Here is a 121,896-nt window from a genome sequence, read left to right as displayed (position 1 = left end):
TCCTCTCTTCCTCCTTGCTGCTTCCCTCGGAGTCCCCCATGGGTGCTGCTTAGCCTCCCCTTTTGGTCTCCCCCTTCTTTATTTACTCCTTCATCCTTCCTTCACTCCCCATAGAGGAGTCTTGAGGGGGAAGCAGACGTCTCCTCTTTGCCTCCTCCGCCTCTTTCTACTCTCTGCTCACACTTTTCTTCCCTCCCTTTGGGTCTTTGGGCTCCCTGTAGACCTCCATCCCTCCATCCTTTCCCATTTTCTCTTCTCCTCTCCTCAGAGTCACCACTAATCCAGTCCAATGCCTTCTCTATATCACTTTGTTTTTCTTCCTGCTTCGGCTGAGCTCTGGTGACTCACCAACCTTTGTCCAAGCCTGCGGGTGTGGGACCGTCCAGCCTACACACACACACAGACACACACAATAATATGTCACACAAACACTGAAGCACCAGCATATTACTCATCGTGCCTCTGCCTGACTACAGCATGGAAATCTTTACTTCAAGCCATCACATTATATTGTGAAGAAAAGTTTAAAAAGCCTGTTAATGCATATCACAGACAGAAAGCCATGTAATTGAAGAGACATTGCAGGATGAAGACATTGCATCACAGGCAGAGACAAAGACGTGACTTTACAGATAAAAGGTAAATTTAGCAGAGCCCACAGCCCAACATTTGTTTACAGCCACCATGTTTGATTACATCATGTTTCTGGCTTGTACATAAAATTTCTTTCATGTCTCATCTGATTTTGGCTTGTATTCTGATGTGTCCTGCGTAATGTGTTACACATGCAGCACTGTCACTTAATTTCTCTTCTTTCAATGTCTGTCCTAACTGCACCACAGATAGCACAGAGGAGACATCAGCAGTTCAAAACACCAGCAGAGACAGATGTTTTTTTATGTCTCTTTGTGTGTGTGTGTGTGTGTGTGCGTGTGTTTGTGTTCATCTGTGCTTGTGGTGTGACGAGTGTAGCTGCTGCATGAATATGTCTGCACTGTTACTGAAGTACATGTGCCACCTCCGAGCTCGCCTCAGCCGCAGGGAGTCCAAAGCAGGGAGACGAGCTGAGCAGCAACGATTACTCACGCAGGCTTTTTCCCAGCTGCAGTGAGAATCTAACGTTGTGCTTGCATGCCTACTCGCACACACACACATACATGCTCGTACATGCTCGTACACATACACACATATTCATTTTCTGTAAGTCGTGTGGTTCACAGCTTCATTGGGGGGCTCTGCTACTTGTCTGCCCGGTCCAGCAGCAGCCAAAGGCCAGATGAGCTTAGCAAGACAGTCACTGTAGGGCCACAGGACATACTCCTGAGCACACACTGGTGTGCATGCAAAGCAGGTATGACACACATGAAAGCACAGAAATATGATGCCTCATCATCATCCACTTACTGTCTTATGTACCATAATATAATGTAGAGAACATGACTCCCCAGAAAGAGTTGCTAAATAAGAGGCTGCGGGATGGTAAACAAGATAGGAAATAATTTTATATTGTAATAACATTGTGTGTAATTATGTTTATTCTTTTCTGTCTGTTATATAATCTTTGTTTTTAGCTCCTCTTGCTGCATGGCTCTGGTGATGACAGTGTTGGTCAGTCAGTCCACCACTTTAGCTGAATGGCCTATTGGATGGATTGTAACGATATTTGACTCAGACATTCACGGCTCCCTGAGGATGCATCCTAATCACTTTGGTGGTCCCCTGACTTCTCCCTCTAGCGCCACCTTGAGACTGATCTTTTTTAGCATTCAGTGATATTATATATTTGATGGATTGTCATTACATTTGTTTCAGACAGTTGTGTTGCATTCAGGATTCATTGTAATCACTCTTCTCTTAACTTTCCATCTAGCACCATTGTCAGGTCAAAATGTTAATTTATCCATAATTTATCATAATTCATGAGGCATTTAGTGCTAATTAGCAAATGTTAGCATATTAACACACCACACTGAGATGGTGAACATGGTAAACATTATACATGCTAAACATCAGCATGTTAACATAATAGTGTTAACATACTGCCCTTTGAATTCAAAGCACTGCTGTGTCTAAGTACAGCCTCACAGAGCTGCTAACATGGTTGTAGACTTGTTTATTGTAAAATACTGCCGAGTTTACCCCTTGGGGCCATTAACAAAATTTGAATGAAACAATTTGAGAGGGGAGACATATGTAAGCTGTGGTCATGAGTTCATTTTAAAAGGCCACACGCTCCAAAGATCAGGAGCCTCTGTACAAAGCAGAGATATAAGGCCTTTTCTGTGAATTCTATTTCTCAGATTCAGTTTCTCCGCATGATCACTAGTGCTATACAACATATAGGTATACTTTATGTTTTAAATAGTTTTTTCCCTCCCTAATACTCTCAAACTTTCCCACTCACCCACTCAGTCTCTAAATTCTGGCAGAATTCTGTTTCAGGAAATGTAAAGTAGGCATGTGCCACATCCCACTTATGTGCTTCTCTTTGTCCTCCATTCACTGAAATCAGCACCTTTGCTTTTTGTTACGAGTTTTGTTTTCTGTCAGTGGGTGTGCATTAATGGGCAAAATTGGCCAAAAGCTTGATTGTTTGTCTGTGTGATGTAGATGGCCATAGATGTTTAAAGCTTGGAGAAATAATGCTGTAGTAAAACAGCTCTGTGGAGCTCATAATGTGTTTCTTCCGTTTTAAGACTCTCAGAAATGTTGATATAGCTTAATGGGAATTTTTGAGGCAAATATACTGGTGACCTGTCCTTGCTAATATTTTTTCTGTGTTTTTTGCTTTGACTTTTGAGACCATCAATTAACGCAAGAAACTACATGTGCGCTTTCTATCTCTGTGAGTTGCATTATGTTGCCTTAAAAACCTGCTTTACAAAATGATTGTCAGTTGCTTACTAAAGCTGGCACACACTGCTGATTGGCATTTTAATATGACTCACTTTTGTAGCTGTCTTTGTTGTTATGATTTACTGTGATCACTGCCTGAAGTACTGGTACAAACGCTGAAAGATTGTAGTGGTAAATGCAGAAACCTTTCCCTACAAAACAAACTGTAGCCTGAAAAATAACTTTTATTGAGGCAACGGTCTCAAAAAAGTGACAGTTTACATCATCATCCTTTAGGCCCGTATACACAGCAGACATCAAAAGCAAATCAGAAAGTCCAGTAAATCAGAATCTGTTTCCAATAACCTATATGACACATATACATAGTACAAATTTGAGCTGTCTATAGTTCACTCAGTTTCGTTTTTAATCAGGCAGTGAAATGAACGGTTAACACAGTGACAGTTTGTGTGTTTGCAAGTATTCAAAGCAAATATAACTTCTAGGTAACACTTACAACAAAGCTCTTGCACACCACAAAGACTTACTGACAGGTCCTTTGAAGAGACCTCAGACATTTAGCAGGTTACATTCATATAGTCAAACAATATATACTGCTGCTGCCTGATCTGAGGAGTGAAAGATGTCTATACAGTGACCAGTGATTAAGTGTTTGGGGGATTTTTTGGTTTATTTGTTGACTAAATGTGGCAAATCTCACAAAGTTATTACCATAACTTCAAAATTGTACTTGATGACTGGACATAAATTCATTAACTTGCTTTAGATCTCTATCTGAGCAGCACAGTGTGAGAGATCCCAGGACCACAACAGATTTTTTTTTCTAACTCAGCTCCTCAGACCAGCACTCTATGAAAGTAAGTGTAAGCAGTACTTTCAACTTGACAAATGAGTATATAGTCCTAGAATTGATGTACCACCTTTTCAACCTGCACAGTAGGCAGGTACATTGCCTTAATGTTTTATGTATAATGTATTTATCAGCACCCACCCCCTTAATATTTCTGCAGAAACCCTTCAAAATATTCAGCTAGAAAAGCTCCTGGAACCCAGAGCAGACTTGATTTCACTGCTGCTGCTGCCCTCAGGTATGAAGCACGGAGGGAAGCATGGTGATTATTGCTATGGTATTATTATAAAGCTGCTACAGAGCACTCAGCCAAGTGACATAGTATCCTCCACCTTACATCAAAGCTTAAGCCTCCCAAGGAAGTGGTTGAGGGGAAAATGACATTCATGAAGGTCACTGTACTACAGGCTATTGCAGAACAGCAGTTCAGGCTTAATGCAATAACCAGTAGCAGTGTTCAGATTCTGAATAACAATTCACCCGTGTATTTTCTCAATTTTAAAATTTCACTCTACAGTATGGAGAGTGACACTGTAGCGTTGAGAGACCACACATGCACAGAGACTGCAGCACAGATGAAACCTGCACAGAAAAGCTCCACTGTGTCTTTTGAGGACAGCAACGCAGACTGCAGATAGGATGAAACATGGCACAGCCTCCATTTTCACCTGGATATGACACTCCTGCACTGCCTCGGGCTCCGATTTATGCTCTGTTAAAAAGCGGCAGTGAAATGTAAAAGATGTGTGAGGACGCCTGAAGGAAGAGTGCAAGCCTTCCCCTCTTTGTCGGCATCTGAGCCCATTAAAGAGTAAAATGGTACTCCTAGCACTTTAGTTAAGAATGAATGGAGTGGGAAAAGTGCCCAGTCTGCTTAAAACTGTAAGAATATCTCTACATCTTTTTTAGTCCAGACCTATTCAGTATGGTAGTGTGATCATGTTTACTGTTCCAGCATGCTGTAATGTATCTTGTGTGGCAGACAGTTTTTTTTTTTTTTCTTGTATGAACATTTCTCTTTGAGCAATGTGTTTTAACAGAGTTAGAGGTTCCAACACAAAAGTAAAATGACCAGGTGGTTAAAAGCAACTTTTTCCTTTAAATATCTGGTCATGTTTACAAGTTGCATCCTGTGATGGCGTTTCAAAGATAATTGTTTGTGGGTATTGTTCCTATTGTAGATAACTGGCCTAAATACACAATGTTGCACAATATTTTCTGGCTCAACTACACTACAGTGGAGTTTCACTGGTCATATTTTTTTCATAGATGTAAAACATCAGTGGTAAACATTAGGTTTTGGCATCAGTCCTGTGGAGATTTAAAGACCAGGAGCTTCTTTCTCACTATGAGATGAAATACAATGCTTCACTCAATGCTTTAACCACCTGGCACACCGTGTCACTATAGTAGAGATAGATGTACTGTAGCTGAGTTGGTAGAGTGCCTCGGCTATTACTTGTAGAGTTGTGAGTAGAGCAGAGGCTCCTCTTGTTTGTCCTTGAGCAAGACACTTTACTGTAATGGTGCTATGCTTGTCCTAAGCCATCTATTTTGGGAAATGTAGGGAACTCAATTAGATGAAGCAGGTTTAGGGGAAAGTGGGTTCGACGTAACAGTAAGTTATATCACTTATTTACCTGGACTGACAAAAAAGGTGATCTGTGTAAAAGCATCACAGGTTTTTTTTTCTTTCTATAGTATCAGTGTGTGATGCAAACCCTTTATTTTGTTAGTTAAATTGAAATGAACAGGTATTTTCCTGCACAAGTGCTTCATGCATGTTATATTGGCATCACTGTAGGTTCGTCCTGTGGTAACACGTTTTCATTAGCCTACAAATAAACATGTCAGACAACACAAACCACAGGAGTGTATCAGGACTAGAGATACACTGCAGCAGTTTCACCATGTAGCTGTGTGGAATTCAGCGTAGAAATAAATTGTTATAAATAATTGTTCTAATAAATACATTAAAATGAATGAATAAACGAATAAAGGTGCACTTATAAATATGCTTATAATAACAGTGGGAAAATTTATTCTACATTATATGAAAAGTGTAATCACAATCTCACTGAGAATTGTCACCAGCCTCTGCAGTTCCTCTCATTTTAGTTTCTTTCAGCTCATTGTTTTGGTTCACTCTCACTGCAGCAGGCAACTACTTTCAGAAAAAAACAAAATCTCTCTGATAAATCCATTGTACGTTACCTTCCCACCACCAAACAATCCAGACAGACAAAGTTAGCGACCAGCTAGTGAACACAGTGGAGCACTTAGCAGCTAAAGAGCCAGATATTTCCCTCAGCAGACTAAAAACTGAGCTAAAAGAAAGTAAATCAGAATCAAACTCAGAAATACTTTATTTACCCCTTGCAGGAAATTGTTGAGTTGCAGTGCTCCAATTCACATATACAATAAAAATAAATATGATAGAATAAGGGAATAATAATAATAATAATAATAATAATAATAATAATAATAATAGACTCATATTCACCAGGTGGCCAGAAACACCAGTAGAAATGAATGATGATGTTGCTTTACATAAACTGGATTTGTAAATAGTGCAGCTGGTGAAATTGTGTCAGTGTCTACAGCTTGTTGTGCTGTCCCAAAGTGGTTGAAAATGAATCCATACAGGTTTAATAAAACCAATAAATTGTTGAATCATTTCATAAATGATTAAACAGGACTTGATTGCGTTTGCCAACCAGGTCAACATCTTATTGGCAGAAAGGACGCGAGTGGGCGGGAACTGCAGTCGACAACTGAAAAGCGGAAATTAGAAAAATATGAAATTAGAAAACAAAAAATACCATTCTGAAATAAAAAGATTTTTCAAAAAGCATACTTTGCGATAAGCCTTGGTATCGAGACAAAAAAACATTTTATTATAATAAATCAGTTGATACATTTCATCATTCCTAAATCTGTGTGTGTATTTATTTCTTTTAGAATGTGTTATTTATTTAGCCCCACATGGATCTCCACACAGTCCCTGCTGTCCCTGCAGAGTATTTTGAGTATCCACCACCTGAAAGCTTAAGTGAGCTGAATTTTTGAACGGGGGGTCTCATCTTCCTTTTTCTCCCACAGGACGTGAATGCAGCGCAAAACAGCCCGAGTACGAGTGAGGGAGAGAGAATGAGAGAAAGAGAGAGAGAGAGGCAACAGCGCAGATGAGCCCCAATGAGCAGCCAGGTCCTCTTTCAAACACACACACACACACACGTTGACACACACTACGCTCCACATCCCACACACACACACACACAAATGCCAGGACACTCGTGCAATCCAATAACGAGAGCACCATCAGTTCGAGCTGCCTGCCGCTGCCGGTGGCAGCCCTCACCGCCTCTCAGAGACACAAAGCTGGGAGCCCGCTGGGAGAGGAGCTCCTGCTGCCTTCATAACATAAAGGAGGAGAGAGGGGAGAGCTGGAGACTTTGTTTTAGGACGCGGTAGATAATTCAGCGGCAGCGCTGGGAAGAGAAGAGGCAGAGGGGAAGGAAGGTGAGTGAATGCAGTCCAGCCCAGCTGCTGTTGCTGCTGCTGTCTTCGCTGCTGGGGGAGGAGGAGGAAAAGGAGGAGGAGGAGGAAGCTCAGAGTCTGGAGAGGCTGGAGGAGCAGAATTATCCTGCACAGATCCAGCCAGAGCAGACGGCCAGCAGTGATCCAAGCACCTACAGGCTTGCAGATGTGGAAGGAGCGCTGTGCGAGTTCTTGTCCTGGGTGAGCCAACTTCCCATATTATCCCTGCACACACACACACACACACACACACACACACACACACACACACACACTCTCCATTTGATCTGCTGTCTGACACTTTTACACACCTCTCTGTGATCCATTACCACAAAGAGAGATTATACACATGGGGTCTGTCTTCTCTGTCCCCTCTCTTTTGTTTCTGCCACCGTCATCCCTTTCATCCAGTTCGCTGTGGTCCACTCTAACAGATGACCTGATAAGCGTGAGATTCACCTGTGATCATCGTGACACTAGTTTATCCCTTCAGCTTCTTCTCACACTGTTATGGTGCAGTCCCGGCTGATCGATTTGCTCACTAACTCAGATGGACATCAGGTCTCATTATCTCTCAGTGGCTGTGCTTTTCTATTGTCATCTTTGAAAATGGTGTGCCTGTGTATTCATGTAAGCACAGCTGCCGTGTGTGTGTGTGTGTGTGTGTGTGTGTGTGATGTGAATGTGTGTGTGTTTTTGGTTACCAGTTCTCAATTAGGTTTTAATGATCTAAACGAGGGGTAGAAAGAGGAAAGCAGCCTTTGATCGATCCCTGCAGTCATCTCAGTGTGAGAGGCTCGGCGCCTGTCGTCGGTGTTACACATCTAAGCCTCAGTCTGTATTTGCTCAGCCCTCTCCCAGCTCTCTCCCTGCCTTTATTGTGGCTCTACTCAGTTCTTAGTTCAGTTCTGGAAATCTGATGTCTTTTTCCTCAGGAAGGTCTGAATACAGTTTTGCTTTTATCTGTTCCTTGACTAACAGGGAAGGTGTCTGGTCCACCACTCTTCTGGCAATTTTAGCACGTACATTTAAAAACATGTAGCAAACTGTAAACTTTGCATCTGGTTTTTTTTTTTTTTTTTAATTCAAATAGTATTTGCATGTGATGTATGTATGTGTGTTTCTTCATGAGTTTTTTCTTTTTCCTAAAGTGTGTCTTTAATTGAGAGTTGACAGGAAATTAGGGGAAAGAAAGAGTAACCCAAACTCAAACCAGGGATGTTGATTTCACCATCAACATCACACGGTTTGTTGCCTGTGACTGAGGCATTAGTAAGTCTGTCGGCCATCCAATTAGACAACTCAGACTTTTATCCTGTGAAAATGTCCTGCAGTCAGGTAGATTAGGTACACAAAATTCCAGTAAGTGAGTGTACGAACCTCATGGGGACTGGATTTAGACCTAGTTTCTACCACAGAAACTTGTCCGCTAATTGTCGATCAAGCTCCCACTCTGTTGTAGTGTGCTTGAGCGAGACACTGAGCCCCAAATTGTTTTCGATGGCCAGCATGGCCACTGCTGGTGTGTGTGAGAATGGGTGAATTAGAGGCACAGTGTACAAAACAAAAGGACTAAATAAGTCCAGTCCATTTTTGTCACATCAAATTTAATTAGCGTGGCATTGTACGATTCTTGTCTGACAGCATGTTTTAATGGCGGCCCATGGATTCCCACCTGCTTGTAATGAACCGTGGAGGCTGTTACTGTCTAAAAATCAAGAGGAGAAAACCAGCATTCAATTGAACGCCATTACACAACAGCACTTAATGGTATCCGAGGTGCCACTTAGCCCCCCTATTTGACAGATTTATGTGTCAGTAATGAAATGCCTGCTGACAGGTCTACGTGCCCCTTAGAGTGCATTGTTGAATCAGGTCTGTTAGCTTTGTCCATTACTACGCCTACACTTACCTTCTCATTTTGATCCTTTCTGTTGGACGTAAAGCTGTCAGCCGTACTCAATAGTGACATTACCTCAGCTCAACGCTGTCAATGCCCTGCCTCATTGTTTTCAACTCTGGAGTATTTATGATGGCAGTAAAGCAGAGATGCATCCGCTGTCAGCAAGATGAGGACATCACTGCTCTTACAGAGAGAGCAAAGGAGGAAGGGGATGGAGGGATGAAGTGTTGGGGGAGTGCGGGAGGAAAAGGAGAGAGTGCCCCCGTGAGTCGCTGTCAGATACCTGCGGGCACGCTGGCATGTCAGCTGTCGTGGCTAAGACGTCCAGCTGGAATGGTCATGGGCCTGTGTGTGTTGGCCATCCTCCCACTCCCTGACTACTGTAATGCCATTATAGACGTTCAGATGGGGTTGTAACCTTAATGCAGAGCTTAGAGAGTATCTGGGATTTACAAATCTTTTATTTCCAAACATGATTGCTTCATTTGACATTTGCCGTGATGACAGAGCCTCACTGACCTCATTACCTTAAGATCCCAGCGTTTTTTTTCAGACGTACGACACCCCTGTCAGATGAACTCAAATGCCTCTTATACCTAATGTTCATTTGATCTGATGTTAAAGTTGATTTTTATTTGACTAATTAATGGTCTAAAAGTTATTTTAAGCTAATTTAAGCCATTTGTTTTTTCAGCTGTTGCAGCTATTTATTACTTTAAGGTAACTATTTAAGCTGGTCTTGGGTTATTCCATTACTTTTAACACTAGCTAACTATTTCAGTTAGCAGTTTATCCATTAGCCCTCTTTTACATATTTGTTATTTTTCATAGTTGTTGCTATTTCAACTATTTATTCATTATTTTTAGCTAATATCAAGCATTTATTTATTAGCTATTTCAGCTTATTACTTAAGACTACTATTTGTTATTGCTATCATTTATCCAGTACTGTTAACGCCAGCTATTTCCATTGTTTATCCATTAGCATACTTTTAGTTAAGTATATAAACAGTTTGTCAGTTGTTTATCTGCTTCAAAGGTTTACCAGCTACATAGCAGCATTTCTTAGCACCTATTTCAATCATTTACCCATTACTTTCATCTTTAGCTCACTAGTTCAACAGTGTATCTATTAGCCCACTTTTAGTTAGCCATTATTCATCCACTATTTTTGATCAACTGTTTCAACATCGTATCTCAAACGCTGACTAAAACGCTAAAACAAACTCTTGAACCTGGTGTGGTTCAGGTGTTACCTCTGACTTAATATGTGGATGTCATTTTTGTTCCTATATCTCTAAAGGACATTTAGTATCACCCACTGAAAACCCAAGTGTATTTTATCAGGGTTTAATCAGAGCCCAATATAAGAGTTGTGCTACAGAGCTCGGAAAAACAGGCTTAGCCTTTCTTGACAAATTAGTAGGGCAGTGCAGTAATGAAGAGCCACGTACTGCAGTTTGTCACTGTAGTGCCATTTATTTAGATGACTCTAATGGAACCACAAGTAACTACAGAGCTTTTGTTATGTTTTTTCAAACCGAACAGGATCAAAGCCAAAGCAATATGTCAACCCACTACAATGCAGCAGAGTAATAAAAGTGGTCTGATGTCGAGGAGTCGATTTATCTTCAATGAACGTGTTTTTGCTCTTGGAAGATGATGCAATTTATGCAGCTGTCCACTCAGAGAATATATTCATCTATAATTTAAAATTATATTATCTTACATAACTCTTTTTTTTCAAAACCTATTTATAATATCATAGTGCCATGCCACCATATCATCCAGCACAAGCACTTACCTGAGCTATGACCATTGTTGTAAACCACTATCGCTGTCTTATGTTTTTTTCCTAATCTATTTTTTGCATTTCTGAAAGCTTTTTCCTCGCTCAACTCTCTTAACAAAACTGGCTCATTTAAGGTGATGGTAGCGCCTATGTGAGTGCTGGAACAGCTCATGAGGACTGGAACCGCGGCACAGATGAGATACAGAGAGAAAGTGATGGGGTGAGAAAAAGGGTTTTCGCTCTTTGGATGTTGCATATTTTATATTTTGTGAGGTCTCTACATGAAAGAACATGTGATGAGATGGCCATGGCATTACATACTAAAAGGGAAGCCAGGGAATCTCATAAGCGTAGGCAGTGCTTAAACACTTAAGAGGAGTTCAGAGACCACACTACTAATGCCTCTTGCATGGAGTCATTTTGTTGGCCCATGACTATTGCTTTTCACAGGGTGGTGGTTTTTAGCTCTAAACTTTAGGTCCTTGATACCACACTGAATAGATCTCCAAAAATAACTACATGAAGCAACAGAGACAGTTCTGTTCATGTTCATTTTAGCCTAAGCCACCTGAACCTTTTACTAAATGAGCAGATATTTGACGTCATGTGTCTTTGAGCGTAACAGAGAGCAAAGTGTCTCCACTCACTGAGTTGTGCTACAGGATGAAGTGCAGGGGTATTTGAGGAGTTTATATACTTGTCGGTCTCTCCGGCTCATTTCACTTTATGTATTTCCATTGCTGCTGGCAGCTTGAAGTGCTGCGACTGTCCAGCCATAAAACAATATTCTCCAGTATGGATCGACCATCGTGACTGAGATTGCCGGAGAAAATGGAGTTTCACGGCTCCTGCCTGTGCTCTCATCAGTACCATCCTTACCAGTTTAAGACATGATTTAAAACAGGAGTCCAAGGATTACATACTCCACAGCATTGTTAGTGCTGAGAAAAAGAGTCGATTGATTGATTTGACAAGTGAAAAAACATTTCCTGGTAACTGTAACTCAGGTTGCATCCTCCAGTCTCTCTGGGCTGTGGGTATTAATCGCATTACAGTTTCTCATGAATAATCTCTTTTGATCAGCAACATCATAGCAACAGTAAACTACCCAACTCCCCCCCTGGGGTAGGTTCTTATCAGACATGTGACTCAACTGTTGAACATCATACAGTGTTATTGTCCCACACACAACTATCCCCTACAAAACAACAGAATATAGGAACGAAAATTACACTGAGATAAAATTACATGAATAAGAATTACACTTAAGCAATAATAATAATAAAATAGCTGAAATGCTATCAGTGATAATGAAATAATTAAATAAGTACTAATAGTAAATAAAGTCCAAAAAATGATTCCTACTAAAACACATCATGTATGACAGCATTGCACAGCAACATAAATGAGTAAATTAAACTAGTAATCAGAGTAAACTAAATGTAATGTGTGCAGTAACTAAGGTTACTGAGATTTGCTTGCAGCTGTGTTTCATAAAATAAATACTTGGTGTTTGTTTTGACAACTATACAGTTTATGGTCAATTTAAATACATGATGTGAGTCATTGTCATTTGTCACTGTAATTTATTCATCACAGAGCAAATGCTGAATTAATAAAAAGAATAATTGATTAATGTCAGCCTGATTCTAAGTGTTAAAATACATACATTCTAGTCTAAAAAGCTGTTTACCTCAGCTAGACTCAATAAATCTACAGGGAGAGTTCCTGCTGTGTCAGTACTATGTACTCTGCTTTGTCCCTAACTGTCCTCTTCAGTCTGAGATACAGACAGTAGCCTGTATCGCCAGCAGTGATCATCTGATGAAGTGCAAGCTAGAGGAAGCAGATAATCAGGGCAAAGGGCATTTATTATACTGCAGGATGTCCACTACATGCAGCCAAAACCCTGGGTGGCTCTCTCTGTGTCCAGAATGATCTTCACCAGCACACCACGTAAACCTATACCACAACAGCAACATTCGATCTATAACAAAATTGTCCTCAGTCAAAGCGTTGTGGCTGCATCAGCAAATCCATACAAAATGATTCAATTAAATATAACCTTACTTGTCCTCAGTATTTAAACACTGAGCACTAAAGGGCACCAGGTTGTTTTCATCTTCATGGTAAAATCAAAAAGTAATTTATCTCCTTCTCCAGACTGTTTTAAGAAATGTTTAGCTCCTTCATATGAAAAAGGTATCCAGACTGTAAGAGATGCAGAGCTGTTAAGATGTTAAGACGGCTTTCTGAGAGCAGTTTGTTTAAAAACTTGCCTTTTATCTATTTCACCCATAACTCTGACACCATTAAATATATTTACACCCTCTCAAAAATATGTTCATATTTACAAGACTCTGTTTCTCTAAATGCTTCACTTGTGGATAAGTATAAAATTAGAGGAACTTCCATCATTAAATATCTTGTGTATGTTGTATAACCCGAGTGTTAGATTCAGTCAGATGTTTCCTTTATATTTCAAATAGCATCAGTCCTTTTGAGCTCTGTTATTACCTCCAAATGCAGCAGCTGAGCCTGGCAAACATGGCTCACTGTATTTTGAACCGCTGTGTCAAGCCACCTGTGTCCCCCAGGGGCCGAATCAAGTTACATCTTTCATACCATCTCTCCGTGGGCCTCGCACATGTGATAACTCTTTAATCAGCTCTTTTCAATTATGTAATTATGAACAAGATTGGATTAACATATAACATGCTGTGCGTTTGTGCTGGAAGGTTGATTGCAAGGACTGAGGTGTGACACACACACACACACTTTTCGTTGCTTTAGTCTTGAAACGTCACATGCCTTTGTGGCATTTAGAAGAAAACATAATACAATTAGACTGAAATAACTGATGAAATTCAGATGCGTGTAGCTGCACCTTCATGCACACACACACATATGCACACACTCCTCACGCCACCATCCTCCCTTAAATAGATTTTTAAGCGCTTAACAATCAAATGTAGCATTTTTTTTTCATAATCTCCCCACGGTCCTGGACCAGCTATTGACTTTAACTCTAATGAGGTCTTCACATATTGTGGTCAGACACACTTAACACTGTGCAAGGGTATTTAGCAGTAGATTAATTAATCATTCTTCAAATGGGTTCTGTCGTCAACAGTGTGTCCGACTCAGCCGAGCTCTGAACCGTTCAGTTGGCCGTTTGCAGGGCGATGATGATGCATTTAGATCAAGATTAATGTGATTAGTCGTGCAAAAATAAATATCCCTGCGCACAAGATCTACTTTGTGTCTGTTTTTGTTTATGGCGCTCTCTCAAGCATTGTCTGCTCCCCTCACTCTTCCTCCGCTCATCCTCATTAAGAAATTGGTCTTTGAACCCACTGAACCTATTTTAAATATCCCACTGAGCCGTCGGTATAAATGAAGATTAAAGATTCATGCCTCTTTGCATCTTCATATCAGTCCATAACCCTCAATGCTCCTCTCTGCTCAGTGGATCACACTGTCAGAGCTAAAGCTGACTTTTATCTTCTTTTCAGCCGTTGAACATAAATCAGATAATAAGCTGATCAAATCGTTTTCCTGAAGTGGAGAGCAGCGGAACAGAGGTATGAGACTGAACTGCTCAGTTCAAGGCAGTTCGCTCAGTTCTTCGTTTGATTCTCCTTTGCTTGTTGTTTTATGTGTTCCTTCCTAGGTTTTTTATTTTGCAAACCTGCCCATGTGTGCATGCTCGCTTTCGTTTTTTGCCTCATGGAAGAAGAACAGCATGAAGTGGGAGAGTGGGAATTTGCAACATCTCCATGGGTGATTCCACATCAGTGATCTTCACTGTTTAAATGAGCAGTTTGAAAAACATTTTTATTTGCTATCTGGAGGAGAGTCAGATGAGAAGATTGATACTTTCATATCACGTACATGCAGCAGCCGGTTAGCTTAGCTTAGCACAAAAACTGGAAAGAGCGGGAAAGGTAAAATGAAGCTGATCAAAAAAATGCAAGGAGGGAGTGACTCTGAAGTCTGTTGTTCAGATTAGCAAAATAAACTCCAACTCTCCTTCTCATTAGCACAGATCACTGTACAAAACATCCAGGAAGCCGCTTCTCAGTTTTAGCTAACCATTGCGTTTGCCAAATTAAATGACAGACATTGCTGGCAGTTGATCATATAGGCTGCTGCAAATTAATTTAAGTGACTTTAAGTGACTGGCCAACATTAACTTGTCAGTTTGTGTGTCTGTACTCGATCAGAGATCATTAGTGAGAGAAAAAGCTCCACTCTGCAACACAGCTGAACAGCTGTGAGTAGACTGAGTGTTTCTGTGGTTCTAGCAGAGTCTTCTCTCTGGCTCATCACATCATGTCAGTTTCAGGCGTTAGAACCTCCCAGTTAATTTTCAGTTACACCAGATCAATAAGTTAAACTCATCAACCTAATAGATTTGAATCTCCCTTTGGATCAAGTGGCTCATATTCAAGTTGGCGGCAGCTGTTATTTCACACATTTAATCAACATTTAGGTGAATCAACATTAAATTGGATCACGACATACTCAATATGAAGGGAATCAGATTGTGATCAGGTCCAAAAGAAAACACTTAATCCAGACATTCATAGTTTATGCTAATAAGTTAAATGTTTGCTGTGTTATATTAAAGTTTTTTTTTTCTGCCCATACTGACATTTTTTTAATTTAATTCAACATTATCATTTGCACTGGTAATTCTATGATTGGCATCTATGTAACATTATTATCTACCTATTTTATTGTATGAGCCACACATGTCCAGGCTGCTGTCACACACAAGCATTCTCTTTACTGCAAGAAATTCTCCCATTTTCTGCACAAGCAGCTGACATGGACTGCACCTGCTACTGCGCCTAACTACCACCAGTTACCTGCTGCCCACTGAATGCACGCAAGACACATTTGCATCCTCACTTGAGAATTTGGTCACCAGAGGGATTACATTTCTTTCCTGCTTAATATACGTGTTAATGATGTGGGGGGTCACAGCGAGGTCAGAAATGTCCTGTTTTACTTCCTGCGTTCATTAGTGCTTTTGAGATTGTAGCTTGAAGGTGTTAAGACCATCTGCTGGCTGACAAAAAATGTAACACATTGCTTCATTATGGAGACATTAATTTGAGCTGGGTTGCCATTTTCATGTGACCTTTTAGTTTGACGAGAAACAAAAGTGTTTTCACCCTGAATATTCTGAATATTTCACTCAATAGAATTTGCAGAAATATTGTTCATGACAGCTTTGGATACTGGTTAAAATTAAAAATGATGTTGGTAATAAATACAATTACATGCCGTGCCTTAATAATGCAGAGGCTGAATAGAGTGTTTGAATGATAAGATGACAAGCTAATAAAGGAAATGTAATGGTGTTCATTTGGTTTTATTGTGCACTAAGCTAAAAGTCGTTGGGGATTTTTGTTTTGCACGTGGGTGTTGTATGTGCATGTAGTGTGCGAGTCAGTCTCTTCTTCCAGCCTGTCACTTGAAAAGGATGTCAAAGACTGGAGGAAAATCTCTCCCCCGTTTTACTTCTGCATCATTTGAACTAATAAATCCACAGCTGTATGTGTCCATGTGTAACCGTGACAGATGGGCATGATGAGGTTGTGTTTAGCAGAGTGTGGTTCCTCTTCTTCCCTCCTCTCGTCTTCCTCTGTCTCTCTTTGGGAACATATGGATTCGGTTTGCCTGTCAGAAGTGTTTGATCAGAATTAGTCTGCTGAGGATCAGTGCTTTGAACTGACTCACAGCTGTGGCAAGTTTTCTCTTCTGTTGTTTGGGGCATTATGGAGTCTATACTCTGCAAACTCCTTGAGATAGCTGGAACACTGTGTGCACTCAGTCCATTTAATATGTGGAGGCGGGCTGCATGCTGCCTCTGAGAAGTAAAGGGTTATGTTTGTCAGTATAGATCACAATCTGTGGATCCATGTGTCTATGAATATCTCTACATGCCACTGCGCATGCATGCATATGTACATAAACACATCTTTCTTTATTTAATGTCTTCCTGTCCCAATTTCCTCAGTTTGACAGGTGTACTTTCTAATCTGTGCTGTTCACCACTTTTTGAGGTGAAGAGGACAAGCCCCTTCTGGACATCAGGGGAACGTTATGAATTTATTATAGGAGCCAGAACAGCAAGGCAGTGTTGCATGTGGCTGATGCTTTACTCATATTCGCAAGCCTGTCGTTGGTTATGGATGAATAATTCATTGTTTTTTAAGTTTTTTCTCAGAAAAACATTGATCACAGAATCAGCGATCAACCTGTCTGCGTGACAGTCGGCCTCTGTGACAGCATGCTGTCAGAACCCACCTCATCTCTTTTCAAAGACAACCCTGCTTTCCTTTTCGCTTCTGTCCCGTACAGTGCACACCCATAGCTTTCTTTCAAATTTTCTTTTCACCCTCCCCCTTGCCTCTCTCGCCTTTGTCTTGCGGTGAAATGTCTCATCAGAGCCACTTTCTATGGATCTCTCGACTGTCTCGGTGTGGGGAAGGCAGCGCCTGCATGTCAGAGTAAACACTTTCAAAAGAGCCTGTGAATAATTTGTACGTCAGGATGTAGCTGCGGTTGTGTCTGTTTGCATGGACGAGGGTTTTTTTTTTTTTTTTTGTTTTTTTTTTGGTGCGGTGCAGTGTGTTTCTTACTCTATCCAGCATGCTGTTTCATCCCAGTGTATCCAATGCTGAGTTCCTGTGTGATGTCTGAACAGATCTATGTTTAATGCGCAGGCAGGGCCCAATTACTCTGCACCCATATCCATACCTAGAGACTTTAAAAAGGCCCCTTCGCATGCCAGATAAAAGGCCACGATGTCGTAATCCGCCTCAGACCTGGCTGATGAGATGCCATGGCGATCCCCCTCTGAGGACACAGATTGCTCATCCTCTACGCCGGCATCATGGTCATTTGTTGTTTGCTTTGGGGTAAGTTTCCCCCAGAACAGTAATTGGAGGCCCCTGTTTTGGCTTCTCTTTTATACCAGAGTCTGAAAATTTAAGATGACTCTGTGAAGAGCAGAGGGAGCATGATCAACCCCCCCCACCACCACCACTTCACTGCCTCTTCGTCCCTCTTTTCCTTCTCTTCCTCCTGGAGGCCTTTGGGGAGAGCAGCTGAGTCACTCTCTCCTCCCTCTCTTCATCCTCAATCTGCTCTTCCTCCATCTTCCTTCTGTTTTCCCTCAGTAAGCCTTCGTCACAGGGGCTGACAACCTGTGTCAATTGCCAGGGTTGACTGTTAAGTCCCTGCAGAGCCGAGGCTGAGAGTGTCTACGCGTTTAGTTTAATTTATGCATGTGTATTTGCGATTTCACTGTCAGCATGCATTCCCCCCATTAGGTGTTCCTATTAGTCAGAGTAGTAGCATGGACGGCAGCAGCAGCAGCAGCAGCAGCAGGAGTAGCAGCAGCGGCAACACACTCTGTGATGGAATCTCTCTCGAGTTGAGATTTACGCCAGAGAGATAAGAGAGTGCGGCTGTCAACCAACCATCCAATGACACACACACACACACACGGTTACAGTCTGTTACTCTGAAGTGCCTCACTTTCGACAAATCCATTTCTAAGGCTCCTCTCCTTGCATGATTCTGTCAGTATGTATAATCCCTCATCACCTTCCCTAAACCATTTCACATCTCTGCTTTCCGTTTTCATCTGTCATTCTGTTAAAAAGGTCTCCTTTGCTCCTGTTGCTAAATTTATTTTACATAGTACCTTGCCCTTTTATGTCTTTTATTTGAAGGCATTCCTGTTCTTCACCTTTTGTTTTTTCCTTCTTTTGTTGACTCCTTTGTTTTGTTTTTTTTTCCCACATGGTCAGCACCTTTAGGCACGCTCCTCTTCTCTGCCACCCTCTTCCTCCTTTCAAACGCTTGACTTCTTGCCTTCCTCTAACAAGTAGCTCGTTTTTGCATTAGCTAATCTCTCAGAAGACATGGCACAGATACAGGATCTACTGCTTCTTCTGCTTCAGCTCACATAGCTATAAACAAACGTTGCTTTCCAGACAAACATCTCCTCATTATTTAACCGACACAAAAAGGCAAACGGGGGGGGAGAGAGCGAATAAATTTGTGATTTAACAAATGAACGATTATCTCCTCAGATTTTGTGCAACTGTTTTTTGTGAATGCAGAGAGCTGGAAGTAAGATCGATGTTTTGAAGATTAATCAACAATTAGCTGCTGTGATGTGATGTGCCGTGAGACTCTTTCTGTGTCTCTGTGCCGTGAGAGCAGATTCGGTGCCAGGGTTGTTGCTTGAGATCCTATAATTGCCTCAGAATTCTTCTTGTAATTAACACCCTTGGATAATTACACCAGAATCCCAGACCTCGCTATTCTCACAGCTCAGCATGGCAGGAATTAAAACATGCATGTGAGTATGTGCAGGCGCATATACGTGTGTTGAGATTGTATATGGCAAGATTAGATTATTTACTGCTCTTTTTATTGAAGGTGGCAAGTAATATACAAAACAGAGGGGTTTTTCACCTCAGTATTTCTGTTGGTTACTTACAAATGTGGTCACATATCAGCCAAGGCTGTTTCCGACTGTCAGCCGTCCCCAATTCAGAGCATTCTCTGTCTTGGCTGCAGTGAGATTAAAGCTGAGTGGAGGAGAGATGGGAAGTGGACCGGGCAGTGTGGCAGTTCCCAGCGGCACAGGATTAGAGGGAGGGACAGTGAAGTAGGCCATACAAAACAAGCTCAGCTGAAATATGGACAACAGACCATAACGTAGACAGAGCTGGATGGCCCAGTACATTTCATCAGCACGTCATTATGCTGTGTAATCCCAGGCCAGCCACTATGATGGCTGCATGTGTGTCAGACAGGGATAATTATTGGTCAGGGCACACTTGTGGATATTGCTATTTCCACCTTGGTGCAGAATCACAAGACTTTGATGTCAGATGTGCCCTATTTTATCAGAAATTGTATTTCAGTCTGAGATTGCTTTGCTCATGTCATGATATGTGATTCAAAAATGAATGAAAAGAGTCTATTCTGATGTTTGCCTGCGTTTTAAGGAACAAAGACATGATGGATAAGAGCTGTGAGGAAAAATCATAAATCTTGATATACACTGTTTTTTAAAAACAGGTTGGAAATCTCCATTTTGTTTTTACAACTTTGCTTTACAGTGTTGTATTTGTTATAGAAATGCGAAGAAAGGCAGGAGAAAAATAATGCCTGCATATCATAGTGTGGATTTTACTCGATGTTTTGTTGCCAGGTGTCGATTGAACCAACACTAACCTGTAGAAAGTGAATATCTTGACAGTAAACATCAGGAAACTGTATGGAAAAAATGAAAAGAAATAAAACAGTTACAGAAAAAGAAAGAAAACAATGGAGAAACTTCTGGTTACTCCTCATACCTTCTCAGCCGGTGATGACCCCTGTTCTCCAAACTGAGGAGTGAAAGCTGAAAACATATTCAAAGCAGTCTATTTCTTTTTGCTTTTTTTTTGCCATTCAAATTAGTGTGTTTGGATGATCTTCCATGAGGTACAGTGAAACCAGGACCAGATAGAAATTATCCAAATTGGCTGAAAACTGAAACTGAGATTGTGAACGCTTATTTGACACAGATGTTAGTTTTGAACAGCTGAGAGATGAATGGTGACGACCCTCTCAGGCCTTTTCAGATGCAGGATGGATTTAATGAGACTAATCACATGAAATGACATGATACACAGTAACAACACAGCACTGTGATTCCTTCTTTTTCAGTTTAATTCAGAGTCAGCAAAGACAGATGAAAATGAGAGGTCAGAAATGTCAGCCAGTATCATGTTACTGGCACAGAAAAAGCCAGCTTCAAGTTTCTGCTCATCAAGGGCTTTAATGCCTTATTTCACATTATGCTATTTTCATTCTCAATACCAACTGACAGAATGTAATTAGCAAATGTGCAAGGAGCTGAAGAGGCACGTGTTGCAGTGAGCTCTAACAAGTATTCAAGAGGTAACATTCAGTGTCTGTATCCTTACATCTTCATTTTTTCTGTCTGCTAGCCTGCCTCTAACCACAGGGAACACTCACATTTGTATATTTTACCTTCTCTTTTATCTAACTTTCTTATTAAAGCAATACTTCAACATTTGGGGGAATTCATCTGTTCACTTTTTTGCCGAGAGTTAGCTGAGAAGATTGACACCACTCTCACATCATGAATGTTAAATAAGAAAATAACCCCAGTAGCTGGTTAGCTTAGCCTAGCATAAAGACCAAGGACAGTGGGAAACAGCTACACCTACCAGCACTTTTAAAACAGAAAACTGCAACGTGTTATTTTAACAGGTTTTTATGTTTTGCTTGGATTAAACAAACAAGAAGCTGTAGAAGTACGGGTACACTAGATATGAAGCTAACACCTGCAGCTGGTTAGCTTACCTTAGCACAAAGAATGGAAACAAATGGAAGTTGTACAAGAACTCAGGTGTAAAAATGTCAATTTGTGGTAGGCTACTGGTCCCAGCCCCTGTAAAGCTACAGCATATAATGGATATATGTGTAGTCATTTTGTTACCTTTGAACAGAGCCGGGCTAACTCTGCGTTTCCAGTCTTTATGCTAAGCTAACTGGCTGCTGCCTGTAGCATCATGTTTAACATACAAACAGGAAAATATTATCAATCTTCTCATCTAACTTTTGGTAAGAAAGAGTATTTGAAAAATGTCCAAGTTTTCTTTAAACCTTAACTTGCTAGCATTTGTGCTTTTATACCACATCTCAGCTTGCCTCATTATCCTTGTGCTCACACCTGTATACATCCTTCCCTTCCCTCTTCTTCACTTTCGCTGTTTCCTCCTCACCTTCAGGTCAGTCTGGTGTCATAACTTCAGGTGGCCAGTCTGTTGCAGGACCAACACCACTGACAACCAAAGTCACCTCTACAGTGTATGTGTTGTCACTAGACAAGCTGTGCTTGTTTGAGCATGAGGACGTTTCACTGAACTTGTGAACATGTGCTGTGGAGGTGAAAAGTCTCTACAGACTCCCCTTGAATGTACCCAGTTAAGGGTGAGGCATATCTTTGTGCATGTGTAAAGTTTACCCTTCCTTTGTGAGCTTGTTTCAACTTTCAGCAGTCACTTTTCATAATGTTGTGTATTGCAAGTTGAGCTGAGTGAATGTGCTCTGTGAGCAGTCTCTGTGTCATCTTGTCTGTCATCATCAATCATCGTGTATGACTGTGGCTGTTCTTCCAAAAATGTCAGTCAACCTGATAAAGGACTACTGCATCCCAAATTTGATTTGAAATATGGTGATTGAATTGATTTGTTGAAGATGCAGCTACAGCCAAAGTGACATTTTGTGGATATTACTGAGATGAATGCATTCTGTCTTGTCGAGTTTACAAGGATGAAAGTGATATAATGGATGTAATCAACATTTTTACAGTAACAGTGGATTAATTACTAATGTGTGATGTGAATGGGGGTCACTCAAAGTAAAGAACCCACAGAGAATTATCACCTGACTCTAAATCCCCTGAACTCAACTGAACTTGTTAGCTTGTTTCAGCTCATTGTTTTACAGTTTTGACTCACTCTCACCACTCTCATAGCATCATTCTATGCTGCAGCAGGCAGGCTTTTTTTTAAGGAAAATCTCTAAAAACCTGCTGTATGCTACCAGCTGGGCAACAAACAACCGACACGCTAAGTTAGCGACAAGCTGGTGAACATAGTTTAGCATTAGCTTTAGCATTTAGCTGCTAAAGTTATTTCATGAATTTTATATTTATTATTTAATTCATGAATTGGCGGTGATCAATAACGGAGTTAAAATGAGAGTGAATTTTGGACTTTAATCCACCAGGTGGCCACAAACACTACTCTGAATGAATGCTAATGTTGGTCTGTGTGTGGTGGAGCAACAAATGTCAACGTGGTGTTTGTTTCCTCTGCCTTCAAATGGCCCGAAATTCAGTTAATGCAGATTTAAGCTCCAGTAGTTTTCCATGTGTCCCCCAATTGGTTTAGTAAAAGCACTCTAGAGGACTGAGGAGTTTCACTCCCTTTTGGTCATGTGGGTAAAATCTTAAAAGGAAATCCAGTGTCTCAGTTATAAAAGCCTTAGCTAGTGATGCGTGGAAGCTGTCTTATTAGGCTTTTGACAGTTCGTGTTAGACTGACAGTGGCTCAGTCGCCTAATCTCTTGAACACTGTGGACGGACAGCTGTAGGATCTAATATGATGTGAAATACGCAGACTCGCAGCTATCTGCTCCATCTGTCTTCCTGCTTGTAACAAGTGCTGTTCTCACCTGGGACCCTCAGCAGTACAGAGGTTGGTCTGCCTGATTCCATCAGTGCTTTTCAAAGATGTCTCTTCCTGGTTTATTACATGGACAGAACTTTCTCCACCTCACTGCTGTTGAGTGATGAATTATGAATAAATGTGAATCCAGCTGCACCACCAGCCAGGCCTGAGGATTACTTTCAATTTGCACACCACTCCCCCTGCTCCATCGCTGGCTGGCACCGCTAGCCAGACTTCTTTCTCAAGGGACCTCAAGGGCAGTATTAGATTGCCGCCTGAAACTCTAACCCTGCCAATCATGTAAAAAGTTTGAGAAATGAATCTCTATAGATGCTCAGTGCACTGTATATAGTTACACAATGTGCTCTCCTGTTGCTGCCCCTCTGTTTGACTCCTACATGAGTGACATCGCTTCTTACACGTAGATAACATTTCTCACTTTCCTTCTGGAAGGAAAAGAAGACTGCAGTACATGTGTGACCCCTCTCAGATAGCTCCCCATTGACTCCAGATAACTGGTTGCAATTGGCCTGGTTGATGAGCAGGCAGCATGCAGTGAAAGGGAAGTAGAAAGGACAGGGATCCTTTTAATGAAGCCAATGAAAAGGACATGGAGAGCCTGCAGGGCTTCAAGAAGGATTAGAGCAGACTCCAGTAGATTTAGGCTCATGATGCATCTGCAAGCCTTTCAACCTTGAGGAGCAGAAAAGGATGAGGAAAGTATCAGAGTCAGAATATAGAATGAGAGTTTATGTCTTTTACAGTGATATGGAGCGCCGTACATACCCCGACCTCTGTTATACTTTTGATCTTTAGCTGCTCTCTGTCCACAGATGTTGGTAAACAAAAAGATGTCTCTAAAGGTCAGAGTCCCCAAGACACTAACCTTTTAATAGACAGCTCACACACATTCCTTTGCAGATTGAGAACAGTGTGTGTGTGTGTGTGTGTGAATATGCATGCATGTCTGCCTGTTTCTGTATCTCTGTGCACTCATCCGTTTTCATGTGTAAATTGGAACGCATACAAATCTGTGTGTGTGTGTGTGTGTGTGTGTGTGTGTGTGTGTGATGATGTGAAGTGCAAAGAACTATAAGCGTGTGATGTGTGATGCCGGCCTAATATGCCCCGTCTCTGCCTCTCAGGATGTGGCAGCAAGTGTGAGAGCGACAATGAGTCGAGCCAATTGGCATGGAAAGAGCCTGGGTTGAAGTGATGGCTGGTGACACGGCAGACAGGCCGGCCAGGCAGGAAATAGATGCCAGCGGGGATACTGATCACACTCACCTCCACCTCTTCATGACTTTGTCTTTCTGGCCCCTGTCTCTGGACCCATCTATCTCAGCTCAAACTGCAAAGTACTTTAGTGATACAGATAAACAGCTGTGGTTGTGTAATTATGGGATAAACTAATTGAAATTAAGGGTTACAGTTATAGTCAGGACTCCTCTATGTTTACTAGAATTAAACCTGGCTGCTAACACTTTGACCTGAAGTTGCATTCATGGAAAACCACCCTCTGTAGGGGTAATTTTGTTTGAGACTGGAGTCTGCTTCTTGATTTATTACTTGTAACTTACTGTTATATGGGATAACTGTGCTGAAATTACCCAGTATTAGTTTATTTCGCTGTATGCACTGAGACCAGATGATGAATTGTCACTGTTTGTACAAATTTACAATCACTGGAGGTCTGCTGTGTCTGAATTAATTGGAAAGGAGGGAAAACAAAAAGTGTGTTTTGTGTTAAATTGGCCCCAGTTCTATATTTCACCAGCATAATGGAAATAGAAGAGAGTGTTTTACAGTAATATGTAGGCTGAGCAGGTGCAGTGTGTACTGAAGCAATCAAAACAGAGGAGCTGACAACCAGCCATTTACTCAAAAGTTATGGAGAGTCACAAAGTAATGGATGTTTCCAAGTCATTACATTTAGTATTTGATCAGGGAGCTTTCAAAGACACAAATCTTGTAGTTAAATGGCCCCTAACACCTTCAAACAGGATTGTCTTTTTTTTATCAACTTATAAGTAATTGCTAGACACAATCAGGGCAGCGACCTTATAACAAATTTTATTTGATTTTTCCCTTTTTTTTTTTTTATAAAAACAGCCCTAAATAATTTGGACAAGGACAAATAAAGATTTTGATCTGTTCACTGAGCACAAACAATCCATCCGTCCTCCCAATTCCCCCAATTACGTCCTCTCTTTCCTGGTGGTCTGTCACTTCTTATCCCTGCTGCAGTCGTGTTAGTAGGCTGAGAGGCTGCCCCAGGGAGGGAGGACTGCTGGTTGACTGACACACTCTGATCATGGGGGCTTAAAGAGAGGATGGCCATTTAATAGGCTAGCTGCAGCCTGTCCTTGTGGTGAGCTGGCTGAAAAGACTGACGGGCGACTGACTGGTGTCGTTGCTCCGCTCTGACAGTCATGTCGGTGTGTCCATGAGCAAAGGAAAGTGTTCCTATTGTTGCCTCCATGTTGGAATTAATCTTTTCTAGTTTTTCCATTTAGGCAGGGAGAGACACAGACAAAATTCAAAATGACTGATTGGAATTGGACACATATTTGCTGTCAAGAAAAAAAGGAAACTTAAAAGAATAGTTAAACAGTCAGGATGCAATATGTTAACAAGTGAGCTTTAGAGCGTTGGTAGGTGCATTTTTTTTACCTACATACAAAGCAGGCTAACTGTTTCCCCTGTTATCAGTCTTTATACTAAGCTATGCTAACCATACTGGCTCCAGCCTTGTATCCAGCATTCAGACATGAGACAGATATCAAACTCTTGTTAGAAAAGCCTGTCTTAAATTTCCCTTTAAGCTGCTCAACAGGTAAGGTACCATTTGTCTTGAATGGATTTGAGAGAGATTTCATCCTGAAAATTAAAATTTGGAATCTTTTCTGTCATATCAATAGAGAAAATATAGTTGACTAATTGGAGAGCATTTAATACTGAAGTAGCAAATATGAAAATTGAATATTTAATTGTGACAATTTGATTTTTAATCATCATTAGTCTATTCAGTTTGACCTCTCAAGTCTCATGAGGCCTTGAAATAAACAAGCAGAGGACAAATAAGTCTGCCACCCATGTAATAGGCCTAAGATGATGGAGCACAGTAATGAATTACTGTTACAGAACGTTGCTAATGAAAGTGTGTTAGGTTGTGTGTTGATACGATAACACTGCTGAGGGTTTTATAAACCTCGACTGGCATCGCTGAGTGTTGTGTATGTGACCGGGGGAAGATGTGTCACACTGCATTACTGTGATGGCCTGTGGCCCATCAGAGAGTGGCATCGAACTTAATGTTCTTTTGAGCCACAGATCCCTTCGTGTTAACTCAAACTGACTGTGCTCGAAGGGTTTGTATTTGTGTAGGAACTCCAGTATTTGTTTTAACCTTCAGCTGTGAACATGCCTCAGAACAAATTGATAAAAAAGAAACCAGGTCATGATAGTGAGTTTGTAAGGCTTTACAGCCCCAATCATCCTCTCGCATCACTCCTGTTGGATGAAAGTGTTGACAAAAATAATAAAAATGGACAGAAAGAGCAGTGGTCTATCCAAGTTCCACTAGTATATACAGAATACAGTATATTTGCCCTGTAAGGAGAGTTGATCATGTTAGGGTCAAGATAAAAAAAAATAAAACAAAAACTCACTTTTGTTATTTGTAAGTGAGACCAAGGTTTATTTGAAAGAAAGCAACCAAGAAATACACTAGAGACTCTCCAGACGTGTTGCCTAATAATTTGATCGTGAACACAAGAACAATTCAACTCCAGGCCCCCCACCCCCCACCCTCTAAGACCAGATGATCTAATTAGATTTTGGAGCACCTTTGCTGCATAAAACCGTATATTAATGAGGAAAAGAATAACCTGTTATGACTCTAAAGTGCTTAAAAGATGGGACGTTCATATTAACACTGCCCTTGTATCACACATTCACATTAATTAGTGTGATTAATGGCCTCATTAGAATAGATGTTATTTTTAGAATGCAATGCCGATAGTTATGAGACATGTGGCAGTCCATGTGCCTCCTGTTTAATGGTGTGTCTCTAAGTATGCCCTTTTTTGTTTTCAAAAGGGACATATTAAAAGCTGTATTGTGTGCAAAAAAAAGAGGAAAAGTAGCATCCAGGTCTGTGAAGTCATTTGAGTAAATGGACTGAGAGAGGCAGGCTTGTTATCTAATGTGTGCCATACAAATCTTTATTTTTTAGATCTCTGTTGAGACTAAGAAGTAGCTCAAAAATGCTTTGTATCCATAATAGTTTTATGGCAGCTCAAGTGGAAAACCAGTAACTATGTTACCGCTTGACTAAGGAGTCTATTTCCCATCAGTCTTGTAGTTGTTGTTTGCCAGTGCTGTTGCTGTTGGTGTAGGCATACCATGTTTGTTGCTCTATGTCTTTGAATATGTGGCTACTGCAGCCCCAGGTAAGGTCAAAGTCTCCATGTCAGTGGGTCATGACCATGCAGCATAACGTTGTCAATTATTTAGCTCCTCTTCGTAGAAGGCTTTAGGTCCATAAGCCCTGAAACAGTTCTCTCTTATTAAAGATTCATGGCACATGGCAAGACACATTCTTAATCACCCCATTGTGTCCTTTGGTTTCACTGTTCATGCTTTGCATAGGGCAGAAGTGCAATTCAAGAATCTCACTGTAATCCATTATTATAATGAGAATCCCATTTGGCACCTTTAAACTAGTGTTTCATATCAATCTGCAGGCGGGGCTGAGGTGTAATGGAAATATCCGACATATCTGATCATTTAACTGCAGCACTTTTATTATGCGCGGACCGAGGACAAAACCACGTTAAATAAGTGGACTGTTTGCACACGGCGTCTGTCATCCATCTTCCTCCGACTTCCCCTGTCACCTCAGTGTCCGCAGTTGCTGGATGCCCCGCATGTGGCCAAATGTTTACACATGTGACCTCACATACACGCTTTTCGGGCCTCCCGACCTCACAACAACACACACTCACATATACGGTGCATGCAGCACAGGTGCTCATACTCCACACACCAGCACCCTCAGCTTTCTTTTCTCCACTCAGCGACAGGGTGTCCTTGCCCGTGGTGGGTGGCACGACCCTGCCAGTAATAGCGATCCATCACCGCACTGCAAGGTGGAAGTTAAAGGGACATAAAAGGGAACAAGCAACTCAGTCTTTTTTTTCTCTCTCTCTCCAGGCTCTTTCTCTCTCATCAGGTGAGCCTGAGTGTGTGTAATGGCCTGTGTATATGTGTGTGTTCTCTGGACCATGCACTGCCAGGGGCTTTAGGGTCTCCCTGCACGGATTGATGGACACCGACGATGGCTTCCCTTAGTGTAAATGAGTAATGTGTTTTCCCAGCGGGACACTCTAGCACACACACACAGAGTTGCACTTATGTAAAGCGTGATGAGTGGGCATGGTAGAAATCAGTGAGAGCGCAGCCATTTGAGGAGCTTTTGTGGATGTTATGCCTCGGCCCTGTGTGCCTTTCTGGATAGCGCCTGGGTACACCTACACACTCTGCAACGCGCTTCCTGCTCATTTGTCAGCTGTGCCCTACACCTGCAGCATGATTATCAGTCTGGCAGTCTCACCCTCTGTTCTACTGCTGTTGATTCCTTCAAGCCCATTCTTGCTATAGATAACCCAGCTCTAAATATAGATATAATGTATATAAGGTCCTTCATTTGAAAGCTCTTAAATAGAGCTGTACAGGATTGAAATGCCTGTGAACAATAGTGTAAATCATCAAGATAAGCGTCTCTTTCAGTGATGGTGTTTCTCATGTTGTCAGCAAATCCCATGAAAATACCAAAACCAGCAATGACTTGATCATAGTCCAACCCTTATATCTTTCATTCTTTTTGTGCCATAGACCTTCACTGTTGTCCAAAAAACTATTAAAACACACCAGTGAGCCGCACCACTGCAGCAGGTGATATGCTCACAGGAGCATCAAATAAGTATTCATCCGTGGCTGAAAATAAACCTTAACAGATGCACTATTTACTCTTACTGTGTTCTACTTTTACTAAAAACCACACTGCCCAGCTGTTTTAGGAAATTATTTAGCCCCTTTAAAAAATTAATGAAAAGACATTTACACCATGTCTTCAGTTGGCTTGGTGCCACAAACAAATTGGAGACATTGGAAAGTATTATGAGAACAGATCACCTCTGAAAGGATAATGGTATTTGGTCTTTTTGTGCAGTTTGTTTACAATAACAAAAATATAAAACATCACGTCTTCTCCCTCAACATATCACATCCTAAGATTGTGGGCTAAGACACATTATGGCCAAGTCTATGACCTACCAAGCTGCATTTTTTCTTATCCCTATTAGAGCAGCTTTATACGTACGTTAATGGGGTGTGTGTGTGTTTAATGTGTAGGATTTAGCTGAGCATCAGCAGTGCCCTCTGTCTGATCCCATCCTAATGTCCTCATGTTGAAACACGCAGGGGCCCCTCGCAATTTATTATTTTGAATAGCTGAGAAAGATGGCGTTTGCATAAGGCCCATTAGCTTAATTTGCTGTCTTTCAAGCCCTAATAGCTTCTGCTTAAACAAAAAGAGACTGGAGAGGAGGTGAGGCCAAAGTAAAGGTAGTCCCAGAAATAATTGATGTTGCAGGAAGTGGTGGTGAGAGGAGGGGGTAGAGAGGTGGCAGAACATCTCATCAAGCCCCCTGCCCCTGCAGCTTCACAGCCCACTTCCCTGTCTAAATCTGGCTCTGTTGCTATCTAACCTGCACTTGGCTTTTTTTTTTTTTTTAACTTAAAAGCCACACTTCTCTCTCTCTCTCTCTCTCTCTCTCTCTCTCTCTCTCTCACTCACTGGGTAGCTGCAGTGTTTGGATGGTAATTGGGCTGTGGTCAAAGAGCACATGAATTCCGGGTCACCCACTCAGCCATCTGTACTTTACAGACTCTTGAGCTCAGGAGGACCCATGCTGCTAGGAGCTGTGGAGAGGGGACACGTGGAAACCTGAGGAGAAATGGATGACTGTAATTGTTGGATGATTGCTTACCACTCAAGCAATTAGATGATTACACCGCAAATGTAATTTAAAAGACATCAATATCATAGCTTTAATTTTGTAGCATAATGATCAAAAATAAAATCAACAGAAAAATATGTCAAAGCATGTTAATAAAAACAAGAAAAGACCAATTAAGGAATCAAATTAACTTCACATGTGGTAAAGTAATGAACATTGGTTTAGCCATTAATTTACTCCCAGTAGATATCAGATAAATAGAAGACCAGCTTTCCTGGTTGCCAGTTTGATCACTAGCCAACTTGGGTGGGTGAGGGTGCTTTAAAAAAATCTGTTATATACTATGTATATGATATACAGTTTAATCTAAACATGACAGGGCATGCAAGGATAAGTACAGTTCAGAATGGAGAAATGTAACACATCAAAGATACTGGCACTAACGACGATCAGAACCTCTGTTTGCATCAGCAGCCACTTAACCATTATTTACTTAACGAAAGATCATGAAAGTGAAGGCATCAACAACAGCTCCTCTACCAAAGTCTCTTTAATTAAACTTTAATAATCTTATATTCCCAGTTGTTTCTGTCAGCTCCTGACTAAAGACTGCTTACAGCAGATACCATAGCACGCTCTGCCTGTGACTGCCATCAGACGTGTCCTGAATATTGTAATCTGAGTGTTTCATGAGGTGGCGTTGACTTGTGAACATAAGCAAGTGGAAAAAAGACTTATGCTGTTGTAAGTGTGAAAAACTGTTTGACTGAAGCCATAGTTCAGCAGATATTTACTGCACTGTGGCTTTTGTTGAGTCAGTTGTTAGTATTTGAATGCTTCAGGCTGCACAAAGTTTGTTTGACATCATGTTGTCTCCCCCACATTTTTTTTTAACACATTCCAAGTGTGAGCTGCAGTTTTAAGTATTACAGCGAAGGGTAAGACATTATGACGCCATAGTGAAGTCTAGTGGCTTCTTATTGGAGGACTCAGGCATTTTATCTTCAAAGGGACACAAAAGCATAGGCAGAGTATGTAAAACAATGTCATGTGCTGGGAATCCTTAAGCAGGCTCTTTTGATTTTACAGTCCAAAGTCTGTTTTGGGCTCTAATTAATCAATGCAATTTTACTGTTTCACAGCTAAGACATCACACTCACACTTTGCCACTTTCCCTTTGATGATATCCATCTGACAGCATTTCACTGTTACATATAAAGAAGACATTCCTTATTCACAGAAGACATTTTAACATGTTACAGTGACATGAGAGCTGTCTCCAGTGATGCCAATGTAAACTCTAGTTTTACTTCTATTTCTATCAATTTCCTTCTACACAAGTTAGCATCCTAACAAGCTAGCCTCATGTAATACCACTTTGTGATAGTGAGTCAGAGTAGCGTCTGGTCTACCCTCAGGATAAAGAAATAACGCTAGGCAGTGGCCGTATTCTAACCTCTTGTCTTGTAAATGCAATGATGGCTGATGCTTTTGGAAAGTAAACAGCTGTTAATTCTTACAATGGCTATGTGCAGCTATAAAAACTTACATATAGCACCCTCAAAGAAAAGTCCTCTGGCCTTCCAGAGTCACTATATATTATAATTTTACAGTCTGTTGACATCAACATCAAATATGTAAAGCTGGTATGGCTAACAGCATAATATCTCTTAACAGAAACAAAAATAAATAAATAAAAAAATAAAATAGATGTTTCAAATCAATTCACCCCCCTTGTGTATAAATATTGAGCCATTTCCAGAATAGAACATCACTTCAGGCAGTAAAGTTGTTTCTAATGGAAAGTGCTGGATGACTAAATGTTGCCTGGCAACAAAAATAGTAAGATAAAGAAACCTGACCTCCTATCTGATGCCAGTGTAGCTGTGAACAATATATACTGGCAATGATTTCATATATAATTCATCTGTCTGACAGTGACAGACAACTGCCATCTGTCTTGTGTCACAGATAAAAGGCAACAAGAGCTAAATACAGAGACAAGACACAACAGGTAGCACAGAAAGGCAGGAAATCATCTACAGGTATGAGGCAGGAAAGAATGCCTCAAATACTACAGCAACCAGGCAATGATAACTATCTGTAAATGAAAATGCTACCCTAGATATTTTCTGAAGAGGAGATGAGCAGCAGTTGCACAAGCAGGTGGCCGATGGCGGAGACAGTTAGGTGAGGTCAGTGCACAGGGGCGGGAAACTCGCTGAGGACGTCTAGTGGACAGGTGTGTTTCCATCAGGTATGGAAAACAGCAGCCTGGGAAGAGAGTTTGAAGCAGAAGAGTGGTGGGGGGTAGAGGGAGATGGTGCAGACGTTGCCATGACAACGTCAGACACCTACAGTATTGTCCTTTCGAAGCTGATCCGAACATTGCGGTTTATATCAGAGCTGCATATTGATTCTGCCTGCAAGAAATAGCTGGTGTAGTTTGGACTGGTGAACATCCCCTGACTTTATGGATGAGTTTTAACATAACTGAACTTAACTGAAAATTATGCTCTGCCAGCAACATGATGTCTATCTGATGAACCAGGCATTTTAATCATTTTATTACATGTAATGTAGTTAAAACTGATGCACCAGTCACTTTTGCACTACTGCTGTTTAGGTTGCTTTACAGATTTTTAGCTGTTTTACTGTTTTTTAAGCGCTGTGTCCTCCCATCCTCACTAATATATATATATATATATATATATATATATATATATATATATATTATTATATATAATATAACCAGCCACAAGGTAAGATAGGTTTATTAGAGGGAAACCTTGAGAATTTTATCCTTTAAAAAAACAAGATCAAATGAAATACAAAGACTGAGTGAAAGTGATTGTTCAGTCAGTCCTCTGTCAGGAGAAACAGCTCCATCCTCACAGTGGCACCTCTGCTCAGCCCTCTGTCACCTGCATCAGCTGAAGGTCAGCAGGGAAGAGCACTGTTGTAGTCCTGCTGCGTAATCAAAGAGATGTGACACACTGATGGTTATTTTTGACTCAGCTTACTACTAGGTAACAGTAGCCTCTTGGACAGCAGCTCTGTGTGGAGCTGCTGCCCGGTTTTCACAGGGGGGGGATCATGCTGTGTACAGTAGAGTGTACACTGCTCTATCCACCTGCTGTTGGCCTGTGGTGTATTAGCTGGCCGGGGGCCTCTGGGCTTATTAGTGAGTGACTGCAACCAGATATGGGTTTAGAAAACTGGCCATGTGACTGACGGGGAAATTGGAGACACTTTTAAATGTGAGGAGGGGGCAGCATTTGAGGGTCAGTGGAGGAAGTTTGTGGTTACTGCTGTTACTTTCAACACCCACAAGCTATTTATGGAGAAAAAACCTTTCACAAAGGCAGGGGAGTTGCTATTGTTTTTAATGGAGGCTGCATGGCCCTAAGTCATGCTAATGTGCATTAAATGTCAGACCAACTACATGCATGCCAAGGTAGATGGTTGAAGTCCTTGAAACCTTGTAGACAGTGCTGCCATTAACAATAAAATTCACTCACCCTCATATTGTCTAGTCTTTATATAATTCAATCTAACTCTGCCTGTTGCTAAATAAAAGCAGTCCTTGCAGATATTATTGTTTTATCAACTTTCAGATGTCAACATGTCCTATGTCCCAAATAAACTGTAGATTATTTACAGTTTCATATACCATTAAACACTGCAATCATTAGTTATTTTCTAATGAAAGCAGTCATTCAGAGTTAAGATGAGCCTGCTTACTACGTGCCAGACATGAGCATCCTGGCAAATGTCTCATGACTAATGATAGTACACTAAAACGATTAAAGTAACATCAGATTCCCAATTAAAGATCAAAACCTCTTGGGATGAAATTGATTAAACATCAGAAAATAAGTAATAATTTATCAAGTAGTCAGCAAAGCACATTCATGTTAAGTGCCAAGGAATCAGAAATGTACAAAACAACCATCCACTACAGTATACAGTTATGCAAATGGTGCAGTATGTTTGCAGCATCAGCAAATATAATGTAAATGATTACCTCACTGGAAAACAACAAGAGGAGCTGCTATGGGAATAAGCCATCAACTTATAAAGCTAGCCTGAATCCCAATTTAAATCTCTTAAATCCAGCTGTTAGAAGCTGGACCACAGTGTGAAGAGAAGAGGTTTAGATTCTGATATTGATGCGCAGTTCTGCGGACTACATTACTTTCCACCTCTCGACTCCTGAACCTTGTGAAAATCTACTTTAACTTGGTGATTTAGACGTAAAGTCTAATCTTCTTGGCCAGGCTCTTGCTACAGATTTATTCAGACATTGATTTTGGTGATATTTAAGGTGAGATTTGGCAATGCCTCTAGAACAGCTCCCGTTTGTAAAGCCTGAACCAAAATCGGTGCACTGTCCGTGGGTGCAGCAAAGACTTCTGCTCTAGTGTCCTGTGATTCCTGATAGACCGCAATGAAATGACACCAAATATGTGGGCTGACCGTGAAAGGCTATGTGTTCAGGCTGCTGTGTCTGATGAATCCATTTGTGGGTGGGGGGGTGTTAGCATTTTTTGATATAACTAATGGGAACAACATCTGAAATTTTCAGATTTTGCTGGTAAAAGTGATTTTTCTTTAACCATATTTAGCTCATTTTAAGCTTGTCTGCTATCAGACAGCGCTGCTGGCATTTTCAGACAGTTAAATTTATTCAGTGGCAGGCTGGCTAATGGGAATATTCATCTCTGAACCAGGGTGAATTGTAAATTAGAACATGTGTAGAGGTGAGGGACATTAAAGGAGTTATTAAGTCATCTATAACAGTAGGAGGTGGTAATTTAAAACTTTTTAACAGGTGTGCCTGTTTCAATGCAGTACTGGTAAGATAGCCATAATATATTGTAGCTTTTGATCTTTCTCTAATTTTGTCAAACATCAGCACCCAGTACCCTCTCCATTTTTTGGGTGGGTATGTATGTGTCTGTTGTTACTTCTGATATGTATATTCAATGTCCCTTTGTGTTGGGGTCAATTATATCAGTGGTGCTTAATATTTTAGTGTCACTTCAGCAGCGCAGCCAGAACATATTGCAGGCTGGGGACACCCTAATGTGTGAACCAGTTTGTGTCGTCGTGACCTTTTGCATGTTTGAACACACTGTTAGCCTGACCATTAAATTATTATGATGTTTTGGAATATGTTTTCTGAAGTTACTTTCCATCCCACAAGTTGGCATTTAATGATGGGTTTATAAAGGGATTACTGCGCTGCTGCGAACATGGTGTAGTGGAGGGAGAGAGGAATTGTGCATGTGTGTGTATGTCTGTGTGAGTCATATGACACCCATAGGCGGGTCAAACTAAGCAAGCACCTCTCATGATAAGCCTAAAGCCTCAGAGACTTATGGAGATGATGTGATGGGCTGAGTTATTGTGATGCACTGAGTCGTAGCCCTCTGCTATGGTGGCTGACCTTGTCAAGCATTTACTCAAAGACACTAGTGGCTGGATATACCGTGCAATATGCTTGTTGATTGGATTGTTCAGTGTCACTTTCATATTTTATTCAGCTTTTATACATGCTGCAGAGCACATTAGTTGGTTTTCTGTTTCCTCACGCCATATAAATGAGCCATTTAAGTGCTTCTTGTGGTGCTTTCTGCTGCAATTGTTTTCCCTTTTCATGCATTTTAAGATGTCTCACATGAAGTCTTATGAATAGAATAGATTTTCAATTTCCCTGTTACCCTGTTTTCATTTACAATGCATGAAATAGCTAGAGAGCAAAGCAACCATCAGATATAAAATTGACTCATAGCTATTAGGGGATTTTCCTGTGCGTCCTGGCAAATGATTTTAAATCCTGAATGCCTGTGATGCACTGTCGACCATTGTAAACCAAACTGTTTCAGCTGAATCCAGACCCAGTCCTTTGAGGATTATCTTGGAGCTCTAGCTTTAATTTCACTGCTGTGTCGGGTCAATTAGAGTTTGTAATTGTAATTCCACTCATTTAGAGTGTTTGATCGCTGCTGTTGAAGGGGAATTGAGTTTAAGTAATTTGTCTCGCTGTCTGTCTCTTTGTCTCTCCCTCTCATTCTCTCTGCCCTCCTATTCGCCCTCCTCCTTTTTTTTTCTTCTGCCCATTCTCTCTCTTTCCTCAGGTGTCTGGCCCAGTGATTCAACCCCAGACAGGAGGAGGAGGAAGCTGCGGAAAGGACGGCCATGGGGGTGAGTCTGGGCCCAGATGTAGGCTGGCTCCTGCCTTTCCTGTTCTTGCTACTGATGATCATGCTGTCACCTGCTCAGAGCCAAGGATGTCCCCAACGTTGTGAGTGCATTCCAAAGCTCAAGACTGTGTCCTGTTACGGTAAACGCCTGTCTGCTCTGCCAGACGGCATCCCACTGGACACCAAGATCCTGGATCTAAGTGGGAATAAACTTCGCTGGGTCGAGCATGGTGACTTGCTTCCATATCCGCGTCTTGAAAAGCTGGACCTGAGTGAGAACATGATTAGCGTCTTGGAACCAAATGCTTTTTCTAGCCTCCAGAACTTGCAGTTGCTTTCACTGAGGGGTAATCAGTTGAAACTAGTCCCCATGGGGGCTTTCTCACGTCTCTCCAACCTAACTTCACTGGACCTCAGTGGGAATAAGATTGTGATTCTTTTGGACTTTACTTTCCAAGACCTTAAAAGTCTAAAAAACCTGGAAGTCGGAGACAATGATCTGGTTTATATCTCCAACAAGGCCTTCCTGGGTTTAGTGGGGCTGAGGGAGCTGACCATTGAGAGATGCAACCTGACTTCTGTGTCCAGCCAATCTTTGTCTTACCTGCATAACCTGGTGACTCTGCGGCTCCGCTACCTCAGCATCTCTGCCCTAGAGGACCAGAACTTCCGGAAGCTGGGAAACCTGAGGGGGCTCGAGATCGATCACTGGCCCTTTTTGGAGTACATTTCCCCTCATAGCCTGCAGGGTCTTAACTTGTCATGGCTGTCTATTACGCACACCAACATCACCTCTGTGCCGACCTCCGCCCTGCGCAGTCTGGCTCACCTCACCAGCCTCAACCTCTCCTACAACCCCATCTCTGTGTTAGAGTCCTGGGCGCTGCGGGACCTTGTTAGGCTGAAGGAGCTGCATCTGGTCAACACTAACTTGGCAGTAGTGCAGCCATATGCGTTGGGTGGTCTACGGCAAATCCGCCTTCTTAACTTCTCCACTAACAACCTGGTGACCCTGGAGGAGGGAGCCTTTCAATCTGTCAACACTCTGGAGACGCTGCGTTTGGATGGAAACCCTCTGGCCTGCGACTGCCGCTTGCTCTGGATCCTTCAGCGCAGGAAGACCCTCAATTTTGACGGTGCCTCCCCAGTGTGTATGATGCCTGTTGAGGTGCAAGGGCGGGCTCTTAACGCTTTCTCTGACTCAGCTCTCTTTGACCACTTCACTTGCCAGAAGCCCAAAATCCGCAACAGGAAACTGCAGCAGATATCTGCCCGTGAGGGGCAGGTCGTGTCATTCATTTGCAGAGCAGAGGGTGAACCAACGCCAGTGATATTCTGGATCTCTCCTCAGCGCCGCCGCATCACCACAAAGAGCAGCGGCCGCTTAACTGTTCTACCAGAAGGCACACTAGAAATACGATATGCCCAGGTAACAGATAGTGGAACTTACATCTGTATAGCCAGCAATGCTGGTGGAAATGACACCTATTTTGCCACACTTACAGTTAGTGGGCTGCCGCTAGATGCAGCCCTCATGGCCAACCGTACTTACTATGCTGGGGACCTTAATGACACAAATCTAAATGATACTAGAGTCTTCTTGAAGTTTACTCTGGACCTCAAGACCATCCTCATATCCACAGCTATGGGCTGCATCATGTTCCTGGGTGTAGTCCTGTTCTGTTTCATTCTGCTGTTTGTGTGGAGTCGAGGGCGAGGGCAGCACAAGAACAATTTCTCAGTGGAATATTCCTTCAGAAAAGTGGATGGACCCGCTGCCAGCGGAGGACAGGGTGGGGCACGCAAGTTCAACATGAAAATGATTTGACTACTTTGGTCTGTTTTTCATATTCTTAGTATTTTTTCCCTGATACTGTTTACAAGCAGTCTCAAGTAAGGACGTAACAACATTAGAATGGGCATCTGTGCTCGCAAGACATTAGAATCTGTTATTTATAGGACATTTTACTGAGTCAAGGTTTTGTTATTGAAGCATGACTCGATGTATGGGAAAAAGGTGTGGATTTGATATTCTGTATTTCTACTGCTCTTTATTGTGTGTTCCACATTATTGTGCAGAGGGAGATCTGGATTATATTTAAAGATGTCTCAAAATCTTGAATAGACTGTTAAAAGACCAAGTAACAAAAGCGCTCAGTCCCCCCCAGTCTTTAACCTCTACAAAGCTCTTGCCAACTCCATCTTTCTTCCCTACAAGGATCTCTGTCCTCTTAATCTTGAAAGGATTTCACCTCTCTGCTCCATCTGAGGTGATTTGAGCTCTCTATCTCCAAACTCATGAATACACAATAACAGGGTGGTGCTCAATGAATGCCAAGGACTTGCCAATATGTATTTGAATAGTTCAAGCTATATACTGCGTATTTAAACTCATCTACAGTCAGGACTTTAGAGCACTGCTATGTCATAAATATAGAGGCTCTGCTTTTTTGCTGATGATGGGTTTGTACAGAATACATTAGATATCAAGAGTCTACACTCTGCAACACTGCCAATTTGACCGTAAAGCACCAACTATGTAATAACACTGTCAATGCAAAGCCATGGTAGAGAGAAGTCACTTCTCATTGGATTTGTCAAAGATGTAGAAAACAAACTACAGGTTAAGCTACAATTACATGACTCATGCACAGTTGTGTGGTGACAAATCAGTACATGCAGATGCACACTTACAAGTTAGGTTTTCCACTGTCTCTTTAGTAGATGCACTGTACAAGACTCTTACCCTCTTAAACTGAACATCCTGTGTAAAGATGGCCGCATGTACAAAGTTGTCTTCTTACTTTGAACAATGTGTATTATTTGTATATGAAACATTTGGTGGGGTGTGTTCATCCCAAAGTTGAATAGATCATACTGTATAGATAGGATATATACTGTATAAGATGTATTATATATTTTGTAATCATTGACATCCTTGTGGTTGTTTATAGTAATGTCGAGTGATCAGATTTTACTGTTCTACTGTAATTCTACTGTCAAAGTCTCTTTTTCAAATAAGTGATATCCAGTCCAGTTATAAACAAAACTTTTACAGTTTCACTGCATCATATCATCAGTTAAAGACTTGCCTGCTTGCTTCCCTGAGTTCACACAGCAAATCATGAAGGGCATTTATGTCAGGCTTTAGTTCACCTGCCTATTTCTGGCTGTATAAGTGACAGTGGGGAGGCTTGGCTGACCAGCAGGGGAAGGAGTTGTAAGTGGGTTTTCATCGGGACCTCGATCTGTTTGAGACACGTGGGGGGAAAATGCTAATGTGATAAAGACCTTGCAGATTGGAACAAAGGTCATAATGAAACTGAGTCAGAGAGGACAAGGAGTTGAGGCATTCTAGGGATGACACTGTCACAACAAAGGGCTGGATGCTAGCTGGTAACAATACATGCCACGTGTACTGTAAGACAGGTGTGCAACATTTTGTAAAAGTTTGGAGAAGTGGGTTCTGAAGGAAATTTCAATATGCAGGATTAAGATGTAATTATTTAATTTGGGATCAAAAAATTGTGTTTTACTATAACAAAGAGTGTTTCTATATTCCCTCATATAACAAGCATAATTGTCTATTCATATGCTGATGAATACAATTTGTATTTGAGAATGTAATACAATGTTGTTGTTTATTTTTGTTCTTTCACATGAATTTGCAGTCATGTCAACTGAAAACGACATTCATGCAAATGTGTCGGTTTTGGGGCCTTGTACAACATCTGTGGTAGTTTCCATACCACACTACACTATATATTAAAATCCAGAAACTAGAGGCACTAAATCCAGTTTCCATCCAGTGAGAAAACAAGTGACTTGTTTTTACCAGTTACACTGCATGGTGTATCTCTTGATCTGTGGGTCCATCCCTGAGAACCAGTACCACCAGTTGAGACATCAGCCCTTCCTGTTTGGCTTCAACTACTTCATTTTTAACTGTGTTACTCTGCTGCACTCTGTTGGCTGTAGATGGCATTGAATTCTACTCTGTGGCCTCATCAACTGTAAGACTCAACAGTAAACAGTTTATTCCATTTCCCTAAAGGCAATTATGGAATTGATGGAGGGCTGACCTGGATCCAGTAGTACTGGAAGTGGAATGAATTTCGTGTTACAACTAATATAACATTCCTCACGCAGCAAAGCCTCCCCCTCTACTTCTTCTGCCGCTTATAACGTGTGGTTGAAACTGGAAAAATAATCGAGCGTCATCCCATGTTACATCATTTAGTGTTCACCCATATATACTGTACAACTAATTTTACAAACACAACATTTAATAATGAACTGTGAATATGTTGATGGACTGATTTGACATAAGTTAAACTTCTCTGTGATTTGAATATGTAAACAATTCAGTCATTTTTTTCCATTGTCCTTTGCTGAATTCATCCTGTAAATATGGAAACCATTGTGTCTGGAAATTGTGCTAGACTGTTTTGTATTGTATTGTTTTATAAAAAAAAAATGAAACACACTGTTTATAAAGCATGCTATATTATCTGCTATGATGATGTCTCGTCCCCTGTCCCATTTTTATAGCAGTTATCTGGTCTCTCAACCCTTATGGTGGCAGTCTGAGATGCTGATTGAGAGTCTAAATGACACCTGTGACCCTGTCACTGTGAGATTTTGTTTTGCAGATTTTATTTTTGGTCTGTTTTCCCAGGATTTTGTCCTGCCCTAGTTCATTTTAATACGACGTACTGCATACACTGTATGAGGAGGGTTATTATTGTTCATTTTCTATGCATTCATCAAAACACAAGTTACAAAAATAATAAAATTTTGTGAGCAGAAAAAAAATAGCTTTCACACTTTTCTGTGTTGTTTGTCATAGGCTTTTACATCTCAACTGTAGAGCCATTTAGCTATAATGACTTAATTCACTGTAACCAGTGTAACATATAAAACTAAACTAAGCCCCATTGTTATTCACTGTGTATATGAATTCATACTGTGCTATTCTGACTGGTAGCTGCTCAGGTCAAAGAGAAACATAAAGTGGTGTGTGCACTTCAGGGACACCTCAAGGAGGAAGTAGAGCAGGCAACAGGAAGATGATCAACACCCAGTACATTTAAATGCATCAAAATCTGTTCTTTGTAATCCTTAAAGGCCCCCTCCACTCAGAAATGTGTATTGCTTGTTGTCACTTTACAGTGTCTCTTAGTTAGAAACTACAATGCTGTTTTTGTATTCATTTGTTGAAAGTTCCTATGTGCTGACTAGTTTAACACGAGTACCTACAGGATTTTGTGACATCACAACTAGTTTGGTGTTGTGGTGCAGTAGGCAAAATATCTAAGTGTGACATGGAAACTTGAAGCCTCCAGTACACATACACTAAGAATGGACTTCTTTGACACTTGCAGTGATACAAGTGAAATTGGAGACATCTTGAGCCTAATAATTAAACTTAAAAATGAAGACTATATTGCATATCCATAGAATTTCTAACAGGGCCGTTTAACTTTTCAGAGGAAAAAACCGGTGCAGACATAAAGTATTATGTCTTTACATTTAAAAGACCAACATAATGTAGTTGTGTAAAGAGTTGGACCACCACAAGGCTCCAAAACCACTTCAGTGCTCTTTGACTGTAATGGAAAGATGAACATCATTTTTCCAATAATATTTCCCCTTGTATGGGAAAACAAAGTCTGTATAACACATTGGTCCACAGTCTTCCATGAATGTGTCACTGTGAAGACCACAGCAAATGATTCATATCACACTCATTAAACCATTCGGTGACAGTTCCAACGACCACTCCCCCCAAACGAGAAATGTTTCATCAAAAGATAAATCACTCAGGTGATTACTCACAGTAACTTTGATTTGCCAAGGACTATTTACCTCTCAAGAGACAAGTGGATCAAACTCTGTCAGGAAACTGTCTCTTAAAAGAAGCATAAGAGAACCAGCAGAGCCCCTCACTGTGTGGTCAACCGTTCACACTTGTACCATTCTCTTGTCACAGCTACACTCCCCCAACTTCATTAAAAAATGATAAAGAGTTACTCATCTGACCACATCACTTTTTTCCACACCTCTGTAGACTAGTGTGAATTGTGTTTGCACCTCTGATCTCTCAAATCCACGTTTGACTTTGTAATGCGTCACTGATGATGATTTTTTGGTCTTTGATCATTGACCTAAGGGTAACCCAAAATTCAAGTCACCTGGGCCTGCTCAGCATTTTCATACAAGTTTGAGGGAATGATAGCATATTAATTGCTTGATTGTATCATGCACTACACCTGTACGGAAACATCGGCATGTATATTTCTCCACTCATTTATTAAGTTTTTTCTTTTATGAGTCACCATCGAAATGCTAGTATTTAATATAAGAGTTCCTCTAATTTACAACTATGTCTAAAACGTTATTGAAATTGGAGAAAATATCTTAAGGCTGCTTTGATGAAAATACAATAGCAACTCTGTGAGTCAGGTGGTAGGTTAGTTTCAGATTGTGTCCATAGCTTTACTTTGGTTACCACTTAGAGGAAACCGTTCTTGTTGTGATTCACTTTCATTAATTATACACAGAGGTGGTACATTTACTTTATGAGGAAGGTTCTTATTGTTTATTTCTATGTATTCATCAATACATAAGTAGCAAAAACACATGACATGTGTGAGCAGAAAAAAAAAAAGCTTTCCCACTTTGTTGTGTTATTTGTAATAGGCTTTTACATCTCAACTGTAGAGCCATTTAGCTATAATGACTTAATTCACTGTAACCAGTGTAACGTATGAAACTAAACTAAGCCCCATTGTTATTCATTGTGTATATGAATTCATACTGTGCTATTCTGACTGGTAGCTGCTCAGGTCAAAGAGAAACATAAAGTGGTGTGTGCACTTCAGGGACACCTCAAGGAGGAAGTAGAGCAGGCAACAGGAAGATGATCAACACCCAGTACATTTAAATGCATCAAAATCTGTTCTTTGTAATCCTTAAAGGCCCCCTCCACTCAGAAATGTGTATTGCTTGTTGTCACTTTACAGTGTCTCTTAGTTACGACACTACAATGCTGTTTTTGTATTCATTTGTTGAAAGTTCCTATGTGCTGACTTTAAATTTTAGTTTAACATTTTGTGACATCACAACTATTCTTTAGGCCAGTTGTGGTTCAGTACTCACAATATTCAAGTGTGATGTGAAAACTTTAGGCCTTCAGTACACATACACTGAGAATGGACTTTTTTTTTGACACTTTTCAGTGAAATAGGTAAACATCTTGTGTCTAGCAATTAAAATTAGAAATTAACAATATATTGCATAACCATAGAGTTGTAAGAATGTCTAACAGGCCATACAGAGTAAATTATCATTCTAAGCAGAGTATTTTTATATCTTAAAACATGTCTGCATTAGATCTTTGAAATATTTTCCATGGTACAAAAATGGCACAAATTCCTGCATATATGCTTAAAAGACAAATCAACATTAAGTATGTTTGTAAAGAGTTGGACCACCACGAGGCTCCATAACCGCTTCAGTGCTCTTTGACTGTAATGGGAAGATGAACATCATTTTTCCAATAATATTTCCCCTTGTATGGGAAAACAAAGTCTGTCTAACACATTGGTCCACAGTCTTCCATGAATGTGTCACTGTGAAGACCACAGCAATGATTCATATCACACTCATTAAACCATTCGGTGACAGTTCCAACGACCACTCCCCCCAAACGAGAAATGTTTCATCAAAAGATAAATCACTCAGGTGATTACTCACAGTAGCTTTGATTTGCCAAGGACTATTTACCTCTCAAGAGACAAGTGGATCAAACTCTGTCAGGAAACTGTCTCTTAAAAGAAGCATAAGAGAACCAGCAGAGCCCCTCACTGTGTGGTCAACCGTTCACACTTGTACCATTCTCTTGTCACAGCTACACTCCCCCAACTTCGTTAAAAAATGATAAAGAGTTACTCATCTGACCACATCACTTTTTTCCACACCTCTGTAGACCAGTGTGAATTGTGTTTGCACCTCTGATCTCTCAAATCCACCTTTGACTTTGTAATGAGTCACTGATGATGATTTTTTGGTCTTTGATCATTGACCTAAGGGTAACCCAAAATTCAAGTCACCTGGGCCTGCTCAGCATTTTCATACAAGTTTGAGGGAATGATAGCATATTAATTGCTTGATTGTATCATGCACTACACCTGTACGGAAACATCGGCATGTATATTTCTCCACTCATTTATTAAGTTTTTTTCTTTTATGAGTCACCCATCGAATTTCAATATAAGAGTTCCTCTAATTTACAACTTATAAAATGTCAGCTCAATGACTCAGAGGGTGGGTTAGTTTCAAATTGTGCCCATAGCTTTTCTTTGGTTACTACCTAAAAGAAACTGTTCTTATTAAGATTCAGTTTAGTTAATGATATACATAGGTAGCACATATGCATAATGAGGAGGGTTAGTATTGTTCATTTCTATGCATTCATAAAAACAAGGGTCACAAAAATAAGCTAAAGATTGTGGGCAGTTAAAAAGAAACAGCTTTCACACTTTGATGTGTTGTTTGTTTCTCATACAGTACAAAGTGTGATGTGCATCACTGTGGCTCATCTTACACTTAACTTCCCTTTGAAGAGTAAAATGGACACCAGATTCTACCATTCGCATTGAAGTTAGATCTTTAGCAAAGTTCTGTAGAAAACTGCATTTGACTGGGAAACGATTGCACCTGTTTTTCCTCGAAATCACAGTGAGTGATTTTGTTTTTTTAATTTGTACTTCAAAGTAACACACCTACCCATTTGTCAAGAATTGACTGTGGGTACCTTCACATGAGCCACTGAGAGATGTGTCATCATCCAAGCATTAGACACAAACATCAGACTGTGAAATTACAATATTAACCGTTCGGACTGATCTGCACTGTATTCTATTCATTTAATAGTTCTTTTTAATTACTCGGAAGAGACAGCAGTCACAAAATGCACAATGCACCGAAACCCCCTCCTCTCATGCATCTCTTGTATTTGGTTGAGGGAGGAAATGCACTTTAACACACCGACACTCAACTTCTGCTTTACCAAAGCTATTTCCAGCTATATGATGGGAACACTGATGGGTGATTGAAATGATGTAACGCAGTGTGTGTGCATGCATGTATGTCTATATGGTTCGTGCGTGTGGGTAGTAATCACACATTTTGTGTTACCATGGTGTTGAAACGTGGTGGGCTAAATGAGACTGTAGTGGTTAGCAGCTGTTGAACAAACAACTCACCTGCAAAGAATGTGTGCACGTCTTTTCATATAGATCAGTTGCAGATCAGTTGACAAGTTGCAAACAAATATTTACCAAGCATAGTTTTTCCTCAGTTACAAAGGCAGTTTCTGTTTTGTTTTTTAATCCTGATAATTAATTCAAACCCTTTAACTCTGATGACACCTTTTCATTTAAAGCTGTATGTTTCATCAGCTAAAACTTGATGGACATTGAGAAGGTTTACCTGAAGCTCATTATGACTAAAGTGTGCAGAGACCAAGATGACTTGAATGTCATGTCATTTATTGTGTGAATTTTCTGCTTAGAACCATATACCAAAGTTCAGTTTTGGTTTCTGAACTTTGTGATTAATTAGTTTCAATACAGAGGGTTCAGTGGTGACTGTTGGCATGCACTGCCAGCTGCCACATGAGCCTGTTGTTGACAATGTGGTTGCAAAAAGATGTTGTAAATCGGAATGTAAGTCCAATTGCAGGTGCAGTCAATGTGCTGTATCCATATTTGGATACTGAGGACAAATAGGACAAATGATACCATCAAGACTGGATTCATTGTCTTGCTTCAAAGCCACAAAACCTTCAAAATCCCTTTAACTGTGCATATGCTCAAAAATTATTTTACTTACACTATCAAATTCCACATTAGACTGAAACAGAGATCAGGTATTCTGTATTTGTTGGGCTGAAAATAGGTTAAAATGTGACCTATAAACAGTAGTATCACCCACATCTAACCAAAGATCAGCCAACACAAGACTATCAGTAGATATGAGATATGAGTTTAGGGAAATACTGGCTTCAAGAACATGGTGTTAAGGTAGTTGTTGCTCTAAGGCAATGTTGCCCATGGGGAGTCTGTCTGGGCTGCAAGAGGTATTTCAGTTGAAAGAGTCACATTCTGGCAATTTTATCACAGCATACAGCAAAATAAGCCATGTTGGGGTCAAATTCATACATGTTGTCTGAGATTTAGTTTGTCTATGAATACAGAATAATACAGCACATAAAGTCTGATGTCTGAGCTGCATCTAATATTGGATCATTACGCATCATTATAATGTAGTGTGGAGAACCAGGTAACTACAGAAAGCAGATATGAAACAACTGTGACAACAAAATGACAAATTTTACAGCAGATAGATGTGATTCCTATGATTTCAGTTATATTCAACAGTTAAACATTATACAAGTTACAAAGAGACCCCCATCTTAGTTTAACAAGTCTGCAATATTCAACAGCAAAGGGCAGAGGTGGCCCACAACCTACACGCTCTCTGACGTATGGAACAGCATCATTGGGGTTTATGTGGCTTGGAAAATATTATTCATTGACTAACTGACCAACACTACTAAGATAAAACAGCCTACAATAATGTTTTTCACTGTTTTGAATTTATGCAACTGTTTTGCCAGCTACATGTGGGCTTATACAGTTTAGCTAGTGGTGGCTACCAGAAACAAGCAGAGAGTGCCTACAGGATTCAGGTGGTTGGTTACAGGTGGATTTGGGGCTCCCCTTTCATGTCGCCGTAGTAACGTCTTCTACTGATCGTTTGAGGCACGTGGTGGTGGTGAACATAACTTCCCACCTGTTACCGCCCTCCCGGTGAAGCTCTTTTCTGATAGGTTGATGCCAAACCGTTCAAAAGAAAATGGCGGAATCTTGCGTACGGACGTGGCTCTTCTCTCGTGGTCTCCTCTCAAGAACTCTCAAGAGGTGAAAAAATACACAACAAAGACCAGCATGACCAGTGTGGCCACTTTGTCTCCTTCACATGTGTAAGTATATGTTCCTTTGGCACACAGTAACTGCAGCAACACAATGTTTTCTCCCGCTGTTTGTACTCAACACACGAGCTAGCTAACTTGCTCCAGTGTTACAGCATGCTAGCACGGCTGAAGGTGAAGTACTTGATACTTTCTGTAACCTGCAAAACAAGACGAACTCATCGTCATTAAGTTAAACACTGCATTAGGAAGAGTATTAATGGGAAACTGGCACATATGTAAGGGGATAGTTATTTTTAAGGCACGTGTAGTGATTTGTTCGCTCAAATAACCAGTTCTTCTGCAAAATGTATTTAAAAAGGTTCCCCTGATACGTGCTAGGCTCTCTTTATTACCAGTGTTAGTAGATAAAGTGTTTTTACATTATTCAAAGTGCTACATTGCCTAATGGAAATTAGGCTAACTAAACAAAAAGAAATGTAAGAGTGAAAATAAGATGAGGATGTGACTTATAAAATTGAGTTATTTCTCAAATTAGTCTTGTCTTCAACTTAGTATGAGTCTGCTTATGGACACTTTGTAACTACCTGCTGATAACAGCTTTATTGGCTATGTTTAATAGTCATTGCCACAGGAGCTGATAAGTTATTGCATTTCTGTCCATAAACAAATAAAAAAATGTTATATTACAGAAACACGTATTCAACTCCTGCCGGCGCTGGCCATTTCTTTGAGTTTGTCTTTGAGCCAGCAGGACTGGCTCTTTGCTTGGCCAGCAGCAATGATGCCACTAGCGCTGTTGGGCGAGGAGCCAGCAACCTGCAGCAGGCCTTGGCACTGCTGACTCAAAAATGCACTGAAGGAAACAACAGGTTCCAACCAGAAGAAGAGAGTTTTTAGCTGTTGTTTCTGTGACTTAATGCAACAGTGTTAATTTTAATCTCTGTGGTCAGACAGTTGGTTTTTTGAGTACTGAAGTCCACAAACCCTCACTTTGCCTAAGGCTATAGCATTGTAGGGGTCAGCCTCTGTATAGGCTGGTACACAGCTTTTATCTTCTCTGTTGGGAAAGCAGACATGATTTTTTACATCAGTTTCTTAATTATGGAAGAAGGGTTTAGGGTCTTTAAAAACAGAGAAACTTAAGTCTTTGTTCACAGTGCTTTAATGTAATTGTTTTAATTGAATATATATATATATATATATATATATATATATATATGTGTGTGTGTGTGTGTGTGTGTGTGTGTGTGTGTGTTCAACACATTGTCGTGCCACAAGGTTCAAATACACTGTAGCCACAGTATGGTGGAAGATGACTATGTCTGCCCACACAGGAAAACCAAAGAAATACAACATCATACTGCAGTGTTTCCATTTGGAGGAAGGTTGCAACCTACAGTAATCCTATTATAATAATAATCAACTTTATCTTTTCAAAATTTAAAAAGATTTCACCAGGAGTAATGCAAGCTTTCAGCTGCATTTCATTGTATGAAGAAAGGTGGTGAGAAATACTCGACTCTATATAATATAGTCAAGGCTACAGCTGCTGGTTAACAGATGTACATTAGCACCAAGAAATGCTTTTCCATCAACAAAATAAAAACTGACATTTGACATGCAACTTGTGCTGTTGCAGTTGTGATCAACATTAATACATTTGCTTGTGTGGTTGAATAATTAGCAGCCCTGTGAAGTGAGAATGTGCACTGAGATCAGTGACTACTGTTATCTTATTCATAACCCACATCTGAACATCTGCTCGACTTTAACAAGACGGCACACAGAAAGGTAGCTGAAGTAGCCTCAGAGCTCTATTTTTGAGGCCCGCTGTGAACTTGTATATGAATGGATTCTATTCAGACACTTACTAACTTTTCTGGGGGGGTGCAGTATGTTCTTCATATGGCTGTAGTGTGAAGGATTAGCATTCAATATAGCACTGTCAGTATGTACTGCAACACGAAAGGTGGTTTAAACGTCTTGTGCATTTAAATAGTACTTCTTTAATGCAGTATTCACCATTTGCCATCGATTCACAAAAACAGATCCCTTAAAATGATTCTTTCAGCAGTAATATTTAAAAGAACGTAGAGAGAACTTGAACTATTTTTTTCTCATTCAATCAATTAAAAGCCATACAGTAATTGCACCACTGTAATGTTGGACAGTCAATCGGACATACATTGTCTTGGTGGAGAGTAGTTTTTTCCTCCTTTGCTGGTGATTTTGCGAGGTGGAGCAGGGCACGATGGGGAGAGCACCCCTGGGACCTGCTGCTCTTCCTCCTCATCTGAGGCGCCTCTTGTAGGTGTGGGCCTCAGCAGAGAGGCTCCAGGACGGGATGAATGGGTGGGCAAGAGATTTCGAGGGAGAACAAAGGGGGCGACAAGGCCAGAGCTGGTACCGCCAGATGTGTTTAAGTATGAGTAGCCTCTCATGGTATGGAGGGCATATGCAGGAATGAAAAGAGGGTGAGAGGGCTGTTGGCTTGGTATAACAGAAGAGTCTCTAGCACCCCAGTAGTAGTCCCTCTGCAGGGACTGGTAGTGGGTGCTGGTGGCAGTGATGGGCTGGGTGCTGCCGTGGATATGGTGTTGCAGTTGGTTACTCTGCTGTGCAGTGTATGTTGCAGGGTGAACCAGGCCAAAGTGGAGCTTGATGGCCATTAATTCAGCACTAAGTCTGGCATTTTCCTCTTTCAGGGCCATGAGATGAGCCTCCAGCACATAGTCATTCATCCGTCTCTTCTCCCGTGACCGCTTGGCCGCCTCGTTGTTCTTACGACGTTTCTCCCAGTAGAGGGCGTCCTTCTTCTCTTCAGGTATGAACTCCCTTTTACGACGGGGTCCCTTACGTGTCACTTCATTTTCCACTTGTAAAACATGGCTGTCTTGGGCTCCATGAAAAGGTACAGACTGGGACTCCATTGTAGATAAAAAAAATAAGTAACAACCAATAGAGACCTGAAATTCAAGAGGAATAGAGGAAAGTTTTTAGTCTTGTGTTGGAGGCTGAGTAATACAGGTACTTCCTTCTTACATAAGCTGGTAACCTAATCTGATTTGTGTTTTACCTCTTACTGTGGGTTGATTTGTCTTCACTGAAAGCGGTGTAGTAATTCTGATTTCTGTGATGATTGTAGTCTGTGGGACTGCTGCCTTTTTTTCATGTGCAAGTTTGCTTCCAGTTATTGAAAGGTCACAGCAATCACCTGTTGGGGGGAAAAAAGTTACCAAAGTTAAATATTGAGAAGTTTATTCATCATGACAACAACAAAACCACAACAACTGAGTTGATGCTGAAAGTCATTGTAAAATGGCTTGTGGTGGGGGGCAGGAAGGATGGCCAACCTAGGGCCTTCATTCACCAAGGGCCTCAGTAAGAAACTTGTACACCCTTCTCTCTCTCTTTTCAACCAGTAATGTTGTTTTACTGTTTTGTAAAATACTCTCTACTCCATTGTGTAAGCAGAAAATATAAAAGGTCTGCTGTTGTACCTGTACCTCTTTATTCTTTTGGCATTGTAGTGTTCCTACAGTGTTGTCTGTCTGGAACCCCTTGGGAAAAAAACTGTTCTGCTGAACTTAGCTTAAAGGAACAGCTGGTAATCGGTACACTGACGATTTTCATGGTGTCAAATGTTGACACTGGTACAGTGGACAGTACCGTTTATTGATACATTCAGACTTGTGGCATGTTCTCTCCTTGGTACTTAAGTTATGTTGGTATTGCTGCTCAGTGGATTTTTGGTTAGCATGACCTCTTGTTTCTCTGCTGTAAACCTGTCATAAAGGCCTGTAACACTGGGCTGAGTGTGGTGATTCTGATGTGGGTGCTTTATGAATAAACATAATACCTTTGAGTAGCGGACAGATCTCTTCCCCTTTATCTGGAGAGAGACCAGGCACACAGGGCTAGTCCCTATGATGTAATTATGATGTTATCATATGTAGTATCAAAATATCATAAACTGAGTGTTGATTGGCTACAGAAGAACATGTTATCATATATTTTAAGGAAATTACAAGGTAGTGTGTGATATTTAGGTAACACAGTATTTATACTACACAGCTCATTGTAAGATAGTGAACTGCACCACATGTTCAGACAGAGATATAATAGAAATATTATAGTATCATGACACGGAGCTGCACAGGATTCATTAGGCATACCGAAACTGCTATTTCTACACTGTACCTATGTACAGTATTACTGATAAAGGTCTTCAGTGTTTGGGGGAGATGTTAGAGAAGTGCACAGTGTACGCATGTAACTCTGTCTCACACCTTCAGCATTCAAACCTCCTTTCCTGACCCAACCTCACCTCCCACCTGTCTAGACCACATGAGGAAATGTGACAACAAACATTAAGCAGACACAGAAGAATGTGGACTAATTTGTTTAAGAATCAGTGGGCCTTACTGACAATAGTGAGTTTATGTAGTAACAATCATACCTAGTTCCATATTTCAGACAATAGCTGCTGTACTGATCTGCTGCACAGATCATGGGGAGGTAACTTTGGGGAGTTCGCACAGATAATCTTACAGATTAGTGTGGCCAGAGGTTTGCTGTTGTCACTTGAATGGCATATGTATGATATTGTGCTATACAAATAAACTTAAACCCATCTTAAAATGATACAGAGACTTTCCTGTGGTTGTCTTTGCATAGCAAATAAGAAGTTATCTGTGGAAATTAATACAGCGTATTTGGGTATTTTCCTGAATTGCATTTTGCACAAGGCTTTCTTGTGCAAAAGGTTGTTTCAGTTGAGCAGAGAGGTGGTTAATTGAGCTGGTCATATATAAATCATATAAACGCAGCTTTAGAATCCGCTCTTAAGTCGAGTTTGAGTCTGTGCTTCTCACTTTATCTCCCCCCACCCTGTTCTTTGATCAAAAATGTCCACCTAGTCACCACTTCCCCTTCTCCACCTCTTTTATGTACTTGCTTCACCTCATTCTTTTCCATTCTGGTGTGCGAAAAGACAGCCACTGAGGGTTTGTCCATTTCCTTGCATAAGGCTGAAGGTAAAATAAGCTGGGAAGATCCAGTATTTTGAATAACCACGCTGAGAGGAATGCTGGCAGCTTTTAATAAATTCTCTTTCATATACGTGGGTTTGTGGGTGGTTTCATGGGAAGCTGTGCAAGAAGGATGAACATTGTGTTAAAACCACAGCAGCCCTCCCTCTACATGTGCATAGCAGTAACACACACTGACTGATGCACACATTGAGCCTATGCTTATGTCTTTTAACTCACTGATGTTTCCTTCACACCTTTTGTGTTGCAGACAGCATAGTAACCGAAAAGTTAATTTCTAATCAGACATCATACAATGCTTTATGCTTATATCTGACACCTCATGAATGAGCTGCAAGATAAACAGGATTTCACACTTGAGAAACTTAAGCACTAACCATAACTTTGTAGTCCATCCTGTTAAGTTGTAAGTACTCATTTTTATTTCTGTCATTCACGTTTAAAGCATCTTCTCAGCACACTAACTGATCTTATAGTCATTTTTTGATGTGCCAGTCAGACTGAACCAAAGGCATCAAAACAAAAGTATCAAAGAGACCATGCACCCGGTGTGCAGTGGTGAGAATGCACACAAGGTTAAAAATATTCAGGCCTGTGCCCAGCGACAACGTAGATCCTAAGCCCAGTACGTGTTTGTAAGTCTGTGTGAGAACATGCACACCTGCATACTTGTGCGTGATGCAAAGACTAAGCGTTACTTGTACTCAAAAAAAGCAGCAGCAGGAAGAGAGCGAAACAATAATCATGTAGGGAGACAAAGAGAGAGAGAAAATAAAAAAAGAGAGGGTTCCTGAGTGAAATCTCTCTAGAGGCCAAGCCTGCTCACTACTCTGCTGCACATTTGCACCTGTTTCTTATTGACTAATTATAGCCAGCCTGCTTTTTAGTAAGAAACTTCTTCTTTTGGTGTCTATCCGTTTTCTCATACTCAACCATCTGCTGTTGTCTTGCTGTGTACTCTGCCAGCCATTATAAAAATAGCCATATGAGGAAAATTGGTCAGTCCATATCTCAATGTACTGTGTTCGCTACTTTTCTAAACTGCCATCAGGGAAACTGAAATGAGCTTATTCTCTCTCAGGAGGATTAAAGAATTTGGCGTGGTTCTTGGCTTGAATTGTCTGTTAACGCATACATTCCTTGAAGGGCAGTGCTAATAACTTGAAGTGCTGTCCAATAAAGGTTCAGCGTGTGTGGCACTGTCACAGGAGGAAACAAATATAATATCACAATTTATACAAAGAGCATGGTAGTAAGCCATCAGTGTTTGGTGTAACGGATGAATGAACAATGTCTTTTATTTAAGTCGTCTGTGTTTTACCGTCACAAACTAGATATGCTGCTTTACTATTGAGAGCACATACACAATTCTTCCTAAAAATCTGATAATCCATAGGTACATACTGCATCAGGGTGATTTCTACTTAGTAGAAAGGCTGAATGATTTTGGAGAAGATCTAATTGTGATGTGATGGAGCATTACCATTTAAGAGATCACTGAAATATTAACTGATCTGTGTACTAATCCAAAGATGAGAATGAAAATATATGAATCCAAAAATGTATTTATTCTAACAATAAATTAACCATAGCACAATTCTCACAAAACAAACAGTAGCATTATGTTCAAATGCTGAAACACTGAAGGGGAATGACAAGAGACTGACTGACAAGACTGACTTCATTCTACCATTTTTCCTTCTTTTTCTCTTCTTTCTCTCCCTGCAATTTTATAATAGTCAGCAGCAATAATTTTCCCACGGCCGGCCACTGCTACAAAGCATGTATAGCGGAAACACTGCAGACTTGTTGGTGTCTTGGTCACAGCTCTTGCTCTTGCCGGGAATTGTCAGTCGGTTTTAACTCGTCATAACACCAGTAGATTCAGCTTTAGCTGTGTCCATTCTCAGGATGGGCATGCAGGTAGAACGTGACACCGGAGCAGAGAGAATCGGAGGTAGTCACACTGCCTGCGTCGTGCTGTCGCTCTGCCTCTGTTTTCATCAAGTATCTAACTCCACAGTTATTTTTGTTGTTTGGTCATTTCAAGACCAGATCTGGTTGTAAAGTTTATAGCCTATCACTCTGTTGCTCTGGCAGTGCTCTGTGTGTGAACTGTGAGGCAGTTAAAACAAAGTGTAACGACGCATCCACTGACTCTGTTGTAAAAAGAATCACAGTCTTTGCGATTTGCCAATTGCATTAGTTCAAATCGCGATTGCGGTTTGATTCTGATAAAAATCATTCAGCCCTAGTTTGTACTTAAAACAATCCAGATGAGATGTGATAATAACTGATCTGTGAAGGGTTGTAGAATTCCAAGTAGCCTGAATTCCTTGAAATAGTAAAATTATTCTGGCTTTTACTGAGTATAGAATAAGAACATGTTTTCTCAGGTTGAGCACATGTGGCTACTGCAGACATGGTGTGGTATTTGCAGCCCATCACTGTCTTAGGTTTCATAAGTATTGTGCAATCAGGACCATATATATGTTGCATAGCACTCTATGTTTGTCAAAAGAACAGACACACTTGTATGGTGCGGTGCAGTACAATAGTCAGGTAATGAATACCACCTTACACATGATGGTTTATTTGGGATTTAAGTGTTGAATTATACATTTGCATACTGAAAGGCGTTTATGAAATTTCGTCCCTCTCACATATATGGGGGACAGATTTTTAAGAGACACCTTAGAGCACAGTGCAACCTGAAACACCACCACCAGCTACAGCTTTAAAAATTATTTAATTATTATTTAAATAAAAACTTCACTGTCACAGTTTGAATGAAAACTGAATGTTTTCAGCTTTATGAAGGAATTATTACAGCACTGGTCAACTAGATGACATTACAACATAGATGTGTTTCTACTTTTTTGGTCACTCTCAAAATAGATGGAAATCACATGGTGTTAATACACTTATGATGACACAAACTTTTGTGTTTAGGCCACAGAAAATATCCAATTAGGAGCTTCTTTTCGGATCGTCAGGATATACAGTAATCTCCATTGAATTTACATTGCTGGTAAAATGTTTTAGAATACCCCTGTTTTTCCAGTTTTTATTGAAATGAAAGTAGTTCAAGTCTAGTAAACCTTAAATGGAACAAAAGTCAGGGGTAACCTGACCAAAGAAAAAAAAAAAAAGTTTAGGTCCCCAAACACTGAAAGATCTTGTAAATTTCATAGAAAACAGGCTATGGGGGTTAAAATATGGTTATTTCACAGCTTTCCTGCAGCAGTGGAAGTAAACAAAGCCTTGAAAGTTAATGCAAACAGTTTCTACACGTGTTTAATTACAAACCCTCTGTGTGTACAAACAAACTGTTACTACAGCCTCTGATGCATTAATAGGACAATACAGTAGGAAGTAGTACATGTTGCTATAAGAATGGTGAGAAGAAGGCAAGTAACAACACAACATAGACTGGTTGGTCAGGGGTTCATCCCACAGTGAGTTAAACATTAGAAGAACAGAACCAGAAAGTGGCTTCGAATGATGGAAGACCAGCAGTCTCCAGATTTAAACCCCACAGAGCTGGTTTGGGATGAACTAGACAGAATGCGAAAGCAAAGCAACAACATGCAACAAATTTGTGAAAACTTCTGCGACAGTATTAAGACAAACTTTCCAAACACTGTTTCATTTCCATTGCATACTGGTTTTGTGATCCTTACATACGCAAAAGGGTGTAAAACTGCTATATGAGGCCCACATGTAGATTAAATTTATGATTTAAATTTCCATGATTCCTTTTTGGTAAATTCAGTAACAACTAGGAAAAGTGAGGTGTTAAAAAACTTTTGACCGGTAGTGTAAATGATCTGAGATAAGGTTTCAAAACTTGCAATGTAAACAATGTAATTCAAACCAATCATGTAAAAGACTATTATAATCACACTGTCTGATTTTGCATATCTTTACAATTTAAGTTAGATTAGCTAGTTAGATAACAAAACAACATTTTTGTCTTTCATTTCCTGGATATGACTATTAAATTATTTTACATATAAAGTGCAAACTATTGGAAAGTTCAGTTATTTATTCCTAAATTGATTAAAAATCATCACTATTTTATTGTAAGAAGGACTTTTACAAAAGGAACTCACCATGTACAAATCTGTCCTCAGGAGTAATCTTGTAAATATTTACAGGGTAGCAACACTTCCTCTTCCTCAAACATTTCTTGCCAGATAACAGAGTAACATTTTCAGGAAATGTATTATGAATAAATTGATATTCTTAACATAACATATGTAAAACTGAATATGGGAACTTGTAATTTGGCAACATATTAAAACTTCCAATTTCAACTGTTTACTGAATTGACGAAACACCTCTGTGTTGTGCTGCTATTAGCACAAGACATTGGTAATATGTGTAAAAACCATCAATCCTTTGGTTACTAACACCTCAACCATATACTTCTCTGAACACATCTACTGTTATACACATGTCCACACCACTTGACCTGTTAATTTGAGCTTGAGGCCTTACCTTCAACAGTTGTGTGCAGAAAGTCCACTACCGCCGAGGTGCCAGCGACCTAATTCAAAGATATCTTGCCCTCACCCAGCGCTAATATACAGCCTAGAGCACGACTCTCCTGTGAGACTGCGTCATGCGATTGATGCACTTTTAAACAGAAGGGGGCTCATAACGTCTTGTTGCTCTCAGTCCTACCCTCTCACCTCTGCTTTCTCTCACTCTTTATGTGTTGCTTTCCTGTCTTTAACTCTGTCCACCTCTGTTGTCACATGAAAAGTGGCTGACTGGTCCCTTCATCTTGATAGTGTTGTGGTGTTAGTGGCTTGCCCACACAGGGGTCTCCCCTCTATGGCGCTGTTGTCAGTTTCAAACTGACGTATGTTGTGTGTTGTATTCTTAAATTGAACAAAAATTTTCAAACTCTATTTAAGAAAACCTCTATAATGTAGTGGTGCCACTTAAGTCATTCTTTGAATAAATCCATGCTGTATGTTACTGTCTTTGCAGTGTGTACTGTTGTGTTTGCTGTACTGTGGTGAGATCATTATGTGTGATGTATAGTGGTAAATCATATGATTCATCCACACAAACATTTCACATTTCAGGCACTGGCTTACCTGATGCCTCTTCCCAGAAAACACTTTAACACTTTAGTATTAGTAGTATAAGTAGTAATATTGCAAGGGATGCAGCCACAAGACCTAGGCAAAAGATATGAGCCGAGCTCTGTGCCCGTAAGATATCTACAGCACAACTGAGGGGACTAAGCTGAAGTGACTGACATGTTTCTGAGTGTTAAATAAATCTTCAGCACCTCAGATTCAAAGAAAAAAGAGAAGTGTCACTTATCTGTGTCGAAGTTACGACTACATGTCTGCACATTTAATACTGTCTCGTTAATCTGCTTTTTGCTCACTTTGCTCACTATAAAAGCACTTGTTGTACGTTTTAGAAATGCAATTTAACTTTGTAGTTGGAATTTTAGAATGTGCCTTTTGTCGTGACTGGAAATTTTTTTACCTCAACCTCCATTTCTATGTATAGATGCTGTCACATGTTGACAAGTGATATTTGTGCTTCCTGTTGTGACGTGCTTAAACCGCTAATGTTAACATATATGAACCAGAAGTCGATGAAAACACTTTATTGTTGTTATATGACCAAAAGACGCAGTGTAATCTGTATACATCTACTAACCTTTAATTTTTACACTATATATTTAGATGTCTTTTCAGTCTAAATGTCAGTTGTGTCTGTGGGACGGATAAAACTGTGACATAGTCCTGCTGTCAAAACCAGAAAGTATATTACATAAACATTTAAATTTAACATCACCTGACATTTAACAGAGTTAATAATATTTTTGAACTGTATGACTCAGAGTTGAGGATTTAGTGGATTTGCACAAAATGAGACAACTGTTTCATGTTAATATTGATTTCCAAATTAAAATCAGCCATGAAACCAAACCTAAATCTACTATTCTATTCAAAAACAAAAAAATAAAAAAACCCTTCAATCAATTTTATTTTTCTGTCTTGATCTGTAAAAAGCAGTTTAAATTATGTTCCTTTACAAATACTTGACCACAAAACATGTAAGATGGAACACTTCAGTAACCTTTACTTATAAAATCAGAAGAATATAAACACAGTGTTTACGTTATTTACCCTTTGGTAGTTGTTAGTTTAACCCCGCTAGAGAAAAATAGAGACTCTCTGAAGTGACAGAAGTAATTTTAGAAAGCTTACTTTTAAGGGAAACAACAGCATTGTTAGCTTGAATTGTTCATGCACCATTTGCCAGCTATGTCACATCATCTGTGTTGTAGCGCCCTCTGCTGGTGTGTTTAAGTACATGCGCTGCTGTGTGAGACAATCTGCAATCGATGACACTACAGAGTTTCGTTAAAGGCGAAATGAGAAAAAGGAGCAATAAATCAGTTTCGAGCAACTCTTTTGTAAAACTGCAACAATACAAGGCTGTAGAAAGTAACCCCGTCCAGCCGTAGGAAAGAGAACTTTTAGACAACAACTGAAAAGAGGAAACTTGTATAAGAAGGCCCTACTGAGCAGCTGAATTTAATTGACTTGCAATAAATTATCAATCTGCATTATCATACTGTTTTATTGGAGCTTAATTGATAATCACAGTATCGGTGAAAGACTTTCAAGATCGGGTGTCCCACCCGTGCATGCAGAATATCTAAATTAATTTATTATCAGCCTTAAGAATGAAGTAGGTACGAGATTGTTTTGTTTTGGATCTGCGTGGCCTTTCTCAATGAAACAAACCTGCGAGTAACCTGAATCGTTTACAGATGCCATATAGGTCATACTAATGTTTAAAATATTATGAAATTAGTCACTATTTCTCAAGTTTTTGCTACATATAAATTTTGCAGAGATGTGACATCACCTCTTTACATTTTTATGAAGGGTGGAAAATACCCCGCATGCCTGTTTTATTTGAAATTACAAAAAGCATAAAGGCCACCCAGAGACAAACTCCTACTAGTTATTAATAAAAACAAAAGAGATGAAAAGAAGAACATAATCAGTGGAGGATGATGTCTCACAGGGCTTTAAAAACACATCTTAACGTTTGGTTTTCCATTGAATCAATGTCTGCTGGGAAATCACGCAGTGGGGATAAAGGGGAATACCAAGTGAACAAGCACCCAGTTTCACTGGTTCTCTGCTACCGCAAATAAACTGTCAAACTTTACAAACCATAATTCCACCTCACCATAATCAAACTAACCCGTAATATAATGAATGTCTTTAATTTCCCTGAGAAAAAAGAAAGATCGGGAATGTCTTTCTTGATTGTTTCTGAAGCTACTATAATTAGCTACTATAATCATCAATATGTCATTTATAAAAGATGGAAGTAAGCTACCTTAGTCGCTCTGCTGTTTATAGGTTTAGTGGCTCCTGATTGGTCCATGCGCGCAATATGATCGCTGTTTCATTTTAATAGAAACACATTTGACACCACAGAAAGTCACACTGTAACTCCAAACAGAAATATATGCGTTCAATACATCGACAAATATGTACTCTACTGTTAAATGTCGTTCTTAAGATAATCCCCCTCTTTTGTTTTCATTATTACTAAATAACAAAGTGATAGGCCGATGGGTTTCATTCAGGCTTGTGTTGTCAAATTATAAAAACTCTTTTGTGTTAATTCACAATTAAAAATATACATAGTTGCAGATAGCAGTATATACATGATTGCAATATCATTATCAAAATGTTTTTCCTCTCCCTGTTACAAACACCTTGACAGTCAAACTGTCCTGTTAGCGTCCATCAGGACTGAGGTGCATCCCGAGTTGAGACAGCCCTGCTGGAGCACTGCTGAACCGGCTCTTGAACCCCCTCTGAATGTCCGCCTCCACTCCGAGACCCGGGCCCTGTCTCTCCTGGATGTACAGAGGCAGGCCCGGGTAGACTGCCGGCGGGGGCAAGTAGGAGGACCGCCAGGGCAGCAGGAAATTATTACACACCGCCGAGTGACTCAGATGGGGCACGAGCCAATTCTGCGGTGTGTAGGACAGGGTGGGGGCATGGTGGGGTGTGTCGGGTGCGGGCAGAAATGCCCGGATAGAAGAGGCGCGGTGGGGGGACTCGTCGTCGGTGGAGTTGGGGACGTCGTCGCTGGAGGAGACTTGACGCTGGGCGTCCATCTCTGCCTCTGCTAACCCCCCACTCTCCAAAGCTGCGCGGGGGGAGACGACTACGGGCCCGGGGAGAGGGAAGATGCCTTGATGTGTGCCACAGTCGTGAGACCCCCTCGGGTTAAAACCTTTAAATGAGCTAGAACAAGGGATCTTTGCGTCAAAGGAGTGACTGGCTGTTTCTTGATGCCTCACACCCAGGATAGAGGCTGGGGGGCTCCTGTTGGCCCCCCAATGTCCTGCATGGAAGAGAGGAGGGGTGTGAGCAGGTCTGGGTGACAAGGACAAGGTAGAGGCTACAACAGATGGAGTGGATGTTGCCCAGGGAGAGGCAACTTTGCTCTTTTCTGCACTCAGGCTGGTGTGATACTGCATGCTGAGCACGTGAGCTCGCAGCTGTGCGTTCTCCTCGGTCAGAGCCAGCAGCTGGCCCTCCAGCATCAGGTCGTTCAGCCTCCTCTTCTCCCTGGACCGCTTCGCCGCCTCGTTGTTCTTGCGCCGCTTATCCCAGTAGGTGGAATCCTTCCTGTCGGCGGGGACCATCTCCCTCTTGCGGCGCGTAACGGGACTCGCGTGGCCGCTGCAGGTGCGCAAACGCAGGAGACGTCGAGCCAGCACGGAGGACCTCGTCACCGGGAACAGGAGTCCGGGGTCTGCATCAGACTCCGTGCTCTCGACCGACGAGGAGGGCTTGCAGGGAGCACCGGTACCGGCATCGTCAGGGCTCTTCGGGTTGGACATGGCACCAGACTGGGGCGAATCAAAGTTTCAGTCAAAACATTTTATGTCAGTTACTTAATCAGTATGCTGCAGCTATACTTCAAAACTGTTGCCCAGCTGTGGGACGATAGCTCAGTCACACTGGTGGGTGCTTCGTAAGCATGCAGCAGCATACATGTTGACACATCACTATCAGGCTTATAATTACATTACATTACATTTACTCATTTGACTTTTATCCAAAGTGACTCAGAAGTGAGAGACAACATCAAAATTTCAATGCAGCAGGGTATTAATAACTTCACAAGGGGCGATTGTACGTCACAATTTATTTTGACACGTATATTACATTTTGCTGACAATACTCATGCTTTTACTTTAGTAATAATCTGAGTGCATGACTTTTACTTGTAATAAAGTATTTTGCACTGTTGTAAGGAACTGGATCTGTGTACTTCTCAATTAGTTAACAGCAAAGAGCAGCGGAGTGTTAGCTTTTGTCTTTCACGTATATTTCTGTTGCGATATTATTAATTTCATTTAATAAATATGCTAAAAATCAGCCTCAGGTCACGTTAAGTAAAGGAGTGAGTAGGTTAATAAGCAGAATAAATGTTTTGACTTAAACCTGATAATTAGACAAAATGTTAAACTGACCTCAGTGGAAAGATGACACCTGTTAGATGATCAACTCTGAGAGAGTCTGTTGTAATTCTGTAATACACAAAGCGACGTACAGCGTTAGACACAGCACTCAGATAATCTACTTTATATTATCTGCAAGTTTGTGGATGTTAACATGTACGGAGAAGGCTGCGCTTACCTGTCAATCACAATCAGCGGTGCTGAAGAGAGCAGAGCTGCCGGGCGGCGCACGCATATACTCTGTGCACGCAGCCAATCGCGTTGTGTCCTCGCGACGTCTGTTTTAAGCTGGGGAAACTGATCAGGCAACCTCACATGGAGAGCGGAAGTCCAAGACAACAGTGTGGTCACGGTCACACTAACAGGTGATACTGAAATGAGTCACTTTGGATCAACTGCCCTACTTATTGCTTTTGTTAAGTTACTGCACAGTGCCTGCGGTACATTGCCATGAGTTTAGATTGGAGCTTATATTAAAACGCGATAAATAAAATGAATTGGGTGGACTTAATTGAAACAGGAAACTTAATAGATTGCAAAATTAGATAAATCAGAAACGAAAAAAAATCACACAAAACACGCATTCAAGTTTGTAGAGGTGTTTGATTAATAAGGTGATTTGAGGATGAGGTTTGTACCATAAAACAGACATCCTCCAAAGCTGCTCTCAATATATCAACTTTGATCTGTCATCATTATGAAAACTCCTGCCTCTTATTTCTCTTCAGGTGAAAAATTGGGAAATTGATAACAACAAAAGTGGGTGTCATGAATCGTCTCCATGGACTTCTTCCAGTGGGTAAAATAAGTTTAGTGGAAGCTACACCCTCATTTCTAATTCTTGCATCTGTAACTCTATGTAAGTGTTTTAGCACATATTATTGCAGATGTCCCCACACAACTGAATCATCACATCGCTGTATATATAGAGCACTGTTTAAAAGTAAAGTGATGATGTTTTCAAAAACAATACCACATTTATCAATTAATTTCATTCAAATTACAGTAAATGCAAAAAAACCTAACCCATAATTTAGTATTTGGTGTGACCACACTTTGCCTTTAAAGCAGTGCCAGTTCTCAGTTCACTTGAGCAGTTTTTACTGTACTTGTCAGGTAGGTTATCCCAAGCATCTTGGAGAGCTCTCCACAGTTCTTCTGTGGATTTATGCTGTCTCAGTGTCTTCTTTCTCTTCATGTGATTTCAGACTGACTCCACATTTTTGAGGTCAGGACCATGTGGGGGCCCTACCATCTGTTGCAGGGCTTCTTCTTCTTGTCTCTCTGGGTGTATGTTTGGGCTTGATGTCATGCTGCAGTGCAGAATGAACTTGGGACTGTTCTGATCCCTCTCTGATGGTACTGCGAGATGAATAAGAATCTAAACATCTAAAGTGGTTAAAACCTTCCCAGATTCCTCTATGTGTTGCATTCTTGCGTTTCAACATTTTCAGATCACCCTAAAGGGTCACAGTTGGTCAAACACAATGCACTTTTCACAGCAACACATAGTTTTCTATTTAATTTTCTTAAGTTTTTTAGGCGATGCATTCCCAGTTTGTGGATGTCTTATGGCCACTCCACATGGTCTGTGCTTTTTAATGGGTTGGCATTAAAACTAATTAGATGCTGTCAGCCACATTTGTACTCTTACACTGTGCTGTTACAGCAAGGGTGGGGTTATGTTAAAAAATAACTCATTTGTATGAAGTGTTATCTGACCACATCAGAAGGCAAAAGTGTTTATAGTTGTTTCAAAAGGCCGCAGTCAGAGGTGGGGTGAAAAGCCTGCTGTCACCGAGAGAGCCGATATCGTTTAAATAATAATCATTCTTGGTTGTGTATCTGAAAAATTATGAAAGTAGTTGTGTAAAGAATGGGGGGAAAAAAACAGGGCTTGAGAAAGAACCTCTAACTGTGTCACCTTCATATACCTGGTCAGTCATGGTCAAAGTGGGCGTGAATGTTGGCTTTGGGAAGTTACAGACATTTATTTATGTACACAGCTCCCACAAATCCAATGTCAAAGGTTTTGGATGAAGGGGGTTTCTGAAACTGCTTAATCAGCCAACAGGCAGTTCTGGTGCAGTATATTGTCACCCTAATGTTAACAAGTTAAATGTTAGCATGTGCTCACAAGGCTGATAGTTGCACTACAGACAATCAGTCTTGTTGAACTATTGACCAGCCTGAGGCTGTATGGACCTGCATTTGAAAAGTTTATATGTATTTCCTCAGCTGTTTCAGCTGTATCTTCACTATCAGATGTCGTGTCTAGCCCCTGCAATCCCCATTCTTCTTCACTGATCCAGATACCATTCAATGCATCATTGTATGACATATCATTTTCTAGGATCTTTAAGTGTCTTCAGTCCTTGCATGTGAGAGTCTGTAGTCACTCTTCCACAAAGGCTACCAACAATAGATTTGCTGAAGAAGAGCTGAAGAAATTTAGGGTAACAATCTACAAAGATGTCATCAGTTGAGTCCTTTCTCACCTCCTCAGTAACCGTCTTTGTCGAATCACTGACCACACAGGACGCGAGCAAACTGCAACGAGGTATCTTGTCCCACCCTTCAACACCTAGCAAGTTCAGGGGGCATGGGAAGATCACGATCCACCTCTCTCATCCTGGCCACCGTCTATTTCACACTCATTTTGAAGAAACCCTGCCAGACGTGCAAACACAACTGCTCTAAACAATGCCACCAGAATGGAAAACCACACTACATTGTACAAGATCACTCTTGTGCAGTTGGTGCTGAAGATTTCACTAGGGTGTGCTGAGTGTGGGGGCTGTCCAGAGTCGGAGCTATCAGCTTTGTGTTTGTAAAAAAAAACTCCAGCAGATTTTGCTTTCTGACTCATAGTAACCACAGAGGCCACAGTCTGCCATGTTCCAACAGTCAGGTTATTCTTTCGGTGAGAAGATAGTCTCCAGATTTTTAAAGGGGTATTAACATAGCAGATTTTATTGATTCCTGTTGATTAGTCTGATGGATTTGGCGAGAAATAAACACATAAACACATAGGCACAAACAAACTCACACCACACGCACCACACACCACACATAAACACAGGAAAGGCACCATCTTAACACCCCGTTGTAGCAACAACAGGAACTTGTGTCTCTGAATGTTACGCCATCTAGCGCAATATCAAATAATAGAGGTATTATAAGTTAATAAATGCAGGACTGAAATGTTTTTAGATAGAAGTGATTCAGCTTTGATTGTCTGTACTGCACAGTATTGACTGAGTCTGCTCCTTTTGAGGATGACATTGTTACTCAGTTACTGTTCTAATGAACATGCTCAGAGAGCATTGTAGTATGTCATGGTGGGCCTGCATAATTTTTACCACTGCCACTTTCTCATTGTGTGGCAACACCCACATCCTGACTGCATGCTGCAGATGATTTCTCTTCATGTGGATGATCTCTATATGACAATATATGGCCTGTTTGTTTTATAATGATACAGTGTCCTATAAACACCTTTGTCTGAGAGGATATAAAAAAGGTGATACAAGATGTGATCACTTGATTGTGCTGGTTGTAGCTGTGATTGTTACCCAAAATATGGATACAGTGGACCCTCCTCACAATTGATTTAAAGGATGAGTCTGATGTTATTGTCAACAACTCCCATGAAAAGGCCAAAACCAACAATGCGTCACTCCATCTCTCAATACTTGCTCATTAGTTTCAGTACTTTTCCAACACATCTGTAGATGTAATCTATAAAAACAAACCACAAATTTAGAGTTTCACTTCTTAAAAAGAAGACATCATTTCCTTATACAGCTGAGTGCTGTAGTTTTAGTAAATGCTAATCAAGCTAGAGGAGAATCGTATTTGAAACTATTTTCAGCTGTGGATTAATACACGTTTGATGCTTTTGACAGAGTAGATGAGACCAAACCATTGAGCCCATTGACACGTTTATATATTTCTATTTCTAACCACGCTGGTTTGTTACATCACTAATTCATCTTAATCTGTAGTATTGCAAGCACCTACTATCTATGTGTTTGTGTTTAGTATTCTTTTTTTAAATTATATTTTCTGGTTAATTCAAAACACACTCAAATATTGTTAAAGTTCCAGTATGTTGATAAGTGTGATAAGTTTTTTCTTGGCAAAGTGGTAAGGAATGTTTAAGTCTTGTTTGTACTGATGATATTTACAACATATTTGACCTTTGTCAGCATGGTTACAGTAATAATCACTCAGTTAAGCTTATTTAGAGGTTACAGTTTGGTTATGTTTAGGCACAAAAGAAACTTGGTTGGGTTTGGGAAAAGACAGTGATTTGGGTTCAGATGATTACTTACTTAAGGTTAGAGGACCTTCGTTGTCATGGTTACAATAACAAACACGTAGTCTTGGATAAAAGAAACAGCACTGGCTTTTATTGTCACACAGGTAATGAACAGTGGTCTCCTGTGTGAAAGTCCTGTGTTTTGTTGACCCATCCTTCTAACGCGTTTTTGGTCATTCCACCATACATCACCTCACTTCCTCCTTTGTTACCATTGTAATTACTGTAGTCACCAGAGGTCACTGAACAATAGGAAGTAATTTTAGGTTGTAATAATCGTATACAGCCTATTGGCTTATTTTTTTTTTTTAACAGGACAGTATTGATATTTCCTGATACAAATAAATTGTGATTTACCTGTTTTAGGTATGATAGACTGAGACATATGGCTCTGCCTAAGCTGACTTTTCTGTAGACTGAAGGGCCCTTTTAAAGGGAGTTGTTGTTTGTCAGCCAAGAGAGAAGGATGTTTGTGCAGCTGTGTCCGTGTGATTTTACCTTAAGTTAATATGAGTTGAGTTTTCCTCAGTGTAGACAAGTTAGTTATTTAGCTGCTGAGTTGCTTTAATTTGATTTATTTATTTTTACATGTGATTAGGTTGTAAAAAAAAATAAATAAAAATAAATCTATTTTTAGTCTTTGACGACATGTCTTTCTTGTCATGCTGGCTAGACTTCCTCACAGCATTGTGGGAAAAACATGGAATATCACTGGATAAGGGTTGAACAATTTATTGAAATATTATCAAAATCACAATATTTCCAAGTGCAATATACAAATCCCTGGTCCTGAGTTTTTTATGATAAACGCAAAATATGTCACAACATACCATTGTAAATGAAGCACGGTGATATTACAGAGATGCCCTGGCCCACAAATCATATTCTCCAGATGTAAGAGAACTTGCTTGTTTGATGCAGACCTCAGCAAAAATCACATCGTCACCATGTTTATGTTTTTCACTGACAGTGAAATTCAAAAATTCCCAATAAAATCATGACTCGTATCGCAATATCTGTGAATCTGTTTTTACCTGTTCTTTTTGCATATTGTTCAGCCCTACACAGCCTTTAGTTGAGTAATCTTGTCATTCTGACAACCACTTCACACTACATAGAAATGTATTTTTGGGCTTTGGGCTTTAGAAAAATACATTGTTGTAAGTAAAGTAGTTTGAGTGTCTTCCAAATATGTTCTCCACAGAACCACACAGTCTTGTCAATACCCTCTAAACCACAGTTTTATCTTTACTTACAGGTTTGAGTGTGCACCTACTCATTTCACTGAACAAAGTGATACCACCAGGTGACTCATCATTGGGGGTTAGTCTAATCTGTTTGTTCCTGTGAACTTTGATGTTGTTATGTCACCCCCCACTCCTCAAACACAAACACACACTCCCACCCAAACCTCACCACCATGTTCTACTTTAACGAGCTGCTGACCTGCGTGCACTGAAAGCCCATTTAATTGGAAATACCGCTGCTATGCTTTCGCTTCACATTAACCTATTTTAACATCTGTTTGTATGTCATGTCAGAACCTTATTTCTTTCACAGCCCTTTCAAGGAGGCCTTTTGTGTGATTCTTGGGGTTGATGTCTGCTGGCCTAATTCCTGCTCCCTAACTCACGGCTGAGCTGTTAACCACCTTTTACAGGAAGTTGAGCCTCAGCAAGTACGGAGGGTATCACCTCCTCATAGTTGCAGTGTGACTTTTGTACAGTCTCACATGAAAGACTTACAGTAGCAACGCAGGCCACGTAGAAACACAGGCAGAGAGAGCATTGAGAAGCTTCCCACAGCCCTCGGCTTTCTCACACTATGCTGAAAACAGGGTTGGTCTGAGGGTCATACACTGCTGAGATCCTGTGAGATACAGAATAGGATGAGAACAAACATGCTTCCATTTAACATGTAGTGGAAACATGGCCTGTATTTTTGACAGTGTGATGATGAACATGTCTGTTTTGGGGTGGTTCTTGTCAATTGTGGTTTTCATCATCAGTATAGGGTTTTTTCAAGTGATAGCTGTGATACAGTCAAAATAGACGTTTCCTGAAATTGACATCTCGCTGCACTCATTAATTTTTCGATGTATGGCCCTAAATCATCATTATTTATGTGACAAAGATTTATTTAGAAAATTACTCACAGCACAGTGACTTCCTTAAAATTACCAACAAGATTTACATCAACAAATTACCACTGTCATCTGGCATCATGGCTTTTTGTTTTTCATTTTTATAAGCTGCTTCAGGTTCAACAGTTTGTTCATATTACCACTTTGTTCTGAACAAAACTTGAGGAAGTTAAACTTGTCATCCTCGCTTCTTGTGCTCTTCTCACTGGCTGCTGACACTGTGGTAAGAATCTTAGACAGAAATCTTTTTTCTGCATATAATAGATGACGTCTTTGTCAATTGACCTGTTCCGAGAACTTAAAAGGTGTGGAAATAAATTAGAAGTGCAACTAACATTTGCAGTTGGCACATCAACTTGCATGAGTAATGTAAGACTGCCTGAAGCTAAATACTTTAATACATAATACATACATAATGTTTAAGCTGCCATTTGCTTATTTTACTACCCCTAGTAGGGAGGGATAAGTAGTATCTTTGCATAGTCCCACCAAGGTGTTGCCTAAGACCCTTACAGTTCTAATTATGAGAATCTCAGACATGATATCAGACATATTTGTTACATACATACAAGTGTTTTACCCTTCCAGCTTGCATGTTTATGCTCATAATTACATCAAGATGTAATTGAACAGTAATTAAACATTTTGAGAAGAATTTGATATTTGGCTTGGAAATTATTATCACTTGAATTTGAAATTTTAATATTTTATTTGAAATACTGACTATGATTTGTAATATGCCAACATTTTGATATAGTTTAATTCTCTCCCTTCAAATTTGCAGAGAAAAAAAAATTCTTTACAAGAGCCCACAGTCTTCAGAGACAACTCTCCTGTATGTTTCTGGTTGTGAGGTTTGGCAGCCGTGATGGGCAACGGTTAAACTGTGGTGGAAAAGCCTGGCCTATTGACTGTCATTGTTTGTGGAGGCCTAAGAGCACCTATGCCACACCACCGACACATTACCCTAACCACTCTCATGCACAGCCCAGCTGTTAAAATAGATAAGAAAGATCGCCCTAGATATGCTCAGCACACTCACGTACACACATATAAGATACACACATGTTCAGGTGTTGATGTGTGGCCTTTGTGGGGACAACCTCACTTACATAGGGAAGAGAAATGAGACAAAGAGATATGAAACCACAAATAGTACCTTTAACTGACATTGAGTGAAAATATCAATCCAGTGAACTTCCTTTTGTTCAGAGGTGCTATTGTTTACAATTTCACCCTTTTTGACCTTCATCTGATAGTTAAACTGCAGTGGGTGCTTACCTCCACCAGGTGGCATTAGAAGGCAGAAGAGTTATCTTGAAGGCCTTAAACTAAACAATTCAACAATTCATAGCTTTAGTCAAGTTAATCATACTCCTAAAGTTGAAGATCAGTTTGAATAAAATGAGGCATATACAAAAATACATAGACACACATTCATATTTTCTTATCTGACTTACTGCACATACTGTAAGTAAAAAGTAAAAATAAATACGTGTTTCTTTCTTGTTTAGAACAAATGATTGAAAAACTGCTGACATTTTCAAAACCTTTTTCATTTACGTCTGAAAGTATACAGATTATTAATTCAACACAGCAGGCCAAGCCACATTTTCTTCTTCTTATTATTATTGTTATATAAAACTGCAAAAATGACATACAGTCACATATGGATGAGATACTTTCTTTGTACTTGCTCACTCAGGCCCATTTAGCAACTCAACAACCATAAACTAGACTGGAGACAAGGCTTCTTTAACCTATATTCTGTAAATTTATACACATTTTTTTATCTGATTAAATTTCCATATATGATAAAAGGGTAATAATGAGGTTGTGTGAGAAAGAAAACAAAGAAAATGCAGCAAATGAATGTGTGTTTGGTGTTGGCCATGCATGCCCGGTCTGAATGCAAAGTTTTACTGCTTTCACATTCCTGTAAACCAATACTCCCACAGTTGCTATGGTGCAAAAGCACCATTACCATACTGTCACAAAGACTTGCTAGGACAGTGAAGATATTGAGGTTTGTCACAAAAATTCATCTAGTTAGTATGTGTAGAATCTTTCTAGATCTGGTTTGTGTTAGTTTCCACCCAAATACAAAAAAATATATATCTGTTTTTGCTGCAGAAAATAAGATAAACAAAACAGTGATTTGATATGCCTCTACTATACTGCCTTTGGTGCCCCTCCTCTATTACTCTTTCTCTCCTCAGGTAAGGTGTATGGGGAGCGCTGTCTGTGATACCAGAGCATTCACCTGGGAGAAAGAGAAGGGTGGGGCCGGGAACATGTTGAACAAGGACATGAAAAAAAAACAAAGGAGGGGGTGGATGGATGAAACAGGTGTGTTGTGAAAAGCACCCGAAGGCTGGTTATGAAAACAACCATGTTAATCTCTAGCTGTGGTCTGTGGAGCTTTGTGATTGATGGCTCAGCTATGTCACCTCGCTGCAAATGCTGTACAGTGCTCAACAACATTACTGGCAAATGGAGCAGGTAAATACTTGACAGTCTGATCTGTGTTGGTTATTATGTACTGCTGCTTATGATTAATTTCAGCAACAGCATAACTATTAACAGCTTTACATAAAAAATCATGAATAGTCAAAACAGACTAGTTTAATGTCCTCTCCATTTCTGTTCTGTGTTTATTCATTTGCTAACAAATGTACTTAGCAACAGTGTCACTGTTATAGTTCTTGTCCTGATTAATCTGTTATGACTCTGTGTTTGAATTCTCTCAGGTTCATTGCAGATGATTGGATCTGAGCAGTCTTGAGTTCTCTCTCACCAGGATTGCTCATGCAGCTTCCAGCAGAGATCCATGCAGAGGAGTTGGTACATTTCTCAGTATTTCATCATATAGAAAACAAGTCCAGAGTTGCCTTAAATTCATCTTTGTAACAGTTTGTTTGTGTGATAAAGTGGTTAATAGAGGATTGGTAAAGTTTGTACAGCTGCAACCGGCAAAGGAGTCTCTTTAGATCAACAGTGATTTATAACCTTTTATCTGCTGTGTTATGTTGTATGTAAGCATGGTAACACAGTGTAATGAGTTACAAGACAGATAAATGTATCTTAGAATGGGACTACAGCAGCCATATCACTCGGTTGTCTCCCTCTTTTAGCATAACTGAAGTCTGCAAAGATCTTGAGTCCACCCACCATCATGGCCAAGGAGAGTGTTGAATCTGGTACGTCACTTTTAATCTCCATGTTTTATTTTCCTTTTTCTTCACCTGCTGACCACTGTATCTTTACCTCACTGTATTCACTGGGATGTATCCAGAAGGGAGTGAAGTTCAGTGTTTTTGATTTGAAATAAAACATCTTATATAATTTATATCCACTAACACAAAATCTCAGCGTCATATGTAACAGCCATCTAATATGCTATTAGAATCAGTTTTGCCTTCTCAAAGCTCTGAATCGGGGATATAAGAATCCTGCTGAGATATGGCTAACAGCAGTACACTACACATGCTTGCATATTAACAATACACTCAGAGAAGCACACACATCCATCTGTTGTCTGCTGATGAAAATGATACATTAAATCACTTTGTGCAAATGGAGAGCTGAACTAAGAGTCTTGCTAACGTGTGTCTAACAGGCCTCTCATGGGAGGTGAGGGCGAACAGCCACCACTACCACAAACACAAACAGAAGAAATCCCTCTTATGTTTCCGCTGGGGGCGATATGCGGTGAGTCAGTCCCGCATTCCCTCTCTCCACATGGTACCCCAACACCTGTTGGCATGCTGATGCATTGAAAAACGGGTTAATGTGTTGATAGATATGTTTCCCTTGTGCCTCTCCCTCACTCTCTGTTGCTCTTCCTGTTGGTTGTCAGGACAATGTGGTGCGCAGCTACAAGTACTCCCCCCTGACTTTTCTGCCCCTGACGCTGTTTGAACAGTTCCAGCGAGCGGCCAACCTCTACTTCCTTCTCATGATGGTGTTGCAGGTCAGATGGAGGCTCTGTTTTTTTCTTGTTGGTTTCTCTTTCTTTAAGCTGCAACCTTTACTGTCTGATGTTAACACTATTCAAATAAGCATTGTTAACTGGAAGAGGAAAAAAACAAAGCTCTGTACAGACAGTCTGACGTTGCAGGAATAATGCTGCCATGTTCCTCATGCAGGTCTTGTTCCTTTAGATTAAATTAACCTGATATCATGATCTAAATAACATAGACAATGAGTCATCAGCATAAACAGACAACATAAAATGGTTACATATAAAGCCATCCATAGTAAACAACAGCTAATAACAAGAATAAATAAAGTTTAGAAGGCGAGTTGTTAAAATGTGTTTCAGGGCCTCATTTAAAAGGATTAGCAGATTAGCAGATTAGCAGACCAAAAACTAAGTGGAAGACTGTTTCAAAGCCAATGTGCCAGTAGAGCAAAAAATTCAGTCACCTCTTGGCTTTGACCTTGGCTCTAACTCATCAGAGCTAGGAGGCCCTTTGTAACAGTAAGAAGTTGTTCACTGGCATCCCCTTGGTCATAGTAAGACGTACGCAAAGGACAGGATGAAATGAATTACAAGTACAATTTCTGTGACATAGTCATAAGATATTGACTTTTCAGTAAATATTCATATTTTTCTACCTGCAAAGAGTTGCTTATCCACTCCCTGAACTAACGCTTTGTAGTAAGGAAAAAATTTAAATTTCTTTCACAGGATGGATTTGCCATCTTGGCATAATCTCTTAAATCTGACATCATGAATTCTTCTGCTAACAGATCACATTAGTCCATTTTAGCATACATTAAATTTGTTTAATTAGCTTTCAACTGTTTAGGTAATTACTTGTAGAGATATGATTTTTACAGTGTGTGTGATTATGATTCCTTTTCCATATTATCCATGTTTACATGTGATTTCCAGTGTGTCCCTGTCATCTCATCCATACCATGGTACATCACTATCATCCCTCTCTTCATCGTACTCACTGTGAGAGGAATAAAAGACCTGGCCAACGACATGGTGAGACTGCCACTTGCTCCCTTGTGCCCCCTCTGTCAGCAAGCGGGAGTCTGGCAGGAATGAATGCACATGCCTCACACACAAATGCATGATCTTAAACGCAAATATATGACCGGCCGCTCGCATGCATTTATGCACCTGGCACTTAAGCATGTATGCACTCTTTTCTCTCCTTCATTGTCCTCATTGACTCCTTGTCCTCTCCTCATTGATGAAACCAGTCATCCCAGTAGCATTAATTTTCTCTCCTATCATTAAAGCTTTTCCCTTTAAATGCAGGCGTGATGTTTTGCATGGAGAATTCTCTGGTTAAGTGCATCACTGAGTTACGGTCGTTAACAGCTCTGGGTGAAACGCTTGCTTGACCCCTCTCTATTGACTAATCATTTAGTGGAGGGTGTAAATCTCCCAGCTGGTGTCACTGTAGAGCCCTGTAATGGCGTTTCTCCTTTCTCATGTCTCCTGTTCAACCTTTCATGGCCACCCTCACTCCCTCTCACATGCTCCCTGTCCATCACTCTTTTCCTCCATCCTTGTCACGCTTCTCAGTCCATCTCTTTCTCTCTTTCTCTTTTTCGGTCTGTCTTTCTCTCTCTCTCTCTGACTCTCTCTCTCACCATCTCTGGTCCAGGCAAGGAGACGCAGTGACTCTGAGATTAACTCCCGACCCTGTGACGTACTCATCTCTCAGAGGTGAGGACAAAGACAGTGGGTTATTCTCTCAGGACTCGGTGCAGTTCCCGTCTGAAACAGCCCTCTAATGAAGCTCTAATGAAGTGTGAATGAGTGAATCCCTAGGGTCCTTTCGTGCATTTGAGCAGGGCAACAACGCAGGATGTTTTCTGCACCTCTCAGAAGAGCTGTGTCCAGTCTCTCGATGACATCTTCTCATACCTTCAGATATACTTTTACCTCCCTATGTTTCTGAAATTATATTTCAGGTTTTTACACTTTCTCCTGTGGACTAATAGACAATTACAAAGAAGAATCCATACACAAACTGACAATGCATTACATATACAGTCAAGAGAAGTGTGTGTGAACATCTATAAGTCTTATAACTTATACGTCTTATAAGTCTGATTTGCTCCTGTGTTTACATTTGTCACTTGACTTTCTTGAAATTTACTGTAGCCATTGTCTAGTGTTAGTCCATGTATTAATTATTTTGGGATCTCTGAATATGTCCTTAACATAATACATACATAATTTTGACCAGATACAAATTATGTAGTTCCAGTAGGGTAGTAATGCACCTTACTTTTTAAATATGCTTTAAGCTCTTCTGTTCTCTGTCTCAGTTTCAACACAGCACAGTGGAAGGACTTGTGTGTGGGAGATGTGCTGCGGATCCACAAAGACCAAGTCATTCCTGTGAGATACTCAGTTTATAGAAAGAAAACCTAAATGAAGATAACAGTGTTGTTTTAAAGAAAACAAAGTGTGTGATTGATCATTATTTGTGCAAGTAGAATACAATTAGCTTGCACTGTAGACATCTGTAATAAAGTAGCACCTTCCTAAAATTGAAAATTTCAGCCTAGATGCATGAATTTTGAAGTCAGTTTTTCTCTATTTGAATTCACAACAAAGTATTTTTATATTTTCTCTTTCCTCACAGGCAGACCTTCTCCTCCTGTGTAGCTCAGAGCCTCACAGTTTGTGTTATGTAGAGACAGCGGACATTGATGGGTAAGAGTTACAGTCGATTAATCTTTTCACTTATTCTTATACCTTATTCCCAACTACAATATAAATGACATACATGATTGTATGTGTTAACTTCATGAAAATTATACCAGTGGTAATAGTGGCAGTGTGTTTGTGTGCAATATATAAGAATATATATATAATAAAACTACAACATTTAGATTATGAATATAGTGCAATAATATATCATAGTAAAAATCATTGCACAAATAGTTATTAAAAAGTTTTTAAGAAGAGATTTTGAAGGTGATACTGATGTTAGAGGCCCAAGCTCTTCAAGCTCTGTAGTTCTGGGGCCTTTCACGATAAAAACTTGGTCGCTGTTAAAACTCTGGAACAGCCAGATGAGCTCTGTTTGCACATCTCAGGCCTTGCAGTGGCACATAGAGGGGTAAAAGATGTACAGTACATTTTGGGCCAGATACATTATATCAGTGCTTTAAAAGTGATCAATATAATATGAAAAGTTGCTCTACATCTTTGAGCCAAAGTGATCAGTGATCAGAATTGTATCAATGTGATTTTGTCATAAATTAATAATACAAGACTCTGATTATTTACTTGCACACCGCATCAACTTCTTAACTACTGTGTCTGTTTTGTGGATCAACTCTTTACTGTTGACTGAACTGAAAGTCCTGTCTTTTCTGCATACAGAGAGACCAACCTCAAGTACCGGCAGGCACTCAGTGCCACACACACCAAGCTGACCTCTCACCCTTCAGAGGAGGCCCTCGCTGCCTTTGATGGTGCATAAAGGATTTCTATCAAGAATGCAGATTCTAGATGTGCTCATTTTAAAGCAGAGATAAAAATTGCATTGTGCTAAGTAAATGCAGTAAAAGCAAATGTAAGCTCTCATTTCACAGGTGTTGTGCTCTGTGAGGAACCCAACAATCGCCTGTACACCTTCAGAGGCCAGCTACACTGGGGAGGAGAGTGTCATCTGCTGGACAATGAGCACATCCTCCTTAGGGGAACAGTCCTACGCAACACAGAGTTTGCTTACGGCTTGGCCATTTACACTGGTACATGTAGAACAATTTATTCAGTTTCAAAAAGAGGATATCAAATCTGATTGCTCTGGAATTCCTTTTCTTAAGAAATGAATTTGTTCATAAAAATGGGTACGAGCCGCCCTCAAGCTGGCCCGTTGAGTTTGATACTAAGTCTCTTGAGGCGAAGGGGATGAAGAGGAGCCTTGGTATGTGGCACAATGCTCCACAGAGGTGTAAAAAAAAAAGAGATAATTCTAACAAAATGTTTTGTTTTCAGGCCACCTATCCTTATTTCACCTTCTACTATGGCCTTCCAATGACAAATTTTATTATGTGGAATAAATTATACTGCTAATTATGGGCAGTGCTTAACTCTTGCAGGAGTGGGTCTGTTAATGTCTGGCAGATTACAGGCTCCTCCTGTCTTTTAAGTGATCATTGATCGGATATTACTGAACCAGGCAGAGGTGTCATGGATCTCGCTGCTATGACCCTTTCAGTTCTGGTAAAGCAGATCAATAGATCAAATTCTTCCAGAGATGGGTTTTATACCATTCATCAGAGAATGTCTATTGGTATGACCCCAGTTTAGCCTGATTATAACTCTTAAACCTCCTCACACACACTTGACATAGCCGCCTTCAAACTAGGCATGATCAAGGTTGACATATTATTGTCTTTGTAGGACTAAGTTATCTGTCCTTGAACAGTTTGAAGATATGATGCACGCTCTCAGTTTTGTCATTTCTACGCATTCAGCTCGATGTCTTTCCGTAGTCTATGTGAGATTGAGACAACACAACTGAAAAACATAATGTGATACTTTATTGATCCCTGCGAGGGAAATTCTCTCTTCCCCCTGACCTCTTGGCAGCGGGGTCAGACACCCTCTGGTAGGGATTCAGCATCTGGCTCAAGGGCACATCAGCAGATGCTTGCTGACATGAGGGCTCGAACTCTCACCCTCTGGCTGCAGGAAGATCTCTCAACTCACTCGGTCAGGCCACTGCAGTGATAGACATCTAATAGCAGTCTGTTCTGTACCAGGCGCGGACAGTAAGATCCTGAGGAACTGCGGGAAACTGAGAGTGAAAACGACACGAACGGAAAAAGTTTTCAACAGGGTGGTGATCGGGGTGAGTGGGTAAAAGGGCAGGGGTGTGACAACCATGGGGCATTTTGTGGAATTCCTCTAAACTGAGTTTGTCTATATTCTGAATCTACAGATAGTCCTGTCCGTGTTGCTAGCAGCTTTATTTCTTGCTATTGGCAACGGTGTGTTTTCGAGCCGGGTCATGGGCCAGATGGGGGTTCCATCTGGTCTGGTGGTTGACAGCAATCCAGCCTACACTGGTTTCCTTGCCTTCTGGAGCTACATCATCCTGCTCAGCCCGGCCATGCCCATAGCCCTCTACATCACGTTAGTTACATCTACAGTACCACACTTTAATACGCATGTATAAAGCACTGTTGTGTTTGCCTGTGTACTGTCTTACTGTGTATCTGTCTTCCATGTCTGTGTCCACAGGTTTGAGCTGATCCACACGGTCCACAGCCTTTTTATTGGCTGGGATTTAGAGATGTATTGGCAGCAGGCAGAGAAACCGGCCCAGGCTAGGAATACCTCACTGAGCGAGGAGCTCGGCCAAGTGGGATACCTGCTGAGTGACAAAACTGGGACACTAACTCAGAACCGCCTGCTCTTCAGACAGTGCTGCATAGCGGGGGAGATCTATGGTAACAATAAAAAGCCACTCATTCTATCTCACATTAATGAACTGAAACTGTCTCATCATTTTTCACCTAGTAAACTACTTCTCTATGATACAAAGTAAATGCTCTGTGTGATATTTTAATTGTCCAAACTAAGAGAAAACACCAACCCTTTGCCAACACAAAACAAAGTATCTGTCTGGGCTCAAACGGCACAACTGAAATTAGACTTTCAGCCATTCAGACTTTTAAACATTCTCATCCTCTAATAAGAATAATGTCACCCATTTTCTTATATTTTTCCTGCTCTTTTATTTTACCTAAGCTTCCACTTTCATCAGTATTTTCATCAAGTTATGAATGCAGCATGCTCTCAAAATCAAAATTTAATTGTCTGTTATGTAGCTATGTCAGGAACTAGCCATGGTTGACCATAGAGTTAAGACTGATAACAAAAGTCTTGTAACTTGTAACTTGAAAAAAAAATTAAATTTGATACTAATAAACCATTATTAGTCAGGTGACCTTGCACAATTCAATAGAAAAAAAAGTGTTTTTAAAATGGCTTAATACCATAAATTGAAATCCTGATGGAAAAAGGAGTTTTAAAAAACACTTTTCTCCATTGGTAAATGACACCGAGATCATTCACTGTGGCCTTCATAAAACTGGGATGTCAGGTTTTTAGAATAACACATTAGTGGCAGCAATGAGACACTTTTTTCACTCAAGAATTCTTGTGTGGTAGTTGATTGTCCAACAGTCCAGTCTGTCTCCAGGAACGTGTGAAGTTAAAAGATTGTATCCTGTCTAATAAACACGGTTATTTGTTTCCATAAGTAATAATTTATAAAATAGAGGTTGATAATGAGCAGTGAGCAAAGTTTCCTTGCAGGCTTACAGTGGAACAAAGATCCCTCTGGGGAAGCAACCTCACATAAACCATGGATGAAACTCATTCCTCGAGAGAGAGACGAGCAGACACTTAACATGCTCATATCCAACAGCCATGAGTACATCTACTAAATATTTAACACCTGCTCTCCCCACAGAAGACAAACTGTAATTGAAACCTTGTCAGAATCACATCAACCATATGTCGTATGTCTGAGCCATTTCCTGCCTCAGACACCATATCTTTCTTTGTTTCTTTCTTTGTTTCTTTCTTTCTTTCCCTCCGTTTCAGATGCTTTTTGCATTTTGTTAAGTATAATAATATATATAATATATATCTGTTTTTACAGGCGATGCATCAGTCAGGGCAGAAGATGTAGAGGTATCGTATTATTACATTTGTCTTTGAACTGCATCTTTCCTCATTTCTCTACCTCCGTATTTATTTCCACAACACGGTATCATTTAGTGTGATATCTTTTGTTTCTGTACTTGTGCAGCCCATGGACTTAAACTGGAATCCATACTCCTGCGGTGGTCTGTTCATGTCGGCTCCCAGCCTGGTGGAGAAGCTCAGAGGACAGCAGTGTCCGCTCAGCCGTCAGTTCCTTGCAGCACTGTCTTTGTGTCACACTGTCATGGCAGAGTGGAAGGAAGGTGAGCTTGTATGTGTGTGTGAGAGTATCCATAATGTTTGTGATTCAGACCAAACGAAGTGAGCTGCTATTCTCCATCTGATAAAATTGTCAAACCTCAGTTGATAGCTGACAGCAGAGGTGTGCTATTTGATGAAATCTTGATGTGCAAATCTTGTTTCCACTGTGTTTGTATTAAACTGACTGACCTGATGAAGGCGCTACAATTTAAAATTGTCAAAATACTGTAATTCACTGTAATCTCAGACACCACTTGTTCAGTGTTAACAAAACTTTAAGGCGAGATGCATTTTGTCTCCATTATTTTTCTACCTCTTAGCTACTGGTCTGAATCTAATGGAATAACAAGCACAGGTAAGGTTACTGACTGACACAATGGATGTTTACCTCTACCTTTGTGTGCTGACCACCCTCTCCCAGAGGCTCCAGTTTACCAGGCTGCATCCCCAGATGAAGAGGCTCTTGTTGGTGCAGCCAGGGAGCTGGGTTGGGTCTTTCTATCGAGGACAAGGGACTTTATTGTTGTCTCCGAGCTGGGTGTTATTCGACAATATCAGCTGCTGGCACTGCTTGACTTTACCAGCAAGAGGAGACGGATGTCTGTGCTAGGTGAGAGTGGCCCACTAAATACACAAAGAGAAATTATCCTCTATAGTCATACATATACTAAGTTCTCCCATGTCACCCTCTCTTCTGGATGAATGTATCCATATTGGTTTTGTGTTGTTTTCCAGTTCGGGAGCCAGAGGGCGGGTTAAAACTGTACTGTAAAGGGGCAGACATTGTGATCCTCGAGAGACTGCAGAAGGACTTTCCATATCAGGAAAGGACTGAAGAAGCGCTTGAGGTGAACTAGAGTTTCTACTGAACCAGTAGTGTATGCAGTACAGTACACCCACTGAGCCTACTATATATATATGGCACTATGTCAGGATATTTCCATTTCCATTTCAGTATTAAAGCAATTTAAAATTACGCACGTCATGTGAAAGTCCAGTCTTGCTGATTGCTGTGCACGGCCAAGAAATTGTCCTGCATTTAACAGTGAGGAGAAACATTTAAACACGATTTTCTTAAGGATTTAGCAAACAAGATACAACATGTTATTAGTGAGCTTTAGAGGTTCTGGCTGGAGCTGGATTTTGTCATCTTTGGACAGAACCATGTTAGCTGATTCCCCTGTGTCCAGTCTTTATGCTGAGCTAAGCTAAGTGGCTGCTGGCTGTAGCCTCACATATAAGCATATTTCCTAAATACTGACCATGCCCTTAAAGAGCAGTAAAACACATGAGTGTGTTAAAGCACATCTTGCCCTGTTTGACTGTAATAAGTCAAATACTGTCAAATAACTTACATATTTTCTTCTTCTAGATCACAAATACATGGCAGAATGAACACAGAACACCTTCTATCATTATTAGTAGCTGTCTGATCACTGTTTTGAGGATATGTTAAGAGAAAGGATCGGGCCAGTAGTCAGTCCTACTGAGACTAGTTGGGACATGTAGGACTAAAATGTTTATCTCATGTTTTCTCTGTCAATCCTTCAATTCTGCCCGACAGATCACTCAGTAAATAATGTGCGGCCTGTCAAATAACGTGTTAACTTATCTTCTGTCAGCTGTTTGCTCAGGCCTGTCTGAGGACTTTGTGTATTGCGGTTCGATCTGTTCCTGAGGCATCATGGGAGCAGTGGAGTAAAACTCTGGCCCAGTCTGCTGCCATGGCAACCAGTGACCTGTGACGCACTGCTGGAAAAGCTATATGATCAGATGGAGACGGAGCTGCAGGTGGGCTGCTCCTCGGTTTGATTTTATATGTTTAATGTCAGTCCTCCACTTAGAATGGTATAGCTGATCATTGACACAGCATGACCACTACAGTTAACTCTCTTAAATCAAGCTTGTGCCTGAGGATTTCTGCCCTTTACATTTCCCCAAATCAAGTTTCATATGTGTGGAGCAAAAAGTTGGTCTTTAAAGAAATAGAATCCTTGTTTCCCAGAGGCTTTGGTAAATGTGAGTTTTTTTCATGCTTTAAGGTTGAATATCATTCATGTCATCTCTATATCTCCTTGTTACCTTCGTGCCACTGTGTATTAAAATCAATATCCTGCAGGGAAGGTAAAAACAAATGCTAACTTTCATGTTTTATAGCTTCTGGGAGTGACCGCCATAGAAGACCGGCTTCAGGAGGGTGTTCCTGAGACTATTGCTCTGCTTAAAAAGGCTGGACTTAAAGTATGGGTACTGACTGGGGACAAAAAAGGTATTGTGACAGTAGCAGGAGGGGGGAATGGCACCATTTTGCTACAAGAAAACAAAGTCTCATTGTGTTTTTTGTCTTTGCCTCTTTCTCTCCTGCCCTTGCAGAGACTGCAGTGAATATTGGATATTCTTGCAGACTACTGGATCCTGATACCAGATTACTGGAATGGCAGGAGCTGAGGTTAGCAATGATAAAAATACACAAATACACACACGTACACACACTCACACCATCTCATTGATCTTTGTGTGTTTGCCCCTGCAGGCAGATACTCCAGGCCCCAGACCCAGGGGTCAGTTTCTTCAAGGCCAGACAGACAGAGCTGTGGGCTGTAGACACGGAGACGGCTGGAGCAAAGACTGCTGTGGTCCTCACTGGACCTGAGCTGGTAAACACAGCACTGTACAGTAAATAGGTTACTTATACTGTGAAGTTTTCAAGCTGTCATCATAAAGTTTGCAAATGACTCATGAAAAGTTGTGTTGTTTATATCAAAGACTTGGCGAGGTCAGTTGAAAGCCTTGGATAATGTCTACATTGTAATAGGGTTTTGGACAGAAAGCAAAAGGTTTTAGGCAGTTATCAGTTCAGTATGAAAACATATACTGAGACAAAATTACTTGAAGTCCAGAATGGGGTCTCAGTGTATATAAACAGAAAGGTTTCTGTCAAAGCTAGAACAGCTTTGGTATTTTCACATATAAGATTTCTGTCTGTGCCTCTTTCTCTGTGCTTTTCACACTGGTTTGAAGTGCCGAGCTCTGCTGGAGAAAAGGTGATGTAACATACCTCTGTGCACCAATCGGGATTTAGCAACTTTTGAATCAAAATTTGATGACATTTGTGGGATAGTTTGCTAATTTTGCCAGGTCGCTGTGAGTCTAATCTGATAGAGCCACACCCACATGGAGTCTTAAACTTTTAATTAATACCTAAGGATCTTTCTTACATCCTGTGACTTTTGTCGCATTTGTAGTCATGAAGGTTATAGTGAAGGTTATAGTGTAAATCTATTTTTCAGGGGCTTTAAAATAATGCCTACTTCTAAGAGATGCCAAAGCCGTCAACAGAAATCATCTTGATCCAAAACATAAAGATGGCTGCTCCTCTTAATGTCCATTAAAAGATAGGGGCCATTTAATACTTGATATAACCTAAGCTGAGCTGTTTCATGATATTGTCCCCCAGGCAGAGTTTGATCAGAGACCAGAATGGGGAGCCACGTTCATGAGCCTGGCAGAACAGTGTCAATCTGTGCTGTGCTGCCGTGTGACACCTGGACAGAAGGCCGACATCGTCACATTGGTCAGGAAACACACCACCTCAATCACCATGTCCATCGGGGACGGTGCCAACGATGTAAACATGATCAAGAGTAAGTCAAGTGACAGAGAAAGAGTGTTTTGTAGCTCTAAACTATAGACAAAACCTACTAATCTGTGTATTCTGCTTTCCATGTTCACGTTTTTATATTTTCCTCCTTTTTGATCTCTGTCTTTTCTTACTGTTATCCACCAGCCGCTCATGTCGGTGTTGGACTTGCAGGTGTGGAGGGAGGTCAGGCAGTGCAGAACGCAGACTTTGCATTGTCCCAATTCAGGTTTCTGCAGAGGCTGCTGCTGGTCCACGGGCGCTGGTCATACAGGCGCATTTCCCTCTTCCTGCGCTACTTCCTGTTTAAGACTTGTGGCTTTGCTCTTGTCCACGTGTGGTTTGGTTGCTTCAATGGCTTCAGCGCTCAGGTTGGAGACATGTGGATTAAATTCAATGACATGGAGACTTAAAGTCACTAAATGAATTGAAGTTAAACATGGAGAGAACATCTTGCATTTATTCCACTGTCTGTTTCTCTCTTGCAGTCTCTGTATGAGACATGGTTCATCGCTCTCTACACAGTCTTCTACACAGCGACCCCAGTTATGTGTTTGGCCTTCTTTGAACAGGTGGAATACTGGTTTTTATGAACTGATTGATCAAATAAGGATCTCTGTCGTATAATACTTCACCCTGTGTCTTTCTGTCATAGGATGTGAGTGCAGAGAGCAGCCTGAAGTGGCCGGAGCTGTACATGACTGGACAGAGACACGAGCTCTCCAGCCCCCTGATGCTATCTCTGTCGCTCCTGTATGCCGTCTACTCCTCGCTCGTTCTCTTCTTCATCCCGTTCGGAGTTTTCTACAACACAGCCTTCGACTACCAGACCATGGCAGTCACTGTCTCCATGGCAGCCACATTTACCGCCACATTTGAGGTCAGGATCACATTTTACATTTTAAAAAAATCACAGATGATAGAACATCATAATTTAAAAATGATGGACTCTGCTCTTACAAGCTGGCCAATGGAGGCGGATTATAATCACAGTATCACAGCACAGCATGGTAACCTGAGCAGTAAATACTGGAGCAAACTGGCAAAGGTTGCTAATGTGGCCATTAAACTAATAATTTGAGAGGCTAAACTCTTGTATGTGCTACAAAATACCTCTGGAAAAAAATAACATACTGTATATCCACATGTATAATGGTCCTCTAATTTCAGTGCCTCTGTTTGTCAATCAGATCATGCTGCTGACCAAATACTGGACGAAGTTCAGTCTTGCGGCTCTGTGTGTCTCTGTGGTGATGTTCTTCATCTGTACCAGGATCACCCACAACAAACGCCTGTTTGAGAGAGAACCCTACGAATACAACTTCATTGGTACAATGATTATGTAACATGGTTTTCTTTTGATCTGATGAAGTGAAGGATCTGTCATCATGTCTGTGAACAGGTCTGATTGCTCTGTGTCTGCTTCTCATCAGGTGTATCTGATAAGGCATTCATTGATCCAGTTGTGTGGCTCACAGCTCTGCTCACCTCCTGGACGGCTGTTTTGCCCTCAATGACCGCTCTCGCCCTTAATGTCATCCTCACTAGCCACGACAAACACAAGGTGAGACATCTGTATGGAAAAATAAAAGACAAAGGCATTTTAGACAACAAGAAAAACATGTGGAGTGTCTGTTTATAAGGGTGTAGTTCACCTAGATGTTAGTAAGAATATTTATTGGCACTAAACACACAGAAAAGTATTCATTTATCTCAGCCTTTTGCCAAACTATTGAAGATTTTTACACTTCTATAGAATGTCTCCAAACAACCACTCAGGTGTTTTGGAGAAAAAGTCCAGTGGTTACATAATATTTTCACTATTTTTCTCAGTGATAATTCTCCAGTTGAGTACTTTTCAGAAATATAAATGTTTCACTTCAGCACCAGCTCAATATGATTTTGGATTTGGTTGCCAATTTATGTTATTTTGGATCTGTTAAAAAGGCTGAGATTGTGCACAGGCCTTTTTTTCTAAAATGGGATGAGTTGTTACTCGTGCATCAAGTTGTTAAGGCTCAGTTTCATTAAATGTAAACATTTATAATGGGTAAATGGTCTCTGATGTCACTCTCACCTGGCTATGATGTAGGTCCACAGTGTGTCCCACCAGCCTGTAGCGCTGAACTCAAGGTTCAGGAGAGGGACACCTCTCCGCCGTTCCTCTTACGCTCTCTCTCAGGGAGCTGGGCCCGGACGCCTCATCACCTCTGGGACCTGCATCCGCAGCACAGCGCCGCCGATGGATGAGAAGGTGACTGCAAGTAATAACTCCACTGACTCACAAGTCCAGATTCACATTAAGGACAATAATAACTCCCTGAATGGCACATGAATAACGTGTTTTTTAATAGGAAAATATGTGAATTTGTAGATTTTTTCTGCAACATTATATTTCTGTATTTTCATGTTTTTGTGGGCAATTCTTAGTGGAGCCAGCACTCTTTTGGATGACTACTATTTTCCAATAAAGTAAATAACATAATATACAAAATACATTATGTACCACAAATCTAGTTTATTACCTTTACATAGACAGTTTACCTCTGTATGAATATCTCTCCTCTCTGTTGTATAAGACTGTTGTGGTGAAAATCAAATATCCATCTGCTAGGGTCACAGGGGATTCCCGTCAAAGATCAAACCAAACACAATAAACCAACAGCATTGCTTTGTTTTACAATTGTTTTATTTGTTAATTTATTTCAAAACACGCAATTTTACCCATATTATCCTTTTAAGTTTTTATTTTTCTGTAACAGTTATTACTCAGATTTTTTTCCTTCTCAAAAGTCTCAACTAGAGTGAAACTAAAAGTCTTCCACAGGCTCTCCGGCTTCTGCAGTGGGAGGAGGGAAAAGAGGCTTTCTGACTAGACGTTGTGAGTGGGTTTATCCCTCGTTTCTGTGTTGGGTGCAAGTGTGTGTGTGTGTGTGTGTGTGGGAGTTATGTGTATGTTATGTGTGTGTGTGTGTGTGTGTATTTAAGTGCAATAGGTGGAATGTCCACATGGCCGGTAAATCACAGGACCCGTAGAGCAGCCCAGAGAGCTGAACATTGTCTTCTAGGTTTGGTAGCCAGATTGTCATACCTCTGATTTCATCTTTGGTTTCAGCAAACACTCTCAAAAGGCAGACTCACCCTCTCCAGCATGTGCCTGTGTCTGTTTGTGTGTCTGTCTGTCTGAGTGCAATATAAGCCACCATCTCCAGACGACTTTGTAAACTTAAGTAAGTACAATGTAAGTGTCTTTGCATTGATTGTGGCCCTTCCTTGGCTCTGGGGACAAAGACAGTCAAACATTGTAGAACAATGGAGCCATGAGCGGGGAGGATCAGCTTGCAAACATCAACATGGACTCCATTTTGATGTCAGTGGCAGTTTGGGGCATTCGTGTAAAGCTGTACGACATCAGTCTAGTGAAGCATGGGGCCGCTGTAGTGCTCGTCTTTCCCCAGCCGCTCTCTACTGTACCCTGAGCGACTGGGGGTTTCTCTGCCGGCTCCGGGCTCATGAGAAGTGTGTATGTGTGTGTGTGTGTGGGGGGGTGACAGGGGAAGAGGTCATGGAGGTCAAAGTATGAGTATTGAAATGAAGGGTGGGGTTGAGGGTTGTACACTCTGACCCAGCAGCAACGATTAAGATTGGGGGGGTCAGGTGTTTGCATAGTTCTCTGTGCAAAAGCCACCAACCGGAGCCATTTTTATTCCTCGCGGTTGGTTACATCATCATTAGATTAGCAGGAAATCGTGGCAGGTGATGGAAAATATGGTCTTTGCACCACAGCTTGTTTTTTTTTTTTTTTTTTTTTTTTTTTTTTGTACTCCATTGCACTACATGGTGGCAGGTGGGTGAAAAAAGTGACAGGGATGAGGAGGGAGTGAATTTAAAGTGTTTAATGAGTTTTCATTTTTGTTGCGTATCACGTCAAGCTTGAACTTTACTGTCAGATTCGGCTGTGATGAGGTGGAAGGACTGATGTGTCGGAGAATGAGGGGTGGTGGGTGTTGGTTGGGGTGGGGGGCAGTCGTTTGGCAGTCGGGCACTACAGCTCATCACGATTCAGAGAACCTCTTTTCCCTTGATTTTGTTCTTCCGTCCTCCCCTTCCATCCTCCCCACTGGCCTGCCCTCTCTCTACCTTTCTTGTTTTGAAACTGATTGTCTTCTACCATCACAAAGACACTTGGTTCTGATTGATTAACAGGTAACAGAAGAGGGAGAGCACAGTGTGACTGGGGGTGTCTACATCAGCCCCATTGGCGACACATTTGATCCCACGGTGAAATGGCACACACATATGCTGTTTGACAGGAAATGCTGACAACATTTCTGGTGGGATGACCGGTTGCCAAATGGCACTGCGGTTGGTCGGTCGGTCAGTCAGTAAGAAATGGTTTCAAATTTTTGCATGACAAATATTGCAACCCATAGTAAAGGAACATAAAAAAAAGAAAACACTTTGTCTTCCACATTGATACAAATGAACACACATACCACAGATTGAAGAAAAGCATGTAGACAGACATACAGGTATATTCAAGGCCGCTCGGGCCTGTGTGTGTCCTATGATTAACTCCAAGTAAACAGCCTGTCTTTGGAAAAGCAAGACACACATTTCAGGACCCGAGCGAGGACCACAAGCTGAGGAATGAAGATTGAATGCTATTGATTGGGAGGAGAGGAGTTTGACCTCCCCCAGCACACACTGCCCCCTACTGTCTGGATTTATATACATCAAAGAAACATGGGGAAAGGGGAAGGGTTGCAACAACACATGCACACAACCAGTGAATCCAACAGTGACGGAAAATCTAAAAACAAGGACCCCTCCATGGCCTAAAACCCAAATCCTCCCACCCTTCTTTTTTTTGTTGTTTTGATAACCAAAATATCCCCCACCCCTTCTCCACCCACTCCCAAGTCTTTCCATCCTCCTCCTCTCCCCACAAAATCACAGGTCATTCCTGTTGGTTTCTATACAGTTATACAATATCCATGCACAAAAGAAAAAAGCGCACCTTCTTTTCAATAGGAGGTGCTGGTCTTTAATATTCTAAGAACATCAGGAGCACTTGAACACACCCAGGAACCTTCAAAAGTAACTGTGAAATTGTTTTTTTTTTTTTTTTTTTCTTTTTTCCAGAGAAAAGACAACTTAAAGGCAGAAGAAAGCTAACAATGAGTAAAAGGTTATTCCTCCTTTGGTTTAACATCAAATTTTTGGTTTAAAATTCAGCCCAAATCATATTTTTGTCATATCTTTTTCTTTTTTGTTTGTATTTTCCTTTAAATATACCCACCAATGAAAGAGCTTTGAACTAAACATCAACAAAGTGAGTAGCTCTTGCCCCCTCTCTCTCTATTCTAGCCTTCTCTTCTGTCTCTTCTTTTCTCATCTAACCCTCCACAGAAACATTCACAATGTCTTTTCCTTTATGAAAACAGTAAGTACATGCCGTAGCAAAAACAAACGAGAGAACGTACGAGAAAAATGAGCAAACAAATAAAAGGAATTTAACAGTATAAAGCTTCAAGTCACAAGTTCCAAAACTAACTATCATAGTATCATAGTTTCATAATCATTGTTATCATTAGCAGTATTATTTTCAGTTTAAATTACATAAAGTTTACATGAAAGGTTTTTGAGGTATTTCAGAATTAATTGTCAACACATGCCTACCGAGTCTTAGCACTAGCCAGGGGGAGAGGTCGACTGGACAGACAAGGTGGAGGGAGGAGAAAATTTGTGTCTATGAACTGTCAGTGAGTCTTCCACACTTTTCTAGTGCAGCCTCTGTGCTTGCACGCAGTGGAGAGGGAGAGAGATAGATAGAGAGAGAGAGAGAGAGAGAGACATTTAGTGGTAAGATTTTACAACTACAGCCCTCCGAGCGCTTGGATCCTCTGCCTTTTTACCCCCCTCTTTCTCTGTTACACAAAAATATCTCTGATGTGAGAGAGGTAAAAGTGGCTGAGAGTAAAAGCACACGGGGCAAAAAGAAAAAAAGAAAAGGAAAAAAAAATCAGGCTGTGAGCTACTAGAAGATCAACGATACAGTAACAAAGACTCTGACAGATTAAGGAGTAACATATAATTTTGTTTCAAATAAATAGTGTATAGAAAATGTTTTATAGACTTTCTACATGATAAAGTGCTTGTATTCTAGTGTATCAAGATGGAAAGTCAATATGGGAGAAAATGCTGACACAGCCCCCACTCTGTGTCCCTCTCTTTGGCCCCCCCTTTCTGTCCATCCAATTATGGGTGCATTGTCTGTGTGTGAGTGCATGTTTGTAAATGGGTGTGCAGTTTTATGCATGCACCCGCACGGCTGTGTATGTTTGTGTATGTGTGTGTATGTGTCCAGTGCAGTCCCACCCGTGGTTGAAGGGAAAAGGCACTCAACTCTGTCTGCAAGGCAGCCACCTCCTCCTATGTGGCACGATGCAGTCTGACTGCGCTGTTAGTACGAACATGTATGCGTGCATGTACGTGTGTGTGTCTGTAACAGTTTTGGGCAAAGAGTGGGGGGCTCTTTTTTTTTTTTTTTTTTGGGTTTGTGTCCCCCTAGGCAGTTTGGGACCGGTAGGCTGCAGTATCTTTGGTATTAGTGGCGGTTTCACAAACCACTCAGCTTAGTGAGGTAGCCACATTGGTTCTCACTACAAACAAATGCCATTTTGTCAGCCTAATACCTAGAGCTGAATCTAGCTATTTACCTATGCTCACTGAACTGTATACCACAAATTGATTTTTAGCTCATCTTCCTTTGGTGACTTTAACTCACTGCTTACAGCAATGTGAAGTTAGTCGGTACCTCCCTCTTCTACGACGACCATCTCTTATCTAATCTGCACCGCTAATCTGACTACATTGTTGGAAATGCTACAGTTGCATCTTAAGACCATACAGATAACTATTGAGTCCCGAGCTTTGACCCCCCAACCCGCCCTCCAATAAAACACACTGAATCAGCCAGTACATTTGGAGGTCATTGTTTTGTCCCCCTCCATTTTTACCCCATTCTTGGGGGCTCAGCTTAAAGGGGGCTGAGAGTACCACAGTTCTGACATGAAATGCCAAAAGAGAGAAAGCGTCCGTCATTTATTCTTCTCTTCAGCAGCTCCCTGTTTTTCTTTTTTTCTCTTTCTCATGGTAAATGTCTCCTCCGAGTCTATATTCACATAGAATGCAAAAAAAATACGTCCTTCATTGGCCTCGGTCCTTGCATCCCTCTTTTTTTTCCTTTTAAAAAGTCCTTCCTTTTTTGTTTTTGATTTATCAACAAGGTGCCTTACTTATGCACAACAGAGCACAATAGTAACAAGAAATAGAAACTTTGTGTCTATGGTACTAATTAAATACCCGCATCAATATAGAGAGGAAGAGAGAAAGAGAGGGGGGCAATGGGGTTAGAGGGAAGAGGAGGTAGAGAACCAAAGACAGAATGAGAGATTTTTTTCTTCTGCTTCAAAATGTGTCCAGTTATGTGTTGGAGACATTTTCTTTTGTTTGTAACACATACCATATTGTGTGTGTGTGTGTAGTATCTTTGTCATTTGAGGTTTGGTTATTGTATGCCTTAAAATCTGATTCTTTTTCCTGTTTCTGTTTTTTTTTACTAAAAAAGTATATTTTAATTCAGTTAAAAGCTGATTGTTGGTTGACTACGGCACACACCGCCCGTCGTCAGTGGGGGCGCACTATAGCTATGTGTGAACCCTAGTACCATATTCTCTGATTCGCATTAAGGCAGTAAGCATTGGCACTAATTATTGTAGCATTTTGTCAGCTGAGTGTGGTGGTTAGCTACTGATAACCCTTGTGTGGGAGTAACCAGGAGATTTGCTTTGAATCACATATGTTGAGAGCTTTTTCTTTTTTGCAAACAGATGAAAAATGGAAGAATGATTTGAAAAAATATGAAGCCTCCCAAAATAACGTAAATTAAACCTCCACTGCACCTCAAAAGTGCCTGTCTCGGTAAGCCTTTCCGTTACATTTTACTGTTAATTGTTGTACATTTCTATCCCCTCTTTCTGTAATTTCTGTGTTTGTATTGTGGACACTCTGTACGATTTTGATTGGTTAAATAAATCCCTGCCTTTGCTAAATCCCTGTGTTTTCAGCGTTTAGTTTAACCATCCCCCTCCTCCGGCTTCACCAGTGCTGGTTGGATGAAGAACAACAATAGGATAATGGTTAGCTATTGATCTGCCTTCAAAGAGCTGTGAGGGCCTGAATGTGTTGTGCCATGACTTCTCCTCAGCATCTAGTGGCTCTTCCCTCCCTCTCCTCCGCTCTGAACCCCCCCCCCCCCTTCGTCTAGTTGAACATAGGTGTCTGCTGTTGACAGCAGGGGGCACTGTTGCTCTGTCAGCGCAAGCGGGACTGGGGAGGGGAGAGGTGTGCTGCTGCTGCTGCTGCTGTAGTAGTAGTAGTAGTAATAGTGAGGCCTTTATGTCCCCATCTCCACTGGGTTCCATGTGCTCCTCTTACATTCTGCTTTTTTCATATGCAGCTGTAATGTAGTTGGCTGGATGCCCGAGCGTGTTGTTGTCGCTTGGTTCTCAGTTATTGATCAGAGGAAAAGCTCCCAGCAGAACAAAGAGCATGTCCAGACATCTCACCCGCCTCTCCTTTTGGTCAGAGAAACACAGACTCTAGGCTCAGGCTGAGAGTAACAATGACATGTCTCCCTACAGGCCTCCAACATCTGTGCAAAAAATATAGACCTGGGCCCGGAAGACCTGAGTATCTACTGCCGAGCGTCTTGAGTTTCACCTTCAGGAGGGGTCAAGGCCCCGCTCTCTCTGTCTGCATCGATTCATTTTTCAATTCATTAGTTTGCCGTATGATCAGGCTGAGCTGCTCTCTGAAATGGCTGGCCATCAGGGAATACCTTTGGCCGAGGAATGAAGGAGACTACAGGAGGAGGATGGGGTGGGGGGGAGGTAGAGGCGGAGAATTGGAAAGCCTTGTTGTTTTTTTCATAGGCTGCGTTGTTTTCTTTATGACGGCCTTGTGTGTGCAGGATGGGGCTTGGATAATAAGGCTATGTGCTGTTCTTGTTGTCAGATTTATTGCCGTTCTTTCGCCCTTGTTGCTTCCGTGTGCCGGCGTAGAGGGGATGTGAGAGAGAGAGAGAGTAAAGAAGCAGACACAAAGGAGGTGAGTTTGGGAGAAAAATTAGAATTAGTGGCTACTTGGGTGGTGAAGCATAATTCAGATACCATCCAGAAAAAAAAAAAAAAAACATCAAATCTTTGGTGTCTCTTTACTTTGTCAGATGCCATAAAAATGATTTTTCTTTCAAAAAAGACAGAATCAATGATTGTCCTTATGTGAGTAATGCAGAGTGAACCTGACTTCACTGGTCACCTTTTAGATTATGCTTGTTTCAGGTGAGAGCTTGAAATTCTGACTGACAAAAAAGATGATTGCATGGCACAAAGGATTTTCGGGGCAGAGGACACATTCAGACAGTCCGGGGTCCAGGCAGGGTTGTTACAAGATGGGTTTCACGGCCAATATCCCGTGTTGCCCATCGTCCCAACCCGGTCCCCCGGCCCTCTGAAGGCCCTCTCCTCCTCTCAGGCCTTGGAGAAAGTGGTGGCGGACGTGCCTGGCTGCCCGGGGCTGGTGCCGTGGTCATCGTGCCAGCGGTCCACGCAGCGGCGGCGTGCATTCATGAAGAAGTTGCTGACGGTGCTGAGCTCCAGGCCCAGCTGCTGGGAGATGGTGATCTGCATTTCCTTGGATGGGCGCTTGTTCTCCTTGAAGATGGCGATGAGGGTGCGCCGCTGCAGGTCGGTGAAGACCAGACGCTGTTTCTTGGGCGCCGTGTTGCGGTCCTTGTGTTGCTCCTGTTCTTTGCGCTTGCAGGCTTGGTGTGGATGGCAGCGGTAGGAGGGATGGGAATGAGAGTGGGAGGCAAAGAGGGGAAAAGAGAACACAAAGCAAGGTAAATATACAAAAGTGATTATTTTCATGGCCAAATAACAAAGACAAAGAGGCGGAGGGAAGTAAAATAACTAAATGTATCATTATCCAATACTTAAACACATAAAAACTAGTTTATACATCAGCAGAGATTCTACAGCTCCATCTCTATTGCCATATTAAAGTTGATTTAAAGCTAATCCATGCCTCCTGCCCAGTGGGAATATTCCTTCCATCCTGCAGAGTGCAGACAGGGAGCCAGCCTGCGGTGAGAGAAAGATGGGGTGAGGAGGGAGGGTGGGGTGGTGGGACTGGCTGTTGCCTGCTAGCTGGAGACACTGCTGTTTGATTCAATATTAATGCAGTTTGAGTCGCAATGGGGGACTGAGTGACTGTTGCACAAAAGTAAGCATTTTGTGTGTGTGAGTGTCTGCGAGTGTGTGTGTGGAAATGAGAGATAGAGGAGGGGCCGACACAGGGAAAAGAAAAGGTTGGAGAGAAAAGAGCAGAAAAAGGTGGAGGAGTAAGACAAAGTGCGCATATTTGTGTGTGTGTGCGTGTGTGTGTGTAAGAACCAAAGAGAGGAGCTGAGAAGAGGAGGGAGGGGCGGTGAGTGAAGGAGAAAGAGAGATATTGACCGACTTTGCTGTAGGAATTGGGGGGTTCTCTGTAGGGACTGAGGTCAGAATCCCCCCCAGCAGGTCTACAGTCTGCTACTTCAAACAGAGCCCACTGGAGCCCACTCTATTGAGCTCTGAGAGGGTATTTATAACCCACTCTACCACCACCACCACCACCACCCCCCTCCCCAAACACAAACACTCGAGAGGTGCATGCACCGGCTGCTATGAGCCCCTTCCCATACACAGAGCAATTTTCAAAAGAAAACACACCAAGCGCGCTCTTTTACGTTTGGGAGGGGGTCCGATGGGGGTGGTGGGGTTGTAAAGCAGCGAACACAGAAATTAATAGTTAATAGAATGTTGTATTGTGGGTAAGTGTGTTGTAACTCAAAGTATTTGTGGGAGATAGGTGGAAAGCAGGAGACAGGCGCAGGCTAAAAAGGCAGAAACGGCATCCAGAGATGGTGTAGGAGGGGAGGAGTTGTGTGCATGTGGAACTGTGTGTGTGTGTGTGTGTGTGTGTGTGTGTGTGTGTGTGTGTGTGTGTGTGTGTGTGAGAGAGAGAGAGTGTGAGTGGAAGGTTAAGGCACCACCTCTGTGGCCACATGTTCCCCTGCTGGCCGAGGATCGAATCCTGCCAGAACGGACTGTGTGTCCCTCTCAGCTTCCCTACTGTCTCAATAAAAATGAGAGCAAATTGGAGAGAGAAAAAGAGAAAGAGAGAGAGAGATGCCATCCCTGTGGGGTCTCCACCTGCTGCCGTTGGTATTGTCTGATACTTTCATACTTGCCTTCAATAATGTCTCACTCCCACGCTGTGTGTGTGTGTGTGTGTGTGGTGTGTGTGTGTGTGTGTGTCTTGATGCTTGTAAGGACAGATTTTTCCTCTCTTATGTTCTTCTTGTCTGTGTGTGTGTGCATGTGCATGTGAGAGTGTGGGTTTGAGGGAGGTGTGGGGGGTTGTGATTATGCTGAAGTGGCTGGAGCCAAGCAGTGGCGCTGTGTGTCTAATTACAGTGGAACAGAGCCCATTGATCAGCCATTGCAGTCCAATCTGTTTACTACAGATGTCTAACCTGCACACAGGCCCATCCATCATATTCATATTTCCCATCAACACGGCAGCTATATATATATATATATATATATAACTTATCTCACAGAAACGCACACATGCTAATATGCCATGTACAAAATTGTCCAAATGCATGCTTGTATGTGGAGTATGTGTATCATCATATATAATACCTTGATTTATTGTAGCATTAAGGGTAGTCATGATGATGATGATAAGGAGGAGGAGGAGGAGGAGGATGTCATTTTATAGTTTGGTGAAATTATTCACAGTGTCACAGTGAGTTAAGTCTCAGCAGGTCAGATGCTACAGGACGAGCAGGAGAGACCATTAAAGCTGTGAGAAGTCACATAATGCTTTTGTGAGGAAATCGTTGACGCTGATGAGGCCGCGTTCGCTGGAATTATAACTTCCTACATCTATTGTATTGTATTGTATTGTATTATATTATATTATGTTGTCTCTTTCTTTAACAAAGTCGCACCAAGCGTAATGACACACAGTAAGAAGCACTTTTAAACCCCTCGTCGTCCATGTGCTCTGATGAACCCATAGAACCGCAAACCAAGCTAAATATCAGTAATTCCAGAGACAAATACTGGCAGGGCAGCTCATACCATGGATTTACTGGCAAATTGATTTATTTGTCATTCATCAATATGACAACGGCCTCTTTGAAAACTCATTCTGGTCTGAGTATCTAATTTTTATTATTGCAGTTTGTTTAATAACCTCTTGCTTCTTATTCAGGCATCATTTATGACTGATAGACATCCAACTTTTTGGCAAAGCTTTTTCATTTGGTCATGTGTATGTATGCTTATGTATGCTCCTCAGTGTTAGTGTAGTTTTGACCATCTAAACATATAGAAAACAGTGCTAAATTATATAGTTATACATGTAATATAATGCAGTTGTTGATATATTATTGTTTTGTTTTTTTTTATCATTGATAAAAGTTAAATTGTGTTTACCAGATTCCTTGCCAGTGTCAGAGGAGTTCAGATTAGAAATCAAACCATCATTGGGTCAAATTATTCTCCTTGGTGGTAAAAAACAAACAAACAAAAAAAACCCAATTAGCATCAAACTACAGTTTTATTTTCTGTTTTCTAATGAGCTATTCAAAGAAAACTAATGCACTCTAGTTTACGTGGTCACCTAGCAATGGTCACCATGTAGCAATAACTGACAGCCGGTAAAAAAAAAAAAAAAACAGAACATCTGAATCAAGACAAACCCAGCTGAGCAGATCACACTGCACTTTAGTTAAAACTAGTAATAAGATGGTTGGGAATGATATTGCTATTGCTATTTCATTGATAGGGAAACAGCAGTTGCCAAACTATTTCTTCCCCAGCAAACGTTTACCATTTACCAAACAATACCAAACTCTCAGACTGGAAAAAATAATTGTCTACAAATCACAATTTGAACATTACAGACGCAATGAGGACGCTTCTGTTAGCAGAGAAGGCTTTACAAATGTTCAGGTGTAAGGAAGCTATAATTATCAAAAGACTTTAGGGACTGTAACAGACTCTCACTGGATCAGCTGTGCAGTGACCGCAGAGCAGCTACTAGTCTACTCAGCAAAGACGTGTCATCCCCTCTAGGTTTAGCTTGTGTTGAAGAGGATTCATTTCCCAGCAGGACAATGAGCCTAAACATGCATTGAAGCTGTACCAGGCCTGTTTGAAGTCAGAGAGGGAGCAGCAAGTAGACCTGACACACATGACATGTTTTTCCCTCCACAATCACCAGACCTCAACACTACTGAACATTTTTGGCAATGTTTAGAAAAAAAGAAAGAAAGAAAAGAAAAACCAAAGCATACATTTTCTGGGAGTTTGAACTGTGAATATTCTAAAAGGTAAAAATACCTTTTAAAATATATATATTTTACATCTTGTGTATTTGTTTACAGCAGTATTTTTTATTGGAATCTGACCTTTCTTCCTCTGTTTTTTTCCCCTAAAAGATATCAATATTATTACCAATGTAGAGATTTATTACTATCTCAATATTAAGGTCAAACCTATGTTTCTGTTTATTTTCTGCAGCTTCTAGTGAACCTGAACGCCTCACGTCCCTCCAGTATGTGACTTCTCTCTTCTGCAGTTCCTCCAGATGCATGACCTTGCACAGGTATGCATGATCACACTAAGCACACACGACCTCTGATGTCACACCTTAAAATGTAAACGCGTTTGATTTGTTTTTCTCTTGTAATTAGAATGTATCAAAGGAGCTTAACAAGTTGGAGTTGTTTTATTTATTTAAACTACTTTCTTTTAAGAAGAAAACATTTTATTTTTCATGAATAGTCTCACTGTCATGTATATTTTCAGACAGGAAAATCAACACCGATCTATCTAGTTACACAAAGAGGAATCTTGCAAAATCTATTAATGGATTCGTTTTTAAGAAGCTTAGAAATCTTTGGGGGAAAATGCTGGTCAGGAATATAAATTACAAGTTGTAGGATTTTATTCTCTTTAAGATTAAATAGACAAAAATCTCAGTTTATTGTCTTTTATGCAATAAGCACATAAAAACTGAGCCAGGAGAAGAGTGTTTCTCTCTCAGTGTTCCTCCACAACAAGCTCAGATCGTCCCAGCTTCTGTCCGCCGGCGAGTCACGTCCTGCCCACCCCCCATCGACCGAATTGCTTTGTGCCGTTTCGATCGGCAGGTGTCGCTCTCGCCGTGGCCCGGCTGCACGCGGGGCGCCATAGTGCGCTGCCTTTGCTACAGGCGCTGGATTTAGTAATCAATATCGATCGATCGGTGAGGAAGGGGGCCCTGATTACTGAACCAAGCTCGGCCGTAGAAAAGAGAGAAGGGAGGGGATGGGGGGTGGGAGGGAATCGATCATTGCAGCTTTTAGAGCTACAGTAGGCACCGAGCAGAGAGACGGACATAAACTCACGCACAAAGAGCAGCCGGACGAGAGCAGAAATCCTGGTTTGGCGCTGAGTGTTTTCGCGAGGTGTATGCACCCCGCTGGTACACGGGGCAGAGAGAGATATGATTTCTATAACGCGCTATATGGAGCTGTGAGCAGGAGCTGACCTAGTTTGAATGGATCCCTCAGGCTCCTCACAACACACACACACACACACACAAAGACTGATTAACAAAGACATGTCCATCCTGGGTCTTAGGTTTTCAGTGAACATACAGACATTTTGATGTACTATAATTAATTTACTAGTATAATACTACTATAATATTATTCCCCATTAATTCTAAGTAGACCCTCATGAATGACAACTCCTGGACTGGACTCCGTCCACGCGCGTCTTTTCTCTTAAACTTATCAAATTTTTTTTTCTTCTTCCTCCAACTTATTCTTTATTATGCTCGGATGAAAAAACGGTACGACCTAGGCCTATTTCTTTCCCTCTGATGACATTAATATTCTTTGCTTCACGACAATCCAAGCGAGGTTAAGAGAAAGGCCCTGGGTGTTCGATATCGATCGATAGATTCGTGAATAATTCGTGTGTGAAATTCAGTTCGTCCAATTAATTATGCCTTCGAGAGAGAGAGAGAGAGAGAGAGAGAAAGAGAAAGAGGGGAGTGGGCCTGGGGAGGAGATTCATGGAGGGGATGGAGACGCGAAAACACCACCAGGAAAAAAAAAGCGATGTGATTATGATGATGATCCAGGTTTCTTATGTGGGACTAAATATCATAAGAGGAAAACGAGTAAACCGTCACCACCTGTTTTTTTTTCTTTTTTCTTTGAATTCCTGTGTTGACTGTGCCCGCGTCCCTGCAGGTGTGAGTCCATCCCCAGCATTAATCATTCATTGATCATCACTGCCCTTCCTGCTCATAATGAGAAAGTCAAAACGCCCTAATATTCCGCCCATGAAACCATGATTGCACATCTGCATCTAAACATTTCTCTCTCCTTGTTGTTCATTTTCCCAAAGTCTGCCCCCGGTGTGAAATCCAATCATAAGCCTCTGTTTGTGATCACTGTTTTTTTTTTTTTGTTTGTTTTTTTTTTAAACGGACGAGGTCAAAGTCTGTTTGATTTAATTAATTTACCAATAAACGTGTTTACCGGTTATGGTTCGGTGCGTTTACACACACACACACACACACACACACACACACACTGCAGCCCATTTATTGTTAGGAGGCAGTCCTGTCCTCACTGATAATCTATGCAGTGTGCTTGTAGTTGCACTCTTCTCCATATTGTAAGAAGCATGATTGGGCAATTTGACGTTTGAGCTTCAGTCTATTTATTAAGTAACGTCTCTGCTGTCTCGCATGGACTGTTGCCCTAAAGATTGATAGCAGCAGATTGTATACCCCCCCCCCGTACACGGTGGCATTTATTCCATTCAGGCTGCAGGGCAGTGCCAAGCTCTCTCTCTCTCTCTCTCTCTCTCTCTCTCTCTCTCTCTCTCTCTCTCTCTCTCTCTCTTCGCCAGGCCAAAACAACTTCCAGCTCAATACTCCTTAATGTAATGAGTGAGAATTGGTGTTAATATACTGATAAAGCGACACAATTTGTTTGTTTGCCTTCTCCCGCGACTCAGCTGCGAGGCATTTCTTCTTCAGCACTTCAATAACACTCAACCTGAACTCAGTTACACCTTCGCCCACATCCACCACCTCAGTCCTCCAAAGACTCTTCCTGCAACGTTTCACTCTACAGCTTTTTACCTTTGAGTTCTGCTGTATCATGCAGCTACCACAGTCATGCCTGCAATTTATATTTTTTAAAGCATATATATATATATATATATATATATATATATATATATAGAAAATGTAACCTGAGAGATATAATTTTATTCAGCTCTGTTTTCATCCCCACGTGTTATTAGCAACCCAGTGGTAAACCTAAGAAATTGCACCGTGCTAAAGAAGAAAAAATTCAATAGTCAGTAAAGGCTGCTGCCTGTGATGATCACGCTCCTTATGAGGTTTTAGATAATTAAATGCACTCAGCCATTTAAGCGCATGATTGAGAGAAGCATGTGACTGAATTTTAACCTGCATTATTATGATCTTTTTTTGCCAGTTTAATAGCAGCCTTAGTCCGCATGTGCCATTTATTTGTATAAGTGGATCCATTGTTAGTGTGATACTCTTATCCGCGATTATCATTGATTTCATTCATAATTGCTTTGATCAGTTATGCGTGATAGCGGTAATGATCATGATGCTTTATTTTTTGTGGAGACAGGAAGGTAGGCCTGTGCGGTTTCATCTGCCACAAACAACAGGTGGGGGTCCGCTGTGTGTGTGTGTGTGTGTGTGTTTTCTGTCATTTATGAATTTAACATGAGATTCTTTGATTCTTCACTTTGATAAATTAAGACGAATCATGCTCGTGATTGAATATTAGTTGTATTTGCCGAAATTTTCCGAGGGTGCTCGAAATCTCAGATCAGTGTTTAAAAATATGAAACCACAAACATACATATGTTTTTTTTTTTTTAAAAGAAATCCAAAAAATAAACAATTTAACCTCATAAAGAATTGACTAATAAAATTAATTAACAGTTAAACAAATCTGTCTTTTGGATTTGTTGGGTGAGCGGTGGTTGGAGAGGCTTTGTAGCCGGGCAACAGACTCGCAAGTCTGGGCTTCATGCAGATCTAAGACCGGTGTTAGGACCCAGACTCCCTGTAAACTCCTTTTCATTTACTGAACAGAGTTTACACGCGTTTTAAAGCTGTGTAAATCTGTCGGAGGCTCGTTTATAGTGAAAAACAGAGAAAACCAACAGATGAGCCGAGGATTAAAAAAAAAACCGAAATGACTTATTTTTCCCTTTTGAAGATGCATCATACTAATAACTTCTAAATCTCGCGGGACTGCCCATGCATATAGAGATCAGTTAGGTCAAAGTTTGTCTTTCAGTATTTACACCACTAATGAGGAGGTGCACTGATTTTGAAAAAAAGTTGCAGCGCAGGAAATATGATCATTTTCCTCAAATGTCAGCAGCGGTCAGTTGTCACTTCTCTGCTAATTTTGTCGCAGGGGAATCAGTAAACTGATCTGCAGTCAGGTGATACTGTTTACTCTCTGCAGGGAGACAGACAGGATTTCAATATGCAGGAATCTTCCAGATTCAATTCAATACAGTTCTCATTCAATCATGTGAAGAGAGAGTCAACAGGGATATTTTTCTAACCCAGCGCTTATTGCACTGACCTATAACTGCATTTACATGGTCTCTTTTCTCCGAAGCAAAACAGCCTATTAGATTCAAATAAAGTGTCCTGCCATTATTTTTCTCCAGTAAATTTCATGGGTTCTTTAATTTAAAGGTTTTTATTTTATATTAGCGTTTATTAGAAAACTATTTGTAGCCTTTTGCAAACCCAGGTTGTGTGTGTGTGTGTGTGTGTATATATATATATATATATATATATATATATATATATATATATATATATATATGTGTGTGTGTGTGTGTGTGTCTTATTTGCTTATTATTTCATTTAATTCTTAATGATTAATAGGTTAATTGACTCTGTGCGAATTCAGCCTATGGCAATAGCAGTGCTCTTACATAGTACAAGTACAATATTAATAATACTACACTACTACAGTAATACAACACAACAATATTTTATAAAAAAATATAATAATAATTTTAGAATTTATATTTGATGGTGGAAATACATTTCTTATTAAAATAGCAGCTTTTTAATTTGAAATGTTAAGAAAAGGACAAATATTTCCATCAACACACAGTCACACCTAATCACACACACACACACACATAGAAACACACGCACACACACACAGTCACACACACCTTGCCGTGTTTTTCTAAACATTCAGAAATCCCGACTAAATGACTGCAGAAACAATAAGTCAGCATTTTAACACCGGCTCAGTAAAGCAACAAATTAAACAGATTAATAATTTCAGAATAGACCCGCAGCAGCCAGTTCGTTATATTTAATAACATGTAATACAAAGGCTATATGGGCTGACATCGATTCATTCATCAATTGATTTCACAGTCGTTTTGTTCCTTTGTTGATCTGTGTGGGGTTGCCCAACCGGAGTTTCGGGTTGCATCTGTGGGTACGATAAGCTGTGTGTGTGTGTGTGTGTGTGTGTGTGTGTGTGTTTGCGGTTTTGTTGTGATCGACCCTGTAGAAAGACTTACAGAGGTTCCGTACAAACCATCTGCAGGCTCTCATTTCAAAAAAAAAAAAAAAAAAAAAGGCGAGGTCGAGACACGATTTGTCAGCGGGAGAATTTGAACATTTCTGTCTTTACCCACAGTTTCATTTTATTACACCACTCACGCGGAGATTAATCATTAAAATTCAAAGAGACTCAACCGACTGCGTTGCAAAAATGTCAATTTCAGCACCTCATTTAATCTTTTACTGACTCTCAAAATTTTATTTTCCCTTCAACTAGTAAAGCAAATTTGCAAGATACGATTTAATTTGTTATAAGAAAAATATATGCATTCATCTTTTTCATCTGGAAACTCACGTTCTTCTTGCTCTGAAATACGGCCACTTCTTAAAGTAGAAATAAGATGAATGTTTCCCTCCGTCTAAGAAACATCAGATTTTAACAGCTATTACGACATGAAATAACTTCTTGCTGTTACAGAAACCTTACAGTGGAGTCCAGCCTCTCTTCTCCTTAATTGTGTGGACAGTGTCCTTGCCTCGTTTTTTTAGCCTGCGCATTAAACAAGCCATTATCGGCCCTTTAATAAGCGATGGCCTGTCAGGACGGTCAGATAAGCAGCCAGTGTGTGGACGCATCACTGCCTCGCCGCTACTGCTCCACCGCGACTGGACGCAGATTTATAACCACTCACCCTCCACCTAAAAAAGTAATCCGTTACTTATTCATTCCCAGTCCTCGCTCTGTGGGAGCAGCAACACCTGGCGCATCTGTTACCTGAGCGCTGACATCTCAGGTGTTTGCTGAATACAAATCAGACTGGATCACCAGGCTTGTGATTGGATGAATCCGGTCAGAGGAGAAGGCGATGGCCAAATTCCTCGTTTAGTTATTTTGGATTCTTTTGCAACACTCACGTTATCTCTGTAAAGACTGTGTGCGATTGGTTGCAGGAACTGCAGAGAGAGCAGTGGTACGCGTATCAGTGCAGGACGCACGGAGCAGACCCAATTTTTTTTTTTTTTTTTTTTTTTTTGGGGGGGGGGGGGGGGGGCAGGCATCCCGGCGTTACATAACAGCGGCCTGCAGCTCCATTGACACGGCCCCTGATGTGCTCTGGTCAACATTTTAATTGCACAACAGCCCTGCTCTTTGGAACCGCCACTTGCTTTGGATCTTATGTAAACCACTCCACACTGTGGCAGGTCAAAAGTCACGGTGTGTCTTTTTTTTCATCAGCCATCTTCTCACACACACACACACACACACACACCCCAAATCCTCAAATCCTTGTTGCACCTATTTGACTTGAGAGCACAAGGACGAATAATCAGATTTAATTATGATTATCTGAGGTTTGGGCCCTTTGTATTTTTGCCTAGAGAGAGGGGGGGTGGTGGTGGTGGTGGTGAACGCACACAGTGCCATTAACCCTTTGATGCTAGCTGCGTGCATTCAGTCGACTCTGCCAGCAATTTGATTTAAAGGTCATTCTCTCCTATCGATCCGGTTTGGCGAGGGGGCGACGGAGTAGCGTAGGAATTGATCATCTAAAATAGAAGAGACGGTGTTCGAGACTGTACAGAGTCCAGACCTCTGCTGCATTTCTAATTGCTAAGCGCCCCACCACCACCCCAGCCTCACCCCACCACCACCACCACCCCGTGTGAATTGGAACGAGGTGTGTGTGTGTGTGTGTCCGCATTCGTGTGCAAGAAGAGAAATGGGTGAAGATACGGGAGACAGTGCTTGCTCCTGCTTCAATCGGACTAATCTGATTTCTATTAAAATTACATTATTTTGAATAATAAAGTCGACGTGGTCAGAGCGGTGCGCCCAGGACCAGAACAGTGTGGGTGGGACTCATAATGAGCGAAAAGAGGTTAAACGACTGTGAACTTTAAGTCGTCTCATGCTGCTAATCCCGCTCTATCGCAAGAAACGGACGGGGCGCTTTGCTAAAGCCTCTCAGATTTGAAAGTCAGCGGTTTGACTGTTATTTTTTGACCAGAGCGCGCTGCGAGGTGTGCAACAAGCCAGCGTGAGGGCGCGCGTTCATTAGTCATTCTGCTGTGCGATATGAAGGGTGAGCTGTTAATGGGAGAAATGGTGTTGCATGGTGGAGACGGGGTGGGGTGGGGGCTGGGGAGGGGTGGGGTGGGGGGGTTGCATGGCTGCATGGCGCAGCTCCAGAGATGGAAAGGAGAGGCCGGGGGAATGGAAATCGATACAGATTCAGGGCTCGCCAGATCGGCCTTAACAATGTGGCGCAGACGCACTCTACATCCCGATCACATACACACAGGAGAGAGGAAACGGGGAGGCGACACGTATGCAGGCTGTAGCCGGCGCTATGATATTGTCCTGCGTTATGCAGTCGTGCAGGATTTGAAGCTATGGCCTCTATAGTTGCAGACAGTCCTCTAAACAAACCGAATCAATCATATTTTAGAGAGTATGTGTATTATGAATATTAATTTGAGCCTACAACATGAAGATTCATGCTCATTTAAAGCTGCATTAATTGAGTGCAGGCTCCACCACATACAACCCGGCCTCATCGTGCAGGGGCGCAGATAATGATGCAAGGCGTGAGATGTCATTTCATCTGGTATGAGTTGCATCGAGGCCGGGATTTAAGCAAAAAAAAAAAAAAAAAAAAATAGCCTCGAGGTAAAACCTCAAGAAAATGACTGTTGGTCTCCCACCAGAGGATTTCAGAGGCGATGCTTGTACATGCGTGTCTCAGTACTTACAGCACACGTTGCTGTGCTTAACGAACAACGAGGCTCTGAAACCGCAGCTGCACTGTTTACTCCCCTATCTTCCCCTCACACATCAATTATTAAAGTACCAATCGATCATTTCGCAGGCTAACATCAAGCCATCTCTTCATGAAAAAAAAAGATCCTGTTTAAGATTATCCCGCATCAATCACATCTTAATGCCCTATCAAATCAAACCCATTATCCTGGCTCAAGTGACCCCACCCCCCCTAAAAAAGAGAGAGCATCACTCCTTACTATTTTTGCTGCTTTAGGATATTTTGGTGAGCATCCCAAAATAAAGACGACCTCCGGTCTGCAGCTCCCAAAACAACAACAACAACAACAACAACAACAACACACTCAAAAAAGCTAGAGATGTGATTTTAAATGGAAACCCCCGGCTGGCTTCGCGCTGGACTGGAAAGTGGGATGCAGGATGGTGTGATTGACGCGTTTGTGGATTGTAATATTGATCGATGGGTGGAAGCTGTTGGATGAAATAATGGTGTTTAGGGCCTACAAGAATGCTATTAACTATGTATTGGTAAAAACTCCGGTTCACCACCTTGAACTGTCCTCGAAACAGAGGCAGGATCCTGCGGTTGTGTGTGGACGGGCGAACACTTCAGCACCCTGGACAGCGCCTTAAAACCAGTGACCGGCCTACTGAGTAAAAACTATAGGCTTCCTTATGGTAGAGAGATGTGTAGCCAGACTATTATCATCTTCTGGTAAAAAAAAATACACATCAAAATAAATCTATTCCATCTGCAGAAAAGCAATAATTTATACCTTCTATCCTCTAAAATATGGTACTTTTATCGGTGTGAGCCAACCCAATAAGATAAAAGCCCGCATTTATCTCACAGTTATTAACCTCAGCCTAAAATGAAGAGTTGTCCTAAAATAGACAACTGGTCAGCTCAATGAAAATATATTTAGGCCACCACAGAGAATGATGGAGGGCTTTGCGGAGGGGAAAAGGGCGCAGTGTGACGGGGACGGGATGGGGGTGAGGGTGAGGGTGAGGGTGGGGGTGTTGCTCCGGGATTAGGCCTGTGTAAACTGCGTGTAGTCCATTGAAACATGAATAGAGGCCTCCCACCCTCATTCTCTACAATGTTTTTCCTCTGTGTCCTGCGGGTCTTGACCTGCACACCCTGGCACGTGCTCCGGCCATTCAAATGGTAATGAACCAACTGCGCTTTTTTAAAGAGGGAGAGGGAGAGAGAGAGAGAGAGGGGCCTTGGCATGCCATGGCACCTTATCATTGTTATAAGCACAGGATGAAGGCATAGGAGAGTATATTTGGTGTTACAGTGAGAAATAGGACTGTATGCTCCATACAACACGCCATTTATTGGCTTTTGGGGGATATAATACAATATTTTCCGTGTTGTCCAGCATCTGTCTGGAAAGACGTGTTATAGGCGTGAATAGCACCCGAATGATTGTATCACCCAAACCCCAAAGGGTGAATGAGTGAGAGTGCATTACACACAACAAATGGAACACGATCACAGCAAAGAAAAAGGTGTGCAGTAGCGTTTTTTCTTTCTTTCTTTTTCTTTTTTTTCTTTTATAACAGCTGTCCTCTTCCCCCCTCTTTTCCGGCTCCCGCCTCCCCCCCTCTCTGCTCCGGGGGAGAGACCAATGGGAGAGAGTGCTGAGGCGGGATAATTGATAGATGCACTGGCTATCCTTATCGATCAGGGCTGTATTGACCCGACCAAATACATTGAGATGGAGTGTGGAATTCAACACAGATGCAAAGACGAATTGTTTTCATCGTTAATGCGATCTTTAAATGCCTCCCAAACCTCACTTTGCCCGCGTCTTTCTTACTCGTGCAGCCTTTACAATGAAGCAGCCTATTTATTTAACACTGCGGTCAACTAATACGTGTGCTTTAAGATGCGCAGAGTATGTATAAAAAAGTCCTATATGCTTTGTTTGACCTTAGTGTTGTGGCCGTGCATATGAAGAACACAATAGGCGGGAAAAGCGTCTGGGTCTTTTGCCCTCGTTGCACTGGGAGATGTTAAGCGTGAAGGACACACATTTAACCCCCCCCCCTTCCAAACAGGCCTATCTCTCTGCTCTGTTTTTCGTTTCAGGAGTGGATTGTCATGTGTGTGCGCAGACACTGGCATTTTCACATTAGCTAAGCAGGGCAGCTGCATTGATTTGTGTGACTGTGATGAATTTGGAATAGTAATTTGAATTTATTGATTGATGTGGCCGAGCGAGTATGGCCCAGCCTCACTTTCAGCATCACAACCCCCCCCCCACCCCATCCTCCGTCAACCCCCTACTCTACAGCCCACATGCAGACCGAGGATAATGGTGATTTTAAATGCAATAAGTAAAATGTTGCTCCTTGCATTTACATATAAATCATTTGTCATTTTGCCCAACTTGATTTTTCCCTGAGACCTATTGAGACAGCTGGTTAATGCACAATGGACAATATGGGTCTTGAAATCTGCTGTTTCAACAAAGAAAAGCAAACAGATCTGGTTGAAATGTTTGATAAAATGTATTTTAAAACAGGATCATTTGTAACTGATAAGTGTGCAGTCCTAATTTCCATTCTGCAGCCACAGAGAAGAAATGTGCACGCACGTATGCACACACACACACACACACGCACCTTACACCTATAGGCTGTCCTGGGCCTTAACACATTAAAATATGCTGTAGGTGTTCACTGCACAGGACTGTGCCACTCCAACATGTCAGCTGAATTGGGGAGGGGTTTTATCCCGGTGCCGGGTGTGGAAGATATAAAACCCCACAGCCCAATTAGCTTTAACAGCAGTGGCACTTAAAGAGACAATTGTGGAGTGTTTAAATCTTTATTTACCAGAACCCCACTAAATGCGCAAAGGAACAATTTACATGCCATTAAGTGCTTTTCAATAGGGCATCGACTGGAACTAAAATATGCCACTATATCTGCTTAATTGAACCGTTCGCTGAAATACGACACAGAAGAGCTGATTGACGTTTGGAAGCACAGCACGTCTAAACGGGGGCCTTTACACAAACATCAATGAGAGGGGACCTCTCGCTTCACATCTCTGTTTTAGCCCCACTGCGACGTCTCTCGTTTTCATTTACGTCCTGTTAAGCAGGTTGTAAGTGTTAAAAGGTTTTTTTTTTTTAAAGGTGGGCGGGGATGTGTGTTCAAATCACAGCGTTTAGTGGGATAATCTTTGAGCAATAAAAATCAGAGCGATGGATCAAAGAGATGAACCGTTCAGAGAGCCAAAACGGAGAGACAGTGTGTGTCACCGTCTGTGTCTTTCTGAACAGAGAGGGATGCCCAGTGCCTCTCTGTTGTCATGTCACAGTGGACCCACACAAATGACCACACAGACCACAGCAATCACTCAGCTACAGAATATCTACACAGGCCCCTAAACCAACTTTGGAGACAAGATATCCTGGGGTGCAGAGGAGACAACAGAGGCCGCAGAAAGACGCATCTGTTTGTGTCTCTGTCTTTCAGATCCGAATCGATCATTTATTAGTACGCTACTCTGAAAGGGGACCCCTGGACCTGAAATATTGATCCATAGGAGGTCACGCTCACCCTACCACCACCTCCCTGACTCTTTGGCCAGGCCTCAGACGATCCTTGTTTGCGGCGACGCGCAATTTTGACAGGGGGAAGTGCCAAAGTATTAAATCAAGTTCTTTTGATGCAAAGTAAAACAGCTGTGTTATCTCAAAGCGCAGATTTGTTTTACTTTGGAAGTAATGGCAGCTAGATGCAATCAATTTTGGTCACATCCGACTTTGATTTCCTTTGTTTGGTCTCTGTTTCTCTGTGTGTTTTTGTTTGTGTGAGTGAGACAGAGGGAGAGGGTGTGTGTGTGTGTGTCTGTATGTCTGTCTGTCTGTCTGTGTCCACGCTGTATCCGTGCGTAAAAGTGGTATACTACAGTATGTGCGTAAAAACAAACATGTCTGTGCACACTGCGTTTGCACCAGTTCTGCTCTCTTGTTTATATCACCTCCAGTGTTACACAGCGTCTGTTTATACTATCGTGGATTGTAGCATCAATCAAAATATAGATCCCCCCCCAAACATTTAACACCCCAACTGTCATGATGAAGTTTTACTCGATACAATCGACTAATAACTTCTAGTAATGTCTGTTTGAGCAGGTATTGACAGTCTCGCCACATTGACTTCTAATTGATCCCTCCACATCACTCAGGTTGGGAGCTGTCTCCTCACTCACCTGCAAGCCTGAGCGCTGACATCCGCTGGAATTCGGGCTCCTGGAGCCACTTCCACATCCTCCTGAACGTCTCCCGGCCAGACTTGAGTTTACTCCACGGTTTAGGATTCCGCAGCAGGTCAGACAGAGTTCCCTGGGACCGGCACAAGATCCTCTGAGCAAAGATGGCCTGGGGGATGCTGTAGCGCTTGAGCTCTGCCGTTATTCGCTGTGCCACCTCTTTGGTGTTTATCTCCTCTACTTGCCCCGACCCAGCTCCCTGCCCGCCTCCCACCACCGTCTGCCTGTCCCGGTCTGACAGCATGGACCCGTTTGCCTGAGAGTGCGGATGGCTGTGATGGTGTATGCCGTTCAAGGATGTCATGAGCCCGGCCCCGTGGCCCCCGAGACCCCGGGCCAGGTGCTCCTCGCCTCGAGACAGCATGGCCGCGTGAGACTCGAAGCCCCCCGAGGAGAGCATCTTGTCGTTGGAGAGGTGAGCTCCGGGGCCGTAGGCGCTGAGAGTCTGCTGAGAGCTGTGCAAAGACCCGAGACCGTTAGACAGAGGGGACAGAGGCTGCCCCATGCCGGACATATCTTTCGGGTAGTGGCCATAGAGGTTACTCATGGAGGCGAGGCTTCGGTCGTCCCTCATCAGGGTGAAGCTGCCGCTGACGTTCCCGGCGGCGAGCCGCTGGTGCGCCGGATGATGGTGAGCATGTGGGTGTGGATGGTGAAATTTCTCCGAGACGGTGGATATGGGGGGCAGGTGCTGCAGCGGCGTCAGCGTGGTGTAGGTGCTGCTCAGGCTCATCCCGGAGTCGCACGACATGGTCATCGCCGGATGCAGGGGGGCAGACAAAGCGTGGTCCGTGCGGTAGTCCCCCGCTCCCTCCAGTATCGAGGCCATGCTGGACACCATGGCTGACCGTCCGTGCGACACCAAGTTCCGATGCGACGCCGACGACTGGCGCGCGTGCGGGGAGTTCATTAAGTCGCTCGTTTGATGGGAGTGAGATACACCGTGCAGATTTCCAATGTTTTCCATTGTAAGCTCCATTGTTGAAAAGGATCTTTATTTCCACCCCTCTCGCCACTCTCGCTCTCTCCCTCGCTTCTCTCTCCCCCTCTCTCTCCCTCTCTCACTGTCGCTCTATCTCACACTCCTTTCCAATAAATTTTGAACGATTTCAAAGCCAAGCCATTGATTGTAGTTGCCTCTCTGCAGTCAATCCAGCATGGTTTTAAAAGATCGGGTCCCGGCCGCCACACAAACTGCACCGCCACTAAAAAAAAACCCCTCTGCTCGGTGCGTGAAGGTGTCTGCGCCTGCCTGGATTTCTTTTCGCTGTAGAGCACCTTCTACTATACCCAAAGCGCTGCTCTGCTCTCTGTGTGTATATTGACGCGCCCGCGCTCATGTCAGGGTGAGACCGAGCCTGTGCGCATGTGCGCGCCCCCGTGGTGTATCCTCGCACCCGCGCACTCTGTCTGGGGCCAACCTGACGTCACTGGCCCCCCATGTCATGGGTTGTTCGTGTTGCACACTGAACCTCGGATTGCTGAAAAAGATTACATTAGACACTTGTTAAGATAAAACACAAAAACGCAATCCTCTGCAGCGTGTGCAACGTTTACACTAATAAGATAAGAGCGACTCCTTGTTTTCTCTGATAAAACCGTTTGACACGGCGCCAGCAGCGCATGTGATGTCTCTCTTTAAAGTTAAATATTAATTGACATGTGTCACATCAGACCACGAGTGTAATGAGAAGGTCACAACTAATCTTGAAGAGGAGGTCATAGCTTACAGCCTCCGCTTCTTGTTGTTTTTGATATTCACTCAGACTAATTTGAAGATGCATAATTTCCTGATAACTACTGAAAAAAACAACTACTGAATTTGTGCAAGAAATGGCGATTCGTGCATGGATGACCTTTGACACGCCCCAGTTGTAACCACACCTGCATTCAAAATCTGAAAAGCGAACGACTAAAATGTCTCTATCCAGTGTCCTGACATTCAATTAGTCTTTCGCTCAGCTTTTTCCTCACAAGTGATTCCTCACCCTCAGAAAAAAAATGATTCTGAAGAAATACGTCTAGTTTCTTTTCGCCTCGAGGCTTTGACCCCACTCGCATCTCCTCGCAGCTCCTCGGGCCACGAAAATCAAACTCTCTGAACACATCAACTCTCCCATAACATTTCATGCCTTGTAAAACTTCTGTATGAAACTTGCTGCTCGCTGACGTCAATCCGGGTCAGCAATCCATCAGTGTCAGAGTAGGTATGGATCAGCAGATGCATCGATAGGTTGGTGCCTATAGCGGCACGTTGAGATCGGGGGACTGGATTTTGTGAAAGGGCTAACGAACAAGTCACGCGCATTTGGTGGAAACTCAAGAGTGTATAAAGCTTCATTGAAGTTGTCTATAGACTCCCATCTCCTATAAACACTGAGTACATTTATATATATTATTTCAGATATTGCTTCTTACATAGGGTGGACACAATATTATGATCACCTGCATGATGCGGTGCAGTAATTCAATAACATACAGTCAATATTCCAACATTCACTTTGTTAAAACTAATAATCTTGCCGTATACAGCCTGTAGATTAGTGGAGAGGTACCCTGTGATAGTATTGTGTTTAGCTGGCATTATACTGTAGATTGTTCCTGTTATTTTGTCCATGAAAGCCGACCAAAATGAACAGTGATTTGAATCAATACCAATCTTACACAGAAAAACAAAATCGGATTATAAATTCCACAAAAATATATCATGTATCACAGGATTGTGATTGTGATTGCGTGTGATTGTGGTGTTCAGTCCCAGTGTGTACAGGTGTGTACAGGGTGATGTGCTGAGACAAGTGGCACATTAGAAAACTGTTATTTAAAAAAAATCCCACACACATCAACACCTCTGTGACATGTTTTAGACATGTTTGAACACACTGTGGAGGGTGTGACTGTAAGTGGTGTGTGTGTGTGTGTGAGTCCACTGTGGGCCTTAAGTTGTAAACTATGTGAACACTGTTACCAAGTGAGAAGCCTTGGCATTTACACCGATGTTATGTAAAATGAGGCCATTAGGATTTCGACCCGGAGCCTGAGAAAAAATAGTCTAACAATCCAGGAAGTGGCATCACTAATCATTCGCAAATTGCATAAAATAATTTCCCTGACCAGTGTTTACCAACAGTTAGGTCACGGCCATCCATAACTTCACTGATAAATTGTGATATCAGTGGCCTTGGCACACAGCTCCTCTTCTCCCCAAAATAATGACCCTAAAAACTGTGTCTTTGCTGATTGCCAACGAGGGATGGTGGCTTTTGGCTTGTGCCATCAGGAGAACAGCAGTGTCCGCTTGGGTTAATGTCCCTGTATTGATCCCAGCAACCACTGCTATCGAAAATGAATTACCGAAGCCCGCACAGCAGCGAATCCGTCATCTGTGCTCAGCCAGCCGGCCAGAGCAGCTTATTGGTCGCGGTGGTGATGGATGTTAACTTTCATTGCTGGCTCCTTGCTCCTAATTCACCAGGGTTTACAACCCAAAACAACCGCGCTGAAAAGTTTTATACTTTCACCAAGAACTTGTAAACTTCATATCAGAGCTTCCCCCCTTTGTGTCTCTTACTTTCTCTATTTTTTTTTATTAGGCTCCACTGCACCATGCAAGGTCATGTTAAGTCTACACAGATTAAAAACAGCAGAACCAACATGGCGTGGGGAACTGATCAGTCTACTTTTCCCATTTCCAATCAATGTTGTTTTCTTGTCTTTTATGCAGCTTGGACAAATCGGTCATAAGAAAGCCAAAATAAAAAATTTGAATGCAGAGTAAACCCAGCTATTTTTCCCCCTAAAAAATCCATGTATCCGCCTAGAGCTCAGTTTTAATTTGTATTTTAATGTACTGTTTTCGAATACTTAAATAAGCGTATCCTATGGCAAATACAATATGAAATATTAACTGTGTCGATATCTGCGGTGTGACTGGGGCGATGCCGCAGAGACCCGGTGATTTATTTCATATTAATAACAGCGGGCGAGGCAGTGGTCTCAGCACCACGTTGGCATCGACTTTGCGCGCGCACACACACACACACACACACACACACACACTACAGTGATTGTGCAGCGACATTTTTGTGCGTTTTAATTTATTTGTTGATAACATAAAATCCCCTTTTTTTCTAACAGTTGTAACACTGTGTTTTAATACAGGACTTTGGTAGCAGGCTACAGTTTGTTTTAAACTCACCACAGCTCACCATTAAAGTCCTCTGTGAGGCCCAAAGCATTTTGTTTTTATCTTTAAGCACTGCTGTCGTTTACTGATCAGCTAATCAATGCTGAACCAGGAGCTGAGCTCGATGCATTTCTGAAGGATCGATAGAGCCAAAAATGCATTCTGCTAAAATGGTGTAAGTTAGGGTCCATCCTGTTATGTGTTTGACCTGTCTCAGCCAGCGGTTTCATTACAGGAAGTGACCATATGGCAGTCAGCTGAAAAGTTTAAGCTGCACCTTTTCATTTGGCTCAGTGCTGTAAACACACTGTGAAAAATACGCATTACATTTAATTTATTTTTTCCTTTATCCTACTAAATTTTTTCACACAATTATATTAGAATTATCCTCATTATTATTGAATATTAAGTCAGCCAAATTAGTTTTTAAAAAGTAAAAATATAAGAACTATTTTTGTCCTTGATGATTTTACACAGGAACACATTTCTATGCGGCAAGATCCCTAAAATTATTTTTTCCACTTCCCTCAAAACTTACTTTATATTTGATTTAATTTATCTAAAACACACTGCGTTGATGAGGGGTGTTTCTTTTGGGCCAATTCTCCCGCAAGCTTGTCTCTTTCCCAGGAATCACTCGATAGAGACAGACTAATCTTTTCATGACTTCTTGAATGACTCCGTGGCTGATGCATCACACTTAATGTATTCTAAAGTATATTTACTCGAATCTGGCTATTGGCAAAAGTTAAGTAGCAGTGTTTAGTAATGTCGCATTGATCAGGCCTCTGAGCAAGTCAGCGGGACGTTGCGCTGCTGCTCTCATCCCAATCCACACACACACACACACACCACACACACACACACACACACACACACACACACACACTTATGTGGCCTTGTTGAGAGTTAAAAAAAAAAAAAAACTAATATAACATCTGCCTTGTTTGCCTATGGCTCTACTTTAAGTAACCGCGTGTGTGTGTGTGTGTGTGTGTGTGTGTGTGTGAGGGCCACAGAGATTTACATAACTTGGTGCCCAACAGTGTGGGAATATGTTTATAATCCTTATATAAATTCCAACTATTTGACACTAATCTTGAAACCCTCAGTTATTTACATGAATATTTGTCTGTGCTTGTAAACGCCGTTTGTTTTTCCTCGTGTTTTTCGCTGCCAAATTAATTCTAATATTTCACTATGTCACTAGACTTTTAACTTATCGCTTTGCCTTTAAACATTTTCTACAAAGTTTCAATAGGCTACAGGCCAAATCAATGTCATCCTGCCTTTTGAATGTTACATGTTTGTCCTGTTAAATCTTTAAACGGCAGCCTACTGTTAAAACAGTCTGTTGCACAGTCAGAGCTCTGCAGCTAAATTTAAAAGGCCTAACTGAACGTTAGAGAGGAAAAAAACAGCACATTGAATGGCTGTATTTGTAAAGCATTTGCCTGCAGTTTGTTAAGGAATTAGTGTGTTGCCATAGATTATTATTTTGGTACATTTGCATTTGAAAGCGCCCTGCAATAGAGGACCGCGGTGATCAATAGCCCTGGTGACTTATCGATCTATCCGCAGTCTGATCGATTGCAGAAAGAATTGGACCGCACATCTCCTCTTCTGCTCTTGGTTTTGCTCAAAATGAAAGTCAACTTATTTAGAAATGGACACTTTAATACAGCAGGCCGTGAGTGCGGATCGGCTCTCGAAAATATTTAGGACAACAGGTGCCAAAGCAGGCCTGGCATGCCCTCTGGAAGACTAGCTAATCAATAATCAATCCGGTAAGATATTTCTTGGTGTATTTTTCAATCATATAAAATTCAATGAGATATATATCATAGAGCATATAAGGAAAGGCTTCTAAAAAAAAAGAAAAGCTTTTGGGAAAAAATGCCTGCAAAATAAAATAATAATGATAATAAACATAGAGATTCCAGGTGTTGGGGCCTTTATTTGTATTAGATTAGCTCACACTTATTTCCTGTGCGTCTGTCATCATTCATAAAACTGTTTGAGTTAAATAGTGTCATTTGACCAATTTGTCAGATGTGTTGAACAAAGCTCCTTGTCTGTCTGTCTGTGTGGTGTAATTTATCGAAAAGAGCCGCAATGTGAACTAATAACATTTTGAAGAATATATATATGTATTTTTGTCATAAAGGTCGTTGAAGCCCCCACAGATTTATTTGGACTCTGACAAGCTGTTAGCGAAATAACCATCGGTCAGGTGCGTCCACGTGATGTCACAGCAATCAATAGTGCTACTAATCACAAACACACTCAATAGGCTATCGATCCGATTGGGCTAGATTACTAAATGTTATACGGATTAACTTTTGCTTTTTCGGGTTTTTTCTCGGACACCTCCAACTTCAGCTGGCAGGGCCTCAGTGCTAATGAGACGGCTGGATATTTGTTGTGCTGTCAACAAAAATGATAAACAAGGCAAATAAGACTTTAACAATCAGGCCTGTGAAGCCTGGTGGTTTGTAGTCCACCCTTATGTTTTTGAATTTTACTGTTTACACCTGCCAGGGTTAAAATAAATTACTATGGTTGAGATAAGATAACTAATAGTTATTTTATTTAATATCATTTTATTACAGTTTTCATGGTGGAGTTACAGTAAAGCAGCCTAAATACAACTCCTGCTGAAAGGATGCTACATCTATATATTATATGTGATGTGTGTGTGTGTGTGTAATATAGATATATAATTTGAATTTTACATCATGGGCAAACACAGAGAATAGAAGCTTTTTTAAATTAAAAAAAAAAGTGAGAAGAGAATAACAATTAAAATGACAAACATTTCTTTGCCTTAGCCATATCGCATTGATCAACTAACACAAAAAGTTTTAGAAGATGTTCAATTACTCTTGAGTGTGTGTGGGTGTGTATTGTGTTTTACTGACAGCATTCTGTGACTCTGGATTGTAAATTATATCACTGCACGTGCTTGTCATTCCCCCAACTAGTTGTCACAGAATAACATTTTTCTGCCCTTACTGTGTGCTGTTTTGTTTTAGCTGTCATAAGCAGCAATATAGACTATACTGTGTGTAGATACTTGTTTCAATTGTATGTATGTCGATACAAATAGATAGATATACAGATATACAGATAGATAACATACGTTTGACAGAACCCTCCTTTTAAACTCAAGGCAAAGTGAATTGACTCGAGCCGTAAACAGATGCAAATGAACTAAAACTCCTTTGGATTCATTTTAAATGTTTTATCTTCTGTTCACAATTCATCAGCTGTTTGTGTTTGACTGACATATAAGTGCAGTGTAACTGTATATAAATAGATAAATAGACATTAAGTGAAATGCTGCTGCTGCTGTGTGTGTGAGTGTGTGTGTGTGTGTGTGAGAGAGAGAGAGAGAGAGAGAGAGTGTGTATGTTGGTACACAGGACTGTGTGTATGATGGCATTTATAACTGAATGCTATCACACATCAGAATAACTTTTAGTACACATGGCCAGTGTGTGTGTGTGTATACTGTATATTGTAAATTTAAGATTCTACACACACACACACACACACACACACACTTTTTACTTGTATGCTTTAAGATTGTGGATTAAAGTCATAATAGATTCTAATGCAGATACATATAACTCTACATATAGCCTGTAGGCCTAGGCTGTAATATCTATACATTCATTCTGCTGCATAGATCGCAGATTAGAATGATTATAGATTGTAATGTGTATGTGTTATCCCACAAGCTTGTTAAGAGCATTACTCATTGTTCTTCTCCCCCTGCCCTCCTGGTTTTAAACCACACAGCTTTTTCCCCTCTTAAGTACTGCTAACGCTGGATTTATTAGGCTTAAAGAATAGCCTACACATCTTCCTCAAAGGGGATCAGACATTAAGTGTAGATCAAAAGGATAAGGTCTCAAAAACAGAACAATGCTTCTTGCACAGCACTTAGTCTGATTCCCTTATGCATGTTAATTCAGGGATTGTACGTGGACCACTTTAAATAGCTTTTTGTTTCAAATTAGATTCATGCATTCATGCACACCAATAATTCTCATGGCCAGAGGGGTTTATTCCACTCCCCAGCTTTTATTGTATTAATTTTGCACCAAAATAACAGAGTTGCTTTGATTCAGTATAACATACAAAAGTTATTATTATAATTCTGCATCTTTTCAAGGTGACAGAGTTGTATGTTTATTTATGAGCCAAAATACCCTGGAAGTTTTTTTTTCCTCTTCTTATTTCTTGTGTTTTTTTGTCCATTTTGTGGAGACAGAAAAGAGGAGGCGTAGATAAATTTAAAGTGCAGGCTCACCCCGGTACGCTTTTGTATTTTCACAGAGACGGCGCACTGTATGAAACAGTGACACAGCTTCAGGGAAAGTGATGGGAGCACTCGCTCGGATTTGTAACATTCAGATGCACAAAACAGAGCCAGTGACCTACTACTAGTCATCCTGGCTCTGATATCAAAACATTTTTTGGTGTGCTACAACTGCAGCAGATGTTTTTTTTTCTTCTTTTTTTAAGGTGGAATAAATGGTGAAAAATCTCTCTGCCAGTACTGTTTTGTTATCTTGTAAATCTTTTTTATATATTCATCAGCCGAGTAGTAAAAACCTCACACACACACACACACACACACACACACACAGTGCGAAGGCGAAACATGTATCAGTCAGAATAAATGTGGAATCAAGTACAATTGGCTTTTGCTTAACCCCCCCCACCACCCACCAAACACCCACCCACCCATACGTACCCCCCCACCCCCACCCCTTTCCCCACCAACACTACCCCTCTCCTCCACCCCACCCCTCCCCTAGTGAAACTCCCACCCTCCACACCCGATAGAGCACCCGTTGCTAAGCGACAGAGGGAGAGATGGATTGAGGAGACATAGTCGATCAATTCTACAGAGAGAGAGGCAGGGAGGAGAGAGAGAGAGAGGAAAGGGAAGGGAAGGAAGGGAGAAGGTAAAAGAAGGAAGGAGTGAAGAAGAAGAAAAAGAAGAGGAAGAAGGAGGAGAGAAAGAGAGGACAGGGGGGGAGGACAGAATGCCGAATGATTGCAGTCATATTTAGGCTCCAGTTTGGGCTGAAGACGTTCTTTTGAAACATCTATCTTTGTTAACTGTATCGTGCCTCCGAAAATAAATCCATCTCTGCAGCTGTCCACCCTTCCATCTTTGTCCAAGTGCTTTACTTTAATACTTTTATCACTACAAATTACAGTCCACACAAGCAGCCTGTGTTTAATATTCCCTCACTCAAAAGAGAGTTAATTGTATATTGCATGCACTCTTTCTCTCCGGCTCTCTGCCTTTCTCCATTAGTCACTGCTCCACACACACATACACACAAACATGCAGATGCCCGGCAATACCACATGCCCCTCTCTCTCTCTCTCTCTCTCTCTCTCTCTCTCTCTCTCTCTCTCTCTCTCTCTCTCTCTCTCTCTCTCTCTCTCTCTCTGTGTGTGTATGTGTGTGTGTGTGTGTGTGTGTGTGTGTGTGTGTGTGTGTGTGTGCAGAGCTGGGTGTTGAGCGCATCGACTGAGTATCGATCCCACCACTCACCTCCCTGCAGTCAGCTCTTGTCCTACATAGCATGCCCTGTCTGATTTCTCCCTTAATGGCTTTTATCCAGCTCCAATCTTTATTTAAACTGAAAAGTAGGAATTAGCACCCACTTCTATCCTAGTCTCTCTTACCTTTTCTTTTCACTGTCATCTCAGAGTGAGTATCGGCAAGTATCGGTCCATTGACCCTTCTCCCTTTCCCCCCTGGCTATGATTGCTTTCCCACTCAGCAGTACAGTATGTTACTTGCATTCCTTGTTTCTGACTGTTTGCTGTGCTTCATATGCATCATATACAGACAGGATGTGGCATGTCGGGCTGCAACTGGCAACTATTTCCATTACTGATCTGGCTGATTAATACTTTGTCAATAGTTTTGTGTATAAAATGTTAGGAAGTAGTGAAAATTGGCAGTCATAAGCTCATGGGGATGTCTTCAAATGACTTGTTTTACCCGAGCAAAAGTCCAAATCATTTTTAATTTATAATCATTTAAGGCAAAGAAAAGGGGAACAAATGTCTTTATTTTTGAGAGGATGGGGAGCAGCCATTTTGGGGTATTTTGGCTTGAAAAATGGCTAAATTGTCACTTAATAGTTTTCTGTCAATCACTAATTGATGAAAGGATTTGTTCACTTTTTTCAAGTCTATCTTAAAACAATACCCACGTTGAAGAGTATTCATCCCTCCCTGTCCATACTGGATGTAAAGAAATCCCTCCCTAAGGAGATTTCGATGTAAGCAATGAAGGATGAAATCTACAGTCCTTATTCTGCGCAAAAATGCACTGTAAAATTTGACCAAAACTAATATGAGGCCTCAGCTGTCTGACTTGTGTTTTGCAGTATATTTATAGTATGTTATTTTGGTGCACACGTAGGCATGGGAGTATTGTTTAAGATGTGCTTGAAAAACTGTAAATCTATCCTTTAATCGGCAGATAGTTCCAGCTCTAAATGTATCTAATCTGTGTTTGAATTATATGTCATTAATCAATCATAAATGGGGTTGTGAGACAAGTCAAGTTATTTCAGATGTTTATATCTCCACCTCGTATTGTCATAGCAACAGGGCAGACATCTCAGCCCTCAAATGAGCACCATTTATTCTGTGCAGACTACTCTTCATATTGATGGCCTTTCCTTATTGTGATCAGCCAGCCACAGCCTGGGGAGGAACCCTCTGTGTGCCGTCATCCCTTTCGATTTGATTTGATTTGTTGCTCATAGAGGAAAGTGATGGGAGAGACTCTTATCTTGGCCGAGCAGAAACAAGCCATACCAAATAAGACACATCGGACTATCTGTGCTGGCACACACAATGGGGATTAATTGATCCCCTAATACCACAGATAAATCAATTCCTTCCTTCCCCCCTGAGCTCTCTGGCCAATTGGACGGCCCCGCCATTTGATCAACACAGCATCTCTGGCCAATGGGAGGAGGGCTGGAGGTTTGACTGACAGCTGCATAGAGGTGAGCCCGAAAAGAGGTTAGGGAGAGGGAGTCCATCAGAAAGCCATTGGCAGCAGGAGTGAAAGTGAGGGCTGTGGTGTAGTCAGAGTATAGAGCAATCCACAGAGAGCACAAACATGCAGAGAGGTGGAGCAAAGCTGCATAAGAAGGTATTAATAGCATGGCTGTGTTGATGTACAATAAGTGTGATTCAGGTTTTACTGCTACATGCAAAGACTGATAGAGGAGGCGTTCATTTTCAAGCGTGACAAGCCAACAAAGACCAATAAATCGGTGCTTTACTACAAATTAAATGGGAGACGACAAAATATGAAAATGAGAGTTTAGATAATATTAACGCATTCTTGACAGATCAAAGGTCCTTAAGAAACCTCATCAGCACATCTTTTTTTTTTTTTTTTACAGCCCCTCTCCTGCTGGCTGTGCAGAGCTTCATTCCTGGTTTAAGACATCAGCCATTTTCTCACAGTTACCCCATCTTATCTCCACCCTCGTTTGATCCATCTCCATTAGGCTCTCTCTATATACAGCCCACCATCATTCTCACTCTTTCGCTTCTTTTGTATCTCTCCCACCCAGTCTTTCTCTTATCAGCACCTTGGCATTTCTGTCTTTCCCACAAACACTGTTTTCCTCATACAGCTCATATAATAACAGGCTAAAAATATGCCTTCTTTTTTTTTCTTTCCAGTATTGATTTTGCCTGTAGCATTGTCTATGGAGAGAGAAAGAGAGAGAAAGATGGAGGGCGGGGGAGAGAAATGAAGTAGAATAACTGGAAAAAGAATTACTTTCTACGTATGTGGTAATGCTCTCACCTTTCCTATTTTACTTAAGTAGAGAACCATGCTCTACCTCAGTGCAGTACTTTTCAATTAAAAGGTAACTGCATTTGCTGAGGTCCTCTCTCAGCTGTTCTTACCACTCAGTATCGCAGACCACCAAAGCACTCGCACACTCTACGCATTTAATAATAAACCACTGAAATTAGAGAAACCTTACCATTGCAAATATGTTCTACATCAGCTTTTCAGGGAAAATGGTTGGTTCTTTTGGCACTGGTGTGTAATGGGAATGGAGAGAGTTGATCAATAGGCTATTGATCGTAGCTGGCCAGAGTCTGGGGAATTGAGAGTGAGAATAGAGGGGAGTTAGGGTGGGGGTTGGCTCCAGGTTGAATTTTTAAAATGCTCTATTTCAGAGATGACAAATAGTCTATTTGAAAAGAGGGAAACAAAGACAGAAGGAGAGAGAGCGTCATAAAGAGATGGAGAGAGAGTCTCTGCTTGTTGTGCTCTCTGAGCAGAGAACTGAGACCTCCCCGTTTCCCAGAAGTTACAGTATTTTGGACGGGAGCTGCTGAACTACAAAGACAAAGGGAAGCAGGGACTTCTCAGGCTCCGGTAGCTTGTGTGTATTCTGGCTGCAAGAGGAGAAGGTGGAGGAGGAGGAGGGGGGGCTTATTATAAAAAAATCCTTCAGATCTAGGAGACAGTGCTGTAAAAGGAGCACACAGACAAATAATTTACACCGGAATCCTGCATCTGACATTACATTTAACCTCTCAAATCTCAGCTCAAGCTGCATTTATACAGATCATATATTCAGAATTTTACAACTGAGGTCTTGAGCTCTGAATGTTTGCCAAT

At 41.3% G+C, this 121,896-nt stretch overlaps 5 protein-coding genes across 5 annotated transcripts; 2 read left to right on the top strand and 3 right to left on the bottom strand.

Moving 5' to 3' along the window:
- The first annotated feature begins 6,844 nt into the window (after positions 1-6,844).
- On the top strand, positions 6,845-41,277 carry lingo3a (leucine rich repeat and Ig domain containing 3a). The gene is made up of 2 exons (XM_018667400.2): positions 6,845-7,447; positions 36,397-41,277. Exon 2 carries the CDS (start codon positions 36,458-36,460, stop codon positions 38,288-38,290), a length of 1,833 nt encoding a protein of 610 aa, XP_018522916.1. The 5' UTR covers positions 6,845-7,447; positions 36,397-36,457; the 3' UTR covers positions 38,291-41,277.
- Positions 41,278-49,447: 8,170 nt separating this feature from the next.
- On the bottom strand, positions 49,448-57,318 carry nfil3-4 (nuclear factor, interleukin 3 regulated, member 4). Its single transcript, XM_018667395.2, has 3 exons — positions 57,019-57,318; positions 50,541-50,678; positions 49,448-50,430 (listed from the first exon to the last, which is right to left on the bottom strand). Exon 3 carries the CDS (start codon positions 50,392-50,394, stop codon positions 49,636-49,638), a length of 759 nt encoding a protein of 252 aa, XP_018522911.1. The 5' UTR covers positions 50,395-50,430; positions 50,541-50,678; positions 57,019-57,318; the 3' UTR covers positions 49,448-49,635.
- atp8b3 (ATPase phospholipid transporting 8B3) lies at positions 50,231-91,398 on the top strand. The gene is given in 31 exon segments (XM_018667393.2): positions 50,231-50,288; positions 70,746-71,028; positions 71,277-71,370; positions 71,661-71,726; positions 72,146-72,237; positions 72,386-72,499; positions 73,427-73,525; positions 74,157-74,218; positions 74,827-74,899; positions 75,147-75,217; positions 75,893-75,984; positions 76,105-76,263; positions 77,281-77,369; positions 77,460-77,653; positions 77,762-77,970; positions 79,191-79,222; positions 79,341-79,497; positions 79,917-80,105; positions 80,231-80,343; positions 81,118-81,237; positions 81,239-81,286; positions 81,653-81,764; positions 81,869-81,944; positions 82,029-82,152; positions 82,953-83,139; positions 83,283-83,506; positions 83,624-83,707; positions 83,791-84,015; positions 84,326-84,464; positions 84,569-84,699; positions 85,228-91,398. Coding segments are annotated over 28 exon segments (3,483 nt in total). The 5' UTR covers positions 50,231-50,288; positions 70,746-71,028; positions 71,277-71,370; positions 71,661-71,701; the 3' UTR covers positions 85,471-91,398.
- On the bottom strand, positions 60,307-62,454 carry si:dkey-172o19.2 (uncharacterized). The gene is made up of 3 exons (XM_051077184.1): positions 62,238-62,454; positions 62,072-62,128; positions 60,307-61,444 (listed from the first exon to the last, which is right to left on the bottom strand). The coding sequence occupies exon 3, from the start codon at positions 61,433-61,435 to the stop codon at positions 60,317-60,319; it is 1,119 nt and encodes a 372-aa protein (XP_050933141.1). The 5' UTR covers positions 61,436-61,444; positions 62,072-62,128; positions 62,238-62,454; the 3' UTR covers positions 60,307-60,316.
- A 1,290-nt stretch (positions 91,399-92,688) lies between the features above and the next one.
- On the bottom strand, positions 92,689-110,227 carry onecut3a (one cut homeobox 3a). The gene is made up of 2 exons (XM_018667394.2): positions 108,944-110,227; positions 92,689-93,024 (listed from the first exon to the last, which is right to left on the bottom strand). The coding sequence occupies exons 1-2, from the start codon at positions 109,980-109,982 to the stop codon at positions 92,732-92,734; spliced, it is 1,332 nt and encodes a 443-aa protein (XP_018522910.1). The 5' UTR covers positions 109,983-110,227; the 3' UTR covers positions 92,689-92,731.
- Positions 110,228-121,896: the final 11,669 nt, after the last annotated feature.

Source organism: Lates calcarifer, linkage group LG17 (assembly GCF_001640805.2).
Source record: "Lates calcarifer isolate ASB-BC8 linkage group LG17, TLL_Latcal_v3, whole genome shotgun sequence".
Taxonomy (NCBI): domain Eukaryota; kingdom Metazoa; phylum Chordata; class Actinopteri; family Centropomidae; genus Lates; species Lates calcarifer.
This window is presented reverse-complemented; position numbering and strand designations above follow the sequence as displayed.

Bases quoted from the DNA above. Each gene is read 5' to 3' on its own strand.
- si:dkey-172o19.2 (XM_051077184.1), bottom strand. From the start codon at position 61,435: ATGTCCAACCCGAAGAGCCCTGACGATGCCGGTACCGGTGCTCCCTGC.
- onecut3a (XM_018667394.2), bottom strand. From the start codon at position 109,982: ATGGAGCTTACAATGGAAAACATTGGAAATCTGCACGGTGTATCTCAC. The intron at 93,025-108,943 runs GTGAGTGAGGAG...ATCCACACCAAG, and splicing joins GTCAGCGCTCAGGCTTGCAG to CCTGCAAGCGCAAAGAACAG.
- lingo3a (XM_018667400.2), top strand. From the start codon at position 36,458: ATGGGGGTGAGTCTGGGCCCAGATGTAGGCTGGCTCCTGCCTTTCCTG.
- nfil3-4 (XM_018667395.2), bottom strand. From the start codon at position 50,394: ATGGAGTCCCAGTCTGTACCTTTTCATGGAGCCCAAGACAGCCATGTT.